This window comes from Centruroides vittatus, unplaced genomic scaffold, assembly GCF_030686945.1.
Source record: "Centruroides vittatus isolate TY-2023 unplaced genomic scaffold, ASM3068694v2 scaffold_450, whole genome shotgun sequence".
Lineage (NCBI taxonomy): Eukaryota > Metazoa > Arthropoda > Arachnida > Scorpiones > Buthidae > Centruroides > Centruroides vittatus.
The window spans coordinates 2,827,955-2,931,445 of record NW_027122709.1 but is presented as its reverse complement, the minus strand read 5'-3'; the positions used below and the strand labels follow the sequence as shown (position 1 = coordinate 2,931,445).

The following is a 103,491-nucleotide window of genomic DNA, read 5'->3' as shown; positions in this document are numbered from 1 at the left end:
ACTTCTATTTTATAAATATAGTGGAACCTGGTTATCTCGAACTTATTTTCTTCTCTCGCCAAATATCGCAATTTAAAGAAATCTTTACTAAACATTTAGGAATGAACGGATCAACCATTCGAGAAAGCATTTCTTGATTTTTAGCCGAAACTCTGTAACTCCAAACTTTTTAACTCGAAATCCGAATTTTTTCCCGACAGATTCAAGTTAACCAGGTTCCACTGTAGTAAATAATAAAACAATTGAATTATTAAGAACACGTGACTAAACAATGACATGCACCTGACTAAAATCTGTTGTGGTATTGTTACTGTTGTAAGACCAAGTTACTAGGTTCGCAAATGAAGATTATATACAGCAAAGCACAAGGCGTTAGGTTTATTTTATCTTATCTTATTTCAAAAATTTTTTAAGATATACAGCCCACTTACTTGGACTGGACTCAATTCATTTTCCTGCTGCTCTTTTTTTCCTCTAGGGCTGTTCTGTTCAGTCCGAACATCTTTCCACCTTTGATCTATGAATACCATGAGTAGAAGATAGTCGCAAGAACGTGATACAAAATAAGATCTACATTAAGAAAGACATCATTTCTTCAGAACATACCCACTATGAATTACAACCCGACATGTAGGGCCTCTGTTGTAATCGGTACTCGGTCTTCCACTCATCACATCACTACAAGATCATATTGCTGGACCCTGACAAACAGGATGACACCGCTACACGCGGAACGCTGACCTCCTCCACATGTCTCCAAAGGATGCAAACGCTGAAGTGGGGGTAACACTATGCCAGTAACAGTCTTTATCCTGGCTACTCTAGTGATCCCATCCTGTCCAAAGTGGACTTCTAGAACCCTCACTAGAGGCTAGTCGATCCTCTTGCTCTCACCCTCAATAAGAACTACGTCACTGATGACAACCTTCCTATTGTCTTTCTTGTCGTTACATATGATCAGATGAGCTAGGTATACTTGTCAGAATTGCTGTCGCAGATCCTCTCTTAATGTTCTCCCAAAGCCAGTCTTCTCAATTTGGTCCAAATCCTGAACTTTTTGAATCTTTATTTCTGTCGAGAACATGGCTGGGATTAATGCTATATATACTCTGGTAGGCCACTGGTTGTGAATTAACCATACTTTTACAGTCACATAGTAGTCAATTCCTCATAGTCTACATTTTTGCTTGACCTAGAACTCAATGCAACGGAACATTTGATAATTCGGACAAGGCACTTCCACCAAATCCCCACTAAGTGTACCTGGCAAGTTGAACCTCTAGTCAATCATTTTCTCTGATGTCGACTTGTGGATTTTGTCCCAGTCCAGTCCATCTTTAGCCTTATCCGCATCTATTAGTGTAGCATTAATTTTTCGCAAATTTTCATGAGCACTTTTAAAATCCTTGACCACCAAATAATGATTGGTTAGTCACAGCTTCTCGCAGAACTTTCTGGTATTTCGTCATTATGATCATTCGACTCTTGTAATTTGTAACGACAGAACCAAATTTTAATTATTCCGGATTTAGTCCTTACCTTGTAAACTCCGTTTCTGAAATTAACTAATTTTTCCATAATATGTTTGGTATATAAAGGACCACAATTTATTTTTGGTACGTTAAAAAAATATACTTTTTTCCAATATCTAATAGGAGAAGTTTCTGAGCGGTGTCGTCAACCATCTTCTCTGCAGCACGTTTAATTCTTTTATGCGCTTCTCCTTTTTCAGTTTGTATAATATGTTCGCTTTTGTATATAAAACAGAACATTTTTGGCCCAGAACTTTCATCGCCTTCATACAATCCGCAAATAGCATAAACATGTTTAAAGCGTGTCTCAAACCGGCGAACTCCGCTGAATTCATTTTGACACACTGGTCAGGTAAGATAAGATGATAAATTTTTATTTTCTGTGGTTTATTGTGTTAGAAAAGGTATTTTCACTAATAAAATTATCAGAACTGAACTGTATGATATTCGATGTGAAATATCATATTAAATGTTTTCTACCTCCTTTATAACTTTTTGATCACTGTTAGCAAGGTTCTCTAGCTCGTCCTCGGTTTCATCAAACGAAAGAACTCCATCAGGAATATCGGAACTTTGTGAACCAATTTTAGGCTCACTGCCAAATAAGATTCGATACAATGACTCGATCATTTGATATTGCACAGAATAGTACCCAATCGACCATTTTGTCGAAATATTGTCGCGTATCTGAAATCTAAGCATCTTGGTTTAATGGTTGATCCATCATTTAGCATGTCAAGAATAAACAACAACAGAGCAAAGATGTTTTTAATTACAATACTTTTTTTAATTGACGTCATACAATTGAGCAGAAAAGGCATACTTCGGTTAAAACGTAACAATTATTTTCGACAATATTCTGATAATTGTTTGAAGTTTCTTTGTTTTCGGGAATAAAAATTTTGTTTGTTGTTTATTCAGGTGTATATTAAAAGACAGATAATGTGATAATAAATGGAGACAGAAAATCCTGTGTGCCAAAAAGTATTTCACCCAGAAAGCAAAAAGAATGAGAAGGAAGAAACTATCCGAAAACACAGATGTCCTCCTCCCTTTTTTTATTACGTCGAAAATCTTTTCAAGCTCATAGCAGAAATAAAGAAAAGTAACAGAGGCCGCGAAAATACTTTGAAAATACTTGGAGAACTGAAATTTCCAAACTAAGAAGTGTTACATCGATAAATCAAAATTAGAATGGGAAAGGTGTGAGAGAATAGTCCTGAAAAAATTTGCAGGTGTCATCCAAATGAAAAACTCCGAATCCACAGAGTTGGTTATACAAGAAATACTTAAATGTTTGGTCATCAAGAAAATGAGATGGATGTAATGATAATAGAGAAACCACTTCCGACCGAAGAAAACCAAACAAGAGTAAATATCGTTAATGGCCGCTGCCATCTCGAAATAGAAGTTTCGCTAAGAATTAAAAGTCATTCTTTTCGCTATTTCGATATTTCTTGTAGAATTTTAATTGGCAAAACATTGCGTAAGGTAAGAAAAATAATATTTTTAATCGAAATGCACGACAGATTTGAATTTGTGCTATTTCCACTGGCCACCACAATCTTTAAATTAAAAGTTCGCTAGCAACTAAAAGTTATTTTTTTCGCTATTTTCATAATTTTTGTAGAAATTTAATAGCGTAACGTAAGAAAACAAATAATTGTAATCGTAACGTTTGACAAATTAGTATTTATATTTTTAATGGCCGTTGCCATCTTGAAATAGATAGTTCTCTAAAAACAAAAAATTACTTTTATCCGGTATTTCGATATGCATTGAATTAGAAATAATCAAGTATTTTTACCAAATAGGCTTGATCGTCCGCTAAACGCAACAATATCGGCAACAATACATTTGTCCATTGTTTCACTTTCTTTGTTGTAAGTCGGCGATTTTTGAATGAGAAAGAAACTTTTGCGATTTTTTCCTTCATTTCTTGAGAATAATTTCTTCGGATATAAATGTAAGTAATATTTTGGCAGATTACACAATATACTGTACATATATTTTGATAAAAATAAAATTAGTTATATAAAAATAGAAATATTATTTATCGAAACGTTCCAGATATAAGAATTTGTTATAATTCCATTGGCCGCCGCACTTTTAAAATTGAAAGTTTTAGCAAATAATAGTTATTTTTTCGCTATTTTCATGTTACTTGTAAAAATTTTTCTAGCGTAACGTAAGAAACGAAATATTCTTAACCAGATAAGAAGTTCGACAGATAAGAATTTGTAATATTTTTAATTGCCGCCGCCATTTTGATATGAATAGCTCGTTAGAAATTAAAAGTTATTTTTTTATTTTATATCGATTATTTTTGTAGAAATTTAATTAGCGAAACATCGCGTAACGTAACAAACGAAGTATTCTTAAACGTAACGTTCCACAGATAAGAATTTGTGACATTTTTAATGGACGCCGCCATCTTGAAATAGAAAGTTTCCTAGAAATCAAAGGATATTTTATTTTTATATCGATACTTCTTATAGAAATTTAATTAGCGACACATCGCGTAACGTAAACAACGAAATATTTTTAATCGTAACGATGGCATAGTCTATTCGCTTAGTCTTCAATGTCTTTAGATGAAACTGTTTGAGAATCAAATACTATTATCATATCGTCTACATATCTTGCATAATATTCAATACCTGTTAACTTGGAAATTCTTTCATCTATTGTAATCATGTAAATATCAGCTAATCTTGGTCCGATGACCGATCCCACGGCAATACCTTTTTCTGTCCATAGTACTCTGTGGAAATTTTAAAATAATTATTATTAAATACAAATTCCATAAGTTTTATTTCGTATTCAGCAAAGCAAACTTTTCGCCACCGTCGCTCTCTTCCTATCTGCTTAGTATATACAAATTCTATTTAATTATAAACCCACATTATTATAGTATTTCACATTTGAATTTTTAGTAAATATAAATATAAATAAGAGAGGCTGTTGCTTGATTTTGACGATAGCTGTAGTATGTTGTTTTACACGTGATAAAGGCATTTAAACGCCCAGTGTGTCTTTGTAATTGTCACACTGAAAACTTTTAAAGCAATGTACTGTACAGGGTATAGAAAAGAAATGTTTGCTTGATTAAAGAAAAATTACTGCGCCAAGTAATAAATTTTGTTAGACGATAAAAAAGAGATAGGTGTAAGAATGAAAGACAAAAAATAGTGACAGCAGCACCCGGTATTCCCAGGTCGTCTGCGTCCCAAGTACTGACCGGGCCCGACGCTGCTTGACTTCGGTGATCGGACGAGAACCGGTATTTTCAGCGTGGTATGGCCACTGTCGAAGACAAATGCCCTTCGCAGCATCACATGCATATTCGTATGCCAATTCGCGCCTCCAATGTCGCTTTTCGCCCTCCCTCCCATCGCGTTCCACGCTAAATACACTTTAAACCGGGATCCATGGAAAAAAAGTTTATTAAAGATTGACAATTTTACTAATTTAATAAGACTTATTATAACGCGTTTGTCTAGATATATGTAATATTATAAATAATAAACAATCGAAAGATCACACCCGCAATTTTTTTATTGTCGCAATGCCGGCTTGCAATTTTTCGTTTATTTCATTTAAAATATATGCTCTCTTCTTCAAATCAGCCCCTGTACATCATACTTTACCTTTAACGATAGAGTCATCTAGCTCAGTGTTTCTCAAACTTTTTGGTCCGCGACCCCCTTTTGCACTTAAAAATTTGAAAGGATCCCAAAGAATGAGTATGTGTAGAAAAACATCCCGGAGGGAGGGGTTAATTTAAATTCAGGAGGAGTTAATTTCTTTTGTGTAATTAATCTATTCCATGTTGAAATATCTCTCTGTTGCATGTCGCTTTGCGTTGAATTTTTTTCAATGTTAAGGCTAATGAAATTTTTTAAAAATTATATCTTTATTTTTCACAAACAAAATAAATATATTGAAAAATATAAAAACAAAAAACATTATATTTCGGAAGTTAGTCTAGTCTCAAAACGTTCCGATTCAGCACAACACAGTCCTCAGAAAAACAAGCAAACCTTACCACTCACGATGGGAAAAAAGTCTCATTCAAATACTGCCGCGTCTTTAAGTACCCTCTCATGGTCGCGCCAGTGCTGCCAGCTAAAAACGCATATAAACTAAAATAATATCGGAGCATCCCAAGACATAGCCAAATATTGCAGCGCCACAGCATTAGCGGAAATTAAAATTTGCCGACTGAAACGCTTTCGGTTGATCGATTTTCGGATAACGACGCTCTACTGTATTTCTAACTCGACTTGCCTACAGACGCAATGCTGCCAGCGAACACCGTTCCAAATGACAATGTTATTCTATTACAGTTTAGGCGGAGAGTGGCACTCGGGGATTCCCTAATAGCGCATAAATTTATGAATATTATATTTAGGCTCGTATTTAAATATTTATATTGTTTTTATTGTTTATATGTGCAATATATTTAAGTAAAAATTATTTTATATATTTTTTATTTCTATTACTTCTAAACATGAATCCATAGTAAATTTATAAAATATTTGAAAAAAATTGATCTGGCATCAATTTTTCAGCGACCCCCCAAATATTTTTCACGACCCCCACTTTGAGAATCACTGATCTAGCTAACTCCTTTAGGGGGAAAATTTTTCAATTGAAATAACGCGACTTCCGGTTTGCATCGGACACAGTTAGTATATAGTCGGGCTCTCTTGCTGCCCATATCGGGTCTCGTCTTTCATCAATCCAACTCCATTCTTGAGATAAGAAAAAGACCGACAGTACAGTTTTTTTCTGATTTCAGCCCAATAAGAATCTTGTTTGCTAGTCCTGTTATGATTACGTAGCTTAACAGTAAAGTGGCGGGTGTCCATGGAGGGTTGAAAGGGGTCGACTGTCGAAAAAGTTTGCAGACGACTGGAACCCCAAAATTTTCAAAGACGTTTTTCAGCACAATTGTGATTTTTACCAGCTAAAATCCGTACGTCGGTCTGCGAGTTGGATTACACCGTTTAATGAACGGAACTATGGCAGCTATTTTTGTTGACGTCAGGCTTTTCGTTTGGCATTTCATTTCAATTTTCTATGCCTATTTTATTGTAGCTTAGTACAGTAAAACTAAAATTGGATAACTTATACAAAGAGCCAAACAACAATAATGAATAGCTGAGGTATACGAGTGTTCCCAGCAAAGCGAAAATTGCTTAAAGCTCCTAATTAACTAAATTACAAAGCTAGATGAAATTGGGGTTACTATACTCGAAGTTTACTCTTTTTTCGGTTGTAAGGGTCATGATAAAATCGCAATTTTTATTCATCTTCATACGAGAATATTAGGTTTTTGCCTGCATATTGACGCTAACAGTAATGTACGACTATATTCGAGGAAAGGTCCGCGCAAATCACGCGATTCGGCCAAACTTTTAATATTAAATCTCCTGGCAACGCAACAATAAAACTCTGTCATAACAAATTGTCAGAGTTTTATTGTTGCGAGCGGTGGATTGTCGTTATTGCCAACGGTTGGATTTTCAGTTGGTGCGATAAAAATTTGCTCGTTTCGAGTGTTTTTTTGAATTTTGCTTCGTTTTCTGCCATTCTGTCGGTAAGTTTCTAAATTTAGGTATTTTGGGAAGATTGTTAGGCCGAATATGACAATTAGAGTCAATGACAAATCTCTATTTGCATAAGAATTAATCGATCGTCGCGCGGTTTCTTCACAGAGACGAAGAAAGGAGTCTTTCCTCTTATTTTGGGACATACTTTTCACTCTTAATTAATTTTCGTTAAGCCCAAATCTAATGGAATTGTTAAAGCAAAACGGAAATTAATAAATACATTACATTGGTATTTTCCAGCTATAGTTCATATACGCATCATATCCCATATGAAATTTGCACCGTTAAAGTCTAAAGTTTAATTAAACGAAATAATTCGAGGTTACTCGTCAGCGCGTTTTGTCATTTTCACAAATGTTTTGTGTTATGGCAATGGACAGAATTGTGTAATTTGTAGAAGCTGATTTCTCTATGAGCCGCTCACTTGCAAAATCGATTAACTGCATAAAACAAAAAGTTTAAGATGAAATTTAATTTTTAAAGATTCGATAGATATTAAAATTGCACACTTTTAGATTCATTAAAACTTTTTACTTTTCTTGATATTTATTTCCATCAATATAGAAAAACGTTTTTAATATAGAAACAGACGATAAAACGCGATAAAGTGATTAAAATCAGTATGACAGTATGATAGGTGTTCGGAAATTCACCAACAAAACTACTCTCCTGCTTTCACAGCGCTGAATTCATGAAAAATGCCGTTCTGCAGTATCGAGAGTCACGGCAGTCACGCAGCGCCAAGTGGAAAATTCACCGACTGACTACATATACGGGAATCAGAGTTGCCGATTGTCGGGGGTCGATTTCTCAGTCTTTCGAACGTCCGTAGTAAACGTGAATATCGTTCCGAAGATACTTGTTTTCTTGGGTAGCGTGCAAAATTTCAGGTTTTTCTATAAAGGGGTCGTCGAAATATGAGCAATTAAAAAGTGCAAAAGTGTCCATAAAGGCTGTATTATTTTTGTTTTTATTATTTTTTTTTTACTTATTCATTTGGCAATGCAGACGCTCCTGGAGAAAAACACTATTGGGTCTAGAGAGCTCAAATTTTAAACTTAAGCCTTTCTCCTTGTCAGTGAGGAGCCGGCGAAACTTGCGGGTCGATAGGTGAAACTTGGCTGGTGGGTCCCATCTCTTACCTTTATCGCTTCCTAGGAAAAAATTGCATCCAAACAAATGATTTTCATTCGAAATGTCGCCCAGAATAACAAAAGCTCAAATTTGTAACCACTAAAAATAAAAATTATTCTCAGTTAAAAACAAGCGAAAAATACTCGATCCACTTCCGACTTGGAGGACAGTACAAGTCAAAAAAGGCAAACAAATTAAACTTTCATTATTACCAATGCTATTATTCTATAAATGATATACTCCAATTGCATTTCGCCTCTCTAGTAGGCCTCATCAGTGGATACATCAAGTTAGTAATCGCTGTTCTTGTTTTATATTCAGTAACTTTTCCCAGCATGCATCAACGTTCGTCCCGGTATTTAAATTAAGTACACGCGGTGATGCAAAAATGTTCAACAATTCTTCTTTCAATACAATTTTATATTTTATATGATATTTTAGTATTTTTCCTATTTATGTTACAATGAAATTCACTAGAATGCAAGAACCACGCCGATTCCGTCTTTCTTAATCCGATAGCCGCCTTTATCCTCAACTGCAGCCTTCTTCCACTTTCTCCAATGTAATAATTTGGATTTCGACAAGTACATGGCATTCTGTATACAACACCCGCAATCTTAAATTGATCTCTGGGCGTATTTGTATCTTCACTATTTATGATGCTGATGACATTTGACATCTTACTTTTTTGATTCGCAACTATGCATATAGAAAATTCTTTAAAGATCGGTTCATATTTTTCAAACATATTAGTAACATAAGGAAATTTTATATAAGAAATATTTTTTAATCTCATTTTTAACATTAAATCTATAATTGAAATAAGAGTTGTACCACTTACAAAGAGTATACTTCGGGTAATCATTTAACAAGAATTTTTTAAAAATTTGTTTTATTTCTATATCTATATTTTCTTGTAAAGTTGTTCTATTCAAAATCTTCCTTAATTCAATGATAAATACATTCTTTCTAGTCCCTATGGGACAGACGGCCGGACGGCCGAGCGGTAAAGGTGGCAGCCCACCGCTCTGGGGGACCCGGGATCGAATCCGAACGGGTCGAATAATCCCCAGGAATTTTTCGGGGGGTGGTCCGTTCGGATATGTCGGGCCCCGTCCCTCACCACCCGGTCGCCCCATTGTGGGCCTGGCCGAACCCATAATGGGCCTACTAAAAAGAGGCCCTCTTGGTGCCCACAGGGCGGAAAGAGTTAAAAAAAAAAAAAAAAAAAAAATACATTCTTTTAGTCCCTATGGGACAATAAGATTCATAATTAATAGTTTTATTATTAAGTGCAAGCGCAAAGAGAAATCGCACGATATGTGAGTCGCGAATAATCGCACTAGTGACAGGTGGCTCGTTGGTCTAGCGGTATGATTCTCGCTTCGGGTGCGAGAGGTCCCGGGTTCAATTCCCGGACGAGCCCTTAGCTTTTTGATGTCTGCAATGCACAGAATTCACAGGATTGTGTGGTTAGATGACATAAATCCTATATTAATAGAAGTAATGTTCAAAATAACCACTCAGTCGGTTTGACGAAACACAAAGTTTATATTTACAATATAAATGTACGAAATAATACAGATTAGAGTCACAATTAAATATGCACAAACACTAATCCAACGACAACCGACTATTCCCGTACAAATTCGTCGAAAGAACTCCTTACGATCAAACAGACTGGTAATTACAAAACCTTCGAGTCAGGAACAAGTTCGTACTAAAACCACTGGCGATTACTTTACTCAGACTTCAGTAACGTCCGACGAGAGAGTTAGTTAGCACTTCGATAACGACGATCTCCCTTCGATCCGATCCGATCCGATCTTCCCGATACGAACTCACGACACGAGTTCCCGTTCCCGCCGAAACTACTGCTTAAATAGTGTCCGGCGTTCGAACCCTCTCCAATCAAATTCGAATGTTCCCACAACGGCCGCCAACGGTCACTTCCGCCGCCCAATCGTCTGTCTGTCTGTCGTCGATTTGAAACTTAACGGTTCTTCCCACGGAAGTTTCTAACGGCTTTCCGTTATGAAAGTTCGTTATAATAAACCAGGGCGGAAATCGCTCGCCTAGCGATTCCAAACCCTACAATAGAGTTGGTTCAGATGAAAGAAAATGGGTGTGGACTACAACGATGAAGTCTATAACTGAGCTAGAAGTACGAACGAAATTGAAATAATGAGCATAATTCAAAGCATTTTTTAAAAATTTAAACAAATTACTGTTGAGTAGATAAAGTTGGAAGCAAATTACATGATGTCTGTAGCATATGACATGGAAGAATATACATAGATTTATGAACAACGAAATCTGCGTAATGAAACGGAGAGAGGCTTTATGAAAATTATATTTTGATGTATTCTGCATTACTTTTACTTACGAACACATTGCACGCAGTAATTTCGTAATTCGACAGAATGCAGTAAAAAGATCAGTATTATTATTGATTCTTAATTCACCTACCGGTTTCATTCCAATTGCTTTGCTTCCGAACAGAAGAACAGTGCATGGATTCGGATTCTTCCCAGCCAGCAGTTACACCGGAAGTCGCAACTTAATATTCGTTTCGAACGACGTTTTCTTATTCTTTAGTCAACCACGACATTTTCGGAGGGTAGATTCGATTCTTTTCAGCGCCTCGTGTAAATTCTGACGCCGAAAAATTTATATATATATATTTAAAAACCTACGCGACGTTTAAAACAATCGTGGGAAAACAAGAAAACGTTAGACAGACGAGCCAGCCAGGATTCGAACCTGGAATCTTCTGATCCGTACTCAGACGCGTTATCCGTTGCGCCACTGGCCCGCTCGCTCGCGGCCTCCCTCACTACGTCTCTTACACTCTCAATTTAAGCGCACGCGATGCCTTATCGAAATTATCGAAACGACTGACCCTTTGGTCGTACAGCAAATTAAGCAGTTCTACTTATGTTATGGGCAAATCACGTGACCTCCACGTTCGTTGAATAATGATTATACACACACGTCAGGTTAGTTATCATATTCTAAAAAGAATTGAATACAAATCAATTCTTGAAATTTCTTATCCTCTTGAATTAGCACGTAACAAAGAAAGTCAACAATTGCAATTTTATTGTTTTGCTCTTTTTGTTGCGATTTTTGCAAAGATCTTCGAATGCGATGTTTTTGACTCTGGCGATTATCGACCTTCGAGGTAAGGGACTTTTTCTAATTTTGTTCCTATTTATCCAAGTAAGAAATTCGTTCGAGAAATTTATAGAAACTTTAAATCGAAAGTTGTCCGTCCAAAATTTAATTAAATGTAAATATTTCGACTTTTGGATATGTTTGCAGATCGCTTTATATTTATACAACTTCGTGTCAACGACGGAGAAAGAGTTTTAGAGATAGATTTGAACCTAATTTCGACAGGTTAAAGTTTAAGGCCTATTCATTTCTATGTCCGCTTCATATCAGCAAGTTTACTAAAATTTTCATCAGTTTATACCAATTCGATTTCATAAATACGAATGATAAGTTCTTGAATGCTAATATTACTTTCTTTAAAATAACAGCAGTGGATTAAGCCTCATTGAGATTTTAAGGTATGCTTTGTAAAAGTCTCTCAAATAAATATGAGCTTGTAGAGATAATTTCTTTTATTAGGTTATAGTTTCATAGCAAATTCTGCCAGAGATTAAACGAAAAGTTTCCCCAATGTATAATAATTTCTTTAAAGGTTTATAACAATATTGATTTTTGTATATTCGAGTTCAAAATTAGACGAAATGTTTCGGAATTTATTGTTTTATAAATTTTCTTTCTGCATATTCGGAACGAGATTGGGTAGATGTCGGCGGTTGGTCAATTCAATCGTTTTCGATTTCGTAGCAAGAAGAAAGGCCTCCTGCAGCAGGACGAACCGGTTTTAAAAATCTTTGCAAATTACAGTATATTAAAAAGCTTCTTGTCTGTATTACTAAGATACAGAAACCATAAGTTACTTAATTAGAACTAATGAACCGAGCTTATAGTATTTAATTAACTCTTTCCGGAATGCATTTCGTCATTACTGACCTTTTCAATTGGATAACATACAAAAGACAGAGTCTATGGCCAACATTACAGGAATTACAAGTGCAGGAAGAAATGCTTGAGAATAATCCTTTGGTCTTTTTTATGATCCTTTTCACCTGTCTACACCACATCCGTAGAACGGGTACCTAAGCATAATTTTTTTTCTTTTAATCTTTGTTCTCATTTGGATCTGTATGAATTTTGTTTTTACATATTTGCCAATAAAATATGACGCGATTAGATAATTACGCGTTACGGTTTCGAATTTCTCACGCCCGACTCGCCGGTGGTTGCTGGCTGCATTTCGGCATTCTGAATTGTTGGTTTCGGTAAATTATCGTAGACTGGCTAATGAGGGTAAGGTACGCTGTTAAGTGAAACGCACTTATGAAGTCAGATATGACTGGAAGAGCAAGTTTAGATCGGTAGTCGTCGGGTGTCCGTGATGGCGCGACTGCGAAAGTTAAGAGCGATGTGCAGTGAAGTGGGATTTACAGGAGAGGTTTGGGGTCTGGTGAAAAGGCATATAATACAATGCCATCGTCGTTGCTTTTAACGGGCCAGTGGATAAGCTCTCTGATCATAATCCGTTTGACCGACTGCTTTGACGCTTGCAAAATATCGAATGGCCAATGGAATGAAACGCACGAATAGGCGCGATAAGAGAATCGGTAACCGGCAACGGCCATACCACGCTGAAAGTACCGGTTCTCGTCCGATCACCGATGTGAAGCAGCGTCGGGCCCGGATAGTACTTCGGACGGAGACGACTTGGAAACACCGGGTGCTGTTGCCACTTCTGTTTTGCTCCGTTTTCTGTCTTATCTAATGCCGAAATGAGCATTCTGTTCTCTTATTTTTTTCTTGCAATTGTCATGACCGGGCGCGGTTCATTTTAAACAACTATGAGTCGTTGTAGAATGCCGAAGCGGTCGCATTGTAGTTTTGTGACCGCGACACACAACGCTTTGTAAGCGCGAAAAACTAGATTAGTCCGACTCGCGCTATCTGGCGCAGGAACACGTACATTTTCATGTGTTAAACGATTCGGCTTACCACACGAATATTAATACCCACTGTATTAATCACATATTAATCTATTTAAGCTCCGATTTCCGTAGTCGTTTATAATAAGTAGAGGAATAGATCCAGCAGACACTTAAAAAAATGAATGGGTTAGGTGGCAATTGGAATATTGCATAGAAATATATAAATTTAGGATAATTCGAAGTCGCAATTATTTCATCCCTTGAATTTCGAATTAATGAGGATTTCCTATAATGAGAATTTTTGAAACATCAATGTTTTCATTAACATTTTTATTGTCGTTGAAAAAAATACTCGACTAAAATCTTTTTTATTTGCAAATAGAAACAAAAATGTAGCTTAAAAACGTTTAAAAACTATTATCAAACGATATAAATAATACAAACCGCATTTAAAAAGGACTTTAAAGAATTCGCCGTTATTAATTGCTTAAAAAAAGTGCCGTGACCAGGATTCGAACCTGGGTTATTGCGGCCACAACGCAATGTCCTAACCACTAGACGATCACGGCAACTCCGACACGTCTCTAGACTCTTCTTATTACCTATAAATATCTGAAGTCACTCGAGTGTAACAGAATGAAAAAATACGAAAAGTAGTTTAACGTAGTTCGCAGAATACTACAGATATCGAATTAATCACATTTTAACATTTTAGCATCTCCTTGTGGTATTAATATATCAAATAATTTATTTTGGGCTGCAATTTCAGAAAATTGTACACCTATAAATTCCCACTGTCTTTTCTTAATCTCGAGAACGGAGTAAGGTAGACGAAAGATTAAACCAGATATGGAAATCTGAGGCAGGAATCCCCGATTAACTAACTACATAGGAAGTTCCGAAGCAAATCGAAAGTCACGTTATTTCAATTCAAATATCCCCCCCAAAAAAGTGTCAGATAGATGACCGACACGACACTATTAAAGGGAAAGTATGATATACAGGGACAAGTCACTACTGATTTGAGGTTGAGAGCATATATTTCAAACGAAATAAATCTAAAATATTCTTAAAAATTGCAACGCGGCATTGTGATGATGTCACAATAAATAATTGTTCGTTTTCTTTACGAATGGTCTGCAAGTGAATTTTCACCAGGCACAGCTCTTCCGTGGTTTTAGCTGCTGCATGATGCTATTTCTCCACTAATGTGGCTTTGTCATGAGCGCTCTTACAATCACTATAATCCAAAATGTAGAAAGAATAGATAAAACCACTGGTAGCGATGGTAGTTGGTCGTTGGGTTCACACCTGGCCAACGGGCTGGCCACGCGCAGTTTTTCGGATTTTTTCACGTTAGTAATACCTAAATAGGGACCAGTTTTCTATAAAAGTCCTTCCGGGAGGCATCGCCCTCGGCAGATTGCTCACTTTTCGCGTTGCCGTAACCGAATAAACCAGACTAATTCTAATTATTTCTATCTATACTTATATATGTTACAGTCAAAACCCGTTTTTAGTTAGAACGCGTTTTAACTAGTTGAAACTAGTTTATACTGGATGTCTTTGTTAAAACCCGTTTTGTCTAGTTAAAACTAGTTTTAACTCAAATTCATTTTTGACTAGCAGTAAATTCTAGTTTTAACTAGACAAAACGGGTTTTGTCTAGTTAAATTTACTGCTAATTTACTGCTGTACATGTTTTGATTTTAGATAAAACTAGTTTTAACTTTTAAATTAGTTAAAACTAATTTTAGCTACATAAATATGTGGGGGGGAATAAATAGAGTTATGTATAGTGATTCGGGGAAGATGCCTAACATTTTGCTTATGAAGGAAATTATAGCGATAATTTGGAGGCCTCTAACGAAAATATCATATTCTTGAGCATGTTTTTCAAATAAAAGTTTGGAGTATATGAAAAATAATTGTGTATTGTGTTTGCAATGACGACTTTTTCACTGTCTGGCATTTTAGGCATCTCACCCCAAGTATCCGGGTGAGATGCCAAATGCCATTAGGGTAAGATACCAAATATAATTGCATGAAATTAATTTTTGAATATCTTAACCAAATTTAATTTATTGCATATGTAGTACAAAGTACTTCGTAGTAAGTATAACAGCGCAGTATAAGTATTGTTAAGTTTCCGCCCGTTCTAACGCGCTCTATAGCTAGCTGAAAGCTTTTTTCAGTCCAAAAACCTTTTTGAAAAGTCCTTATATAATTTCTATGCGTATCTTGCAATAAAACGAGAAAACAAAAATTTATTAAAAATAGGCATATTGGAATTCAATTAACAAAAAATAGGCATGTTATTCCAAGAAAAGTGTGACATCTTTTCCATTAGACGGAGTAAGATGCCTAGTGAAGTCACGTGTTCCAGCGTGTCCGATCGGGATCGGAGGTAGCTCACAATGGAAACTTTAAAACCTTAACTCATCACACATTAATTGTTTTTCGCAATTTTTAATAAATTCTATTTTAACTTTTAGTTTTAAAACGATTCTAGAAACATTTCGCAACAAAAACTTCGTTGTTATCTCGCTTTTATTCTTCTCGGATGTAGAAAATGAGGTAACGGTAGCCAACTACAGCTTTCCGCACTTAATATTGGCCCAACGATTCATCATACAAACACGTGACAATATCTGACGTCACCGTTTGAAAATATCAAAAAGTAGGCATCTTCCCCGCTTACCATCTTACCTCGAATCACTCTATATGTTGCAGTCAAATCCAGTTTTTAGTTAGAACGCGTTTTAACTAGTTGAAACTAGTTGATACTGGATGTCTTTGTTAAAACCCGTTTTGTCTAGTTAAAACTAGAATTTACTGCTAGTCAAAAATGAATTAGAGTTAAAACTAGTTTTAACAATGACATCCAGTATAAACTAGTTTCAACTAGTTAAAACGCGTTTTAACTAAAAACGGGTTTTGACTGTAACATGTATAAAGGGAGTGTGTTTTGTTTGTTTGCTAGCGGTAATCTCGGAATCTACCGAACTGATTTTTGAATTTTTTTCGATATTTGAAAGCTTATTCCTTTCAGATGGACGTAGGCTATATACTATATTTATATTTAAAAAGGAAAATGCACAAAAACGCGTTTTTACCGCCGTATTTGATTGTTCCGTTCAAGGTTAATCCCCGTCGCCACCTGGTTGGTTTTTTAAACTTATCTATCTTACCTATTATCTTTATTTTATTATCATATTTTAAACTTGATATTATAGAATTTTAGGGTGGGGCACTCCTCCACGCGGCCGCTGAAATGCGAGCGAAAGCGAATATCGCAATCGCTGCCTTGACCGGCGCCGAGCATGGAGAATAGGTAGTCGTACTGGTTTAACGTAAAACTTTTGTCAGTAGAAGTTAATGCATTTATTATTTATGTTTAACGCACTGGTCGTCCTGCCTCAAACATAACTTGCTTGCAAACGCGACGTCCGCAGGCAAGATGGCGACCGGAACTGTCTCCGTTGGAGTTCCATATTTGGAGGCGAATATCTCGCGAAGGGTCGCGTGTCGGACTTTTCTTTTTACTGATAAATATCGTTAGAATGTCTGACCATCGTACTGGGATACGTATTAAACATGCTATAGGACTTAGCGGAGTGCGCAGCGTGACTACCTATAGAGCCCGGAAGTAGGCTAATTTCGGGGAAGGACATCTAGCGAAGGGTAAATATAGATGATATGGTTCTTTTGAACTTTTTGCTCCTATGGGCATGCTCGCAGTTCTGTTAAGGTCTCAATAGTGTCTTTCGCATCTTAAATCTTATCCGAATGAGCCTTGTGGACGATAAAATGACTAAAAAAGAAGTCGCAATTGTCGCGAAATACACGCCAAAGGATCATTGAAAAGCGTATTAATTTCTGATATACGTAAGCTACCTTATAACCCGGACTCTCACTTCTTCCTGCTGATTTCATCTTCCCTACAAACTCCCAAACCTCATTGACCGATCTGAATCAAATTCCCGCAGATTTACTCTCTTATCTTATCTCTTATACTCTTATAGGGTACCTACGTGAAGGATGGACTACCATAAAACTGCGAATCTTCTCTCGCTCTGATTTCTTCCCCTATCCTCAAACTCCAAACCTTTTGAGCGATCGGAACAAATTTTGCATAGTTACTCTCTGTCACCCTGCGGGAAACACTCGTATAACGAAGTCGACTCAACCTCCTCTCCGAGTTTCTGGGCAACAACACTGGGCATTCTTTGCGAGTTTTTCTATAAACCTTGCCATTTACGAGGAGATACTTCCCGCGTAGTTTAAAGGCATTGTGAAAATGTTCTTAAAATTAATTTTTAGACATCTTTGAAATTTACGATTAATAACGACGGTTGTAACAACAACGGCGACTGGTATTTTTAGAAACCCGGGTGTAACAAGCTATTATACTATAAATATACGTGTCTTTATGATTAAACAAAGTACAACACTATTCATTTTATCACTTCCCTTAGATTAACTTTTTATCTTATTATTTCTACTGGGTTTAAAGGTCAATCTTCCATTATCCATACCGACAGTATTTTATTACAAGGACTTTTTAGGAATGTATAGTTTGTGTCCATGTAAAAAAAAATTAGATGTACAATGTGTATATATATATATATATATACATATATATAAAACACCATTTAAATTAATAAATTACTATTATTAATTTAGAAAAGAAAAAAAAGTGCCGTGACCAGGATTCGAACCTGGGTTATTGCGGGCCACAACGCAATGTCCTAACCACTAGACGATCACGGCAACTCCGACACGTCTCTAGACCCTTCTTATTCCCTATAAATATCTGAAGTCACTCGAGTGTAACGGCTAGAGCCAAAAAACTATAAAAGTATAAGTTCAATGTAAAGAGTAATCAAACTGGAAATATCATTTAAGCACGTTTAAATTTACCGCCAATAATTCTATAACAATGCATTTAATGTTCTCTGTATTCTCAAACATTCTTCCTTCATTGCCGATTTAATTCAATTTTAATTGTATCCAACGAATGTTTAATAATAAATATGGCACGCGTGCTTTTTATTGCTGGTGACACTGGTTAAAATCAAATTCTGTCATTTTGTAAATTGAATCTAATATAATTGTTATCGCACACAGCCTATATTTTGTTATGTGGGGAGATTGATCATTTCGGTACATTATTCCGCTATTAATCTGCGGAATGTTATTACGAGTATTACTAATAATTTGAAATTAAGAATGATTAGAACTTGTAATTAATGCTTTGAATTCTTAAAAGGCGGGCTTCTTAAAATGATTCTGTTTATAAATTATCCGAATATCGGTTTTTGCAACGTTGAAAACGTGGAAATGAATTCTAAGATAAAATTTTCCGTTTCTAAAATCACGAAGATAATACTCAATCATTCTGACCTAATCGGATCCACGGAGAAGAGGAAGCAGTTTTGTAATACAGGAAATCCTCGTTAATTCGAACTCAGATAGTTCGAAATCCCATTAATTCATAACTGTACTTTTGTCCCGGCCGGAGATATAAAAATTTACATATTAAGGAATTAGTTTAGCTCCAATAGGGCTATTTTGAAATTCAAAGCGAAAATTCTATTTAAATTGTGATAGGCGTACGTCATCTTGTTCGTTTAGATCGAAGCGCCTTCAGGCTGTAAGAGAACAATAGACCGAGAATAACTCTAATCTGGTTAATATGGCTTTGCCTTCATACACCTTACACGTGGACTATCCCTTTTTTTCTTATCTCATAAAATGTAGTTGAGTTTCGGGATTACGAGATTGGGCTACAATCTCGACAAGTAGCGGATTGAGATATTTGTAGGCTACTTACTATCTTTGGACAACCTACTACTTTTTATGCCCTTTAAAAATAATTTGGGCCACATTTCGAAGAATTCTGCTTGACTTTTTATAAAACCTATTGTGAGAATTCGAATTGACCGACAAAATAAAAATTTAAATTCGTCTTTATCTTGACTTCAATAACCAAATTTCAAACCAAAAACCGACCCGTCTTAGGGGAATGACTGTACTTCCCCCTCCCCTCGAAACTCGAAACTGAGTCACACTCGGAACTAAAGACAAAATTCGCTTATTGGCGAGAAAATTAACGAGGGGACGAAATAAAAAGGAGGGGAGCAAGAACCAAGGGGTCGTCGTTCGTAGCTCCCGCCTCTAGTCGGACTCGAAGCCTCTACGCCGAAATTTCTACGCCACTACGGATTTTGTATTGACTCTGTCATCCGACTCCGATACTTGTTGAGGTATGACGACCACTTATTTGTAAACTCTCTCTCGGGTTCGAACTTTCCTATGTTAGTACGTAATATCTCTGTCAATGTTATTCGGTGTAACTGTTCTTTATTGTTTTGTAATAAATTCTGTTTGTTGATTTAATTGGTGTCCTTTATTCGAATCTCGCCTCTATCTTATCAACGATCCCTCTCTCCTCCTCCACTCGCCTGACAAGTTACTAGTTCCAGACTGGACAAGCCATCCTCGACCGTGGGCAGGTCTTAACCGACCTGTGAACCGAGATAAAGGAGGCCGACTCCGTCCGACCTCCCGGTGATCCCACACTATTTAGCAACCTGTGATGTTCTCGTGGGACACGCGCTGTTTACCCGCAGTTTATTTATTATTATTAATTTATGAAAGTAGTGTCCTGTATACCATTCGCTTTAGTAACGACGCATATCTATAAAGCCATTTTTTATCTATAACGAACATTCACGAATACATCTTTAGCTTAAAAAGTTCAAGTAATTCAAAGAGCAGAAAATAAATTAACGCCGAACACTTAGAGAATCGATTGGAGACAACAGGGATGGTCAAGTAAACATGCTTATAGTGTCGCACTTAAGGAGTTGTAATTCGACAAAACGCGACTTTGTGCCACTTAACATTGCGATATTAATTCTCATTTGACAATTTACCATATCTATTTATCGTCAGCAGGATCGAGCTTAGTCAATATGGCGCCTTTATCAAGATACGCTACTAAAATATGTCACCAATGCTCGTGCATAATTTGTCATTCATTAGTGACAAAAAATTTAAACATTTATTTTTTGTTTTACTCTATCCGGAAACACAACCACGCAAGTAGTAAAGTTTTGAAATAATGTAAGAGTGCTTTTAAGCACATTTGGGCTTTATTTTCATCCTCCATATTATTAATACCCTCCTTATATTCAACCGTATCAGCAACGTTTCTTTTTAGAAAAATTTCTCTTCTATCATCTGGCTTACCAGACAAAACATTATGTTATATAAACCACTGTCAGGTATTTGAAACCTTACGAAGACAAACTAATATCGAATTTTTCAAATACTGTATAAAAATACGGTCATTTTGATACGAAAAACAAAATTAATAACTCGTATCATTCACTTGAAAATGTAATAATTATTTCGATAATTGTTTGATACTTATTATTAAAGAAACAATGAAGACGATTTCGTGTATTGTAAAAGCTTCCATTCCGGAATCTATCGCTTAGAATGTTTCGATGTGAGATTTCCGTTTGTATGATTTCGTAGAATAGTCGAGTGCCCGGGAGCACCCCTTCGTCCGATGTACGACCCGGGATTTCGAATCCAAGACTCGCTGATACAATTACGTGCTTGACACGACGTTGATTAGTATAGGATTGGTAGTACCAGTACCACAAATTCATCTGCTTCAGTCCGAATGCAGTGACAGGGCTTAGGCCTGGAAGTATCCTCATTTTATTCACCGCAAACCTCGGCGCCAGGTAAGGATATATAATTTAATGCATCAATCAGCACGAATTTCACCAATCGAAGATTCTACGATTTCGTCATTTCATTACAACTCATCCTTACACGATAGCATTCACAATCGGACCATTTATGTAGTTTGTTGGTCGCCTCCAATCATTTACATATCACGCTTCGTTACCGTAAACGACACCGTCACAACACGGACACTGCTTTTCAAAATCCAACGTCTAAAGGAGGATGCACACATGCGGCGCGGCAAGGAAAAGCGGTGTCGCAAACGCGTCTTCGCCGCGCGGCAGCACAACCACACAAGCGGCAATCCGTTTACATTTTGGCGCATGCGTTCAGTATTCAAGATGGCGAACGATACTGACACTGCCGCTATCCACGTGTTTAAAAATTTTGTTTGGTACGGCTTGTTTTATTTAGCTAGGAGATTTCGTCGAAAATTCGAATGAAGATTTTGGATTAGAGATATCATATTGGCAAGAATCTTGCCGAGATATTTTGTTGGATCGATAAAGAACTGATGTACAGTACAAGTAGGCTTATTCTTCGATTAAGATCTCTCGATAAAGAATACGATTTCGAGTAAGGTTCGGTTGTTTTGTTTTTTGAATTAAATAATATATGATTACTGTATTTGTGTAGAATTTGTGTTAAATTTATTATTCTTTTATCTTCATTCTGATGTTAGTTATCTCGGTTAACCACGTCGAACTTTCCGCCATTAAAACACCACGTGATTGTATTTTCTCACGTGGCTGCCAGACGAAATGTTATTGGCTGATAAAAACGCGTCTTGGCGGCGACCGCCGCGAAAGATAGAATTCGACCAACTTTCGCGGCATGAGAAAAGTGGCACGAAATAGACCTCTGCGGCGAGAAAAAGTGACGTCATTCTGCCGCTTTTCCTTGCCGCGCCGCATGTGTGCATCCGGCTTAAGTCCTCGTCCTGCGAAGTGGAAACGTCACGCGATGTGTTCGAGTGGCGGCTAAAGGGGCTCTGGTATACTGAATATACACACTCTTAATCTTCTCTGCGCAACTTTGTGAAGAGAGATATCAAGGATATTTGCAAAATGCTAAAACTTATACGGATGAAGATTTTTAAAGATATTTTCATTGAAAAGCACGGATGTTGTGTGTTAACTGGTTCACAGGAATGAACGATTATCAATAATTTCGACTTTAGGGTAAAAAACTGATAGTTGATTGCTTTGCTCTATTTTTATGGTAAACAGGAACGGGGTTCTTCTTATTCCCTATTTACAAAAAATATGACGATCAAAGTAACGAGCCGAAGACTTTTGCAGTGTAAATTTGTAATTTTGTTTCCCGTGACCGGGACCGCATTAATGCATGAGCATATCCACCGTGAGCTGAGACCTACCTTTTGAATAGTTTCATCCCATTATTTTTCTTTTATATCCGTAACTGTATAATAACTTTTGAAATAGGACCAAAGACATCGTATCTAGTTAGAAATCATTTTAAAAATGTTTTCTTTGTAAATAAAGTAGTTGTGGACTTTATTCCAACGACGCTAAATATAAATAAACTAGTAGCCCGGGGCGCCCCTACTGGAAGTCCTAGCAGCGACGGTGTTGTTAAAGTTTTGTTACGCGGCCGACTATCTTAGGTAAGGGATAATCGACCGTTCCCGAACACATTTATTGGTGAAACCAACTTGAAAAAGTAAAGCTCAGCAAAAACATTAAAGTATAGGAAACTATTGAAAGTTGTGGCATAAGAATAGTTAATGCAGATTTGACAGTAAGACAACATGAGAATACAGTGCACGTTACACAGACTACAACTACAGGAAATTTTGAATGAAGCAAAGCCGCCATGATAATAAACAGAAAAATAATAAATTAATAAATTCGAAATAAATTTCCGTATTTTAAACTGATTTGAAATATTCCAAGTCAGTTTAAAATATTGAAATTTTTCTTAAAATTAATTTTTATTCTAGTTCTGTGCTCTTAAGACATTATACAATCAAACAATGGTAAAAGGTCGACTTTGTAAAATGGTAAGGTTTATGATGGTTTTGACGAACAGTAATGCAGGAGAGGCTATGCAATGCTGTATGGTAAAAAGAAAAAATATTCAGTATGGTGAGAAAAAGACAATGTACCTTAACAAAAGAAGTATTAACATAGCAAAACGTCGTACAAAGGCAATCATCGTGAAATATCAATATTCGTGACACATCAAGATGGAACACATCATAAATCTCGGTATAGATCAGGGGTGTCCAACGTTTTTGTTTCTCTGGGCCACATTAGAAGAAGTCGTGGAGTATACTTGTGGCCCAATCCTTAAATATACTTGTATATTTAAGGATTAACATGTCTAGATTATAGTAATAAGTATTAAAACTTTATAACGAAAAAGGATATTTTAGAAAATTACTTCTACAGACACTTTCAATTTTTACTTAGAAATAGGATAAATTCATTTATTTTAAAGGAGACAAACAAAAATTTATTTGAAAAAAAAACAAATATTTGTTTTATTTGGGTCTCTAATTAATAAAAAACGACAAAACACCATTTTAAAGTGCATTTTTATTCAACTAATATATTTATAAATATGTAACCCAGGAAGTATCCAATGCGCCAAATGATATTTTTTTTACGCCAAACTAAAAAAAAGATAGCCAAATTTTGCAACGCTGGAAGGAATACTAAATAAAGCTGGAGTTGGAACTCAAAAGATTATAGGCCCAAATGCGGGGAAAGGAGAGAAAAAACAAAAGATGAAATGAAAAAGGTTGGAAAATTAAGGGTCAATATTTGCATAACGGAAGATCTATTTAACCTTTCTCACTACTTTTTATCTTTTGGCCTTTCTCTCCTTTCACCGAATTGGGTCTATAATCCTTTGAGTTACGACTCTAGCTTTATTTAGTATTCTTTCCTCATTCGCACATTTCCAAGTATTTGAAAACATTTCCTTTCCACTCAAATATAAAATATTTATAAAGGGTTACGGCTTTGCGAAACTTCTTTTTTGAGTTTATGCCGTTAAAATGAATAAATAAAAATAAAATTTAAAAAATTTGTCGGTTTTGTTTACGCATTTATTGAGCCGCGGGTTGGGCACCCCTGGTATATATTTACGGTATATACAGTAAAATATACCGGAAAATACCTAAACGTAAATCTAAATACGTTATGATGTTTTCTGTCTTTAAGCAGCGACGTCACATATTCAATTGCTATAATGAATTTTTCTCGTAATTTGCGGAAACGAATTGAATTTCGGGAACTTTTCTATAAAATTAGATGTAACAGGACCATAAAAGAGTATGTAAATAAACCCAAAATGAATGATAATTTTATGGAAAACACGAAATTCTACTACAAATTTCCAAACAAACTCGTTTATAAATAGTACAACACCGCAACAAACAAAAGTTACATTTTGTTTATAAGATTCAAAGTTTCTGATCAGAGAAAATGTAATTTTGAATAATTAAATCAATTTTTTGCCATTACACGAACGAAAACATTTTCTAATTACCAATATAATAAATAATGTGAATGACCTATATCGTATCTCCGTTTTTAACGAAAACTACAGTGATTTGCCTAATATGAAAAAAAAAGATACGGGCTTAACACGGATAAACACTAAATCCAAAATCTCCATTATTGTAACTCTTTAATCAATCCTATCTTAACGCTAACATGTCCATAATTAAATGTGTATAATTCTCATCAATCCCTTTTCGTCCCGAGTTCTCGGGAATCTCGAAGGCATCCCATATTAATAATGTATGTACAGGCTTAACTATATATATTTTGACTATTTTTTCTTTTTTTCGCGAAAGCTTCCAAAAATGTTTAAAAATGAACACAAACTGTCTAATCGATTTAAAGTCTAAAATCGTGAAATATAAATATTAACCCCGGAAATCCCGCAAATTTCTTAAAAGTTCACTTTATTCTTATTTTGTGTTAAGGTTGAAAACATTTTGCAAATAGAAAGTACAATTAAATCATATACTGTCAGAATACATTTGTATTCATTAATTTTAAACCTACTTATTAGTTTTTTTTTTCATTTTTCCGCTTGTTTGTGGCAGGACTCTGAAAATTCTTTATTTGTCGGAAACTGTAATAATTGCGCTTACGCTGTCTTAATTTTTAACCATGCCCGGTAGCTTTTATAACAGCGTAACGCCAAGTTGTGCAAATTGGGCCAGGATACAAACGAGTACGGAGTCTGCGAGTATGAAGTTTTCCTCATAAACCGGATTATTAAAGACAAACGGACTGCCGAATTATCGGGCTATAAGCTCGATGTTTCTATTCAAGCAGCCGAGGTAGACAGATCGAGAATACTAGAGAGCAGTAACACAATCTGAAAAAACACAACATCCGTCTTCTCTTAAATGCATTAAAAACGATTCCACCCACATCGATTGAATCGGCAAGGGAATTCTTGGTAGCAAGATTTTTCATTAGAACTACATCGTGTGATTGGAGAATTGACCATCTTTGCTTTTTAAAATCTTATAAAAATTTACAATAATATTTCGTATTATGTTTTATTTAAAAAACGAAAATTACAGTAGAGCGTCGATAAGTGGAACCAATTGGGGACTGGGGTCCTTCCAGTTAATGATTTGTTCCAGTTTCCGACTTTGTACGAAAAAATACATTAACCTGTCCGATGTTCAAATTTTTCTCCGTTGCGTATCGCTTCCTGTTGAATTTTTCTCCGTTGCGTGTCGCTTCGTGTTGAATTTTCGTCGATTTTAAGCCTAACGAAAATTTTTATAATAATCATCGAGGCTATCGTATCGTTAAAAATTATTTCTGCATTTTGTACAAACAAAATAAATATATTAAAGAATATAAAAAACATGAAAATTATACTTTAGAAGTAAATTTAGTATCAAAAACATTCGATTCAGCACGACACAGTCCGACTGAAAATCGTTCCACTTTCCGGCCGTTCCACTTTCCGGCCATTCCACTTACCGACGTTCCACTTATCGACGCTCTACTGTACCTTTTAAGTTAGAAGTTTGATCTAAGTTCAATTTTTTTTTTCAAATTTTCAACTCAATTCAAAGCATTTTGTTGTATGCAGTTTCTAGCAAACTTTTTTCCATATGTGAAAATGTATACGTAATTCATAGGAAATTTTTAATGTATATCTTACACGGCATTATTAATATGATTTTGGAGGTTGCGGAACGTTTTAAATTACTTTAAAAAATTAAAAATAATCATATCACTTGATTTCGTGATATTTTGTATATCTTGAAAATAATGAATCGTATCCCGGGACAAGCAAAATACCGAGAAATGAGAAACAAACTCGATTCTATGACAAAAAATAGAAAGTAAAATTTACCGAGTGTGATCTAAAAGAATTAAGTTTACTTCAGCACTTTCACTTTTCAGGATCTATTGTATATAAGAGTGAAAGTATGCCGAATGGTCAAAATATGACCCGCCAAATTTTTTTTTTTATATTTTTCGTGTCATGGAACCTTGTAACGTCGCTACATGCAAAAAATTCGTGTATGTGTGAGTAGGAGAGAACGATTTTGTTCATTCACTTTAAAGCATAAAAGGTCCTGTTCAAAATTTGTGAAATTTGGCAGAGAGGTCTGTGTATTAGGTGAATTAATGCTGTTAAATTTTAGTGGTTAAAGGTCGACGGGTGGGCAGATATAGTGGTGTTGTTCGTCGTATCTCGAATGGGGTCCGGCTTAATAAAGGTTTTACTAATTATTAGCATTTATTTTATTTTATTTTTTGTCAAACTTCGAAACAGCTTTCTCCCATTTTATAATAATGAAAAGTACTAAAAGATTTTTAAAAACAAATATATTTTATTACGCATACGTAGAATATTATTACAATGAAAGGGTTATCACACACGGGAAACAATTAATGTTTTATGTATCTTTTAAAATGCACTTCGACAACGGTGTTTATAGACCTGGTCAGTTAAGTGAGCATCTGTCAAATATAAGGAAAAAAAATTGTCCTAAAGAATTTATTACAAGAGTCGGGCTACCGGTGGCCGAGCGGTTCCGTTCCCCGAAAACACCGGGAGTTGGGTCGTGGATTCGCCAAGACGAGCTGGTCACGCGGAGTTTTCCGGGTTTTTCCCACCTCTGTAAAGCCCGAATAGGGGCCAGTTACCCTTAAAAAGATCTCCCGGAAGGCATCCCCCTAGGCAGATCGCCAAGTGTCGCGTTGCCGCAACTGAACAACCGAAGAAACATATTACAAAACGATAAAATGATAAAACTATTAACAATCAAATATTTAAAAAACCGTGTCGACAACTTTACAATTGCGCAGTAAACATCTCGACGATATATTACGTCACACGGGGGGTTATATAAAAGGGGTGTTGTTGTCAAAGAGCTTTGTGGATATTTTACTTCTCGTACTTCACCGAACCCTAACTACTTCTTTCAAAGGATCATACATGTTGACCTTCCCCATTTCGAGTAGTGTATTGAACTTTAATACTTGCACGAACGTGCAGAATATACCTCAGTATCACCATTTTAGTCGCTCCATGCGCAAGTTTTTCAGCTTATAGATTATTACCGTTTCAAATTCGATTATACCGTAGTAACCCCACGAACTGCACTGACCACACGTACTCGGTCGTTCGATTGGTTCTCTATAATAAAGAGATTAATGGCTTATTGTTAAATGGTAAAAGTTTTAAATGTAGTTAATGCAACTCGTTGCTGGATTTTTATAAAGTTCATTGGTTTCATGTGTAACAATATTTAAACTGAAGAAAGAGCTAAAGTTCGTAATAATTGTAGTATTTAAATTATAGCGTTTTTGCGATAACCAAAGCTTAATAAGTGTTTTAGATGTTTGCTTGCTAATGTAATAAGTCCTGACGTATTGTTTACGACTCTTTTGTTGTTGTAAAAACAAATATGTTAAATAATATTAGAATTATACGCTCCGGCTGAATTAACGGATTGCCAAAGAATTGTTGTATTGTGAGAAAGACATTACTATTTTCTATATTTTCGCCAATTGTAACTTCGTGCCCTACCCCGAGTCGAAAAAGATTTCCGGAAAATACATTCCAGGAAACTACGTGCCATTCCAGAAATTTCTCATTTTAATGGCGGGTCGAAGGGAACCGTATCCCACCTGTGACCAGTGAGATAAGTGGATTTAGCCGCAAGGGGCTTGCGAATAGAACAATAGAATGCATTTTAAAACAAATAAAAATATTCTTGATTCGTGGGTGTCTGTAAAAGAGAGCAATTTACTTTCACCTCATAAATACAGATCAATATCTAGGAACAGAAACTCCTCGGATACTTTAATAACATATTTTTTTGAATTCATAATACATTCTATGTAATGTATACAGAATATCTCTGTGATATTTTAAGGCTTTTAAGTGTAATAATAATTTCAATCACATTAATTACGTTAAATTTGGAGAATAAAACTCGTTTTCGTCAAAATTTCATTCGATATTCATTAGTTAATTTCTAACTTTCCTCTGTATAGAGCTTGATTCAAAGCTGAAGATATTCGCGTATACCGCCTCACCCTACGAAGGTTATAGATCAATTAAGGCCTCGTGCTTTTAAGCATATTATTATTTAATGGAAAAGAAAAGGCCATTTACTTATGGCTAGGCTTAAAGACAATGCTACTTGTGCGTATTTTCACGCTCCAGGTGTTTTGCTTAGTTGGGGGTCTTAGTTCGTTTAACTAATTAACGTATGCGAGACACACTTTTGCACACGGCACCGAAAGGCTTTGTTCGAGCCCCTACAATAACTTTTTGACGCCAGGTGACATTGTCTGTCTTTCGAGAGAGTGACGTTGGTCAGTTGGGAGCGAGAATCTACGGAGTTCACTTCGATAGTTGTCTGTGATTGAAGAAGTTCTTTAAAATATCTTTTAATCTGTTATTTGGAAGCTAAATATGGATGGAAAGATGGCAGGTTGCGGTCTACGGACAGAAGATCGAGAGAAAAGTCTATCGCAAAAGGTAAGCGGTTAAACCAAACATAGATGCTTCCTGTATGATGTGTACTTTAAAAAAGTCCAACTTAGAGTCAAATCGAACAAAATCCTTCCTTAATTTTAATAATGAAGAGATGAGAGTTTAAATACTTTTTAATTATATTTTACAGATTGAAAGTATAAAGATCGAATCTGCAAATGACTTGGCACCCGCGGTGAAGATTGCAGCAAACGTTTTTCCTGAAAATTCTATTGTTAATGGCGAACCCGACGAAGCTGGTACGATGAATTTTGTTGTTATCGCTTAAAAATTAGCAACGAAGTGATTTAAATCCATTAAATTTCTTTGTTTTTTCTAAATTCTAGCAATTTTTCACATATTAATGCTAAAGCGATTAACCGTATTACACGAATATTATTCTATTGAAGAAATTGAATATTTTTCTTACGTTTTTAGAAATTTCCCTTGCCGAAACATCGTTAATGAGAAAATTTTTACATACGAAACTTGTTCGTACCTCTCAAAACTTGGAAGTCGAGAGAAAGAACCCAAATTCTCCTTTATTTTCCGTCAAATCTTTCGAAGAATTAAACTTGTAAGTGTAATTTTCAACACTTTAAAATAAATATTATGTATCGGGCATATATTTAAGTGAAAAGTGTTATTCCTTATAGTATTAATTGACGTGGCTATAAATTTATGTTCAAAACGGTATAATTTTAGATGAGTTTTTCAATTCTTTATTGGATATTTCTGTAAATACGCGAAGGAAATGACTTTAAAGCGTAAACGGAATGCAGTAAACAATTAGAAATTTTGACTGTAAATTGTACATAATATCTCATCAATTGTTACTTTTACAATTATTTTGTTATATTTTAGTAACGTGATAATACAAATTACACATTTCTATTCGCATGTGCAGGCGTCCAGAACTTCTGAGAGGTGTTTACGAAATGGGATTCAATGCGCCATCTAAAATACAAGAAACAACAGTTCCGACGTTACTGGCGGATCCGTAAGTACATTTACTTTTCTACTTTATTTATAAATGTGCAGTTTGTAATTATAAAGTACGTAATTTCGATAATTTTTGTCATAAAACAGACCTCAAAATCTGATTGCTCAGTCTCAGAGTGGTACTGGAAAAACTGCCGCTTTTTTGCTGGCCGGTTTGAACAGAGTGGATCCACATAAGAGATTTCCACAGGTAATTTATGTTAATTTTATTTAATATAAGAAACTTGTCAAAGAATTAAATTTGGAAAGCAAATAGAAACTTTTAGAATTTGTAAATTGAATTCATTTTATTTCGAATTCAGTTATTAATTCTGTCGCCAACCTACGAGTTAGCAGAACAGACCGGATGTGTTGCAAAGCAAATGACAAAGTTCTGTCCGAAAATTGGAATTCGTCTTGGAGTAAAAGGACAAACACGTAAGTCTTGTTTTAAAATATTATCGTCTTTCTGTCCGAGTAACGATCCATCCGACAGCCTCTTACTCACCAATATTCCTGCTTCACTGATGAGTATTGGGCAACGAGGAGGGCCACTGGAACCTTTACATTTACGAAAGTAATCGTGAAATAATCGCTTATTTTTTGCCTTTAGTGGGCAGAGGTGAAAAGATATCGGAGCAAGTTATTATTGGAACCCCCGGCAAAATGTTAGATTGGAGCAGGAGATTCAAATTGTTCGACCCGAAGAAAATTAAGGTGTTTGTACTGGATGAAGCCGATATCATGATCGCCACCCACGGCTATCACGATCAATCGATCCGAATTCACAAGTAAGTTAGCCTTTTTTTAATGAAATCCCCTGTAAAATTAAAAAGAGAGTCTTCGCCTCTTACCTAGGACATTAGCGAGACATTAAGTTATTTTTAGCTTTTTAAATACGGCCTGCGAGTGGTCGATGAAAGAATTAATGGCTTGTGTCTTTAACAGTCAACTTTCACCCGAGTGCCAGGTGATGATGTTTTCTGCCACTTACACCGAAGAAATCGTGGCTTTTGCCGAATTGATTGTGCCTAATGCAGTTGTTTTACGGCTGAAGAAAGAAGACGAGAGCCTGAACAACATCAAACAGTATTACGTGCTTTGCCGAAATATCGAGGAGAAATTTAATGCGTTAGCGAATATTTACGGAGTTTTATCCATTGGCCAGGCAATTATATTTTGCCAGGTAAGTTTTGTTTATTCGTGTATATTGTAAACTAGTAATCGCGAATTAATTAATTATGGAAAATTAGACGAAAATTAAACTTGTATTTAAAATGTTTTTGTAAGGAATTGTTAATACGCCATTGAATATCATTTATATTTAAGGCAAAAGTTTGCGTAACGAGCAGAGAAATGAGAAAATACTCATTAGATATTTCATTTCCTATAATAAAAAGTTGAAATATTTTAAATTAATATTGCAGACGAGACGAGCCGCTGCTTGGCTGTCCGAAAAGATGAGAAAAGAGGGACACGCAGTTGGCCTTTTATCCGGCGATTTGTCCATCGAGCAACGAATTGCTGTCATCGAGATGTTTAGAGATGCAAAAGTGAAGGTCCTCATTACGACCAACGTTTGTGCGAGAGGTATGCGAGTTCTTATTATTGTTAAATTAATGGAAATTGCATTCACTTGGACATAATATTAATAAGATGCAATTTTTTTCCATAGGTATCGATATCGAACAAGTTACTTTAGTGGTAAACTTTGATTTGCCCGTCGATCAGCATGGTCACGTGGATTGCCAGACCTACCTTCATCGAATTGGGCGTACAGGCAGGTTCGGAAAACCTGGAATTGCCATAAACATGATAGATGGAAAAAGAACAATGGACATGTTAGAAAAAATTGAAGATTACTTCAGTAAGTTTTCGTGTTTTCTTTAACACGTAAATGTGTGCAGAAAAACAAATGTTTTAATTGTTATACTGCACACTCAAAAATATTTTTTATTTCTCGACTTTTGTTAAATTAATTTAAACAAATACTATAGTAAATTTTTGTATTTTTGTTTAGTAGTTAGACGATTTTTAAGTTTGAACACGAACGAAAATTTTAAACGTTGCGAATTTTCTGTTTCAGAGCGCAAGATCACCCTATTGGATGCCGAAGACGTGGACCAAATCGAAAAACTCGAACAGGATTGAGTCCTCGGGTACGACTTGAGCCGTAAAATTTTGCATATTTTGTCAACTTTGTAAAAGGAATATCGTTTAAAAACAATAGAAATTTCCACGTATGGAATAGAGCCGTGTAAAATAGACACGAAGGATGATCCCGAAGCTTTTTATATTAAGTGCATTTTTGTAAATTTCGAGCAACCTCGAGTTGGCATTTTATACACATAAGCACATTTTACGGATTCTTCTGAAATCATATTTCCATGTTTGATGTGACGAAAGCGTGCAGAGTTTTAATTTGTATGTGATTACCAGTAAACAGATAATCTAAAATAATCAACGTTATTGTTCTAATACACTTTCCGGTGAGAAGGTCGCCTTACAGATGCTGTATAGTGTTTTTTACTGGCAAAAAACTGATGTTTAGTTGTAAATAAAATTATTGACTTTGATGACAAATGTGGCTTAAGTTTTCTTAATTTTTTTCAATATTTATTTAGTGCAAAACAGAATAAGGCGCAACTTTCGAACACCTGCATCTAAATCAGTAATTGTGGATCTTTAAATTTCTAAATACTTTTCAACCTAATAACAGTTATTTCCATAACAACACTTAACCTATTACGCAATTTAAGTGCAATTTCTAATTTATATCGCTTGTTCCGGTAACTTAATTTGTTTTTTTAATTTACTAATTTCAAAACGAAAATACCTAGACGTGAATCTAAATATACGTTATGATGTTTTCTGTCTTTAAGCAGCGACGTCACGTATGCATTTGCTAGTAAACGAGGTTGTCCGTTATGCATTATTGTGAAACACCCGTAAGTAATTCGAGCAGTGTTATATTAAAGTAATTTTAATTAACGTAAGCGGGAAGAAGACAGATCGTTTTTCCGTTGACGAGTGGAAAACCAGTTTGGAATACGGGTCGACGACATTATAAATGTATAAATAGAGGTGCCATTGCGTCCAGCATCGGTGGTTCAGTGGTAGAATGCTCGCCTGCCACGCGGGCGGCCCGGGTTCGATTCCCGGCCGATGCATTTGTATTTTGCACAAGCAGAAGGGTCGAGAGATTGTTGGGAGGAACCCTGTACATAGTTAATCCTGCCTTTTTAATTATCTTAATGTTAATGGATTAATAATTTATTTATTTAAAGCAGTGATTCTCAAACTTTTTCGATCCACTGCCCCCTTTGTTCCATAAAGTTATACCCAACGCTTCCTAAAGCCCTGGTCACACTATGCGATTTCCAGCCGCGCAGGCGACTGCAACCGCAACAAGCGCGAGTCGCGCGCGTTTTCTCGTGGTCACACATTGTTCGTTGACGTTGCAACTCGGAACACGTGACCCTATAATAAACCAATAAAATTACGGTAGCTTGTTTTTGTCTACTTTCGTGAGTTTACCGACATTTTACGTTCTACTTCAGAGTATTTACGGAATTTTAGCCACTTTTCTTATTAAAATAGCAAGCAGTTCCTTTTCTGGAATGAATAAAAGAAAAAAGGCGATAATTTTGTTAGAACTGGCGAGAATATTGTTTAAAACAAAATCAGTTTTTCTGAAAAACTATATATATAAAAACAATGATTTTTACTATACAAGATGGTTTTAAAATAAGAAACAAAATAATTTAATAATGCCGGACACGTGTTATTTTGATTTACAGCTTTCAAAATTTATTATTTGTTCTCGGGGAGTCAAAAAATGCGAACTCTTAGAAATAGACCTTTAACATTTATTTCAAAGTGCAAAAGGAATTATAATGCCAAGTGAGGAAACAGAAAATCCCTCCTTTCTAGCAATATGCAATTTTTTTGGCTTATGCTGGGAAAAATTACCTTGGTTGGAACTGGAAAAAATTTTTTAAGACATTATACAATCAAACAATGGTAAAAGGTTACCCAATGAAAAATTTCTAGATCGCTAATCCTATTTTTATCAAAATATAACTCACATTTATATCCGAAGCAATTATTCTCAAGAAGTGAAGCAAAAAATCGTGAAGTTACTTTCGCATTCGAAAATCGCCCACTTACAACAAAGAAACTGAAACAATGGAATAATGTATTGTTGCCGATATTGTTGAGTTTCGGCGTGACGGAAATACCTGATTTTTTTCAAATTTCTACTAAATCGGCTTGATCGTCACGCGAAACGCAACAATATCGGCAACAATACATTATTCCATTGTTTCACTTCCTTTGTTGTAAGTGGGCGATTTTCGAACAAAAAAGAAATTTTTGCGATTTTTTGCTTTATTTCTTGAGAATAATTGCTTCGGATAGAAATGTGAGTAATATTTTGGCAGATTACACAATATATGGTACAAATATTTTGATAAAAATAGAACTACCGGATTCTCAATTTATCATTGAGTAATCATAAGGTTCCTCAAGTTGAGTAAGAGCACAGAACTAGAATAAAAATATCCATTTAAAGATAAATTTCAATATTTTAAACTGATTTGAAATATTCCACAATCGGTTGAAATATGCATAACGTAAAACATTGCGTAACGAAAGAAAGGAAATATTTTTAATCGTAACGTTCGACAGATTAGAATTTGTTATATTTCCAATGGCCGCTGCCATGTTGAAATTGAAAATTCGCTTGAAATTAAGGGTACGTTCGTTAAGTCGAACGGGTTAAACGCATTAGTAACGAATCGTTCGAAAAGTAGTAGTCTCGCTCAGTGCGCATGCTCCGCGGTGATGACGTATCGAACAAAACCCTAACGAAGCTCACGAAGAAAATAGTTAGTTTACTTCGTTAAGAAAATGGCGCCCGACGATATCGATGTTTCTAGATCTACTCGAGTGTTTAAATTGTCAATTAAAAAGTGAGATGATTGAAATAACTGTCCATCCGAAGCAACCTAAGAAAAATATTTTGAATAAGGCTGCACTAGCAACGTTCATATCTTCGATTTTAGAAACAGCCATTTAGTTATAACGAATCGTTCGAAAAGTCTAAGGTAACAAGAATAACGATGACGTCATTCTCGTTTAACTCGTTTGACTTAACGAACGTACCCAAAATAACGACACAACGTTTCGTTTATTGTTTGTACTCGTTTTGTTGCAAGGTCTATAAACACAAAGTGAAGACACGATACGATCACTCATCGCGACAGTCGGCATTTTTTAAATTAACAGTTTTAGTGAAATTGAAGAATACAGTGTAAGGTTACTAACAGATATTTATTTTAAATATTTTATGTTAGATAAAAAGAAGAATCCAGTATATAGACTAGTTTAATATTTAACACTTATTAAAAAATGTTTGAAGTATGCGTCATTAATATATAAGACATATTACTGTATTCTTATTAGAAAAATAATATTTGCTTAATTTAGAACCAAACCTTTACAAATAAATAAAATTTTTAAAACCGGTAGTTATATTTTTATCAAAATATATGTACAGTATATTGTGTAATCTGCCAAAATATTACTTACATTTATATCCGAAGGAATTATTCTCAAGAAATGATGGAAAAAATCGCAAAAGTTTCTTTCTCATTCAAAAATCGCCGACTTACAACAAAGAAAGTGAAACAATGGACAAATGTATTGTTGCCGATATTGTTGCGTTTCGCGGACAATCAAGCCGATTTAGTAAAAATACCTGTTTATTTTTAATTCAATGCATATTTATTAATTTATTTTTGTTTTAATGATTTATATTTTTTAAAGCTTATTCTGCCATGTCGGAACAACTGGGGGAGGGCTTTTTACATGCTATATAAAGTAAACTCTTTAAAGTACTTGCAGGAGATAATAACTTACTTTATTTAGGAACTTTCTCTCGCACATGTAACAATTTTATTTATTATTATATAAGAATTAATAAATATATTTATAAAAATATATTAAACAAAAGGCAAAGAATAGAAATATCTATTGCAACTTTATTTATCATTTTATTTTATAATAAAAAATTCAAGAAAACTTTCTATTTCAAGATGGCAGCGGCTATTAAAACTATAACAAATTCTAATCTGTCGAACGTTACGAATAAAAATATTTCGTTTCTTACGTTACGCGATGTTTCACTAATTAAATTTCTATAAGAAATATCGATATAAAAATAAAATATCCTTTGATTTCTAGGAAACTTTCTATTTCAAGATGGCGGCGTCCATTAAAAATGTCACAAATTCTTATCTGTGGAACGTTACGTTTAAAAATACTTCGTTTGTTACGTTACGCAATGTTTCACTAATTAAATTTCTACAAAAAATATTTAATTAAATAGCGACAAAAATAACTTTTAATTGCTTGAGAACTTTTAATTTCAAGATGGCGGCGGCCAGTGGAAATAGAACAAATTCCAATCTGTCGAACGTTACGTTTAAATATTTCGTTTGTAACGTTACGCACTGTTTCGCTTGTTAAATTTTTACAAAAAATATCGAAATAGCGAAGAAAAAAGACTTTTAATTTCTAGTAAACTTTCCATTTCGAGATGGCGGCGGCCATTAAAAACACAGGTAACCCCCTTTAAAACGGGAGTTACGTTACAAAAAATTTCCGTGTTATGCGAATCCGTGTTATACGAAACAAAATACTAATGCGAAAAGGGGGTTAGGTTCCAAGAATTAAAAAACATGCTGTTAAATCCTTCTTTAAATCGGATTTATTATTCACAAGTCGAACGACCCGATGCCAGGCATCGAAGCATGCGAAATTACAAATAGAAATAACAATATACTGAATATTATACTGTAAAAATATAAAATAATTTATATTGTTAATATAAATTGATATAAATACTTGTTAGGGACGCCCCTAGTGGCCATTTTTGGCACGTATTGATAGAATACAGTTTTTCAGCTTTATATATAGTAGATTTTTTTCATAGGTAAAATACTTATTTATTATTCAGGTAAATATTTTACCAGAGGGTTATTCATCCTATATAATCTCAGCTTGAGCATCATCAACTGGTAACAGTTTTTATTAAATTTCATGTACTGTACGAGGGTTTTACCTAATTCCCGAATTATGTTAAGGCGAATCCGTGCTATACGGGGTTTGCTATGCGAAGTGCCGTGTTATACGGGGGTTACCCGTATAACAAATTTTAATTTGACGAATGTTACGATCAAAATTATTTCCTTTCTTACGTTACGCTATTAAATTTTTACAAGAAATATGAAAATAGCGAAAAAATAACTTTTAATTGCTAGCGAACTTTTAATTTCAAGATGACGGCGGCAAGTGGGAATATAACAAATTCCCATCTGTCGATCGTTTCGATTAAAAATATTTCCTTTCTTACGTTACGCGATGTTTCACGTTACGCATATTTCAAACCATTGTGGAATATTTTACACAATGGTTTGAATATTTTAAAATATAAAGATTTATCTTTAAACGGATATATTTATTCTAGTTCTGTGCTGTTACTCAACTCGAGAAATTTTGTGATTACTCAATGATACATTTCTAAACCGGTAGTTCTATTTTTATCAGAATATCTCTACAGCATATTGTGTAATCTGACAAAATATTACTCACATTTCTATCCGAAGCAATTATTTTCAAGAATTAAAGAAAAAATCGCAAAACTTTCCAAGTTATTCGAAAATCTCCCACTTCCAACAAAGAAAGTGAAACAATAGAATAATGTATTGTTGTCGATATTGTTGCGCGTTTCGCGTGACGTTCAAGCCGATTTAGTATAAATTTTGAAAAATGAAATATTTTTGTCACGAGGAAACGCAACAATACATTATTCTATTGTTTCACTTTCTTTGTTGTAAGTGGGCGATTTTCGAATAACAAGGAAACTTTTGCGATTTTTTGCTTTAATTCTTGGAAATAATTGCTTCGGATAGAAATGTGAGTAATATTTTGATAAAAATAGGATTAGCGATGTAGAAATCCCGGAGCGGGTCAGTGGCGCAACGGATAACGCGTCTGAGTACGGATCGGAAGATTCCAGGTTCGAATCCTGGCTGGCTCGTCTCTCTAACGTTTTCTTGTTTTCCCACTATTGTTTTAAACGTCGCGTAGTGTTTTTAAATAAATATATATATTAATTTTTCGGCGTCAGAATTTACACGAGGCGCTGAAAAGAATCGAATCTACCCTCCGAAAATGTCGTGGTTGACTAAAGAATAAGAAAACGTCGTTCGAAACGAATATTAAGTTGCGACTTCCGGTGTAACTGCTGGCTGGGAAGAATCTGAATCCATGCACTGTTCTTCTGTTCGGAAGCAAAGCAATTGGAATGAAACCGGCAGGTGAATTAAGAATCAATAATAATACTGATCTTTTTACTGCATTCTGTCGAATTACGAAATTACTGCGTGCAATGTGTTCGTAAGTAAAAGTAATGCAGAATACATCAAAATATAATTTTCATAAAGCCTCTCTCCATATATAATAAAAACTTTCGTTTCATTACACAGATTTCGTTGTTCATAAATCTATGTACATTCTTCCATGTCATATGCTACAGACATCATGTAATTTGCTTCCAACTTTATCTACTCAACAGTAGTTTGTTTAAATTTTTAAAAAAATTGCTTGGAATTATGCTCATTATTTCAATTTCGTTCGTACTTCTAGCACAGTTATAGACTTCATCGTTGTAGTCCATACCCATTTTCGTTCATCTGAACCAACTCTATTAACATAAGATTCATCTCATCTAGAACACAGGATATAGGAATCTTGTGAATTCTCTGCATTGCAGATATCAAAAAGCTAAGGGCTCGTCCGGGAATTGAACCCGGGACCTCTCGCACCCAAAGCGAGAATCATACCGCTAGACCAACGAGCCACCTGTCACTAGAGCAATTATTCGCGACTCACATATCGTGCGATTTCTCTTTGCGCTTGCACTTAATAATAAAACTATTAATTATGAATCTTATTGTCCCATAGGGACTAAAAAGAATGTATTTATCATTGAATTAAGGAAGATTTTGAATAGAACAACTTTACAAGAAAATATAGATATAGAAATAAAACAAATTTTTAAAAAATTCTTGTTAAATGATTACCCGAAGTATACTCTTTGTAAGTGGTACAACTCTTATTTCAATTATAGATTTAATGTTAAAAATGAGATAAAAAATATTTCTTATATAAAATTTCCTTATGTTACTAATATGTTTGAAAAATATAAACCGATCTTTAAAGAATTTTCTATATGCATAGTTGCGAATCAAAAAAGTAAGATGTCAAATGTGATCAGCATCATAAATAGTGAAGATACAAATACGCCCAGAGATCAATTTAAGATTGCGGGTGTTGTATACAGAATGCCATGTACTTGTCGAAATCCAAATTATTACATTGGAGAAAGTGGAAGAAGGCTGCAGTTGAGGATAAAGGCGGCTATCAGATTAAGAAAGACGGAATCGGCGTGGTTCTTGCATTCTAGTGAATTTGATTGTAACATAAATAGGAAAAATACTAAAATATCATATAAAATAGAAAATTGTATTGAAAGAAGAATTGTTGAACATTTTTGCATCACCGCGTGTACTTAATTTAAATACCGGGACGAACGTTGATGCATGCTGGGAAAAGTTACTGAATATAAAACAAGAACAGCGATTACTAACTTGATGTATCCACTGATGAGGCCTACTAGAGAGGCGAAATGCAATTGGAGTATATCATTTATAGAATAATAGCATTGGTAATAATGAAAGTTTAATTTGTTTGCCTTTTTTGACTCGTACTGTCCTCCAAGTCGGAAGTGGATCGAGTATTTTTCAATTGTTTTTAACTGAGAATAATTTTTATTTTTAGTGATTACAAATTTGAGCTTTTGTTATTCTGGGCGACATTTCGAATGAAAATCATTCGTTTGAATGCAATTTTTTCCTAGGAAGCGATAAAGGTAAGAGATGGGACCCACCAGCCAAGTTTCACCTATCGACCCGCAAGTTTCGCCGGCTCCTCACTGACAAGGAGAAAGGCTTAAGTTTAAAATTTGAGCTCTCTAGACCCAATAGTGTTTTTCTCCAGGAGCGTCTGCATCGCCAAATGAATAAGAAAAAAAAAAATAAAAAAAATAAAAATAATACAGCTTTTATGGACACTTTTGCACTTTTCAGTTGCTTGTATTTCGACGACCTTTTTATAAAAAAAATTTGAAATTTTGCACGCTACCTAAGAAAACAAGTATCTTCCGAACGAGTTATTCACATTTACTACAAACGTTTGGAAGACGGAGAAATCGACCCCCTACAATCGGCAACTCTGATTCCCGTATATGTAGTCAGTCGGTGAATTTACCACTTGGCGCTGTGTAAGATTCGCCGACTTTAAGGGGGGATACAATTAATCCCGCGTCAGGATGAGCTTAAGGGAACCCGTGTATGTGGGCGATTCCGAAGGAGGCAAACGATGACAAGTGTTTACATGCGGAAAACCGTTTATTTGGTCGAATACATGCTTACATCGGTTAGGTTGATCCAAATCTCGGCGATCTTCAGAACGTAAGAGTTCGGCAGGTCACTATATCCAGTCCCGGGCGGACGAGAAGGGCCGTACAGCGATGTTGACGGATGGTGGCACACTTAGAGTTCCGAGGGACGACACAGCACACACTGGTTTAATCCTCAAGAGGCACGTCGGTCATTCCGAAAAACTCCCCCTTGTGACCTTGAAGTCCCAGTTTTTATACGTTTTTCTCGTGTCCTATCCACCTTGCGGATTGGTCCCTCGTCCCTTTCTCGCTTCCCGATTGGTCTCTCCTTTGTTTTCAAGCGCAAAACGAGACCATGTCGGGTCGCGGGAAAGGTCCGATTCGAGGTGTCTATTTGACACCCTTTGTCGACTATGCTCCAAGATTGTTGATAGAACCACAACACCTGCACTCATAATTTAATCCGTTGTTTATAATTGATGTCATTTTGGAATTCTAACGATCACGCGATATTTTTCTATCTCTCCAATTTTTCCCCTTTTCTGAAATTGTTTTCCTAAGTTCAATTTTTTCCTTTGAATACTTGTGTCAAACTTATATCTCTTTATGAGTGCGTGTGTCAGAGTTCTACCTTTGGATTGAAACATTAACAGGTCGTTTAACACGCGTTGACGTCATCCCGAGACTCGTTGTTTACATTTTTCGTTACGTTGTTTTGATTAAGAGTTTTTTTTTCTCTCTCTCTTATATAATTTATCGTTATTTTTTTCACAACAGAATTCTGCATTTTTGCGATTTCGGACCTCGTCTGGGTCTTCACACGCTGCGTGACTGCCGTGACTCTCGATCACGGCAGTCACGCAGCGCCAAGTGGAAAATATTGTTACTGCAGAACGGCATTTTTGATGAATTCAGCGCTGTGAAAGCAGGAGAGCGGTTTGGTTGGTGAATTTCCGAACACCTATCATACTGTCGTACTCATTTTAATCGCTTTATCACGTTTTATCGTCTGTTTCTATATTAAAAACGTTTCATATCGATGGAAATAAATATCAAGAAAAGTAAAAAGTTTTAATGAATCTAAAAGTGTGCAATTTTAATATCTATCGAATCTTTAAAAATTAAATTTCATCTTAAACTTTTTGTTTTATGCAGTTAATCGATTTGGCAAGTGAGCGGCTCATAGAGAAATCAGCTTCTACAAATTACACAATTCTGTCCATTGCCATAACACAAAACATTTGTGAAAATAGAGAAAACGCGCTGACGAGTAACCTCGAATTATTTCGTTTAATTAAACTTTAGCCTATAACGGTGCAAATGTCATACGGGATATGATGAGTATATGAACTATAGCTGGGAAATACCAATGTAATGTATTTATTAATTTCCGTTTTGCTTTACCATTGGATTTGGGCTTAACGAAAATCAATTAATAGTGAAAAGTATGTCCCAAAATAAGAGGAAAGACTCCTTTCGTCGTCTCTGTGAAGAAACCGCGCGACGATCGATTAATTCTTATGCAAATAGAGATTTGTCATTGACTCTAATTGTCATATTCGGTTTAACAATCTTCCCAAAATACCTAAATTTAGATACTTACCGACAGAATTGCAGAAAACAAAGCAAAATTCAAAAAACACTTAAACAAGCAAATTTTTATCGCACCAACTGAAAATCCAACCGTTGGCAATAACGACAATCCACCGCTCGCAACAATAAAACTCTGACAATTTGTTATGACAGAGTTTTATTGTTGCGTTGCCAGGAAATTTAATATTAAAAGTTTGGCCGAATCGCGTGATTTCCGCGGACCTTTCCTTGAATATAGTCGTACATTACTGTTAGCGTCAATATGCAGGCAAAAACCTAATATTCTCGTATAAAGATGAATAAAAATTTCGATTTTATCATGACCCTTACAACCGAAAAAAGAATAAACTTCGCGTATAGTAACCCCAATTTCATCTACCTTTGTAATTTAGTTAATTAGGAGCTTTAAGCAATTTCCGCTTTGCTGGGAACACTCCTATACCTCATCTATTCATTATTGTTGTTTGGCTCTTTGTATAAGTTATCCAAGTTTAGTTTTACTGTACTAAGCTACAATAAAATAGGCATAGAAAATTGAAATGAAATGCCAAACGAAAAGCCTGACGTCAACAAAAATAGCTGCCATTGTTCTGTTCATTAAACGGTGTAATCCAACTCGCTGACTGACGTACGGGTTTTAGCTGGCAAAAATCACAATTGTGCTGAAAAACGTCTTTGGAAATTTTGGGGTTTCAGTCGTCTGCAAACTTTTTCGACAGTCGACCCCTTTCAACCCTCCATGGACACCCTCCACTTTAATGTTAAGCTACGTAATCATAATAGGACTAGCAAACAAAATTCTTATTGGGCTGCAATCAGAAAAAACTGTAGACTGTCGGTCTTTTTCTTATCTCAAGAACGGAGTTAGATTGATGAAAGACGAGACCCGATATGGGCAGCAGGAGAGCCCGACTATGTACTAACTGTGTCCGATGCAAACCGGAAGTCACGTTATTTCAATTGAAAAATTTTCCCCCTAAAGGAGTTAGCTAGATGACTCTATCGTTAAAGGTAAAGTATGATGTACAGGGGCTGATTTGGGGAGGAGAGCATATATTTTAAATGAAATTAACGAAAAATTGCAAGCCGGCATTGCGACAATAAAAGAATTGCTGGTGTGATCTTTCGATTGTTTATTATTTATAATATTACATATATCTAGACAGATGCGTTATAATAAGTCTTATTAAATTAGTAAAATTGTCAATTTTTTATAAACTTTTTTTCCATGGATCCCGGTTTAAAGTGTATTTAGCGTGGAACGCGATGGGAGGGAGGACGAACAGCGACATTGGAGGCGCGAATTGGCATGCGAATATGCATGTGATGCTGCGAAGGGCACTTGTCTTCGACAGCGGCCATACCACGCTGAAAATACCGGTTCTCGTCCGATCACCGAAGTCAAGCAGCGTTGGGCCTGGTCAGTACTTGGGACGCAGACGACCTGGGAATACCGGGTGCTGCTGTCACTATTTTTTGTCTTTCATTCTTACACCTATCTTTTTTTTCCGTCTAATAAAATTGATTACTTGGCGCAGTAATTTTTCTTTAATCAAGCAAACATTTCTTTACTATACCGTGTACATTGCTTTATAAATTCTCAGTGTGACAATTACAAAGGCACACTGGGCGTTTAAATGCCTTTATCACGTGTAAAACAACTACTAGAGCTATCGTCAAAATCAAGCAACAGCCTCTCTTATTTATATTTATATTTACTAAAAATTCAAATGTGAAATACTATAATTAAATAGAATTTGTATATACTAAGCAGATAGGAAGAGAGCGACGGTGGCGAAAATTTTGCTTTGCTGAATACGAAATAAAACTTATAGAATTTATATTTAATAATAATTATTTTAAAATTTCCACAGAGTATTATGGACAGAAAAAAGGTATTGCCGTGGAATCGGTCATCGGACCAAGATTAGCTGATATTTACATGATTACAATAGATAAAAGAATTTCCAAGTTAACAGGTATTGAATATTATGCAAGATATGTAGACGATATGATAATAGTATATGATTCTCAAACAGTTTCATCTAAAGACATTGAAGACTATGCGAATAGACTATGCGATCGTTACGATTAAAAATATTTCGTTTCTTACGTTACGCGATGTTTCGCTAATTAAATTTCTACAAAAATAATCGATATAAAATAAAAAAAATAACTTTTAATTTTTAACGAGCTATTCATATCAAAATGGCGGCGGCAATTAAAAATATAACAAATTCTTATCTGTCGAACGTTGCGGTTAAGAATATTTCGTTTCTTACGTTACGCTAAAAAAATTTTTACAAGAAACATGAAAATAGCGAAAAAAAAATAACTATTATTTGCTAGCAAACTTTCAATTTTAAAAGTGCAGCGGCCAATGGAATTATAACAAATTCTAATCTCTGGAACGTTTCGATGAATAATATTTCTATTTTTATATAACTAATTTTATTTTTATCAAAATATATGTACGGTATATTGTGTAATCTGCCAAAATATTACTCACATTTATATCCGAAGGAATTATTCTCAAGAAATGAAGGAAAAAATCGCAAAAGTTTCTTTCTCATTCAAAAATCGCCGACTTACAACAAAGAAAGTAAAACAATGGACAAATGTATTGTTGCCGATATTGTTGCGTTTCGCGGACAATCAAGCCGATTTAATAAAAATACCTGTTTATTTTTAATTCAATGCATATTTATTAATTTATTTTTGTTTTAATGATTTATATTTTTTAAAGCTTATTCTGCCATGTCGGAACAACTGGGGGAGGGCTTTTTACATGCTATATAAAGTAAACTCTTTAAAGTACTTGCAGGAGATAATAACTTGCGCGGACACTTCTATAGCACGGATTCGCCTTAAAATAATTCGGGAATTAGGTAAAACCCTCGTACAGTACATGAAATTTAATAAAAACTGTTACCAGTTGATGATGCTCAAGCTGAGATCATATAGGATGAATAATCCTCTGGTAAAATATTTACTTAAATAATAAATAAGTATTTTACCTATGAAAAAATCTACTATATATAAAGCTGAAAAACCGGATTTTATCAATGTATGTTAAAAATGGCCACTAGGGGCACCCCTAGCAAGTATTTAAATTAATTTAAATTAACAATATAAATTATATCTATTTTATATTTTTACAACATAATATTCAGTATGTTGTTATTTTTATTTGTAATTTTGTATGCCCCGATGCCTGGCATGGGGGCTTTCGGCTTGTGGATAATAAATCCGACTTAAAGAAGGATTTAACAGCATGTTTTTTAATTCTTGGAACCTAACCCCCTTTTCGCATTAGTTTCTTGTTTCGTATAACACGGATTCGCATAACACGGCAATTTTTTGGAACGTAACTCCCGTGTTATACGGGGCTTACCTGTATTTTTAATGGCCGCCGCTATCTTGAAATAGAAAGTTCTCTAGAAATTAAAAGTCATTTTTTTTTCGCTATTTCGATACTTCTTGTAGAAATTTAATTAGCAAAACATTGCGTAACATAAGAAACGAAATATGTTTAATCGTAACAATCGACAGATTGGAATTTGTTCTATTCCCACTTGCCGCAGTCATCTTGAAATTAAAAGTTCGCTAGCAATTAAAAGTGACGGCCGGATGGCCGAGCGGTCAAGGTGGCAGCCTACCGCTCTGGGGGACCCGGGATCGAATCCGAACGGGTCGAATAATCCCCAGGAATTTTTCGGGGGGTGGTCCGTTCGGATATGTCGGGCCCCGTCCCTCACCACCCGGTCGCCCCATTGTGGGCCTGGCCGAACCCATAATGGGCCTACTTAAAGAGGCCCTCTTAGTGCCCACAGGGCGGAAAGAGTTAAAAAAAAAAAAAAAAAAAAAAAAAAAAAAAGCAATTAAAAGTTATTTTTTTCGCTATTTTCATAATCTTTGTAAAAATTTAATAGCGTAACGTAAAAAAAATAATTTTAATCGTAACGTTCGACATATTAGAATTTATATTTTTAACAGGAAAAAAATCGAGATGTAAAGATAGCAAAGAAAATTATCAACCTGAAAAAAAGAAAAGAAAGATGAAAGAAGAGAAACAGAAAAGAATCGTCTTAACGACGATCCTTTCCATCCATTTATAACTTTCGTCAGTGGTGTGCAGTTTATGGAAGCACCGCTTCCCTTGTATTTTCTAAAGTATAAATACATATTGTGCGATTATTTCATAAAAAAAGTTCTTATATCTTTGTTTCATTTCAATGTATCTATTTTAGAATTAAAATAAATGAACTGTTTCTTTTCGTCATTTCCAGTATTTGTTTATAATTTTTATGGAAACACAGCTTCCCTATCATCAAATGTCACCATACGCCACTGTTTCCGATCCATTCCAAATCGTATGTGGAGAGGAATCAAGCTTTATGGATCTTCTCCCTTTTTGTGGAGAACAAGGGTCCTGCGGGTACAAATTTCCAATACCTTACGGAGGTTGACTGCCCCGAGGCATTGTTGGTCGGCGATGTGTAGGGAGAGAGAGATGACGAGTCGGTGACGCCGAGTGTCCTTTTTCCAGAGGGGTGCGCACAATAGAAATGACAGATTGAGAAGCTCTTCGTGTCCTTTTAATTCATTTTTATAAATTTTTCGGATTCCAGGTCGACCATTCTGATTGGTCGATCCTATTCGTCTCTGCTTTCTAAAATGAACTGTTTATCCGTTAACGACAACTCAACCAAAATATTATTTGATTTCTAAAGCTTTGTTATCCTTGCCGTTAGAATAGTCCTAGATTCTTCTACTATTACCGTAAACCCGTGGTTCTCAATCTTTTTGAATTCGGGGAACACTAAACTTTGGCATTTTTTCCGCAGACTACGGATTGAGAACCATGGCCGTAAACAGCTCTTATACTTTACTACTGTCTCCGTCAGATACGAATTACTATATTTTTCCTCCGCAACTCATTTGCCAATGAGTCAACACTATGCAAATGTAAAATATCTTTGCTTTGAGATTCCTGCTTAAACTTAAAAATTTCCTCCAGTTTAGTTTCAATCTTAGTCTTAGTCGACCTTTTATCGTTTCGTTATATAAATTAACAAGCCAATCGATTCTAGCAGATACTTCGCACAAAACATTAAAGACTGTATCAAACCCTTCGTCTAAATATGAAAGTATTTAGGAATAGACTTACTTGATTCATATTTAGCAGGAAAAAATCGTCCAATTTCGCAATTTTCAACGTAGGTTCGCTAGGAGAACCAGGTCTCTCGCTCTTAACATTAAAAAACTGAATTGATGAATCAGGAGGGGTATAGGATAAAGGCCTGGGATTTCCCTCTATTCCTTGAGAATCAACAGAAATATTGATACAACTACAAAAAAGCAATATTTCCATAATTTTTATCTTTCCAAAAATTCACTAACAAACCTCACCGACAGGTTCGGCTGACTAAGGCGCTCCCCCAGATGAAAGTAATAAAAACAAACATCAAAATCATATTAAAACTTCAATTATTTTAGTCCAGACAGTCAGAGTATACCTGCTACTTAATTTATAAAATCAATACTTATCTGTTACTTTTTTAATAAAATTTATTGATGAACAATTATATCTTAGAATAAAACAGATAAATTTGGAAGCAAATATAAAATCTCTGCTGATATTAAATCAAAATCTTTCAAATTATTTAACAGAGCCATAGTTTACAAAAGAGAAAAACAATTGAAAAATTTAATTTTTCTCAAAGAAATTCAGAGAAAAATATTGAGTATTATAAGAATAACAGAAAGGAGAGAGTTATCAATTTGTAAAATTCTACAGAAGGAAAGAAGTGTATGTAATACTTGTTTTGATAATGTAACTAGCAAAAGAAATCTGTAACTATTAATTATAAAAATGAATTGGACACTTTGGACCAGATGTCTCGGTAGAAAAATAACACACGCATATAATTCTACATTAAAATGTAACGGTTGAAAATATAAGAACGTAAATACCCGAAAGAAATAAAAACACTCTCATGGACACAACATTTAACAGAAATAAGCTTATGAAAGTGTTTTATAGAAATAATATGCACTAAATTTTCTAAATAAGTATGGAACAATCATTATACAATAATTTCTACATAGTCATTTCTTGAGTATATAATTTTAATAATTTGTATTCTACGAAATGCTACAACTAAGAAAGAAGCAATCGTTAAAAATAAAAAAATGAATAAGAACTCTACAACTATTCTTTTTAAACAAACTATCAGCTTCCTATTGTTAATACAGAGCAATTTACAAAATATTCTTAAGAGTATAATTTCCTGAAGAAAGAAATTCTTAAGAGAATTTGAAGCCAACTAAATTCATTTACTTCAACTTCTCCTAAGAATTGAAATAAAGTAATATTTTTAAGAGTATTTCAAACATTGTAAATGTTGAAAAAGAGAAACAATGAAAATGGTACCATTTAACAGGACTTATCCATCCTCCCAAAAGCACGTGTAACTGAAACAAACTGGCCTAACCCTTCCATATTGAGACATGACAATATTACAATCTGTTGACTAAACATTCGTCGTCGTCTATTTACATACTGTACAGTTTAAGTGGGGGCCATAAAAAAACACATCATTGTACACAGAGGGAGGAGGGAGTAGAGGCATTGTGTACATGGACTTTTTTTAGTGGTATTGGTGGCACACAAATTTGTTCTTACGTGCCTACTTAATAATTATGTGAATAAACTTTCTGTTAGAAGAAGTTTATTTTTGTTAAAGATGCCACAGCAATGTGATCAAATGTTTATTCACTATATTCAAGTATTCAATATAAATAATCTGGCCTCATCCTATAAATATCTGTTCAATAAATTTTGATCTTAGATAATATCATGTGTGACAGTTTTAAATTAAAAAGTCAAATTTTTTCAAATACAGTATATGAAAAATTAGTTTTATCCATTTATGTCTATCAAACAGTGTCATTATTATATTCTTCCTTGGTATTATAGTACTTGACATTTTTATCTTTTAAAAAAATAATATACTTTGTAAATATATCACAAATGGTTTATGTATTTATGTTAATAGTTAATAATAATAATTAACTAAATTAAATAGTAATTACCTCTGTATAACAAACTTGCATTAGTGGTTAGATTTACAAAGACGTGATTACATAGATATAGAATATTTGAAAAAATGTAGAATTTTATTTAAACTGTCCTCTGAAGAAAAAGCAGCACTATTGATTACATTTTTCATTTTGTTCTTTGCATTGACATTGTTATTCTTAGTGATATAGTAAGCAATTATTAAAAGATAAGTTTCATAAAGTACGGAATTAAATTTCTCCCTGAAAAAGTATCAAGACTTCTGGGTGTATATATTTGCTTCTTAATAAATAAATATTTTACATTAGAATTAAAGTGTGTTAGAAATTTTGAAATAAAATTATCCAATATTTAAACTGATACAGTTTACTGTATATACTTGACAGTTCTTTAAGAATTATCATCATCCTCCATGTAATGTTGAAATAAAATGAATTTGGTCATTCGGTTGTATAACATAATCCAATTCGTCGAGGAGTTCCCAATCTACGTCGTTGATTAATACTAAAATTCCGGGACGAATGGTTTCACCTTGAATGAAAAGTTCCGGTCGTTCCTTCAAAATGTTCTCTTTCATCCATGTTAATAGTGTTTTAATCGTCCACGTTTTATTTTCTCTTAAAGTCACTTCGATTTTCTTCTTGTTATCAAATAGCATTTCTAATCCACCGCTAAATAACAACGATACATTTAAATCTCTGTTTTCGTCCATAACATCAAAATTATCAAAAAACAACACGTGTTCGTTCCACAAAAATAACGTAAGTAGTGTTGCCAATACTTGAATATTATTAAAATTATTTAATTTATTGGGTACCATTTATTGTTTCAAATACATATTTTTATTTATGACATTTAATTTATATATTCGATTTCATATATTTAAAATATATTCAATATTCAATTATATATAATTAAATTAAAAATAAAACTCTAAGACAGTTGGCAACACTTAAGTGTTGTCAGCTTGACCGTCACGTTGGAATTGTTCTCGTTATTGGGTATATCGTCATTTTCGTAAAATTGTAATTAAAAAGTTTTTCGAATAATCAAGAATATTACAACAGATTTAAAATGTATGAAGGAGAAGAGTACGTAGACAGCGAGGTAAAATTTATTTATATGTTTATCCTTTATTAATTAAATTGAATAATAATAGTTTTAACCTTTTGCTTTTCTTTAATTAATAGCCATCAAAGATTTTAAACAATTACTGGTATATTTAATAAGATCTTATTATTGGTCACATTATTATACTGTAATACACACAATTTTAAAAATCAGTGAATCTTGAAAACAAAGAATCAAAATCTAATTTAAAAATATTAATTAACATATGTGTATTTTTCTATTACATATTATTGCTTTCTAGTGATGCGTTTTTAAACGAAAGTAATGCTTAATTTCGATCTTAATTAAATCTGACAAATTTTACTTAAATATTGACATTATTTCAAAAAAAATATTTTGGAATCTTCATCTTAATGTAAGAGAATATATTAAAATAAGTACATATCTATTTGTATTTTATTACATCCAATAATCATGTTTAAAATTTTACAATAACAAAAGTAATAATTTTGTTACTTATAAACATCGTGGCACCGTTATCAGTTAATGTTACCTATGGTTCCAAAATGACGGCTTGTCTCCGATTCCGGCAAATAGAAGAAAGGAAACAGTGGGGACGCACGTTCTAACCTAACCTAACCTATTCTAATAAATTACCATAATTATTATAAGGTGATCGGACGTCCCGACTTTTTGGAAGGATTAAATTTTTGTCAATTATGTGTCATCAACTTTCGTCTTATGTTTAAGATTTGGTAAAGATCGTTTCGTATTGTGGCTGTACGCCATATTAGATATATATTTTGTCCCAGCATCTGACCCAGTCATCCTGGTAGATTTCCACAAGATGTATCTCTTACACAATGCATCTAAACAATATGTCCTTAAACATCTGGAAGAAGTAGAAATTTACAAGGCCACCTGCCATAACGCAGCCATAAACTATTGTGACGTAGACTCTTTCCCCACCGCCTGGAAGTTGTTCCACGAATTATAAGCTTTCCCTTTTCCCTTCCTTCACCTTCCGTCTTACGTCATACACCCTTCCCCCTATGCATGGGTTTGGCAATCCCAATGTTTTCTCAACAGTTTGTTTCCTGATGATGCCCGTTAAACACAGGCAAAAACATTCGCACTTTGTTTAATATATTATTGTTACTGGTTTTTTAGGATATTGCAGTGTTTATTAATTTATAGGTATAGTATTTTGTTATAAAGAATTGAATAAATTGTACGTTTTAACCTTTGGATGTTTTACTTGCTGAACGAAATAATATACCTATAAATATATGATTATTTAGTTAAAATGTGTAAGAATACAGCAAACCTATAAAAATGAATTACACTTCACACTGACTATTGAAACATATAAGTACACTTAAGTGTTGTGTTGTGGCATTACCAATAGCAACTTTTAGAGTATATGGGTGCTTGCAAGTGCTTTCAGTAGTATAAAGTTACCGTCATCAGGCAAATTGAATACAACTGCTATCAAATTTTAAGCTTTTGAATAGTTTTTTGAAATTAAATATAGCACGTGGATGGAATACAAAATGAATTTGAAATAAAGCAATGTTCTAAAATTATGAACGGCATAGATACCAACCAAATGCCAAAATTCTATCGGGCTAGTTTAAGGCTAATTACTAAATGAATTACGTACCAATTTGGCTCTAGAGGAAAGCATTAGACGCCATCTTGTATTAACATTAATAATTATAATTTAAATAATTTAGAATGGCTGGGAGAAAAAATCAGCCCAGTACGGGACTCGAACCCACAACTCCTGCTTACCGTGCAGATGCATTGCCAGTTACGCTATCCGGACCTCCAGTCTGATCTCCCCTTCCAGCATATGTAAACTGGGATATAAACGTTATAACCATTGACGGTTATTACAACGCCGGCTGGGGACACATTCAGCGCCCACGTCTTCATAAGGCACTCAACCGGCCATTGTAAGCCCCGGCAAGGCATAATATATATAAACGACATCACTAAACCCGATATATTATAAGATTAGACACCAACTGGGGCTTACGATGGCCGATTGAGTGCATTATGAGGACGTGGGTGCTGAATGTGTCCCCAGCCGGCATCGTAATAACCGTCGATGGTTATGACATTAGTTTATATATGCTGGAAGGGGAGATTGGACTGGAGGTCTGGATGGCGTAACTTGCAATGCATCTGCACGGTAAGCAGGAGTTGTGGGTTCGAGTCCAGCTCTGGGCCGATTTTTTTTCTCCCAGTCGTCCTAAATTATTTTAATTAATTAATTAAATTATAATTATTAATGTTAATACGAGATGGCGCCTAACACTAACCTCTAGAGCCAAATTGATACGTAATTCTTTTAGTAATTAGCCTTAAACTAGCCCGATAGAGTTTCAGCATTTGGTTGGTGTCTAGTCTTATAATATTTCGGGTTTAGCGATGTTGTTTATGAACGGCATTACTAATGATATAAATTTCCCCAGAAGTACATAGTGAACAAATGCAAAATGAATTAAAATTGTAGATGGAATTGCTTGAATAATGTTGTCCGTAATTGTGGGATTTCAAGTGTTGGTGTGTTGCACGGTGTTATAGCAGATATGTAGAGGTTCTCCCAAATAAATAATTCTTTCCGATTGTTGCACCATTTGAGTAATTTAGTTTGGGTCCAGAGTGGATGATAATTTTGGTCTAGCACTTTTTTGGCTAATTCTGTTGAAGGTCTACTGTTTCTGATATCCTTCTGATGTTCTTGGATGCGAGAACTTAACATTCTGGCCGTGGCCCAAATGTAGCTAGTTTCTCCTCCTGACAAAGCATGTTTTAGTGGAATTTGATAGACCCCCAGATTTTTTGTTCAATTGAAAGTGTGATATCTCTGTTGTTACATAATAGTCTTCTTAGGGTCCATTTACACATAACAGTGACCGTTTGGTGACAGTGACGTCAAACACAGCACAGTGATGAGTATTTACACACAACAGTGACGTGACCGTGCTGTCGGTGAGTGGTCATGGACTTTTCTGAGGATGAATTGGCTATGATAGCTATATGTTTGGATGAAGAAGAAAAAGAAATGCAATCAAGAAAGTGCTGCAAGTGGGTACATCAAGCATGGACAAAAAATATCAACAGAATGGGAGTTTTATACTCTTTATAAAAAATTGAGATGATGAATCTATATTTTTTGAATATTTTCGAATGTCCCAATATGCATTTCGTATTTTATTAAATAAAACACAGAAAATATTCATTTTGTACCCAATAGATAAACATTTACTTGAAAACCTTTAAACGTGCAGCCAAATTTATTATTTGTACCCAATGTCAATGTATTTCAAATGAAATAAATCAAATAGAACAGGATGTTGACGCACGATTTCAATTAAATGTTCGTCATCCATTGAAAAACAAAATTTACCGCCAGAGAAAATATTGTTCTCGTCAAATGTACTTTCACTGTATGGTCATGCCACTACCACTACACGGCACTGTGATGGATGAGTCTGGACAGGGTGGTTTAAAACTAGGTCAACGATTTTCCACAGGCAAAAATTCACTGCACTGTGCCGGCACGTCACTGTTGTCTGTAAATGGACGTTTAGGGTTGCTTGTGGGATAACAAAGCAATGCAAAAAGCTGGATATTCACTCTCTAAATTTTATTTTCTCCAAAATCATGTAAAAAATAAGCTATTTCTGCAGTCATTTCTTAGTAACAAAGAGAATTTAAAAATAGCAAATTCTCCGATACCATTTTTAGGCCCTATCTCTCTAAAAATGGTACATCTTTTTAGAAAAAATGGTTTTATTTTACCAATAATCCCACAACCAACCCTAAGAAGACTATTATGCAACGACAGATATATTTCAATTAAACAAAAAATCTGGGGTCTATCAAATTCCACTAAAACATGCTCTGTCAGGAGGAAAAACTAGCTACATTGGGGCCACGGCCAGAATGTTAAGTTCTCGCATCCAAGAACATCAGGAGGATATCAGAAACAGTAGACCTTCAACAGAATTAGCCAAAAAAGTGCTAGACCAAAATTATCATCCACTCTGGGCCCAAACTAAATTACTCAAATGGTGCAACAATCGGAAAGAATTATTTATTTGGGAGAACCTCTACATATCTGCTATAACACTGTGCAACACACCAACACTTGAAATCTCACAATTATGGACAACATTATTCAAGCAATTCCATCTACAATTTTAATTCATTTTGCATTTGTTCACTATGTACTTCTGGGGAAATTTATATCATTAGTAATGCCATTCATAATTTAGAACATTGCCTTATTTCAAATTCATTTTGTATTCCATTCGTGCACTATATTTAATTTAAAAAAACTATTTGAAAGCTTAAAATTTGATAGCAGTTGTATTCGATTTGCCTGATGATGGTAACTATATGCTACCGAAAGTACTTGCGAGCACCCATATACTCTAAACTTGCTATTGGTAACACCACAACACTTAGCAAACCTATAATTAAGAAATTAAATGCTTTAGTTTAACGTTCTGAATGAAGGAAGAACTGACAATGTAGCAAAGTTTTATAACATATATTAGGTACATCTTTAAAACTGAAATAGAAATAAGTAGAGTTTTTAGTTTATTCTGTTATTATTCTATATAAACATAAAGATTGATATATCCATTCTAAAATATCTCTGTATTTTTTACAGAAATTGCCTTGTGCTATTTTAAATATTTAAGTCAATATCTGTTTGCTTATTAATGCTGTCTGAGCTAAATTAGTTAGAGATAACTTAGATTATTCATATTATTGTATATAATGAATTTAATAAATGAGCCAAAATGTTTAAATGATTTGTGCATTTTCTACCATATAGCGAATACCGACCAAATTCTGAAATTACATATGAAATCAACATTAAAAGACATAATGTTTTTATTATTTAACATAAATCACTCTAATTTTCTTATGTCTGAAACAGGTATTAGATCAACTAGCCATCCAATTGATTAATTTCAGTCATATTCCTTAAACAGATTTGTTTCTGTGTATATTATAAATTCTGTTAAATTTTCACACATGCTTCTTATTTACTCTTGTGAAGACAGATGTATATAGTATGCATCTGTCTTCATGAGAGTAAAGGTGGGTACTTTACTAATCATTCACAGGGCTATATATCACCCCTGTGAATGATTAGTAAAGTAATCTAATGATTAAAGGGAATGCTTTCCTGGGTTGGTCAGACTGTACAGATACAGGAAAGTTAGGCCATTTAGACAACTGTGTCACAGGTAAGGTTATATTGATTTATTGTAGAAGTTTGAGCAGCAGTGTAATGAAACTGACTCTAGTATTAATCTGGAAATGGAATAAGTAAAAGTAGTTAACATAATTTTGTATGAATGAACATTACATATAAGAGAAACTCAAAAATAATTCCAAAAACGTGAACAAGTAGAAACTGTTGCATTCAAAAGTTCAGTCATTGTAGAGAAGTTTTATTTAAATTCAAATGCATTTCCTGAAGATGAGTGTTACAGCTAAAAAGTATTAAAATGCTTAAGTTTTTCTTAATTTTTATTATTATTATTTTGTATTCTAGTAAAGCAGTCTTTACTTAAACATTATGCATTTTTTAATATTAAGTCATACTTTATTATATAATTATTTAGATGCTACAGAATGGTTTCTTTTTTGTTTTTACTTTTCTGACTGTTATACTGTATATAACAGGGTAAGTATGAGGATTTGGCAAAAAATGACTCCTCAGATTTATATATTTTTGGACTTGGGACCTTGAAACATTGAGAAATACAAAAAGTTGAGAGTTTATTCATGTATATACTGTATATGGTGTATGAGGAAACACAAATTTCTGAAATTTGGCAGGGAGCAGGGAGATTTTTGTATTAGGAGGATTGATGCCGATGATTAAAGGTCGAGAGGATGGGAGATAAAGCGGGCTGTGTGTATCTCCAGTAGGATTGGACTTGATGATTTTACTCATTATTTAGCTTTTACAATTTTTTATAAAACCCATTCCTACCTTCAAACTTAAGCTTTTTGCCATTTTGTAGTAATTAAAAATAAAAAGTTTTTAAATAAAATACTTTAACAGATGGTGAACATTTAAAACACACAGTTTTAAATGTTGCTGGGAAAGTTAGGCAACTCATTGCTGGATTTTTAAATTTGAACTGATATTTAATTACTGTGGTAATAGTATTTCATTTTGAACTTCATTTATATTTTTATAGTATTTGCTGCTAATCTAAAAATACTAATACTTGTATTGTTTAATTTGATTTTTAACTTCATTAACCAACTGGCTGTACAAGTTTTAGTGCTTCAGTTTGAAAACACCCTAGGCTAATATTAGTCACTGAAGGCCACTAGACACACGTTATTTTATAACTAAAATGTTCAACTTTTATCGTACAGGTATGGAAAAAATCCTGTATACACATTTCTTTTTGTAGTTTCTGATAATTTAGCTTTTGTTTGTGGATGTCAAAAATTAGGTTAATGTTACTTTAGGTGCCAAGATGGCTGTTTGTCTCTTGATTCCAGCAAGGAAACAGTGGGACACACGTTCTAATGTAACCTAACCTATTCTAATAAATTACCATAATTATTACCAACCAAATTATTAGAATAAGTTAGGTTAGGTTAGGTTAGAACGTGCGTCCCACTGTTTCCTTGCTGGAATCAGAGACGAGTCGTCATCTTGGCACCTAAGGTAACATTAACCAAAAATTATTTACAAATAAAATTAGTTTATTATCACCTACTGTTTGTTTGTAATATTTTACTAAACTTTGACAATAGATAAAATAATTTGTTTTTATTCATTTAACTTTTTCAATGACCTAGCTTGAAGTAAAAGATTGTCCTTTACATTTTGATATAAGACTTATATATATTGATGTATTTAACAGGAACAATTCTTATTTATATCAAAAAGTTCATGTTTATGTTTTTCACATCTATTTTATGTAATTTTACTTGTTTAAAATTAACAAACTTCAATAATTATCTGAATTGTATTAAAAGGAATTGATTTTTTTGTATAAAAAGTTTTTATGTTTATTATGAAAAAAAGTATATATTTAAAAATTCAAATAATAAAAAACTAATTTTCAAAAAAATTCCCATTTTATACAAAAATTTATAATTTTGTTTATTTATAATTTTTCCAAACAAAGGAAACACATATGTGATTTTGTTCTTTGAGTTTCATTATATTATTTTATAATTCCTATATATTTTTCTATTGATAAATTCTATATATACAGTAATTATGGTATATTTTATGTTTATGTATGTATGTAGTATATGTATACAGTAGACCCCCCTATAACACAGTAGATGGGTTCTGTATTATATGAATTCCTTGTTGTACAAGTCACTTAGATTTTACAAATACATGAGCCGTTCACAGCCTGGCACTTGTGCAGTTTAGGGGATACAGCTGTTTGAGAGATTTTCTTCCATAAAATTAATTGACTCTAGACTAATTTCACTCGAACATTTCCAAAACATGTATAATTTTTTGGGAATAATCCATATAAAGTATGCTATAAACAAAAAATTGTAGGAGTACTTACCGAGTGCGCACCGTTCGAAGACGCCATTGCTTAAGCTTGTTTTCGTCGTGGAGTGGCTCGTCGAACGGTGGACGCGTTTCCTGATAAGTTATTCTTTCTGTGAAGAATTCACTAAACTTTGGAGACATCATTAATATTGGGTTGTTCGGAAAGTAATTTCGTTTTTTCCGTAGAAAAATAAACTCAATATTCTTATAATAAATAAATATTTTATTGAATTATATATTGACCATTTTGGTCAAATACCTGTTGTCATTGTTTCTGGTAGTAGCGTGATTTCACATTCATAAAAGTTTTGATCGTTGTTTACGAAAAACTGAGCCAAGTGATTTTTGACATTGTCATTTCAAGTAAATGTCTTACAGTTAAAAAAAATTGCATAGACCGGAACAAGTAATAATCTGAGTGTGCCCGATCTGGCGAATACGATTGGTGCGATAACGCATCCCATCTAAGCTATAACAGTTTCTGACGAGTTACCAAACTTGTGTGAAATTTGGCATTATCGTGGTAAAACAATGCACTTTGTTTGTTGATCAATTCTGGCCTTTTCTGTTTGATGATATCACTCAATTTGTTTACTCAATAGCAGTACACTTTTGAATCAATTGTTAAATTGTCTGGTAAAAGCTCAAAAAAGATTTCTTTAAAATTCCACCATAGACAGCATCTCTCTAATAACATGTGGAACCAATATATCGAGCTTTGAAACGAAACCAATTCGTTTTAAGTAATAATAAACAGTTCAATTTAACAGATTTAATCTCTTAGTGATTTCACGTGTTGTTATATGGCAGATTGCTTCGATCGGTATCTTTATTTTGTTTTCATTGGCTTCAAATGGCCATCCAGAATGTGGTGTATCTTTGATATTAAAATGGCCAGAATGCAATTTTGTAAACCAGTTTTGGCACTGTCTTTCTCTCAACACATCTTCTCCAAACATGTACCACAATTTTTTTGTTATTTGAACAGCATTTTGTTTTTTTTAGTTATAAAAAAGCAAACTATGCCGAAAATGATGCTTTTGATTTTCCAAATTTGATGGGACACCGAAAAAAAACAATTGTACAGAATCAAACAAAATTTTTTCAAATAATCCTTAAAATGTTGCCTGTCGAAGTATATAATGAAAATGTGGTTTAAAATAAAATTGGCTGGTAAAAATACATCTAATTCCTCTAGTAATAAAAAAACGAAATTACTTTTCGAACAACCCAATAGAAATATAATTTTTATGGCCGTTGAATAATAAATGTTTTTTAGTAGGTCCGCTACTCGTTTAAACTTAACAGTTTGTGCAGTGTCCACTACTGGTCCAGATTCGACCAATCCTGTCGAGACATGAGTCGGCCATGACAATCTGTCTCATTCTTTTACCATACGAGCCTCTTCTTTAAGCATGTTATATGAACACGATCACAATTTTTCTACCGTGTTATACAAATCTGTCTTATATGAACCCGTTTTATAGGGGGGTCTATTGTATATATCTTACAGATGGTAAGATTTCAAATAATTACAAAATCATGCAGTAAGTATATTTAATAAAAACACAACAGTAAAACAAGGCCAAAAATGTTTCACATGCTTCAAAAAAATATATATATATATAATAATTACCATTGCCATCTAATTAAAAAGTATGTAAAACAGTGTAACAATACATGTACTGTATAGAACTGCCATCTAAGATAGGAATTTTTTTATTAAATTAAACAATGAATGAAATTGACGATTTTTTAATCACGTGGGCATTATTGCTAAACATTCACATGACGAAATATTTAAGAGTTAAGAGTATACACTGTGTAGTAAAACCTGAATAAAGTGGAAATCTGTCTAAATGGAAAAAATCCTTTGGAATGGAGTAATTTTCTGTTAAAAATAAACTCGTTCAAAATGGAAACCTGCCAAACCAGAAAAATATTCATTATCGCACAATTCTGGTTTACATGGGTTTTACTGTATTTGTTTTTTGTTCATAAGAGGATAGTAGTTTTATAGTTCTAAGTTTAATGAAGTGATTTGAGAATAAAAAATATGATATGTAAGTATGTGCATGTGTACATACACACAGTTTCTTAAATTACAATTATTTATCAGATTAATATAAACAGTAATACACCGAGTTAGTAAGTAATCTGGACCGTAGACCTTTACGTAAGTCAAATTTGTAAATTGCTTAAGTGTAACTATGTAATTAATAACTCAATACCGTATTTATTATTTTATGTGTACTGTACATATATTATTTATTATTATTATTATCTTTTTGTATAAAAGAATTGTTTATGGGAAAGATTTCCCGATATGCTTATGTACATGCTTAAAATTAGACTGAAAAGTAAAGGATTAGCAGAGCAATAAAGTAATAAATTGGTATAGTAAGAAAGAAAGAAAGAGGGAGAGAATGAATGAATGTTTGAAATAGAATAATTCTTTGTAAAATTACATGTTACTCTTCTCAGATTTCTTTCCAATTTTTGAGATTTACATTTTACGTAACTGCAAATTTACATAAGTCGTGTGTTATGTAACTCGGTGTATTACTGTACTTTATGTTTTAATATGTAAATTGCATGTTAAATATTAAATATCAATTATTACTAAGTTAATTAAAGTAATAGATTTATAAATATTGCTTGATTATATTCTAGAAATGCCAATTATCTAACCAAATGAATGTATATAAGTTAAATTCGTGAAATATTTCAAAGAAAGATGGATGGAAACATTCAAAAAATATATGAGTCAGAATTTTATATTTTTATGCCCATAAAATTATGTTTTCAGAATTTTTTTAAATCTAAGACTACTATTATTTTTTTTATTGAAAAATGAATTAATTTTTTATGTTAATTATATTTTTCAGTATGATCCGTATGCATATCATATGAACAATTATGATTACGATCCTCATGGTAAGCATATATGCTTTATGTATTTATTTTATGTTTAAATAATGATTGAATTGCTGTCAATAATTTCTCATAAGCTCTTAACTCTTTCATAACTGTTACTGTAGAAGTTAAAAGATATTTTAAGTCGATTACACATCAAAATTCAATTTTTATAAGACAAATAATGGATACAATGAAATGTTAAGATTATTAGTATATTTAAGTTCTAGAGCTATATTAATGTTTACAAAGAAAGCAGCATTCGCATAATATACATATTTTTATTTTTTTCTCTTATTATTCACAATTGTCATTCAAAGTAAACTGAAATGATCTGCTTTTGAATATTTTTAATTTTGTAAGAATAGCCAGGTGTAATATTCCAAATATACCAAGAAATTAGTAGACTATAAACAATTGTAGATTTGGCAGATTAAATTTATTAATAACTGAAAATTTAAAAGTTAATTGTCAAATATCAAAGTTTCTTTAGTTTTCATTTAAGTGCATTAGCACTTACTGTTCAGTGACTTAATGAAGTACATTCACTTACTGGATGACTTGAGATAGTTGAGGTTTTAACCTACTGCTCTATGAAACCTGGGATTGAATATGGGTGGTCAAAAATCCCAAGGAAGTTTTTTTTTTGGGATAGTTTAACTGGATATGTCAGGCCATGTCTCTTACCACTAGATTGTCCCATTGTGGGCCTGGCCAAACACATGATGAGTATGGGGAAAAAAGACCCCTTTGTGCCCACAGGACAGAATGGGATACCATAGATTGTACCCTATGGAATTTTAGGACTTAAGGTATATATTTGAACTCAGGGGACCGAGATGAGTTCAACGATACCCTACTTTTGGACTGGAGGCGAAAAATAAGAAAGTTATCATACTTTTTTCCGGCGATCGCACAATGACTGGGAGTCATATCGCTCTCTCTCCACTAAGCCTATCGCGTGTTTAACAGGTAGTCTGGCAAGTTGGCCATATATACCTTCAACAGAGGCAGATGTTGATCCATGAGCACACTGATTGTCTGCAATTGAAGTTAAGTCCTTTTTGCACACCCTCGCGCTCCTCGACCTTGGGGCCTACGGTCCCTCAGCCGCCAACATGCTCGCTATCGCTTGCGGTCGCCTAGTACTACGTGCCGCTATTGCAGCTCGTCCAACAAACCTAAACTATCTCTCCAGGAGAGGACCGTAGTCCGACGTCATGGTTTGCTGACTTTACCGCAAGATGATGGTACTAGCAACTACGATGCCGTCTGCATAATAGCGTTAAAAAAAAGTATGACGATTTTCTTACTTTTTGTCTCCGGTCCAAAAGTAGGATACTGTTGAATTCGTCTCGGTCCCCAGAGTTCAAAAATATACTCAAAAGTCCCTAAATTCCATAGGGTGCAATCTATAGTACACCCAGACAGAAAAAGCTTTTTTAAAAAAATAGTGTATCAGAATAATTTTGAAATTATAACAAAATAAGAACTGGTAAATAATCTAGTCTAGTAAATATGTTATTAAAATTTGGAAATAGCAACTCTTTATTCAATCAAAACAAAACAGACCAAATTATAGAAGTCATTAGTTTTATTTAGCAAGAATATTTTCAAACCTCTCAGTCCTACATCAGCAGCATTTTAAAGATAATTTCTGGATCATATGAATTAAAATTAAAACTTAAATATAATTTATATTCTGTAGTTTAAACGTTTTAAACTATAGAGTATGGTAGTTAACAATGAAATGATATTTTGATTTTTAGTCATTTGATCTGGGAGTTCTTTTTAAAGTACAGTTGATTTTTGTAAATCTTCGTCCGATGGCGATAATTATGATTAATTATTTGAAGACAAAGTCCTTCCCAAAATAAGGAACCACCATTTATTGTGTTCTGGACATTACATTTTTGGCGACTGACCTTTCCTTTGAGGCTACTGGCCGCCAAACATTCCTTTAAAAAACACAAATATAAAGTGATTAAAAATATAAACATTTTTAAAAAGCAGTTACTGGTGATATACGGACGTCTTCTATTCTTCCATCATACCTTCTTGGGGTCGTTTCGGCTTTTAGGGGGTTTTTTATAGGAATGTTTGGCGGCCAGTAGCCTCAAAGGAAAGGTCAGTTGCCAAAAATGTAATGTCTAGAACACAATAAATGGTGGTTCCTTATTTTGGGAAGGACTTTGTCTTCAAATAATTAATCTTAAGTATAGTTGATGTTAAACTGAGAGATTCAAAATTGTTTCTGCTAAATAAAGCTAATGACTTCTATAATTTAGTCTTTGTTGTGTTTGATTCCTTGATATTTTTACAATACACTTTAAATTAAATTGTTAAAATGATTATATATATTTTTAATGAATAAATTATAAGTAGATTTAAATTATCATATAGTAAAAGAAAACTGTTTAAAATTTTCCAGGTCCAAGTTATGATTTGGAAAGGCAATATTCTCAAACGTATAAAATCCCAGAACCTGTTTGTAAATTTTTAGTCCATTTGCGTAAAGCAATTAGTGATGGAAATGCATATGAAACTCAAAATTTATATGAAAACAGGTAAAGTATTTTAAATTTATTAATTTTCAAATATATATACATACACAATGAATTAATAAGAAAATTATGCATAATAACTCTATGATTTAGATTATATTAATTGATTTATTGATGATAAGTTGCTGATAATTTAAATCTTTATGGACAGCAGAATATAAGAATAAAAATAGATTTTAATACATTCATTTTACAATAAATAACATCTTATTATAGACCATGAATATTTTTTTGTAATGAAATTTAATTTTAACGTTTGAATGAAAACTGTTGTTTAGTATTATGAATTATTACTGCAGTAGAATGCACTCATTATAAGTACTTTATAACTCATCTATACTAATGACAATAACTGACTGATAACATTAAGCAGAATAAATAAATAACATGACAGTTAGTAGAAATTCCACTTTTATTGACTGATATTAAAAGGACATGTTATAAAACAATTCAAAATTATATAACTTGAAGATTTATTAATTATAATTGTTATTATTAGTTAATTTGTAAGTCATCAACAATTGTTAGTCTGCTACCACTTTAACAACAGCTAGTGTATAATTGAAGTAAGAAATAACCAGAATTTAAACTATTGTACTATGAGCAAATATTGATTAAAACAATTAATATTTAATGTTTAAAGCCACTTGTTAAAGCTGATAGCTTGAAAGTAAAACTTAAAAATGTTTATTTGTTTGAAGATAACAATAAGCAAAATACTATAATGTTAACATATTCCGCGTATAAAGCGTATAAGCTTTGGGACATGCTAATTTTGATAATGTTAAACAACTGATAACAATATCTATGAATATGATAAGCAGATTGTACTGTGTTATGAAATATATCCATAATAATAATTGTTCATATGCAGATTTCTTATAAATATTAAACAAAGAAAAGTGTTATTACTATAATATAATGGTATACTATATCTATTCAGATTCCATTAAAAATGAATAACTTTTTAAATTGCTTTTCCAGTTTTGTTACTCTAACTGAACGTCATTTTAAGAATACGCCTTGGCCTGAAGCAGTCACTGTTGCACCTCTTGTCCAGAATGGTATTTATCAATTAATTTAGAACTTTTATAAATCAGTAATTACTTTATATTTAATTAATGTTTTAATATCTTAATTTTTAAAATTTAACACATGTATTAAATTGAATGTGTGAATATTTTTTTATTCAAATATTTTTATGAAATTTAAGGCAAATGAGATTTTAAATTGGAGGCTTTAATTTGTAAGATGATGGTTAACTTAGGATAATGGGGGAAAAAATTATTTTTTGTAAATAATGTTTGAAAAAATAAATTTATGTACCCATACTAAGTAATAATGAGCAATTATTTATTGTGACATCATCACAATGCTGGCGCTACAATTTTAAATTTATTTAATTTCAAATATATGCCCTTCACCTTAAATTAGTTGTGGTTTGCCCCTGTACATCATACTTTTTCTTTAACAGTAGAATCATGTCAGTTGTCTATCTAACACCTTTCAGGGAAAATTTTTTAATTGAAATAACAATATTCATGTTATTTCAATTTAAAAATTTTGCATCAGAAGTTTGTACATAGCTAATCGGGGTCTTCTGCTCCTAAGGTTTCCATATCTGGTCTGACGGATGACTGGAGTGGGAATTTGTAGGTCTACAATTGCAGCCCAATAATTAGTAGTCCAAGATTTTTCAGTCTGTAAAGTGTAAAAATCTTCATTTTTATTTAGTGCTATATTGTGCAGAATATAATTTAAATGATGTCCCTTTTATACTAGTACCAAAAGTCTGAAAATTATTTTTGATTATAAGAAAATAACCCAAAAGAACTAAAAGATATATATTTCATGTATTAATTTTAAAGCACCTGCTTACCATCTGGGTGAGCAACACCAGGAAGTTTTTAGATAGTCTGTTTTGGATACATTAGGCCTTGTCCCCACCACCTGGGGTCGTATTCTGTTCATCGTCTCTTGTCTCTCACAAGCCGGTCGCTGATTGGCTAATCATTTGGATTAGCCAATCAGCGACCGGCTTGTGAGAGACGAGAGACTAGAGACGGTGACCATAATATGGCCCCTGGATAGGCCTGGAAAAAGCTGCAAGAGCAATACAGGGCAAATAAAGGCAAAAAAAAATGATATATATATATATATATATATATACAGTAGACTCCCGTATAATGCACTCCCGTAAAACGCAACGAAAAAATTGTGACTAGTTCTCGTACAGCACAATAAACAGTCCCGTGTAACGCATAAGATAAATTTAACATTTTCACATAGTTTCTGATTTTTTGTTTAGGAAAGCGAATGTATACACTTACCTGTTGTTTATATATGAATAGCAAAGCTCATAGTTTAAAGAAGTAGCGGTTTATAAAAAAATAATAATACATACTCATTTAAAGATATAAGAGGAAAATAATTTTATTCAACTTAAAATAAAATTATGCACTTCACTGTTTAACATTTATTCACTATCGGAAGTATCAACAAATAAGTTTCAACAATGCCATTTTGTTAATATTGGTTGTACAGTACAGACTTATTGACAACCGTTACAATTTACAGACTCCCGAATTTGCATAAATTGATCTGTCCCGTATAACGCGATTTCCTACAACGTGGAACTCTCGTATATATATACAGTAGACAGTATATATGTACTCTAAATATATACAGTAGACTCTCGTATAACGCGGGGGATACCCCCGCGTTATACGAGAGTCTACTGTATATATTTAGTTGATTTTGTTTTTATTGTAAAGAACATTTTATAGAATATTTTTTACTGTTAAATCTTTAATTTATTATTTAATAATTTATCAAAACAAAACATTCTCATTTGTGGTATTCCTAACTTCTCTTTATGAGATCTTTTATATTGTTTATAAATTTAATATTTGTCTGTATGTTAATTATGTGTATATATTATTTATTATTAAAAACTACTTTTTATAGAATAGAAAAAATTACAATTACCAGATTTATAAAAATAAATAAATAAAATTTAAAAATATATAAGAAAAAATTAAATAGTACATAAGGAAATATTTTATTTAGAATTAGTAAATAATCATAAAAATTAAAATTATTCCAGTTTAAATAATTTTCATTAAATATTATAGATAATTTTGTTTTTTTTTTTTTAGATGAAATTTTTCTTATCTTATATAAAGAACTTTATTATCGTCACATTTATGCAAGAGTACCGGTAAGATGTAATAACCTGAAGTATAAATTTCAATTTTGTTATAATCTACTTTATTGAAAACCATCTTCCTGTTTCTCACTTAATAGATATAATGCATTAGGTCACGTCGTTTTAATATTGTGAGTAGACAATAAACTGAATGTGAATTGAATTCACTCTCTATTAAATATGAAAGATAAAGTAAGGAAAAAAGAAAATGTATAAATAAAATTATACAGATATTAATCTGTATGATAGGTATTAGTTATTGTTATTTTTTAATATTGATCATATTTATTTTTTTATATAAAATCTTAAAAATTATTTTAAAGATTTTTATGAAGTTTTGTGCTTAACTTGAAGCTTTAAATAGTTTGATTTCTTTAAATATTATTGAATGAAATATGTGTTTTAGATAGTGAATAAAAACAGAGAAACTGTAACATGGTATTTTAATTTTGAATATTTATTTAAGATTTAAACTGGTTTTATACTTATATATATAGAATTCCAATTATCCAAGGTAATGTGGACCAATGCTACCCCAGATAACTGAAAATTTGAATAAAATAGGTGACCATGGCCATTTCAGATTAAAAATTACAAATATAAAAGATTTATATGCACTTTTACACCTTTTTTTTAATGACTTAGTGAATTTATTCATATATAAAGAACATCATTTTTACATTATTTGTTATACATCTATACTTGCAATAGTTTTAAGAATAAAAATGTGTGTTATTGGAACTCTGTTTTGTATGAATGATTTGTTTCACGTTGAAGTCGAATGATGAAAAGTATCAGAAACAAATTTTGTAATACATGTTATTGTTCTAAATTTTCTTTTATGAATTACAGTATAAGAAAAGTAGTGTATTTGTTTATAGGTTTGCTTTAAATAGTGCAGAACTTCAGTTAATTGCTTGGATAATTGGGTTTCTACTGTATTTAAATCACCTACTTCAAAATATTTGATTGTGAATAATTAAATTCGTTAAGACTGTTACATTAATCATTAAAAGTATTTTATGCTTGTTTGTTAAAGTAAAATTATATTTATTCTTGCTTAAACTTTAGATATGAATTTGATGATATTTACTGAACAACATTGTTGATATTATTTACATATATTTATTATGTTACAAATGACTGACAATTTCTTAAATAAATATTTGTGATATAAATTTAATGATTACTTTTATTATTTTACATTATTTTGTCAGTAATTTCATTAGTAATTATCATATTTTATTATTTGACTTTAATGTATATTACTGAATAACATAATAGTGATTTTTTTTTTTAATGTTTTTATTTTTAAAGAATGGGCCTACTGTCAATCAACGTTTTGAATCTTATTACAATTACTGTGATCTTTTTAATTGTATTCTCAGTAAGTACGTTTAAAAATCAAAATATTAAATTTATTTTGATAAAAATTTAATTTTGTGAATCAAATTGTAGGTGCTGAAGGTCCCGTTCCTCTTGAGTTACCAAATAGATGGCTTTGGGAAATAATTGATGAATTCATTTATCAGGTTAGTTAATCAGACAACTAGAAATTTTCCCATCAAACATGATGGAATACCTTTTATCAGAAAATAGAGATTGGAGAATTGGAAAGAGTAGAGATTTTAAGATATTCGAGAAGGGTTGCTATTTATACAAATTAAGTAGTTTATACTCAAGCTTGACATTGTGATGCTGTTTCTGCAGCCCTTGACAAGACCATTCTTATTCAATGTTGCTCAAATCAAATTTCGTGGCCTTCAGAGGTCTCAGTTGTTCTTATTCTTTTAGATCTAGAATTTACCTGACCAATTTTACTTTTACACTTTCTCTTAGGTGGTTTTTTTTTTTCTTCTTATTTTCTTTTATAAAATATCAAGTCTTTTTAAATCCATTTTGATAAAACAAAGATGAATTGTATGTACGTTAGATGAGCAATAACACTTTCTAAATAGCAAATTCATTAGATTATTACTTCCAATTTGATAATAGAACGTCACATGGTCACTATGGAAACATTTTTTTTTTAAATTGTTATAGAAGTAACACAATGCAACTATTTTATTTAAAGTTTAAATTTTAAATTTAATGAAGTAAGTTTAAAATATGCCATTTGCCAAAATATTTAAAAATGCAGCTTAAGGGAAAGTTCCTCATCAAGCATGAACATCACTGTAACATAAGTGCAATCACCAATCTGAAATCTATAAAACATTTATTCTATAGATAATATTTCCATAAAATAAGTAGTCTATACTTTTTGTCAGGACATAAAATGAATATAACCAAAATTTGATCCAGATTGGACACAAATTGCAGGAGTTATAAGGAATTTATACACAGACGATGGCTTTTATATTAGTAACAATGATGAAGAAATTAACATTATTACAGCGTATTTAAAAAATGCGATAATGAAGTTAAAAGATTTTCACTTTCAAATATTTATAACAAAACTCAATATTTCTACTTTATTTGGAAAAAATAGTATATTACTAGCTAGGAGCTATTTTTTAGCTTTGCTTTTGTTAAATTTTGAAGAATTTTGTTTGAAAGTTTAAGGGGATATTAGGAGAAGAGACCTAGTATAAATTGTTTTTGCTCTGTTGGCATCAATAGTGGGGATGAGTCAAAATGAGTTGAGTGAAGATTAAGGGTAGGAAAATGGAATAACATACAGTTGACCCTTGATAATCCAACAGGTATGGGACCAAAGGGGTGTCGGATTACCGAAAGTGATTACATATTTGGCATTGTTTGCTAGCAGTAGCCTACAATATTCCTACATTTTATGAGTAAAATGCTGCCTAGATTAATATGGAAGTGAAACACCCATTTTGGTTAACTAAAACATGTTTATTAAAAGAAATATGGAAGCCAATAAATATATACATACAGTATGTATAGGCATAAATAATACAATACGTACAGAACTACTCACGGAAAACACAAGAAATGTGTGTCATCGTGTAAGAATTGGGTGGGGAGATTCCTGTCGCGACGTCCTTCTGTGCAAGCAGACACGTAATGGGACGGGGACTACGGTGACCTTAATGGGAGGTGTGTCAGACTACTGAGCATGTCGGATTATCAAGGGTCAGCCGTAGTATTAAAATCTCAAAATGTGGAGATAGAACAAAATGGCTTTTGACCAGCAATAAGTTGTATATTTTTATTTTTAAGAATAATTGAAATTTTGCTCAATGCATTTTTCCCATAAGATGATGTAACAATTACTAACATTTATAATTTTTAAAAAAATATTTAATACATTTCACAAAAACTACATACTTTTGTTTATTTCTGGATATAATTGCTGTAAACATTGAGACATTTGTCCCAGCATGACACTAATTTGAACATAACTTTACGGTACTGCTGCTTGTCAAGTTGCTCAAAAGTAGTCCAGAATGATATCTTCCAATTCCTCCTGATCTGCAAAGCGTTTCCCCACCAAAAATTTCTTTAAAGGTCCGAACAAATGAAAATCTGAGGGGGCTAAATCTGGACTATACTCTACATGTCAAATAAAACCGAACTGTGGTTGGCACAATGGAATTGGGAGGTCCCGCAACATCCTCCGTATAGTCCAGATTTAGTCCCCCATTAGATTTTCATTTATTCAGACCTTTAAAGAAATTTTTGGTGAATAAAGAAATGAAAAAATGCTTTGCAGATCAGGAGGAATTGGAAGATACCGTTCTGGACTACTTTGAGCAACTTGACAAGCAACAGTACCGTGAAGGGATGTTCAAACTAGTGTCACTCTGGGATAAATGTCTCAATGTTTACGGCAATTATTGCCGTAAACATTGATAAATAAACAAAAGTATGTAGTTTTTGTGGAATGCATTAAATATTTTCTTTAATTATAAATGTTAGTGTAATTTTGGCCTGTACCTTTACTATCAGACTTCCCATGTAATATTAATTTTAACAAAGTAAAAAAAAAATTCAGTCAATTCAAACTGAATTCTAAACAATATTCAATGCTAGTAGTTTAATTAACATTGAGGTTTTAAAACTATTTAGAAATTGCATAAATAAATTTTTTTCATTTTACTATTAAAATTTATTTTAATTCTAATGTAAAATTATAATTGAAAATATATATTATGTGTATATTTACAAAATTTGTTATAGTTTCAGGCATTTGGACATTATCGTAGCATGTTAGGTAAAAAAAGTCCCGACGAAATTGAATTGCTCCGATCGAATCCAAAGGTTTGTTGGATTGTTGTGATATACTGACAAATTGCTTAATCTTTATTTGTCGTTTTATATTTTCAGGTGTGGAATGTCCATAGTGTATTGAATGTTTTACATTCACTTGTAGATAAATCAAATATTAATTGCCAATTGGAAGTGTATACAAGTGGAGGTATAAATAGATAATTAAAATAAATTTTGAAAACGAATTCCATAATCTTTAAACTTGTTTATTATTATTGTTTTTTTATTTATTTAGGAGATCCAGACAGTGTAGCTGGAGAATTTGGTCGTCATCTTTTATATAAAATGCTTGGTTATTTCAGTCTTGTTGCTTTACTTCGTCTTCATTCATTGTTGGGAGACTATCATCAAGCCATAAAAGTTTTAGAGAATATCGACCTTAATAAAAATGTAAATATTATTATTTTATTTGTCTATATATATTTAATACACATTTAATTAGTACTTAAGCTGTTCTAATTGACTTTCTCCTATATTTTGTAATTCGTTCATATAAAATTTCATAGTGAACTTGAATACTTTTGCAACACACATTAAAAATTTATTTAGTTTAAATATTTGGAGTTATAATCATATTTTTACTAAACATTTAGTGAATGTTTATTAGAATATTTTTATCAATAATATATATTTCTAGAAAGCAACAAACTTTATCCACAAATTCATTTCTAACAAATCCATCTTTTATATTAAACATTATGCTTTTATCAAAAATAAGTTGTTTATATTTAAGTTAATGCTAAATACCTCGTTTAATATTTAAATTTTTTCTACAATTTAAATATTCAACAATAATCTTTGATGTTGAATTTTATTGAAAAAAGTTATTAGTGGATTTTAAATACAATGATATTTTAACCAATTTGTTAGTAAAGTTTAAATATACAGGTGTTATTCCTGCTTAACATCAGTAATCATCTGGCCAGATAGTCAAATTAGCTAAGGTTAAGGGACCCAGGATTGAATCCAGGCAGTTGAAAATCTCTAGGAATTTTTTGACGGAGGTCTATCCTGGATATGTTGGGTCTTGTTTATCACCATCCAGCCACCCATTTTGGGCCTGGCCAAAACCCACCATGGACTTGAAAAAAGGCCCCGTTACTGTCTAAAGTGGGAAGAATTTTTTAAAAATCGGATTTTCTGTATGAAAATATTAACCAGGAGCCTATTACCATCATTTTGAATGTGGAAAAATTATAATGCATTACGGTGTCAACCCAAAACTCCTAACTAATCTGGAAAATTAAGTTAAACACAATATAATGTCTATGTTGAGTTTTATTTCTGGTCACCAAACAGTTAATATGGTTGTTAACAAACAGTTGTTTTGTATGTAATAGCATATAGTCTGCATGCCACACTCTAACATTACATTTTAAATACTGTATGGAAAATAACACAGCAATATAGAAATTTGTTAGGAAAATAAATGCAGATAAGGTTTATAATAAGAACAAAGAATAAATTACAAAACATAGTTTTAACAATACTTTTGGTGTTTCTGTAAATTGGAGAATTGCTTGATTACTATTAGTGACATCATGAAAGCATGTTTAGACATTGTTATAGGAAGAGTTGTTATGATGAGTTTGTATATGCTTCTTCTAACATTAATTACATACAAGACACACATTTATTTCTTGACACTCAGTGTGCTTTTCAAAACGTACATACAATACTACTCTGTAGTATTTTAACCAATTGTATTTAGAATATAATTTAAGACTTTTCTTGCATATTGTTTTAAACATGTACTGAAATTTGGGACATAAATGTAAACTTTTTTTATAAAAATAGCAGCCAAAAAAATGTATCAGGGATATATTGGGTTGACTAATAAGTCTTTGCATTTTTTATGTTAATTTAAACATTTTATTTAACTTACAAATACAAATTATATATGATCCATTTTGTTGTATCACTAGTTTCCATCTTTCTATCAATTTCTCAATTCCTCTTCGGGAAAAGGCCACAGATTTTGAGACTATATATTCCACAATAGCATTTTTGACTTCATCAGTTCAAACAAATTTTTTTCAATCTGAATAATTCTGTAAAGATATCTGAATAATCTGAAGGCTTCAAATCCAGAAAATATGGCAGATGAGGCAAAATTTCCCATTGCAATTCTCTTCTTTTTTCTAGGGTTAATTTGGCAACATGGTCTCTTACATTGTCATGATGCAGTATGATGTCCTTGCAGTTTGCTAGCACTGGTCTAATTGTTCACAATAGATGTTGGCATTTATGGTTTGATTCAGATCTAGTAGTTCATAATACACTATTTTCTTCACATCGTTACTTTTTTTTGGGTGCAGTCCACTTTTTTGTGCGGATGTCGAGGGCTCTGTTGGATTTTGCCATGATTGTTTCCTTTGAATATTAGTGTATAATATCCATTTTCCATCTCCAGTAATTACTCAATCTAAAAATGGATCTTTCTTTTGGCGATCAAATAATAATTTTATCTAGCAGTACTTAATCATTGTGTGAGATCAGTTGCTGTTAACTTGCATGGAACCCATACATCTAACTTAGGAACTTTTCCAAGCCTTTTAAGATGATTGCATACACTTTTTTGGCTTACATTTAATTTTATAGCCAAGTCTCTTGTGGTAGTTTTTGGATTGGCTTTTCAACCAGAGCCTTTAGGTCTCACTGTTGACCACGATTGGCCAACCGGTGTTCGTCATCTTTCGAGTTAAAATCTCCCTTCCGAAACTTAGCAAACAAAACTGAGCTTTTCTCATCTTTAAAGTGTCAGTGCCACAAATTTCTGATGTTGCCTTAGTTGCATTTAAATCTTTTCAGAAACAAAAAAGCAAAACATGCCTCATATGGTTGTTGTCTTCTTCCATTCAGAGAACTAAAATGTTCACAAAATAAAATTAAAGCTATTCTAATCAATTTAACAGACTGGTAACATGTTCCCACACTTAAATACCAAAAGTCACACTTCTCTATGAAAATTGACTGCTATTGTAAAAATGTTTAATTGGGCAATAAAAAAACAGACTTATTACTCAACTCAATACATACCTCCTATGAAGTTTTGGTATTATAAACCAAAAGATATTCTATTGGGAAAATGTAAATGGGAGATGCCTTGATAAAGTTTTTTGGTTATTTAAGTGTATAAGAAAATTTTTAATTTGACATATGTTTTGAATCTTATCTAGAGTATGTATTCGAGAGTTGCTGCATGCCAGATAACAACATATTATTATGTCGGATTTGCTTACATGATGATGCGTAGATATGCAGATGCTATCAGAACATTTTCGAACATTCTTCTCTACATTCAAAGAACAAGACAAATGTTTCAGCAAAGAACTTATCAAGTTGATCAGGTAAATTTTTACTCAAAATGTATTAATACTAAAAGTTAAACTTTTGAATTTATGTAAACTTAAATATCTTTGTTTTGAAATAAGTGACTTTTGTTTAATACTTTTTATGTGATCTACCAAGAAAACAGTTTTCAAGTTTGTTTTATTTAAATTTTATTATTTATTATTGTAATTAGTAAAATCCGAAGAAGTCATTCAAAAATGAAATATTAATCTTACTAAAATGCTAGTTTCATGTAGAAATATATTATTCATTGCAGCTAATATGTTTAAATACATTATGTAAATCTTTTTCAGTCATATACTAATATGTGAATATTGTAATTTACTAATATTCAAATGAAAATTATGCATTTTCATCTTATAATATAATCAAGATGGGTTGATGATAATAATAATGATAATAATAAGAGCAGAGTCCAAATGGTTAGGAGTTGAAATTTGGTACACAGTTAGGGTACACTATGAGAATGCACACTAAGAAGAGAGATTTTTGGAAATTCCACCCTGTGAGGGAGAGGGATAAGGTTAAGGATTACCCTGAAGAACTTGGCTTCTTCTGTACTATTTTAGATGCAATTATTTGCGTTTTTGTGGGAAATCAGACATATTTTTAGACCGATCTAAAAAGTTTCTAATTACCTTCGGAAGAAGGGGGCCTAATTCTTGCTTTCGGTGAAAACAGGTAAGATCAGCTATATAGTTATAAAGGTTATCTTATGTAAGGGTTTATCCATTAAATGACCAATCTAACACATTTTAAAAATTCTTTATTCCTCTACTGTACACAATTTAAAAAATTTTTTAAATGTGTTAGATTGGTCATTTGGTGTGATAAATCCTTACATAAAATAACCTATGTAAAAATAAATCAAATACTATAATATAATAAAGTAAAAGGGTTAGAAGTGCAAAATAATCTATAATTTTAATTTTTGCTGTTGTTATTTTTTGCTCAAGCAACTTTGGGCTCATCTGTTAGTTTCTAATATTCGTAACATTTTGTAAAACAAGATTTGAGTCTTATTGCTAGATTTTTTAAATTTTGATTTAGTTTGATCTCGATTGCATATTTCTCTTAACTTCTCCTCCTCTCCTCTTGTTTTTTCCACCTTTAATTTAATTATCATTCTAACAAACTTGTTTTAAAATTATCCCTTCCGATTGGTTGAGCTCGGACCCTTCCAAGTCATGAATTGGGAGAGTAAATTCTGATAATGTTACAGTAACTATTCTTATTTTAATTTAAAAAGATACAATAATTAAAGTGAGAAATAATCCATTGCTAAAAGTTGTATAACATATTAGTGATGATAAATTTAATACATTATTTTAATAATGGAATTTTCTATCTTTGTAGATTAACAAACAAACTGAACAAATGTATACATTGTTAGCAATATGTTTGGTTCTCCACCCTCAACAAATTGATGAAAGTGTGATGTCATATTTACAAGAAAAACATTGGGAAACTATGTTTCGCCTGCAAAGAGGGTATTGTGTATTTTTGGAATCATATAATTTTTAATTCTTAGCAAGTAGCTTTAATTTTTCAAATTCACTGTGTTTTTAGGTTTATTTTCATAAATTGCTTTTTTTTTCCAAGCAAAAGCTTGGAAAATATTATGCACTACATTAAATTTTTCATTATGTTAATTTAACGCATTAACCGTCAAGAGGTACCACTTGTGTGACATACTAAAAATTTCCCCTGGTGCTTCAAGGTACAAGGTTTGTGCCTCGGTGACTGATTATACACTATGCATCATGGATTAACATTGGTACCTCACAGAACATTTCTGTAAATGTAGTTTAATTAAAAATAACGCAAAACAAATTTGTACCAACCTGCGAGGTACAGTACAGTACATATAACTCTCAGCTTGTACATGTAAATTCATTTATCTAAGCCTTTAGGCATACATATTTTACATCAAACAAAGCTTTTAAAATTAGCATAAATATTTTAAAGAAATCAATTCAAAGAGAAAACTTAGATTTTCTAATATGAAAAGAACATAAATCTATAGTAAAAAAGAGAATGACCCAGGGGCTCAAAAAATTTTAATGGTGGCAGTTAATGTATTTATGTATATATAACTATAACAATCAATATAATATCTAAAGGTATCATGAGAAAGTACATAATATAGTTAGGATAGATATGTTGTTATAATTTGTGCTCAAGAAAATCATATCCCCTTAATCATCATATGGAAGAAGAGCCAGTGATTTATGTTGTTGATCTTCATGGTAAGAAAATTATATTAATCATGTACTGTTGACTGACTGAACAAGTACTGTTTCAATTGAGAAGTTATAATAAAAAGAAGTTGTAGTTTGTTTCTCATGCAAAACTACAGTACAGAGCGTCGATAAGTGGAATGGCCGGAAAGTGGAACGATTTTCAGTCGGACTGTGTCGTGCCGAATCGAATGTTTTTGATACTAAATTTACTTCTAAAGTATAATTTTCATGTTTTTTTATATTCTTTAATATATTTATTTTGTTTGTACAAAATGCAGAAATAATTTTTAACGATACGATAGCCTCGATGATTATTATAAAAATTTTCGTTAGGCTTAAAATCGACGAAAATTCAACACGAAGCGACACGCAACGGAGAAAAATTCAACAGGAAGCGATACGCAACGGAGAAAAATTTGAACGTCGGACAGGTTAATGTATTTTTTGTACAAAGTCGGAAACTGGAACAAATCATTAACTGGAAGGACCCCAGTCCCCAATTGGTTCCACTTTTCGACGCTCTACTGTATTTGAATTTTTGTTTCATTGGGTAGACAAAATGGCTTGTTTGAAAAGATATATGCTCATTATGCTCACTTTCCAAAGTTTAAATCTAATTGCCAGTGAACATTCAATAGTTTGATGAACAGTGAGTTTTTAATTGCTCATTTATTCTCATAAATGAGTAATTCAGAGGTTATTATCAAACTATTCAAGCATTATCCACCAATCATGTTCAGTTGTAAGTAATTAGTGATATGTCCAGATTATGAATAGCAAAATACACAATATTTTAAGTTTAGAATTTATTTCTGTAACATATTATACATTGTATTTTCTATAAATCACACAGCAATGAATTCTTGGTGTGAATTCATTAATATGATCATAGATTTTTTTCCCCTCATTCGGAAAGACTACAACATTTCAAACAATAAGTGAAATTACAGAAATCTGTATATATAGACTACAAGATTCTAAATTATTGAACTTAATTGTAATTTCAACAATTTATATAAATATATAATTTAAGTTTTGTTTGGAACTGAAATAAATTTTCATCGTGTACTGATGAATACTTGTAAAATTTTGAAGTTCAGCCATTGTTTTAAATACTGATTGATTGATCTGATAGTAACCATTTAATTTCTGAAAGAATTGAACTGTATTTTTCTTTAAATTGTAAAATTAATATTTTATAAACAAACAATTTTATATTTTATTAACAGACAATTAAAGGAATTTGAGACATGTTTTTCATTTGCTTGCCCCAAATTTCTCTCGCCAGTTTCTCCTTCTTATGATACAGAAATACCACCTAATTATCACAAGGTAAATTTTAAATATTATCTGAATTGTAATTGAAAATTTTGACTGTAACTTTACATATGTATTTTCTATTTCAGGAACCATTTTTTCTTCAATTGAAAGTTTTCTTGGATGAAGTACAACAACAAATCATGTTGCCAAATATAAGAAGGTGGTGTTTGAATTTTTCATAAATTTTTGTTTCTGATTAAAATGTCTATGACAAATAAATTAGTCAATTCAACATAAGACATAAAAATATACAAATAAATGTTTAATTTGTTGGGAAAAAAATAGAAAACAAATTATAGCATTAATATAAGGACATGAACTGATACAAAATCTTTAAGAAACATCTATCTTCTTATGTTTTTTTATAATCAGAAGAATTTATTATACATAATTTTAAAAATAATAAATTTGAATATGTCTTTTATACTGATTTATGTATTTATTCTCTTTTCAGTTACATGAAACTCTATACAACTATGCCTATCTCAAAATTAGCTGCATTTTTAAATATGGTGAGCAAATTTTATTAATTACTATATACTGATTTGACTAGGGTTGTGGAATTAATTATACATGTAGTATTAATTGTTTTTTAGTGTGCTTGTCTTTTAATATTTTTTTCTAAGGGTTTGTAATTCCAAAATTTCTTTCGTGTTTTCACTCATTTAAGAATTAATTCAAACTTGAGAAATAATTTTTTTTTATTCAGACAGCATTTTCAACTTTGTTTATAATAAATTTTTGAAAAGGTTTACAAATTGACTTCTTAATTCTTATATATATATATATTACTTCTTACTTCTTATATATATATATGTAATATATACTGTAATTACATGTAACACACCAATTAATCTGCCTGGAATTAAACTTATGAACAGTGTTACATAAATGAAAAACAGGTTCAAACAATTGCCAAGCCTGGACTTTGGATACAGGCAAGAAAAAAAATATAAAAATATCTATGTAGTTAACACACTTATTTGCAAAACATGACTATAAATAACATGACAACTCATAAAGACTCAAATAAAGGTATTTATTAAATACTACAAAAGTGACGATGTACATATACATGGGTAAACTAGACACAAAAGTTAGTTTAATAATTCACACAAGTTGGTAAATAAAAAAAAAACTCAGACCTATAATTAGTCCAAATCAAAAATTAATATTTACAAAACTTAAGTCTCCACAAAAACCAACAAAATAACTCAAAATCAAAGCACTTACAAAACTCTTAGAATTCTAAACATCAGGAACCTCGAGCGAATCTAATCTCTTCACTTGATAGATCTTGTACTCAAAAGTATCACCTTGGTTTCTTCCACTTCACCACTTCTTTATACATCCTGAATGTGACATCACATTGGCACATGCCATTCTACTCCATTTACATATGTACTTGCTAACAGTTAGTTTTAATTCTTTGTAATTGTTTCTGACAAGAGTCAGTCCAATCTTTTCATACATTTCTTTGCTCCCTTTTGGAGATTGTTAAATGCAAGATACCATTTTAGATTAGCAACGATGTTTCTTACAAGTGACAGTCACGTAAGTAACTTTTATCTTTTTGAATTTAGAACTGGGGGATAAAGACATTTGTCCTTTAAACAAAAGAAAACATCGCCAAACTAAATTATAATTGTAACTAAAACAAAAAATAATATTCTGTCTTGACTCCTTACAAACATCAAAATATAGTCTGTCTATTCTGTGTATAAAAAATATTAAGCGTAAAATTGTCACAAGTGTTTTTCTATTAGAAAAAATGTGGCACCAGGAATTGCTAAATTGTTATGAATATTGGGAATAAAGGGTCAAAGTCCATGGGTTAAGCAAGAAAAGTGAGCAGGAGGTAGGGCTGTCTATGAAGGCCAGGGAAAATAAAACAAAAAAGAAATAATGGTACTAAGAGTCGACAGAACTTTTGAACAAGCTGGTGAATTCCCTAGATTATTATGTAAATTAAATAAAACAACTGTAATTATTATGCAGTTCTTATCAAGAATGTAATTTTATAAAATATTCTTACTTTTCGTATTGTTAATATGGAACATCACAAATTCGGAATAAAAAGAAATTTACTAGATTAAACTTTTAAAATTATTTTATATCCTGGAAGATTTGTTGATAAGTAGTTAATTTCTGTTTGCATATCCGTGATTGGATATTTGCTTTTTTTAATTATTCCTGTATATATTTTAAATAAATTAGAAAAATAAATTGTTGTTTGGTTTTAATAATATAATTGTGTATACATTTTTTAAAAGTATTGTACATAGAAAATTACATATTTATTATAAAAAATCATTTTTAGATTAATAATAAAAGAAAAAAAAGGTTTACTTATCTCATATTATTAACTGTATAATTTGTTACTTTGAAATTTATTAACTAATGATGTTAATTGATAAAATTTTATATACAACACACCGTAATTTATATATCACATACTTTTTAATACTTTAGAACGAAGAAGAATTTCGAACACATTTACTCTGTTTTAAGGTAAGGAATTTTTAAAACAAAGTGAAATTAATTATCAGGTAAAAGATATTAATTGGTGTATATTATATTAAGCATAAAATGAAAAACATGGTTTGGACTAAAGGTACAAATGGATTAGAAGGAGAATTTCAATGTGGTTCTGAAGTTGATTTTTTCATAGACAAAGTGAGTAATATTTATAGATTGTTTTATATCATACTAAATAGCAATATATTAAATTTAATATTCATATCAGGATATGGTGCACATTGCTGACACAAAAGTTGCAAGAAGATATGGAGATTTCTTTATTAGACAAACTTTAAAATTTGAAGAAGTAAGTTTTCTTTTAAATTACAGTGGAACTTTGATATTTGAAAAGAATGGAGATAAAATTTGTTTTAATTGATAATTATACTTGAAGAATTTAAAAATAAATAATTACACTGATAAATATTTTTATAATAAGAAAGGAAGTAAAATTAGAGAATGAGATAAACTAGAGCATACAACATTTAGATATGTTTTACATTATTATATCTTAGATTCAGTTTAATGCAAAATTTGTTGTTTTATGTAGAGTCAAAAATAAATCAAACTTTCAATATAATTTTTATTATGTTAATGCTACAAATATTTACAAATCATTTTCAAAATAAGTATCTTCTGCAGATATATTTCTGTCAATGTTTGTACCCATTTATTAAAACAGTTTTGTGGCCCATTCTTTGAGTGCAGTCATCTGCTGATTTGAATCTGTGATCCTTCTGTAGAGCTTTTGTTTTGGTAAAGATATGAAAGTTGCTTGTCTGTTTCATGTGTTCACCAAAATGGATAAGAAAGCTATGGAGGTCAAGTTTATGGTGTTTTTCCTGATATTCACTAGAAGAGCTTGATACACTGGGGCATTGTCATGGTGGAGAACCCAGCTTTTTGTTTGCCAGGGATAAGGGCCATTTTTGTCTTATTGTATCACAAAGGCAATTGAGAATTTCAGTGTGGGATTCTATCAATGGATTTACTGTTGAAAATAAATCTATAATGCATCAGACTTTTCACATCAAAAAGAATCCAAAATCATTACTGTGATTGCCAGCATAATTGTCACATATTTTTTGTAGCCCAATGTTTTAATTGGAATTTCTTTTGTCTCCTTTTCTTCGGCTATGTAACTGCAGGGCCTATCTAACCAAAATACAGGTTTTACAATTATTTTAATCACTTAGCTTAGTATCACATGTAAGGATGCAGATAGACTGGCAAGTTAACACGTTGACTGCCAACTATGAGATGACTCGTAGTTTTTGTTATTGCCTAGGACGCCACCTACAAGTTACATCGTAGTTTGTTTCCTGGCCATATTTGTGCAGCTACGATGTAATTTGTAGTATATCGGTGTAAATATGAATAGATAGCCTCGGGAGCAAGAACAAAAAATCAAGTTTGGCTTACGTGAACAGAACATTTATTAATAAATGAACAGAAAATATAATCATAAAAAGTTTATTCAAAATCAAAAGCAAAACAATATTTTTATTGTTTGTGATAATTTTTAAAACAATCTTTCACACAAAGGGCTGGCTTCTCTGGACAGATTGGACAGAAGTAATGCATTTCTCGGCGTTTTTTAGCTTTGGTACAAATTCAACGTGGCATTGTCGAATGCTGTTTTTTTTTCAGTAGGTGGGATACTCTGTAAATAGTGAAGCTCTTGCTTTTTGAAACTGGTTGAATCCCTTCTCCAATCAACGCTTCGACAAATGCTTCTCTAAACTTTATAAGTTTTATGTTAGAAGAAGTTGCTTTTTGAAAGAGTTTGTGCACATTGTGTATATATATATATATATATATATATATGATATGTAATGCAACCTTTTTGGGCCATCTAATAGTCTTTCTTAGAGCTGTGTAGTACGATAGCATTTGATCTGATCGGTCAATGCCAGACATTCCATGATTGTAATCTCGAATTATATTCAGTTTCATTAAACATTTTCCATTGCGATAGAACACACCTACCATTTCAACAACGTTCATGTTTGAAATGGTAAGTACTTCTTGGTCTTTTCATTTACATACAGTAACAGGACCATTTCACTGCCAAATAAACCCCTGAAAAGTTTTCGATTTACCACATCTCTGGGATTCCCCTTTCTGTTATTTCGTAGAGTTCCACACACACAAGTTTTTCGTGTAGTCAGTAATTTCGTAAGAGCAACAGAATTATAAAAATTATCCATATATACTGTATATCCCTTATCGAGGTAGTCCTCAAGTAAGTGTAAGACGTCAGTAGTGAGGCCTAAATTACTGTCAATTCCCTCAGATTTTCCTCTGTAAATTGTTATTTTCATAACAATACCATTGGATTCACATAGTTCATACAGTTTGACACTGTATTTGTGTTTTTTATTTTTTATGTACTGGCGAATGCAATCTTCCATGCCATATCATCATTGATTCATCGATACACGTATTTTTATCAGGTACATAGTTTTGGTGCATAATATTATTGAAATGATTTAGTATTGGTCTTACCTTATATAATCTGTTGGAAGATGGTATTGAGCTATCAACTAAATGAAAATAACGCAGTAACAATGGAATTTATTTCGACTCATATGTGATTGCCAAAACATTATATTATACAGTTTGTTTGTACTCCAGTGATGTTCTATTGAAGGAAAAGAACAAGGGCCCATTTGTAATACAAGTCCAATAAAAACTTTCATTTCTGCAGCACTGACATCTTTCCACTGTGATACCCTCTTAGATTTTTTTTATTTCTTTATTTCTTTATGTTTTGCAATTTCTTGTGCAGCATACAAATTTGTTTGTTCGACCAGTAATGCAAGAAATTCTTCCGAAAAAAATAAGTCCACCAGCATTTGCACTGTAAGATTTCTCGTATCCAATTTCAAACCAATATTTTCTTGGAAAATAAATAGTTCAGGATTTTGTTGAGTTTCTGTCCACAAATTATCATTTGGATTTGATGTGGTTGCTTGAGATGCATCGTCATTGCCTTCAGGTTCGAGAATAGTCTCATCTTCAGGTTCGAAGACGACTTCATAATCACTGTCCTCGCTTGAATCCTCAGAAGGTACAAAATCGCTACTGTCATTACCATCATCACCAAAAATTTTGTCGAATTCTGAATCACTTAGATTAGTGTAGTAATCAAGTTGTTCTTTAGTCAGTGGTCTTTTCTTATCCATATTGGGGTATTTATAATTTGATTATAAAAATAAGTAAAAAATAACACTCAAAAAAGACGTAAATGTGATGTGCTCAACTCGATATCTGATTTATTACTAATGAATTTAGACGCACATCTCCGATTGGCTGTAGCGAAGTAACAGGACGAATTGTGTCTGTGCACAAATTAACTCTTAGTTTGGCTTTAGCAAAGAGCTTTCTGTTCCACAGGCCAACTACAAGATAATTCGTAAAATCTTTTTTTTTTAAAAAAAACACATTCTACATGCTTTTTGATTATTACTATGTACTCTGAATAGAGTTTTTAATAATATAATATAATTAAATTAAGTTGGCGTTTTACACTGGAATCCTGAAAAGTCACATGGCAGTCAACATGTTAATTGTGGCAAATTTTATACAGCAACTTCTATGAGGGTTTACACTACTAGCATTAAGGAACTCCAGAATAGGATTTTATGATTTACCCAGATGCATCTTTATATAGTCTTATGGCTAAACAACATGATAATAAGTTCTCCAGACACCCCACAGCTCTTTGCAGTAGTAAAATTGTCATGATTATCAGTTGAAAGTGTCCCGCAAGTTCTGCTTTCTCTGAGTTGTCTCAAAACTGTTCACATTCTCAACAACTTAATACTTACAACAGTTATTTATTGTGTGTTTATTCTCTTTTCACTATGTTACATGATGTGGAACCAGTAAGAGGTATTGGGTAAGAGAATGTTGAATAAATTTTAATGCAGAAAAATACAACCAAGTAGATATAAAAACTTCATCTGTCCCAGAACTTCTTTTTTTTTTTTATGTTCATTTTCTTTACTTCTTGCATAAACTGGCTTCTTAGGTTGTGGAATTTTCATAAAATTTTGTTGCTATCAGTATTAAGCTTTATTGCAATTAATTTTAACATTTCTTGGTTCTTATTGTAATTTCTATAACTTGCGAAATACATATCCCACAATAACAGGTTATCGTACAGAGACGTTAAAACTTTTATTTCTACATCACTCCATATCTGCTTGTCTTCCAAAGTATTGAGCTCACTGTTTAATTCACCAAATATTGAAACAAACTGTATGAATTTCAAGAAATCGTGCAACTACAAGTATGTGTAAGTGTCACACAAGGACTTGTGGAAGTTTTGGCAAGTCAACTTACAAAGCTGTTTATACTAAAGAGTAATGTCAGACAGCAACTGGCACAAGTTTTCTTGTTAGTCTAGATACACCCTAAAGTACTAGCCTAAAACTTTAAAGCTAGATTATAATTTATTAGGAGTATTACAGATTGGGGCATTGTCTCCTATTCTTGCTCATGTTGGGATCAGGCAATATATTATATAATTAACAATTTCTTATGTATGAAAGGCCAGAATTGATGGCAAATGAATGATCTGCAAGTGAATTTTGCTGTTGATAAATTTTAATATGAGTAACAGAACATTATTTTTTATTCTGTAGAAATTTAATTTTTATCAAAGTTCCACTGCATTAATTTGAACTGGTAATTGAGTGTGTTAAAATCAATATTATTTTTTACAGCTTTATCACAAGATTAATAATTTACAATTATAAATGTATTATTCAAAATCAAATAATTTGGAAGAATGGTTATACATGTGAAATATCTTTTTTTTTCAATAAAGATATAATGTTCTAAATATTTAAGAAAAATTATTTGAGTTTTTCCTGCATAATTAATTTTTGAAAAGTCTAATATGGCATTCTGTAATTTTACCTAACATTTAAAATTACAAATGTCGTATAGAAGTTGTAGTACTGTTGCTAATTATAGTTTAAGAATGCTTTAAATCTTGTAAGTAGCATATTCTAGAATTTAAAATATGCCATATTTCCTCAATTATAATGCACTTTCACCCAGCTTTATGTAATCTACTAATTCTTGGCTAACCAAAATAGAGGCACGTCTTAGAATCGACGACGCACGGTGTGGCCAAAGTAACTCTTGCACAAATAAAATTCGACTGACTTAATTGAGAGTGTCTTATAATCATTACAAGTGGACCAGGAGACAAGTTATGCACAAATAATAGATACATTTGGCTATGCTACTCACCAGTACGTCGGTTCGGACGAGCTTTACTGCTAACAAGCATTTGACGTAAACAATTTTCTAATGTTTAAAATGAATATTTATTGTATATACAGAAGAGCGCAGAAATCGAGCTGTCAGATATTTCTATTTTGTGGCATTTTATTGCTCTTCTAGCTTGTTATTTAACAAAATTTATTAAAATTGATTATTTAAATAAACTTTTTCTCCTGTAAAAAAAATCTTAAAATTTCATTCCAAATTCGTGATGCATCTTAGAATTGAGGAAATATGGTTTGTATGTGATAAGGGAAATATTTGAATAATTTTCAACCAGTTATACTTATTTAATAATTAAATTATTAAGTATAACCGACTGCTATATAAATTTTTGGTTAATGTTACCTTAGGTGCCAAAATGGCGGTTCGTCTCTGATTCCAGCAAGGAAACAGTGGGACGCACGTTCTAACCTAACTTAACCTATTCTAATAATTTGGTTGCTAATAATTATGGTAATTTATTAGAATAGGTTAGGTTAGTTAGAATGTGCATCCCACTGTTTCCTTGCTGGAATCAGAGGCAAACAGCCATCTTGGCACCTAAGGTAACATTAACCAAATTTTTTTACGGAACATTCAGAGACTAAATTTTCTGTGCATACTCTAAATTACTCCGTTGTATTTTTTTTTCTTTTTTACAAATATATAAAGCCTAAAATGTTATTAAATGAAAGTATTTAAATTCTGAAATAATCTCTATTCAAGAAACTATATTAGAATGTAAACAATTTTCCTTAATTATCTTTATAAGGAATTTCCAAAATAAAATATAAACTTTTTCCTTTCATTTTCTCTTAGAGTTTGTATTAATTCTTTTATGTTTATTACCTCTGGCCCAAGATACTTTTCCAGAAATTAATTTCACTTTTGTCGTAACCATTTTCCTTAGCTCGTGTGAAATCCCTTTAAAATTCCGAAATTTTTACGAGGGAATTTCATGGTTTAGTTCAATATCTCAAGTAAATGTCTATAATGAATTAATTTTCAGAATTAATATAAACAAACTGTTTTTAAAATAGAAACTTATTAAGCCGCTTATAATTTCTTTTTGTACTTACATCATTGATTATTATTGTAAACAATTGCAAAATTATTACTTTTATTTATAACTTAAAAATTATTTGTTAAATTTAGTAATTCAATACCTCTAGCCAAATTACTTGATATATTATTAATAAATTAGCCTTACCGTAATCCGATAAAATCCGGTCGTATCGTTCGATCGGTAACGTTTATAGGGGTCGATCGTATATGTAATTATATGGATAATAATTTTAAAGTTTGTGGATTAAGCTTATATTAAGTAAATTAGATACATTTTATTGAAAATTTTATGTTTTTAATCAAATACAAATAAAATTTTTGTTTGAACGAAGTGAGGGTGTTGACCCAAAACAGGACAAGCATGGGTTGAGTGGGGGTAGGATTGAGCCATCCATCCTGTGGGAGATAGAATGAAGGAAGCAAAGATAGACCAATATAGACCAATCTTTATGAATCATCACAAAAGATTAGTCTATATTGGGAACAAGTGGGCCAAAGCTGTGGAGAGTGTGAGCAAAGCAAACCACAAGGCCATGGGAATTGGAATTTTTTTCTGTGGGGCATTAAATAACGACATTCAGCCAATTAAAAAAAAGTTTCTTTTCTTGGTTCTGGAATCCAAAGGTTGTTTTGTGTTTGATTTTGTCCAAAAGGAAAGTATTTTTTTAATGTAATTTGAATAAAATCTGTTTTTCCCCTGATTAATTTGCATGTGGAGGTGCATTTCAAAATAGATCTGAACTTTATAAAATATAATAGAAACTTCAGTTGGACTTAATTACAGATAAAAGTAGACATATTATTGACATTTTACTTGTGATTAATCTATCGGGAACAAGTGGGCAAAGCAAGTGGTGAGTTGGGCTACCACTGTGGTCCAGGGATGCAAACTTCCCCTAATATATGTGTGTATATATATATATAATAATGTTTTCCTTAATTTAAGTATGAATTTTATAATGAAATCCAAGTTATTGCGAATTGCACACGCAATATGCAAACGTTGGATTTTATGTAATAAGTTATTCTTAGTGGGAATTTTGTTTTTAGAATGACTGGATGAGAAAGTTGTATTAGTAGAAAATAGAATAGAGTCTAGTATTTAGGTGCACACAAATTATTTTAAGATACTGCAAGGTCTTTTATTTGTGTAACTTAATTACAGCAGAAATTATATCAGTTATGCAGACTATTTTATTTACAAACACATGCAACTGATAAGCTGTTTTGTCATAATATTTGAAAAATTAAATTTAATCCAAGTATACTGTTTATATAGTGGAACAATTAGCAATTATCTAGCGGCCGGCTCGTTCGATTCTACGTCGAGCACATTCGTTTCTCAGTTTTATATCAATTATTTGCAGTTTAAATTCTTTTCGTTTGAGTTAAGAGTCGCGGCTCGTTTACTTTCCGGTCGGCAATTCGACTTAAAAGATTAAGTATAATATTTTTAAAATTGATTAAGAACAAAGCAACAATTAATGTTTTAATTATATTATACGTCGGATGCAGAAACGATCCAATACAAAGTACCATTACGCCGTGTATTATATTACTGTGTTTTCTCATTTATTCCAGAAACCGAATTAAGGTCATTTTATACAAATTAAAAATAGTTACAAAATACCATATCGATTTAAAAATAAAGTTTGGAATTAAATGTTTACAAGAATTTCGTCCGGCAATTTTAAAATTTGATTTCTTAATTGCCGTGGCATAGAAATTTTGAAACCGTTCCTTATCTGTTCTTGCATTTTATATAAATAAATAGATATTTACGAGATCTCGAGCCTTATCTTCGGACGGTTCGACGCGGCAGGAACTTATCGGAATACTCGAAGCGAATGAGAGGGTCGAGCAAAGCTTCCGAGAAAGATCCGCTCTGTTTACCGCCTTTTTGATAACAAAAGTATTTGTTAATTGTAACAGTAGATCAGAATTTGTCCATAAATAGACAAGTATCACACAAAGGAAATCACTAATCAGTGCTGACTTTATATATCAAAACTTGGTGATTACAGAAATATATTTTTAAAATATATATGCAATAATTACAGATTTCTTGTGAGAAGTGTAATAAGGCTTCCTGTTATTGCTTAATAAGAATGTAAGTTCCTTATTATAAGGAACTTGTGTTTCTGTTTTGTTCTAATTAAAACTTTTATTTTAAATTAAAGGAAACGATTTGAAAATATTAGAATATTTTGTGCCAAAGTGGTCCACATTATCAGCGATTACGAAAGCGAAAGGCAGAATAACCATCGATCCATTAAAATAGGCCATTGGGCCACATTTACTTATTTCAAATTTAAATATGATGACGTCACAAATTTCAAATTTAAAAATGTGGCATTGCGGCTTCCCCATTCGTCATCCTCGTAAAAATATTTTAAACGGTTTAACCAAAATGACAAATTTTAATACTCTTACCCGTAAAAGTAAATCATCGTCATAATTAAAAAAGTCAAACGTAAGCGGAACTTTAAAAATTACGGTTAATATACGCCCGCGCCATTTTTATCGAGCATTATGGGAACATTCACGTCATTCATTTTAAATAGATTTTAGAATGACGTAAAATTTAAAATAAACGCGTTCTAACTTAAAACGAATCGTAAAAATATCCGCCATCGAAAAAAAAGGTGGTTCTAATTTTATTTTATTTGTCAACAGCGTAATGATTCATGCAGTTATTTAAAATATGTTAGTTCTCGAAACCGACGATAGATGGCGGGGGATGAACTAATTCAAGAGTTTGATTTCGTCATCATTTAAACAGGATAAGTAATTCCAAGAATTTTCCTGGATTGAAAACTTGTACTCGATATCTGATATTTCATTTACTTCGAAATATTAAACGAAATATTGCACGTATCCGATTTGCATTCTGTCGAAACGAACAAAAGACGATAATTTTTCTCATTTAAAAAAATTTTTTAACAAATTTGCTATTGATAGAAAATTATTATTATTATTTTAATTTCCATAAAGTTGCATTTATTAATTATGCAAAAAATTAGCATTTTTTTATTAAAAAAAATGAGATTTTGCCGAATTTTAAACGATTTTATTTATGTACGATGTCGATGAAAGTTCGATTTATATAATTCGAGTGATTAATTAATTACAATTTTATTTCATTTTCTTATAAATAGTTATTTTAAGTTGTTGTTTGTGTAATATTTTGCGTCACATGATTATCTTCCCTGTTAGAAAATTGCGTTTTGAAATTAATGCGGGTTACGCGTATTAATTCGAAAATACTCGCTGGATGGCGCTGTTAACTAAATTCGATTATCGTTCCAGATAGAGGTTTCCATCATTCCTTATCGTCTGTCGAAAGATTTATCGATTAGTAAGATGCGAAATTAGAAAAGTTGGGATTTATTTTCGTTTGCCGAACGTAATCGACGAGGATTTTAAATTAGTACGAAAAATTTTAACACCAAGACATCTTTCGAGACCGGAAAATTTCAAAAGTGTCGCCATCTGGCGAGTCATCCCTCCACTACTTCAAGGACGAGATCACGGGCTTTCTTTTAGTAAGGAAGATTGCCATTGGGTCGGCATCACGTGATTTCGTCGGTAGGGGTACGCGTTACGTAACGTAATTAGAATAAATTAAACGTTATCGTAATAAACTATTACTTAATAAATAAATAAAAAGGAATTATTCAATAGAGAAAAGAGTAACGGAAGGGAAGAAAAATATAAAAGAAAAGTGAGGGTCGTTACCCCGCGGTAGATTTAAAGATGGCGCGGATTTGATTTTTTTGCGCTGTAAAATCGGTCATCCGCGGTTTAGTCACCTTCCGCGTGCGTCGGACGACCTTGCTGCGATGGCACGCTCTTTTAAAAAACCGGTTATCTGAATGAACGTCGGCACGGACCAATGGCGCCGTCCGGGGGCGGAACCCAAGACCTAATAGGGAGTCGAGGTTCGATTAGTCGCGCCGGGCGTGTTCCCGAGAAGTGACGTGCCGGGCACGTTAGCCGTAAATGAAAATAAGCTGCTAGGAATTCCAGGAAAAGCGAGGCCATCCCGATCGCCGCCACTTCTTAGTATACGACTTCGATGCGAATCGTGGAAATGCCGAGAGCCATAAGAAGTGATTCCATTCGTTTGTCGGTTTAGTCGGCTCGCGCTCTCGCCGTACCAGACATGTGCTCCTCTACGGGATTAACACGCTCCCTACCCGACCTGGGTAAGTGTCTACAGTCGGGGGTTGCCGTTGCCATCCTCGTGTTTTTTTAATAGTTACGTCACTCGTAGTTGGTCGTGTGTTGTGTGTGTAGAGGAAGACCGAGGTGCCAAGTTGAGTTTAGCCTGTGATACACGCTTGCCCAAGCCTTAATGTATTGGTCGAGTGATGCGGATATCATGACGAGACGTCAGCCGGCCGACGAGACTGTTAAGTGTCAGTTCGGTACACTGGGATTCGTGTTCGTGTCTTATCCCATCCAACTGGACTCCATCGGGAGCAAGGCGGTGCGGTGTCAATCGTCCAGGTCGCACCGTCGTCCCGACGACATGACGGTCGATCGGGACTTTCAGCGGATTACCAGAACGTTGGAGGTGCTAAATCAGAGCGGATATTACTACGAGGGACTCTCGTGGCAGAAGGCGGCAGATGTACTGAAGAACACTTCCGTGGGCACGTTCCTGGTCAGGCCCAGTTCCGACTCCAAGTATCTTTTCGCCCTCAGCGTGCAGACCGATCGAGGACCCACCAGCGTCAGGATACATTACCTTCAAGGGCAGTTCCGTTTGGATTCGGAGGACTGCGTGGCCCATCTGATGCCCCTTTTCGAGTGCGTGGTGCAACTGGTCGAGTATTACGTCCAGCTGACTCGATCGGTCAAGGCGTCCTCGTGCGTTTTGGTGGACGGATCCGGCAGAAGGGACGTGCCCATTCGTTTGTGTCGACCCCTGTATCGTCACGTTCGCTCCCTGCAGCATCTGTGTCGTCTGAGGGTGAACGGACAGTTGGTGGAAAGTCGTAAAGTTCCGTCCAACCAGGCCTTGGCCACCGACGTCAGGAAACTGGACCTACCTAATTCCGTCAAGTCCTTCCTCAGGGAATACCCTTACGTCCACTGACGTCACGCGACGACGCCAAAGGGACCAAAAAGTAAAATAAAATCTCGCCTTCTCCGAACATATCTTCCGAGTGTTACGAGACGACGGCCAAAGATGTCCTCGGATTTTTTCTACGAGTTTCTGTACCTGACCACACTATATTCTTGTATCATAGTAGCAGAAAAACCGACACGACCTTTAATTGTATATAGCTTACGTAAGTTATTAAGGCCCCGAAGGGGTGCGTAAAGTTACCAACGCAGCGTCGTATATAACGTTTTGTCTTTTTAATTTATATCTCTCCAATCGTGTGCGCGGGAACAAAATAAAGAAACGAAAAAAAGAATAATACAAGTTATTTATGCAACAAGTGCCCGGTGTGAACGTCTGTGTTTCTTTCGCCTTCGTAACAATGGACCGAAATTCGGGTTACGCGCTACATTAGGTGTCGCTTTATAGGTCAGAGTAGTCGCGGGTCGACGGCGTAACGGGGTCGACTGCGTCGTTCCACTTCGGTCCCCGTCTATAAATATAGTTTCGGGACAGATGCCAAGTGGGTTGGCGTTCGGATATCCGCGGCCTTTCGTAGTCGCTTGCCACAAAACTGGTCCCCGCAAAAACGAGTCGAGGTAAACGACTCGCCAGAACAATTGTCCGTCTCAACGGGTTTTTAAAGACGATCCGGTCGACGACCCCCTTCCTCTACCTCTACCTATTTCCGAACGCAACCGTTGACCTACTCCGCACGCTCCCCCACCGACTACAAAACGTAATCGTAACCCCGGTGACGTCACGCCTAGACCTTGGCCTGCTGGAAAAACATTCATTTATACTTTCATTGAGCGGTGTAAAACGTAAAAACATAAAAAAGAGCGGAGGAAGAAAGAAAAAAGATATTCGTTTCGAATCGGGAGACCAGCGCGTAATTTAAGATTACGGAATCGGATGGCGAAAGGAGGACATTCTAAGAAAATGACGTGGTCGTGGCGCGCTCGACGACGTCACGGTCGAAGGACGAGTCGCGTCACGCGCGCTTCGCTCCAATGGCGGATTACGACGGTGCCGACGTCATTAACCGTGAATCGAAACCGTAACGTCCCATTGGGTTTACTGCCAGGACGAGACTTTTTTTTATTTATTATTTTCGAGCGACGCTAACTACAAACAGATGCGTTCTCGGTTTACGCCGCCGGAGAACCGCGCTTCGATCCTACGCGATATTCAAATGTTCTAAGTTTAGTAAACGGTTTCTATATAAATATTTGCAGCGTTGTTAGGGGAACAAAACATTTTGGTCGATGGAAGCCAAACGAAAACCCGATATCGCCGCTTTCCGTCCGTCGATTGCGGTTTCGCTTCACGTTCCCGGAAAAACAATAGACTAAACAATAACCGTTTACGTCACCACCACTCGCATTCCTCGACCGCCGCTCGCGCGGAGCGACGTGGTTACTAACTTCGTTCCTTCTCGTTGGAAGGAAGAAGATCTCGATCCCGCGGAATCCTGGGAGAAATTCCGTTTTCCCGCGTCGCCGGAAGTAGTTTCTAGCACCGAACTTCGTCGGTGGCCATTTTTTTTTTTTTAAGTTTTTCGGCGTCACGTGACGGCCGCGATTCTATTAACACGGCCGATTTCGCCACACGCGATCGAGCGTGAATAATGGAAAGGACTCCCTCTCGCGCCTTTCGGGGAACCGACGTCACGTGACTTCCGCGCTTTCCGCTGTAAGGGTCGGAGGTCAAACTCCCGATGTTGTCGTTCGGATCGGAAGTAGAAATTGTTAAAGCGGGGGGGGAAGTTCGGTTCCCGTGCCAAATTCGGGCATCGGAGCCGCGGGGAGAAGATAGATTTGCAGGGGTCGAGTAGAGCCGGGGTGGAAGGGGTGAAAGTGCACCCGGAGCCCGGTTTAATGGCAATCGTCGGCGAGCGTAATTGGTGTAGAGAACGTGGGAGTTCCTTTATCTGTTCTACACTTTCAATCAATTGCCTTTCCTGGAATCGGAATTGGTAATCAAATTGGGATCTGTCATTGGTCCAGACTTAAATCTATGCGCAGCTCGCATCAATTATTTTGCAGAATTCTCTCCCAAATTAGAAATGTCCTTTTTTTCTGACAGATTTTTCCTATATTCGTCGAATTCCTAGAAAATTACTTATTTTTTTTACCGATTTAACTATATAAAATCCGATATAACTAACTATAAATATGGAAACGCCAGATTTAAAAATAAAGTGGATTGAATTATAAAGCGCTTAAGGAAGTAGGTCAGCGGTTCTTTATTTGCTGGAGTCTTAGAAGAGTTGACGTCACTTCCGTCCACTTTACGTGTAGGAAAGACGTGTAGCGCGCTCTCTCGCGTAGCCACGCGAATATTACGTAAAATTTGACTTTGAGGCGCATTTTTCTCCGTCGGGGAGGATGGAGGAATGCGATGTTTACTTTCGGATACGCCACGCGATAACGCGTACGTTAGTTATTAGAGTCAATAAAGCTGCAGATAAGATTCGTTATACGTGGAAGCGATGCTGGAGTAATTCATAGAATCGAGGCATACCGAGGGCAGATGTGGTTTATTGTAACCTAATTTACTTTATTTTGCCTTCCGAGAACGTGCGGACAGATGTTAATCCCGATAACGAACACAATTAAGAAACGTTCTCCCACCACCTCCGTGGCAAAAAGCAACGGTGGAGGAGGGAATAATCGCCGATAATACCCTTTTCCCCCCGGCGCGCGGGCGGAAACTGGTCCCTACGTCACGTCCGGGCTTCGAACCGGACGTGTCCAGTTCGGGACGGTTCCAGGAATCGTCCAGGCCATAAAGAAACCGGGGCCGATCACGTGACACTTCCCAGAACCGGACAAAGTCGAGCGTTTTCACGGAACTATAGTAACGATCATCGAGAAAAAGGAAGACACCTGCCTGGTGTATGTGTGTTTTCGACTTCGGTGGCTGCGGACGGACAAACGGACGGGCTAAACCCCCTTTTAATGCCTTTCTCGTTCGGATCGATGCGAGCGATTCGTAATTGTTAAAAGGTATTCTGGGATGATCGGCGACTAAAAATATCGCCAAACCATTATGAAAATATTTCCACGAAACGTTTCCTATCTTTAGTAGGGGTGAATATTTATGTCCTTTGCGATAATCATCGGAATATCTTCAATTAATCAGATGCGTAACCGATAAGGAACTCGGAAACAAAAGATCATTTATCAGTTAATACGCCGGGATGGCAGAATTTCTCTCGTGTTCGAACACGCATCCGACGAATTAACTCATAAATCATGTTTTTGCACATTATTCGGGAAACGTCTTTGGGAGGGATGGCAACGATTAAACGTAATTAACTAATTAAAGCCGGCGGTAATTAAGAAGAACTCTCGTTCCGCGTGGGGAAGGAAACGAAATTCTAGTTAATTACCTCGGATAATTGAGTTAATTACGGTAAAATTTCTGGGAAATCAGAAACGAAAGTGTGCCAATTTCGTTTTTCATTAAGTCCGACGTCGGTTTCGCTTAATTGCGTTAGGCCACGGCGCGTAAATTTCCTCTTTCCATCCATGCTCCGGAAGTAATTCGGGGCGGAGGAGGAAGGCGTTTTAACATTTTCGGGAGACGAAAGTTCCGCGAAATGTTACGTTACGGGGGGAGAGACGTTTCTCGGGAACTTGTCTCCCCCTCGAAAACACCTTCAGACTGCAAAATTAACCTTTCTCCATTGTTGCGGAGCGCGTTATTAAAGAAACGGGCTCGTTGCCCTTCTCCGCTTTCGGAACAATGTTATTCGACTCCCGACTTTAATTAAAATTGTTGTTTCGCTCCCCCCTTCCGCCTCGTTCTGTTCTATTAATAAGAAATTCTAGCAATTTTACTTTGTTTCCAGGTCGAAAATTGCGTTTCCGGTAAACACTGGACGGCTACAATTTCCCCGCAGTCAGGGGGGTTGTGGGAAAAATGAGTGCTAAAAACGATCCGTTAGGAAGCAGATGATGGAAAGTTTAACACCCCCCGCCTGTATTTCCGGCTGCCCTCCATTTTCGAGTCGTGTGTCGAACGGTCGGAGGGAGGGTTCCGAGAAATCCCCGGCTTTGGTGCCACGTTGGATCGTTGGTCGAGTGGCTTCGGTTTCGAAAATTGTTTCGTGGAACGGCGCGGGAACTATCCAGAAACAGAACGCCACCGTCGACGACTCCGTCCCCCCCCCCGACAGTCACTTCCAAGCCGAAACTGCGCATCCTCACTACCTTTAAGCGCAAAAAATTCCAATTTCTATGCAAATTAGCGCCAATCCTCCAAGGATCTAGTCGGAAAAATCCTGGATTTTAGGCGCATTTGTCTGAATTTTTTTCCTTTTTCTACCCTCTCACGTGGCCGGAGGGCAATACTTTCTTAAAAAGGGGGTCGTTCTCCCGAAACGTCCCTTAAAAACGTCGTAAATTGCTAATCGTTTAACTCCGAGAACAATAATTAGACGAGCGATCCGCATCGGCGATCCCCGAAATTTCGCTCTATTTAAAAAGAAACCGCAAAGAGAATTTTTTAGAATAATTGTGACGTGGCAGAATTGATGGAGCGCATTTTTCTTTTAGGGCGACCGTTCTAAAAATTTAAATGAAACGTCACAAATATATATATGGAAGTTTCCGTGCAAATCTATGATAATTATATTCGGTTTTAGCATAATTCTCGTAACTGGGCTGTGGGAAATTCTTCGAACTGCAAATATACTTTAGTATCAATCGAGGTTCCGATATCGGAATGAGAAAAAGAACGTCACTCACAGCCGACAGAAATGTAAAAAATTCCATTTTTAAACTTATCTGCTTCTAAAATCGCATCTCTTCCGAGAAATTCCCCAGTCGAATTTCTATTTTTTTAGTTATTTTTTACCCTTTTTTGAATGGACGACGACGACATTTTCTCGAAATATTTCTCGTTCCGAAATCCATCAGATCGGAGCCTTTTCATAGAAATAATTACAAATTCCCAACACGAAATTTGGGTGGAGGAGAAAGAAATATTCTCCACGCCAATGTTATTTAATGTCGAAGATTCTTTACGCACGTATAATCCGTTAATCGACGTTTTAAACTTGGACAAATTCTAAAAAAAATATTCCTTTTCTAAGAATATCGCCGTCTTTAAACCTTTGTACTTCGAATTTTGTTCGGTCGGAGCGTTGCGAAGTACTTTTGCCAGGGGATGGTCCCTTCCGGAGTCCAAAATTATAAAAAAAAAATCCACGAGACCACGAGGTTCTTTAGAGACGAAACTCAAAAGGCTCCATTTTAAGACGTGTTGCAACACGTTTTTATAAGGTGCCGCGTTGTAAGAAATGGTTTTTAAGAATATCGCACGGTATTTGACGAGGAAATGGCGTAAAATTCATCACCCGACAGACCAAATTCGAAAGCAAACCGTCTTTTCTAAGAATAGGATTGCTTCATCCCATAGCGATATTACAATGAGGCAACGGACTCTTAAAGATTCTATTGTTTGGAGTCCTCTGTTGTAAAAAAAAAAAAACAAAACCCGACGTCGTGGCCGTAATTTGACGACGTAACGGGAGATTTCTTTTTTAGATTCCGGCCGGGTGGCCCAATTTGTTTGCGAATAAATTTACTGGGAATGCAAAAATTCGAAATTTTTCAAACGTTTCCGAGAAATGCGTGTTTAAGCAAAAATGCCACATTTTTCCGTGTTTATTGTGTTTCTAAATCTTTCTTTGAAGTATGATATAAACATTTCGACTTCAAAGAAAGATTCGAAAGCCAAATTGCTTGTTTCGCACTTCGGATCCTTCTTTGAACTTCCGAATTTACTAATCAAAACACTTGGCATTAAAAAAAAACAATACGCATTCCTTTAGCCACGCGGAAAGGAACTTCCGCTTCGTCGCCACCCCAGAGACTAGCGATTTGATTTTAGGCCCACGTTTTAACTGATTTTTTGGAAGCGTAAATTAATACGGAAGGTCAAAGCGTAAGCTTTTGTCTTCCCGTATTCGTTTACGCATTTAAAAATCGGGATTTTACGGTTGTTTACCGTTAATTTTAGCCAATAAAATTTGGATTTGTAACGGGCATTTTTCTGCTCTTTTCTTTGAAATGAACATGCGAGTTTAAATTCGAAAATTTTATTAATTTCATTTCTAAACGTAATTAAAGATTAGATTAAAATAATTAAAAAAAACAGGTTGCATAAATGTACAAAGGTCAAAACCTGGCGAATTTATCGTTTCCGAATTCGAAACTGTCCTCGTTGGGAAATTAAAACAGTCATTCTGGGAATTTCGCGATGATAATCTGATTTTCGATTGTTTTAATCGGACGATCCCCCTTAGAATCGAGATAATCGATTCCGAGTAATTCTCGGACGTTACGTCACTTCCGTTCTTTTTCGTAGATAATCGAAAAGGAAAAAAAGTTTTCGTTGGAGAAAGTGACGATTACGCGCCCGAAAGCGTTAAACCTGACATTTTTGGACACGACTCGAATGCAGTTTTGCCTAGTGTGATCGGTCACGAGACAAAACCCGCGGTTTAGATACGGAGAGTCGCCTTTCTAACCTTGACTCGAGCTATCTGATCTCCCGGTATCAGAAATTCAATATGGAGAATTTTCGAGGTTTGTACCTTCGGGGAAAGAAAGAACCCCCCCCAAAATTTATAAAATACCCCAAAATGTGGAGGAAGGAAGGAAATGTGTTCCCGGATCCGTTCCTTTTTCCACCATCCAGAAAAGGGCGATAAAAATTTAATGGGCGCGTAGAAATTCGTGTCTTGCATTAGGACCGAATGGAAACAGAAATTAATTAATTAATCGCGTAAAATTGTTTATAAATAATTTATCATCGAAGTGCAACCCAAGTCGATGACGTACGATAGATAAGTACAAGGCCATTCACGCGCGTTTTTCTCCCCCCCATTTAAATGTATATCCCTTTGTTAATTGTAAAAGTCTCCGCATTCTAAAAACGCTCCCGTCTCTAGTGTTAAAGAATAAAGGACGACCCCTCCGGCATTGCTTTTTGCCTGGCATCATTATTACAAAAAGTCGAATATATATATATATATATTTAATTATTTCAAAAAATAATCGGGTATTTAAATATCTTTAATGAAAAAAAACACCTCTTTAATTATGTATTTTTTGCGTGTTTTTTGAATTTAATAACAACAATTATTGTGGACGTTTTCAAAAATAAGTAAAAAAATAATAATAATAATTCTCAAGGACTTTTCTCTTGGCAATTTGTATTTATCGATAATTCGGATAAAAAAAATTGTTTTGTAATTAGTTACCAGTTAAAAAACGTAACGTCGCTTCGGAATTGTTACACCTTTCCTCTAACCCCGTAACTACAATTGGATACGCGAGACACACCGGATGAAATAATAGGGATTTAGGGACGAGAACGTGAGGGGGGCGGAAGCTCTTTCCATTGGTGTATGGCTCGTGCGTCGGGGTGTCCGGCTGCTGGATACGAAAAACTTCGACGTAGAAGGGGTGGACGAGTATTTACACGTGTAGGCAGGCCGACCCCTTTTCGGAAAAGGAAAATTCTCGCGAATCGATTTCAATTTCCTCCTTTTTTTCCAATTTCTATCGCCGCCGTTTCCCGTTCGTTTTCAACGTTAACGCTTTCTCAACACGTGTGTGTGGAAGTAACAATCGCGCGACCTCCTTCCCGCCGTCCCCCTTCCCCAAAAAAAGTATCTTAACGTTCCGAAAACGTGACCCCCCGAAAATCGTTCGTGACGTCGATTGCAAAAATGTGACGAAGTTTAAATAAACGGATCAACGATACGCGTCACGTGACGCGCAGATTTCTTAGAAAGGCTTATTACGACACTAAGCTTATTTAACCTTGCAAGAATTGCATTTAACAAGATTTCACTGATGTGTATTGTTCGTATTCTCGGTATGCTACAAAGAAAAACATTATTAAAACTATAAATTCGATCGCCTATCTACGCGTCACCAAGCGGATTTTTTTTTATTTAAAATTCGTGACGGATTGTGACATCACGAAATGTTACGGAGCGTATAAATTTCGTCACGACAGGAGGGGGGAAGCTTCTTTTTTTAAAAACTTCTTTAATTTTCGATTTACTATTATAATTTCTTCTCGCGTGACGTAAATAAAACAATAATCTCCCAGCGTTACGGGCGGTTGTAGTAACGTAAATATAAATAAACCATCCCCGAAATAACTTTTTAAAAATAATAATAATAATGGCGAATTTCGAGAAAAATGTTTTTATTGCAGTTTTCGGTATTTTGAAAAAGAAATAATCGTCACGCTTTGAAAAGTAATTACGATCATTACGCGCCTTAACTAGCGCTTAGTAAAAAATGCAAACGTCACGCACGAGGTGTTTTCGTAAACAAAATGCGACCTCACGCGTGGGAAACGAATCCTCGTTTGAGTAAAGGGGGGGAAACAAACCGAGTTAAGTAAGTGACGCGTTGAATTACGTCACGGGAAAGTTCGCGCGCGCCGTCCGAACTTCCGTCGTCGTGACCGGATGGACGATTCGAGAGGGGTTAACGGCCCCTCGTAACACATGGACGACCTCGTCCGGGCCATTGTCCTCCCCAGCATCCACTTTCTTTCGTCATAATTAAAGAGCGCCGAATTTTCGGTTCCTTCGTCCGATGGACCAGCGAAATCGGAAAATATGCGAGTGGGGTCAAAGGTGGAGCGCAAAGGCGGCGATTAGAAGCCTTCCTTAAATTACCTTAATCCTAAGATCGGCGCCATCATCGAATTTCTTTATCCTCCTCAGTCTAGAGTCAGCGTAATCGCCCTAATCCTTAATCGGTTCGTTCAGTAAAGTATCTTTTAGTCTACGGTGCATAGACTGAAGGACGATTTAGTGCACGTGACACCCCGGCGGCCGTGACACCATCCGAGAATGCGGGTCACCACTCTCCGGGGATCGCGAGCCACGGCTTGACGCCCAGTCACCCGTCGTAGAAAGTATATTCGGTGCGAACGATAGTAGAAGGGGGGAAGGGAAGAGCTCCAATTAAATTCCGAAAAAGTCGTAACGTAACACTAGAAGAATTTCGTAACGGAAGTTACGAAAGATCGCTCTGTTAAAACTATTCCCGGGATGTTTTAAATAAGGTCGAAACACTTAGCTTTCAACTTATTGAAAAATCGTCACTTCCGGAAACGAGAATATAAAGATTTATTCCCGAATTCTTCCCTAAATCGGGAAAATTCGGCGGGAAAAAAAATCAAAATGGCGCCGCACCGAACTAATTTCGGGTGCATTTTCCGAATACGGAATAGACGAGGAGAGGATAAAAATGAAAAAAAAATCGATTTAAATCGAAAGCGGAAAGTGATAAGACGGAGTTTCCTAGAAAATTGAATACACGTCCTTTAATAAAGTCGATGAGAAGGGATGGTTGACCGATTCTAAGTAAGTGCATCGATACCGTTTGTGTTACGTCAGGTGTTTCCAACGGACGGGAAGTTACCATTATTATTATTATTATATTCATGAGCAATAAATATGAAAATTATGCAAATGGAGACGTAACGACGTCGATACAACGATAAATATCTGAGAAAAATCCGCCGTTCGAGTAATTACGGTGGAAGAAACGACCCATTTCTGTAAACTTCCATATTTAACGCCTCGACCCATTTTTTATTTTTATTTTCGGACGAATTCTCCATTCTCCGACCGCCACCAAACGGGCATCGCGCAAACTAATCGGTTCGACGACTGTCGATGACGTCATTTCACGCCAGAATTTAACGAAAAAAAAAATTTAAAGCGTAAAAATTTATTTGGAGAACAAACAAACCGGTTTTTAAATGTTTACAAAAATTTTTCGAATTTCTTAATAAACAACGAGGTCTATTTTAGTTAGGAAAATTTGAATTCTTGGGCTATAATTAGGCTAATACATATTTAATCGAATTATGTAATTTGGTCTTTAATAAACCCCAAACGATCGATTACGTTATTACGTATAGCCTAATTATAGCCCAAAAGTAATATTAATAGCGCTTAAAGGAAGAATCGATTATGTTTTTTTTAAAAATATTATTTAAAAATTTCATAAAAATTCGTGAATCACGTTACATTTCTAGAATTGTTTCCGACACAGAAGCGAATTTTATTTTGTTTATTCGAACACAGGAAATGTTTATGATTGAAATTTCCAGAAAAATATATTTGGTTCCGACATCAATGGAATAAAAAAAAGTCAACAAACAATTCGCGAAATTAAATCAGAAAATTTAATTTATTCACCGGAAAATTTCTTCAAAAAATGAAACTAAAAAAAAAAACGGAAATCGAAACCGAAACAAACTAATATGACGTCATGGGCAAAATTAGATTTACGCGATGATTAACGTAAGAGGAAAATATTTAAATAAATTCTTTTTGTTTTTAATTATAAAACAGTGATTCATTTTCCTTTCGCCATTTTAATTCGTCGGGAAACGTCTTACCACCGAATAAATAATTTCGTTTTTGCCCCCTCTACCGGAGATGCTTAAAATCCGTGACGTCATTACCCGATGCAAACGTGACGTCGGAACTTAAGTAATCAGCTGCTTTTAGTGACGTAACCAGGATCCGCTTAGAACTTAGTCATTAGAAACTATAAATGGTGACTTTCATTACTAAAATTATTCCGTTTGAATATTTTAAGAAACGGAGTCGTCATCATCGATATTTTAATAGATTTAATGGGAGATATTTAAGATTTTTTTGGGCTCCACCCTGTAAGATGTCAAAGAATTTCCCATCGAGTTATAAATGTAAAAAGTTTCCGTGAAACAATCCCTTATCTGCTTGTGACAAATCGTTTTACAACGCCCATCGCACCACTTACGTCACTTCCTTTCGTTTTCAAACCCCCGCCGATCAATTACGAATTTCGTGTATTTACTAGTAATAATATTTTAAAAAATCTGGTTACTCGGCTGCCATTTAAAAATCGATAAATATCTTTAGAAGGTGATCAATTATTTAATTTTAGAGGAAGAATAAAGTTTCCTGTGTGTTGTGTCGTGTGACGTGTATACTGTGTTGTGTGTGTGTGTACTGTGTCGCGCTTTTTTTTTTTAAACGAGACAAAAGAAAAGGGGTTTTCTTAGAAGACGGCGCGCGTCAAGGAGCGATTGCGTGACATCACACCGGCATTTTTTTTTTCTGGTGTTGTTTTGGAAAGTGTCCACATCCCTCGAACGATTCGAATCACGGACCGAAGTATTTTGTCAAAATCTATGTTTGGACCACGAACAGAGACGTTCCTGGTTCGTGCGTCTATGTTTAAGTTATCCGAGTTATATTTATCCTTCAAGTGGGTACATTTTGTTAGTGTCGAGTGCTATTTGTACCGAGAATCGTCTAAATAGGTTGACTTCAAAAAAAAGAAATAAAAAAATACACAGTTATTTACATCCTGTAACTCCTTTTCTAGCAAACAATAATGAGAATTTCTTTTCCTATTTAAATAAATAAAACTTGACACTAAATTCGAACGTAACGTTTCTGGATAATTTCTAGTTTTTCCGGAAACGTAAACGTAGTAGTGTTAAAAAAATATCAAAGGGCAAGTTTCTGTCGATTTATAACAACAATACGTTTAAAAGGGGGACGGATTTCTTCCACCCGATAACGCGTATAAAACAGTAGTAGTATTTCTTCGATATAATGACTAAAACGTCGGGTGTCTTCGATATAACGTTTCACTTAAAAGAGAGAGGTGGCTTTCTTCGATATAACAC

At 33.8% G+C, this 103,491-nt stretch overlaps 4 protein-coding genes, 8 non-coding genes and 1 pseudogene across 12 annotated transcripts; 7 read left to right on the top strand and 6 right to left on the bottom strand.

Moving 5' to 3' along the window:
- Positions 1-4,724: 4,724 nt before the first annotated feature.
- Positions 4,725-4,843, bottom strand: LOC136989265 (5S ribosomal RNA). Its single transcript, XR_010882887.1, has one exon. It is a non-coding gene; the product is annotated as a 5S ribosomal RNA (ribosomal RNA).
- Positions 4,844-9,638: 4,795 nt separating this feature from the next.
- Positions 9,639-9,710, top strand: TRNAP-CGG (transfer RNA proline (anticodon CGG)). The gene has a single exon. It is a non-coding gene; the product is annotated as a tRNA-Pro (tRNA).
- Positions 9,711-11,026: 1,316 nt separating this feature from the next.
- Positions 11,027-11,099, bottom strand: TRNAR-ACG (transfer RNA arginine (anticodon ACG)). Its single transcript has one exon. It is a non-coding gene; the product is annotated as a tRNA-Arg (tRNA).
- A 1,909-nt stretch (positions 11,100-13,008) lies between these two features.
- On the top strand, positions 13,009-13,127 carry LOC136989266 (5S ribosomal RNA; annotated as a pseudogene).
- Positions 13,128-13,817: 690 nt separating this feature from the next.
- TRNAH-GUG (transfer RNA histidin (anticodon GUG)) lies at positions 13,818-13,889 on the bottom strand. The gene has a single exon. It is a non-coding gene; the product is annotated as a tRNA-His (tRNA).
- Positions 13,890-18,020: 4,131 nt separating this feature from the next.
- On the bottom strand, positions 18,021-18,093 carry TRNAH-GUG (transfer RNA histidin (anticodon GUG)). Its single transcript has one exon. It is a non-coding gene; the product is annotated as a tRNA-His (tRNA).
- An 11,462-nt stretch (positions 18,094-29,555) lies between these two features.
- Positions 29,556-32,303, top strand: LOC136989260 (ATP-dependent RNA helicase DDX19A-like). Its single transcript, XM_067287388.1, has 9 exons — positions 29,556-29,668; positions 29,999-30,091; positions 30,181-30,283; positions 30,396-30,510; positions 30,686-30,863; positions 31,021-31,258; positions 31,500-31,662; positions 31,748-31,939; positions 32,159-32,303. The coding sequence occupies exons 1-9, from the start codon at positions 29,556-29,558 to the stop codon at positions 32,221-32,223; spliced, it is 1,260 nt and encodes a 419-aa protein (XP_067143489.1). The 3' UTR covers positions 32,224-32,303.
- Positions 32,304-33,171: 868 nt separating this feature from the next.
- Positions 33,172-33,242, top strand: TRNAG-GCC (transfer RNA glycine (anticodon GCC)). Its single transcript has one exon. It is a non-coding gene; the product is annotated as a tRNA-Gly (tRNA).
- Positions 33,243-38,926: 5,684 nt separating this feature from the next.
- On the bottom strand, positions 38,927-38,998 carry TRNAP-UGG (transfer RNA proline (anticodon UGG)). The gene has a single exon. It is a non-coding gene; the product is annotated as a tRNA-Pro (tRNA).
- A 4,545-nt stretch (positions 38,999-43,543) lies between these two features.
- LOC136989263 (5S ribosomal RNA) lies at positions 43,544-43,662 on the top strand. Its single transcript, XR_010882885.1, has one exon. It is a non-coding gene; the product is annotated as a 5S ribosomal RNA (ribosomal RNA).
- Positions 43,663-49,680: 6,018 nt separating this feature from the next.
- On the bottom strand, positions 49,681-49,989 carry Urm1 (Ubiquitin-related modifier 1). Its single transcript, XM_067287292.1, has one exon. It carries the CDS (start codon positions 49,987-49,989, stop codon positions 49,681-49,683), a length of 309 nt encoding a protein of 102 aa, XP_067143393.1.
- A 251-nt stretch (positions 49,990-50,240) lies between these two features.
- On the top strand, positions 50,241-85,142 carry eIF3l (eukaryotic translation initiation factor 3 subunit l). Its single transcript, XM_067287321.1, has 19 exons — positions 50,241-50,384; positions 60,816-60,864; positions 63,275-63,410; positions 64,392-64,471; positions 66,566-66,627; positions 67,933-68,002; positions 68,074-68,147; positions 70,762-70,842; positions 70,909-70,999; positions 71,087-71,241; positions 74,031-74,201; positions 75,562-75,695; positions 77,678-77,780; positions 77,855-77,928; positions 78,223-78,280; positions 80,241-80,279; positions 80,352-80,444; positions 80,515-80,595; positions 85,022-85,142. Exons 1-19 carry the CDS (start codon positions 50,352-50,354, stop codon positions 85,052-85,054), a joined length of 1,617 nt encoding a protein of 538 aa, XP_067143422.1. The 5' UTR covers positions 50,241-50,351; the 3' UTR covers positions 85,055-85,142.
- A 5,391-nt stretch (positions 85,143-90,533) lies between these two features.
- On the top strand, positions 90,534-92,090 carry LOC136989176 (suppressor of cytokine signaling 2-like). The gene has a single exon (XM_067287258.1). The coding sequence runs from the start codon at positions 90,994-90,996 to the stop codon at positions 91,738-91,740; it is 747 nt and encodes a 248-aa protein (XP_067143359.1). The 5' UTR covers positions 90,534-90,993; the 3' UTR covers positions 91,741-92,090.
- Positions 92,091-103,491: the final 11,401 nt, after the last annotated feature.

Coding starts and splice junctions, on each gene's coding strand:
- LOC136989260 (XM_067287388.1), top strand. CDS start 29,556: ATGAGAAAATTTTTACATACGAAACTTGTTCGTACCTCTCAAAACTTG. Junction 30,864..31,020: donor CAATCGATCCGAATTCACAA/GTAAGTTAGCCT, acceptor TGTCTTTAACAG/TCAACTTTCACCCGAGTGCC. Junction 31,259..31,499: donor AGGCAATTATATTTTGCCAG/GTAAGTTTTGTT, acceptor TTAATATTGCAG/ACGAGACGAGCCGCTGCTTG.
- eIF3l (XM_067287321.1), top strand. CDS start 50,352: ATGTATGAAGGAGAAGAGTACGTAGACAGCGAG. Junction 60,865..63,274: donor TTATGATTACGATCCTCATG/GTAAGCATATAT, acceptor AAAATTTTCCAG/GTCCAAGTTATGATTTGGAA. Junction 77,781..77,854: donor TACCACCTAATTATCACAAG/GTAAATTTTAAA, acceptor TTTCTATTTCAG/GAACCATTTTTTCTTCAATT.
- Urm1 (XM_067287292.1), bottom strand. CDS start 49,989: ATGGACGAAAACAGAGATTTAAATGTATCGTTGTTATTTAGCGGTGGA.
- LOC136989176 (XM_067287258.1), top strand. CDS start 90,994: ATGTATTGGTCGAGTGATGCGGATATCATGACGAGACGTCAGCCGGCC.